Source organism: Epinephelus moara, chromosome 13 (genome assembly GCF_006386435.1).
Source record: "Epinephelus moara isolate mb chromosome 13, YSFRI_EMoa_1.0, whole genome shotgun sequence".
Lineage (NCBI taxonomy): Eukaryota > Metazoa > Chordata > Actinopteri > Perciformes > Serranidae > Epinephelus > Epinephelus moara.
Genome location: NC_065518.1, coordinates 17560820 through 17704998, shown reverse-complemented (window position 1 = coordinate 17704998; position 144179 = coordinate 17560820). Strand labels below are relative to the sequence as shown.

The 144179-nt window shown below is 40.2% G+C and overlaps 2 protein-coding genes across 2 annotated transcripts in view; one reads left to right on the top strand and one right to left on the bottom strand.

Annotated features, from left to right (window-relative positions):
• Positions 1–9343, top strand: part of gfra1b (gdnf family receptor alpha 1b) — a 29693-nt gene extending 20350 nt beyond the window's left edge. The window contains exons 7-10 of the mRNA XM_050060437.1: positions 820–954; positions 1872–2071; positions 5935–5982; positions 7261–9343. Of these exons, the coding sequence (XP_049916394.1) occupies positions 820–954; positions 1872–2071; positions 5935–5982; positions 7261–7413 (536 nt within the window). The 3' untranslated portion in view covers positions 7414–9343. The remainder of the gene's footprint in view (positions 1–819; positions 955–1871; positions 2072–5934; positions 5983–7260) is intronic.
• A 16255-nt stretch (positions 9344–25598) lies between these two features.
• atrnl1b (attractin-like 1b) lies at positions 25599–132513 on the bottom strand. The gene is made up of 29 exons (XM_050060434.1): positions 131344–132513; positions 125477–125560; positions 124064–124177; positions 122840–122968; positions 122129–122337; positions 119432–119606; positions 115745–115832; positions 114993–115254; positions 113106–113289; positions 112852–113006; positions 112604–112688; positions 110492–110706; positions 110162–110280; positions 109736–109868; positions 107551–107738; positions 104823–105036; positions 104530–104721; positions 97524–97757; positions 94619–94756; positions 91569–91662; positions 79569–79621; positions 75949–76043; positions 75622–75700; positions 72491–72648; positions 67226–67287; positions 58740–58818; positions 41533–41640; positions 29280–29394; positions 25599–27673 (listed from the first exon to the last, which is right to left on the bottom strand). Exons 1-29 carry the CDS (start codon positions 131592–131594, stop codon positions 27549–27551), a joined length of 4137 nt encoding a protein of 1378 aa, XP_049916391.1. The 5' UTR covers positions 131595–132513; the 3' UTR covers positions 25599–27548.
• Between the last annotated feature and the right edge of the window lie 11666 nt (positions 132514–144179).

Below are 144179 nucleotides of genomic sequence, written 5' to 3'. Positions count from 1 at the left end.
GATAGACAATCACTAAGTCACCCTAAGACCGCCCCCTCCCTTTTTCTACTTCTCATGTCCACGAGTCTCGAAGAACAACCAAATATTTTATTGAATAATTAGCCTAATTGTCATGAGAATACATGTAGAGTAGGACTTCATTGTGGTACGTTTCAGTGTGCAAACCATATTGTTATCTTTATTCTTTTTTTTTTTTTCTTCTGGACATTTATTTGGTTGATACAGTTTTTAATTTTTAAAAAGGTGCACTGTAGACAGAGTGCAGAAGTCCAGCAATTTTGTGTCTTATTTGTTATTATTATCACTAAAACCAACAACAACATGATATCAGCATTATATATCAGCCCCTCTGCTCTCTCAACATCAGCATCATCCATTGAAAAACTCATATCGGTCGAGCGCTTCTCTGAATAATGTGCATGTTGTTGAACAGGCCGTGCCACATAATAATGGGGATCCTGTACAAGTCAGTGAGGCTTATAATCTGCAGCAGGTTGTTGTGTCAGTGTCGAGGCAGAGGGCAGAGTTGATGGGTTCCACCCATTCTGCCAGCATAACCGTATTTAAAAGGTTGAAGCCTTTGTAAACAGAATTAAAGTTATGCATCATAACACAGCTCTACAATGAGGTACCCTGCAATCCAATGCAATTCTGGAAGTAAAAGCTATAATATTGGATAAGCTTGCTCTCATTTGCTGACCTGTCCATTCAAATTTCAACATAAAACGAAAACCAGCCTGTTAACAGAGGGTCTCAGGTATGATAATGAGTTCACAGGTACAATGGCTAACAATAGTTTTCTCCTCTTTTATGCTGCAGGTACTGTGATGACACCCAATTATGTGCGATCACTTGGTATTAGCCTGTCACCGTGGTGCGACTGCGGCAGCAGCGGGAACAGCAAGCCGGACTGTGATAGATTTGCGGAGTTTTTCACCAGCAATCGATGTCTACGTGAGTTTTTGTACTGTAGAAATAACGTTTCCTTCCAATCTTGCACTATTCTTCCCTGCATAAGGCCAGAGTAATCATTTGTATAGTCTAGATTTGAATTGGCCTTATGAAACTGTTAACTGGGAGACAATGACTGGAAACTGAAAGAATACATGATTATCTATCAGGTGTTGGCCTTTTAAATACAACTTCTATCACTTTGCCTGTTATATAAGCAATAACTTCTTGAGCATTTATTTTGTTGTTTCACTCATATGCAAGATGAGTGGCATTCAGTGGCATTTCCACATTTAAACATAAGAATATAACAGAGCAATTTTACTGAATTGCAATGTCCTAAATTACTCTGACAATAACTCACGCCCAGCCGGTTTTCACTATGATAAAGACTAGATGTACAAAAAGGAGTTCTTTGCCCACATTTTATTTTGCTCATGGAAAGGTATCTTAGATTAAATGTCAAATTAACTATGAGAAAATTACATAATGTAAATCATTTTAGAAGTTTTCTTATTTCAGGTGGTTATGAAGTTCATGATTATGAATCATAGCCATTAGGCAGACACTGCTTTTAAAAAGGTTCTTGAGAAAGGTCAAGAAGTTTCTTTTTCCTACACTATTATCTGAAGTATCAATTATAAGTGGTTTTTAGTTGGACATGAACAAAATGTTTTGGGCCCTGCCACTTGTACTTATTTCCAAGGCAAGGACAGAAGACACCCCCACTCTCACACCCCCACACCCCGTTTTTAAGTGGTTTTATTGTTGGCACTGCTGTCACAAAGTAATGATACTAGATGCATATTTCCGAATATTTTCTCATTTTCCCTGTCACATTTAATTATATACTGTCTAGTTAAGTACAGATTTTGTACAGGATCAAGAATGCCACTAATTAATACACTATATCCTCATAGGTAATGCCATCCAAGCATTTGGCAATGGTACTGATGTTGGAGTTTGGCAACCCCAGCCCCCAATTCAGCCGACTGTACTAGAGCCAAGCATCACTCGGAGGGGTAAAGACCGAACCGGTAACGCACTGAATGCACTGACAGACATGACCAAACTGGATCTTGATGACAACTCATTATATCACATCTGTGGCACCTTACAGGTAAGGTTTCAAAAAGTAAAGTAAAATAAGATTTTCTGCGTTTGAATTAAGGCTGCGTCTTTTGTTCTGACCTAAAATACTGATGTTATATTTCAAAATAAAAGCCGCATGTCATAAAAAATAATGGAAAAGAGAGAGAAGTGTAGGTGGAATCACAAACCAATCTGAAGACACAAGCAACATTCTGTTAGCCCTTTCTAGTCAGCTTAGCGGTACATTTTATGCGGCTGCATAGTTTCTATATGCTTACAAACAAAAGTGGCAAAAGTCTCAAAAGTAACTGAGCAACTCAATTTGATATGACTGTCAGTCAGCTTGTACCTCTGTTGATCTCATTAACAGAGAAACTTTTTTGGTCTTGTAAGAAATTCCTTGCCGAAATAAAAGGGTACAGCTACATTGCCAAGGTAATTACTTCTGATTATCATAATAATGACTCATCTCAGTGCCGTCCTTTGCAGTAAGTGGATGTAAAAAAATAAAATAAAAATTAAAAAGAAAGCATTGCTGTTTTTAAGGGAAAATCAAAGAACAAACATGAAATCCTTCCACACCACGACAAATGTTTTGATTAATTTCCAGGCTTTTTGTCCTTGTAAAATCTGAAGGCATCAGAAACCTCTCAAAAGTTGTGAGAGAAAGTGCCTGAGTCTAAATTGAGACCTAAACACCAGGTAGTGATCTATTCGGAGCGTCTGTCTGAGTGTCAGACGTCTGGCTCTGTCACCTTGATGGATCAGCGATGGTTTTTATGATGGCATGCACAGAATCCCCCCTCCTGGGCAGAAAGATGAGACGTCAGTGTGGAGTCAGAGTTTCCAAAGCTGTCATGTCAAAGCTAATTGGTTGCCACAGTAACATCAGAAATGGCCCACAGGGGTAGTGTGTCTGTCTGTGTGTGTGTCTCTGTAAGCAGGGACACAATATCATTGTAAGGATGTACCAAATCTTTGTCACCCAGAATGAGTTTTATGTTTACTTAAATCTCTTTTAGCTTTGTAACAACCATAGATGCTCATGATTAAATAATAAAAATGCTGCATTCGAGCATAATTAGTAGTAAACTGAGTTGCTTTAACAGTGCCTCAATAAAAATACAAGCTTTACAAAGAAGAGATTGAAGGTTTGTTTTTGACCTTGGAAAACTGTATCTGACAAAACAATCTCTGTTTGCTAGCAGTGCTGAAATTTGTGATTATATGATGTGATTTTTCTCAGCAGATTCAGTTTGTACAGTTGTCAGGTTGTTCTCATTCAAGTTCTATTAAGTACGGAACTTTACGTTAAGTACGTAACGTAACAACCAACCATGTTTCCTTTCCTAAACCTTACTTAACATTACTTTAAGTTCGTCACACGATGATGTGTATCACTGATTCTTTTCGTACACCTATCCTACGTAACTTTACTCTCCTAAACCTAACCTACGTAACTTTACGTTAAGTAGGTGACATGACAAGGCCCACCCATGATTCTTTTCCTAAACCTAACCTATGTAATTATACGTTAAGTATGTAACATGAAAAGGCTCAACCATGATTCCTTTCCTAAACCTAACCTACGTAACTTTACTCTCCTAAACCTAACTTACGTACCTTTAGGTTAAGTATGTGACATGAGAAGGCCCAACAATGATTCTTTTCCTACACCTGTCCTGCATAACTTTATTCTCCTATACTTAACCTACATACATTTTATGTGAAGTACGTAACATGATGATGCCCAACAATGTGTTTCACTAAACCTAACCTACGTTACTTTGCTTTCTTAAACCTAATCCAAGTAACTTTATGTGAAGTACACAACATGATGGGACCCAACCATGATTCTTTTCCTACATAATTTTACCTTAAATACGTAACCTGATGATGCCCAACCATGGTTCTTTTCCTACATAATTTTACCCTAAGTGCATAATCTGATGATGCCCAACCATAATTCTTTTCCCAAACCTTACCTAACCTAACCAGTAGGGGGGCTAATTTGTTGAGTGCTAATTTTGTTTGATGTCCTATGTACCGTTGTATGTTGATACGTTGCAATTTTAGACGTCCAAATTTCAACTCCAGTGGAAAAACAAAATGGATGACGCCTGCGAGCTAGTTCAGGCAATCAGCTCAAGCTGCACTGATTCATACAAACACATCATACGTCACTCCCTATATGTCATCTACAGAACACACCCTCCCAATTTGGCGGTCTATTTAAGCTGCAAAATCTCCCCAGCTCTATCTTTGCATTGTGTATGCCACTGCGGCCCAGCATCAGGACTGCTGCTCACTCTTTCAGCCCCACCCCCACCCCAGCATCCACCTGCAGGCTCCAGCTAAAGGGGGGAAATATTTAATCATCACTCCCCAGTATCTCATGTAAACATATCTGTAGGGAGCGATGAGGCCGAAGTCTAGACACCAAACTCTAATTATGGTTTGCTGTTAAAATCAACATTTAAAACGTGGGTTGTCTGACTGAAATGGACTTTGTGGTGTGATTTTTTTTTTTCCAACTTCTGCTTCCCAGGTTAATAATGAATTTTTTATCTGAGATTTTAAACCAACATCTTCAATTCCTGAACAAACTCCTTCTGGTGAGGAAGACTGTGTGATATGATTGAAAGCTCCATAACAGCTAACTACTTATCTGACCTTGTGGTGTATTGTCATTTACGAAGGTCGTAATCGTTTTTCTTTGCTCTACCTAATTTAATTCACCATGTGTCTAACCCTGTGCATGAGCACACAAATCTCAGAGACCTCATGTAAAAAGTTTTCCAATGTTACTTTAAAAAGAGTGCTACCAGAAACGCTCATAGCAGTCTGAGATAATGACATGCAAATGGAATATTAGTTTGAAACATTAATGCATTTGTAGCAAATCAATTCAATGTGCTGATTTTGACATTTAACATCATAAATTAAATGCTTTGCTTAAATGTGCTTTTACAGTAGATGCTGCAGCTCCTTTGGGACTGTTTGGCTTCACCAGCACACTTCAGACCTCTGCTATTCTCTTCTGATAAATACTATGGGGCTATATTTTTAAATGAGATGATATCACATACTTTAAGGGAGACAATCTATCATATTGGCTTTTAATAGCGATAATATGATTTATCACCCGTAAAAACATCCTCCAGGAGGAAAGACCTCCTATAGAGCAATTAATCACTCTTCTCCAGAATCTGGGTTCACAGAATTCTTTCTACTTAAGAACCAACGCGTGGACTGTTTATTATGTTCCCAAACCACCACAGAGTCACTTTATCATTTTCTGTACTCCATCTCTGTATCTGTGAGTGTGTATTTGTGTGTGTGTGTGCAAATGTGTGCGGGTATATTTATGTGTGGCTGAAAAGGTTTGGAGCAGAAAAGTTTTAATGTATTAAACTGTCATAACCTTGAGCTGGCACAAACGGGGCATATCACACAGACAAACTTTTACACAAACACACACACTTGAATGTTACACCTCTTGCTCGAGGAGGATGATTATACAAAGAGGTTCATGTAGGTCTAAACTATGGGAATTGGTGGGGACTGAAAGTATTATCATAAATCTTATTGTTGTGTGTATTTTACTACACAGCTGTGGCAGTGGGAGTTTGGCTTGCGGTAATGATTTTTGCTTGACCTTGTTGTACTTTGAAGACTTTACCCTTCCTTTAGCCACAGTTCAACTTCCAGACAAAGACAATGCCAATAAACTGAGGCTGGATAAATGAATGATAATGTCTGCTGTAAATTTTATAGTGTTTTTGCACCACCTTCAGCCAGTTTGTGCTCTTGAGAGAAAGGCAAACAGACTCAAAAAATAATTAAAGTTAATATCTTATTGCCTTCTTCTCCTTATTTTCCTTCTTTCAGGCCCAAAAACTGGTGTCAAACCTGACAGTAGATACTTCTCAATGTGTGGTAAGAACTCTTACACTTTCACCATTTTATTTAAGTTTCTAATGAGAGCCCAAACCATAGATTTATAGGCTTTTCTATTTGAAAGTGTCAACAAAATCTAAAAATCTAAGATATATAACATATCTTTATATGGATTCTCCTAAATCGTAAATGGTAGTACTGCAAACATATCTATTTAGCATTTCTTTACTGCATTTTCCTGTCTCTGAACAGCTGACAAATGCAAACAACATAACAAATCTAGTTTCCTCCAAAATGTGGCTCAGTTGACCAAATTTAACCAAATAGGCAAAAGAAAATGCAAATGAATGCACATTTTATTAAATTTGGCTACACCAAGTTTTCCACCTCAGCCATCTGTAAAAACTTTTCAAATATTTCCAATATAAAAGACTATTTCTGACCTGACTTTCGAGGCCATTGGTATCAGAAAAGTTGCTATGAATGTAGTGCTACAAGCTACATAAACTGCAGGCTGTTCTCATGCACTGTTCATACGTATAGACGAATTTGGCGAGCGATTTGTGTATGCCGCCATCTTGCGGCGACGCCATCTTGCGGCGACGCCATTGCTGCGGTGACATGTGTCAGTCATCAATTCATTATGCTGTCATTGTGAACTGACTCTCTACAATGACAGCATCATGAATAGCTGGATTGATGATGTTAGACAGTGGCCTCCGGTAACTGATGAAGTTATCTTAAATGAGCACCGATATTAATTTAGAAATTAATCATTTGTTTGAGCGATAAGCAGAAAAGATTAGAGTAATAGGGAGATAACAGACTGTATCATTAAACACTGTGTAATATAACGTTAGCATACATTACGTGTGCTGACGTTAGCAAGCTAGCAGCGTGACATTTAATCATTTTTCCCTCAGCACTAGTTGGATAATTTATTAGCTGATCCGATCAGAGCCAATCAGATCACATCGATGGATGAGTGGAGTAGCTGCTACAGAGGTAGAATAAATGCAAACTTTTAGACCCAGTACAATGACATGTTAAGTTTCACTTTCGCTGTGCCTGATGTTCTGTTCCTCCGTCTGTACGTAAGATGCCGACGCCATCTGTGGGCCCATATTTGTTAGATATCATACAAACCATTATATTTGCCTTTTTGTGGGATTTTACTCGAACTGTTGCGGTACTTATTGTGATCTTTCATATCTCAGATTCATAGTGAAGCCCACAGAAAAAGCAAAAATCCATTTCAGAACATGTTTTTCAACTTTCCACTCAATGTAACACTAAAACTATGGTCTTTTCCCTCAGAACCATCAACTGGATGAGTCTAGAGACTCAAATGCCATTTCTAGAAGCTCAGCACCTGAATTCACCTGCCTAGACCCCTCAAGTATGCTCCTCGCACTTGCCGTTGCTTTAACACCAATAGTATTACAGCCTAAAGGCGTCCAGTTTTTGTAGGATCTGAGGACTGCTGTACGGATCAACACACTTATCTCAAGAACTGATTCAACCCATTTTGATTTAGACATTTGCCAAAGTGTTACACATGCATTTTTCTTGAGATGGAAATGGAAAAACCAAAAAACAGAGCACTGAAATCACAGACAACAGTGGATTACATATCTGAGGAGTCCATGTTGACTGCTGCTGAAAACAGACCTGCTGATGCTGCTGCTGAGATATCAGTTCATTTGCCTGCCATGCCTCGTGGGGGCAATTTGGTGACTTCAAGAATCAGATTCACACTGAGGAACACTCTTTTTCTGGAATTAAACCCTGTGATCTGATAAGCAGCATGTGAATAAATCCACTTCTTTGGAATGTGTTGCAATCAGTGCACATTCGACTGAACGGACTGCCAATGTGCTGAACAGTGTTTTGGGGATAAAGTGGATCATTCTCTGCATAACTGTGACTTTAATTTGTCCTGCCAGCAAACTTGCTTTAGTTCATGAAAAGGAAAACTAAGTGTTGATATGTAACTGCTGAGCTATGATATGTCACAAGGGACAACAAACGCATTTCACAGACACACTGTATGGAATATGACTCATAAAACATTTTAACTCGTTTAAAATCTCACAACATATTGTCAGAGTATCCTCAAAGGACAACGACATATCAGCCAGAAGAAAGTAAAGATTTTCTCTCCTACATGTTCGGTACTAGGTATAGATCAGTTTTGTAGATTTATTTGATTGTTATGGCGGTTTGTGGTTTTATCACATCGCCTCTAAAAGAACATTTTGTACATAAGATACATAAAGTGTACACTCTTATTACAGTATGATGCTGTTAGCTTGTAACATATTGTCTGTAATGTTTTTGAGAGTCTATGTTAGTATCTGGTGACTGAGGCATCTCAGCGTCATCCAGTGTGGCTATGATTTATAAAATGTGACGGGGTATGGTTCTTTACTCATGTGGTTACAGATATGACTATTGTGTGATTATATTTTGATTGCAAAGTGAATAATGTTATCTTAAACAGTATTTTTCTTGAGGAGTATCAAACTATCTGTAACAGCAACAAGAACATAAAGAATTTACAAAAGTGTCTTTAATGGTTCAAACAAAGTAATGTTATTCTTCTGTTCTGCTGAAAGTGAATATGTTTTGATGGTTTGATTCAGATTCTTCAGACTGACCCTATTTGATTTGATTTTTTTCACTTTATTGTGTCCTGGTGGAGGGCAAATGACGGGGGTTTGACGAATAAAGAATGTGTACATATCCACTAGTAGAGCAAATGCCGAAAGACAAAAGCCAGTAGACAGAAATTGCAATTACTGCTGGTGCACATGAGGGACAAGATGAAAATATTTACATGGTTATTATAAATCTAATGACACACTAATTAACAAAGACATTCAAAGAATGTACAACATAATGACAACCAACACTGAAAACTTGTTTTTAAACATCCTTGACATGTCAAATGTGTCTGTTAAAATCACTTCAATGTATGATCCCTGTAAACATCTAACGATGCTCCAGTTGGTATTTTTCAAAGGTTCAAAAGAGGTTTTGATCAGAATACTACATAAGAGGGGCTCGAAATACTTTTTTCTTTGTACATCCACCGTTTTTGTTTTTCTTTTTCCCTGCACCAAAATTTGGTATTTTTGTTCTTCTTTCTCAAAAGAGATCCAACATCAACCGCTGTGACATTTTCTTTTTTATGACACTTCAAATATGAGGAAATTGTCAGCTTGTTAGAATGTAATTTGAGCTGACTTTCCCTTAAATTGATTAAAAAACTGTACTGTAAAACAACAAATTTAATATCCTGAAAGGATCCTATGAAGAATTACAAACTCTGATGGAAAGAAATATATTCATTTATTTTCTGAGAGTTAAAAATGTGGACATTTTCAATTTGTTACTATGGCATTTGAGCTGATTTTCCCAGTGCAGCAATATACAATTGATTGTACAAATTACACTTCTCAACAAACCTAACATAGAAATATCTTTTTCAAATTAGGATTTAATTTGTGACATCAGATAATAAACTAGACTAATATAATATATTTTTGATGTAATGCCAGTCTTTTTTCATCCTTTGTCCGTAACAGCACAAAAAGATGCGTATCAAAGTCCAAGTGGCGGGTGGGCTGACCGAGTTTTACATGGTGCTGCTGTTGCGCTGTGCCGTGCTGCTCTGTCTTGTCTGTCCGTGCGTTGCTGGTGCCCTCTTTTTGCACTGCGATGTAGTTAATTTGTTTTTCATTGCGTGAGAAAATGGACATGTGGCAAGAGAGCATGTGAAAAGTGTCAACTGCGTGAGTCTCATGAGTTGTCACCATGCACTATATATGGTATTTCGAGCCCTGATAACCACTTATTTAATTTGACCAATAGTTACTACCACCATAAACTCGAAGATATCTCATATAGGAGGCCACTTTTGTGTACAAGCAGCTATGAAAAACCTTTTGGTTATCTGTTCAGTGTTTGCCAAACAGATAAAATAAAACAAGTGAACAGTGACTCATGCTGGTTTCTACAATCAACCACAAATAACACATCTCGTTTGTGGCTCATATCCTTCATTTCCCCCCTCAATGTTAGTTTATCTGTATTTTTAGCAACCAGGAGGGACTCTTGTAAAGCAGGATTATACGACAGCACCACTCAGACAGACTGCCATTGTCAGTCAGATCACATCAGTCCCGGTGCGGAGTGACACAGGAGGACAAGGACGCAGCCTGCAGAGGACAGACTGCTCAGTGGACGGGAGGTGGACACGTCGGTCTCGCCAAGAATATGACACACCTGTTTTGGCACAGTGATGGAATACTTGACCTAGAGGGAGAGCCTAAGATTTATTAGACGTGTCACAGAACTGAAAAGGCTAAAATATCCTCCTCATGTTATGCATGAGATGGAAATGACAACTGGACATTTGAACTGATATGGGAGGGAAGAATAGTGATTGGAGGGATTCTAGCACATTACTTCCAATAAATCCTTGTAAATCCCAATAATATGGGATTATACAAATGTGTTTTTAAAACTTGTACACTTTAGAGGCATTGTTCAACATTTTGGGAAACTATTTGAGTTTAAAAAAAAATACCAAATTTCATAAAGTGACCAACACAAAAAAGAACTGATCCTACTATTATTGTATTGCGTGTGTAGTCAAAGCTTGACATAGCTTCTTCCTCTGTGCTGCAGAGCTTTATTGATGTTAGAAAAATATTAAAAACCGTGCTGTTATGATAGCCGACCTGTCCCCTCAGTCCACAGCTGACACTAGAGAAACATACTAGAGTGCCCTGCTGAAATTTTCTTTTAGAAATGAAAGTATATAGGCCAATTAGGGAGCCATTTTCAAAGATGTAAAAGCGAATGAGCTTGGGGCTTAAAGCCACAGATAGGACGGGGAAGTCAATCAGTTTTTGATTTGTCACACGAAATCATAAGAATACAGTTTCATTGAAATGCAATCTGTCAGTTCCTTTAATTTATGCATTTAAAACAGTGTAATAATAATAAGTATATCTCTGAGGGTTCTTGTGGCCTGAGAGTAGAAGCTCTCAGGGCCGGCCCGGTGTAACAGGCACTTTCCTCCTAACCCCAGCAGGGAGAAAAGGCTGTTATCCAGGTGGTTGGGATCTTTAATGATTCTCCTGGCCTTATTTTTGCAGCACCTGGTGTAAACATCTTTTAAGCAGGACAGAGTCTCAGTGTATTGAGAATGCATTATAAATCACCAGCTTTATTTATTAAGTTATATATCTACACTTTGGCATGCGACACATTAATCAAGCACATGAGTCTTTCATGCTAGGGCTGCAGGTAATGATGTCATGATGATGAATTTTCATTGTCAATTAATCTGTCAATTTTTGTCTGGATTAATCAATTAATTGTTTGGTCTGTGAAATGTCAGAAAATGGTGAAAAATGTGAGAGAGAAAAATCAGTGTTTCCCAAAGCTCAAGGTGACGTCCTCAAATGTCTTGTTTTGTCCACAAAGATAATTCAGTTTACTGTCACTGAGGAGCAAATAAACCAGGATATACTCAAATTTAAAAAGCTGGAATCATAGAATTATGACTTTTTTTTCTCTTGACAAATCACTCAAACCAATTAATCAATGATCAAATTAGTTAGCTAGTTGACAACCAATCAATAACCAGTATTCTATTAATTGTTGCAGCTCTCTTTAACATAGAAAAAAAAGTAATTGTGAAAAGTTTCTGACAGTATTACCTATGTATTAGCTACCTAAATGTCTAAGAGTTACTACAAATTATCTATAAAGGACATTTTTATTTTTGTTCGTTTAATGTCCTTGAGCATGTTCATTAAAGTCATTTTACCTTATTTTAATGTCTAAAAATGGATATTAGAACACAGCACGACTCAAATTTCCAAACTCATGCACCTCCTCATTTAATTGCAGTATTATTACATTCAGAGATGTGACTGACATTACAGTTTCACTGTCGAGGTGTTTAAAATGCAACGCACACCACAGAAAGTTGACTGAAGCCCCAAGTAAAGAATAGTTGTCATTAAACCTATGATAAATATTATTGCTCGCCAGGTTTACTGTTCTGTTGCCATAAAGCCCTGAGGACTGGGTGATAGTGTTTTGAGACTCCCCCTCCCACGACTATAAAACCACTGCAGGTCTACTCAATCCAAATGTTCACCCTTGGCATAGATTAAAGAGAGCACTGATAAACAGTTCAATCATAGCAGCTCTGCCTGCTAGGGATCACGTCTAATTACTGAAACTTTGACCTCTCCAGCAACATTGTTTCAGCACCTCCAAACTACTCTGTGGATTTCACCTTTTCCATTAACCAGGAGAGCGGCAGCAATTTCACTTTATTACTTTCTTTTTTTGTTGTTGTGTCCAAATGTCAGGGTGTGCCTGATTTTTTCACAGTAAACACTTCATGGCATCAGTTATTTCAGACGCTTCCCCTCACATCTCTTTCAGAATAGTGCAGGAGCAAAGATAAGAGATAATAATGCTATTTGTTGATTGCACATTGAAGCCAAAACCATGAGCTCTACTTGACTGAAAACTTTTAATTCCTGGGTAGATTTAGAAAGTAGAGTAGAGTAAGTTTGAGATCTGGAGATGACCTTTTAGTGTCCAAGCTAGAGAGGGACACATTAACCTGTTGACTTCAACAGGATTTGATCTTGAAATGGCAAGTAAATGACAAACTACAGTGGAGTTTAAGAGTGTTATACCTTTGTATTTTTACAACTTTTTTTATTTCATGTTCAATTTTTGTTTTTAATTCAGTTTAATCTCAGTTAATTTCCAAATTGGCTCTGCTCAGTTCAGTTTAGTTTATATTGTTCAAAAAGGTTAAAATTTAGTTTAGTTTTTACTACTTAAGTATTGCAATACAAAATATTTCATTTCATTTTAGCTAGTTTTGTAAGTACACAATATCATTTCAGTTAGTTTTCGATTTTTCTCTGAAGTCTAGTTTTTATTTTTACTTTAGTAACTAAAGCGTTTTTTCACTCCTCACTTTAGTTTTTAGTTTATGTTTAGCCAACCACAATAACCTTGGCTGCAACTAACAATTATTACCAGAGTTCAAGATGACATCATCAAGTGTCTTTAGAGAAAAAGCAACAAAACCTCACATAGAAAATCTATTAAATTATTGGCATTTCCACTTAGTTAATGATTTAAACTATTCACCAATTATCATCATTTTTACTACTACTACAACAATGTGGTTTCAAGTTTCAATTATAGAAATAAAACGTTTGTTCAACCAACAATAACCGTTCCGTTTTTATTCCTTTAAGGGCTATTCTGACTGATAATAATATAAATTCTGTAACACTGAAATACCACAAAGCCACAACATTTTGAGATGGTTATTGTACCATGAAAATCTTGTACTGTTGCAACCCCAACTACTACTTCTACTACCACTACTTCATGGTAAACCTGCATGAACAACAAGAATGACAAAGGAATTCCGTTGACCAAAATAGTCATTAAGGCATTATGTGAGAATAATCTAAACACTTCACGATACTTCATGATACTGTAAACTGAAGACTAATCAATGGACATTGTGGCTACATCAGATGGTAGAAACTGTATTACCAACATTTGCCACAAACAATCTGGAAACATAGTTAATTGTTCGTGTTATTTATTGTAACTAATGGGAACTCAAAGTAGGCCTGCTAATTTCCTATAATATTCGTCATTTGCTAACTTAACTAAGCAAATTACCCCCGTACCTACAACTACTATTGACCCTAAAAAAAAAACTATTAAATTCCATTAACTTCCAATAGCTTTTAAAGTGGGCTTGCAGCTCTACAAGCTCTCTTCAGTGAAGATCAAATGGACAGTCTCTGTGCTATGAGCCTGTGATGTAAAGACGACTTCCAAAAAAAGCCCTTACTGAAGAACCAGGGTCATTTTCATGAGTGATACTAAGCATATAACTGTGGACTGCCACGCCACTTAGCCAGTAGTTCAGCACCACGGAGAGCGCCACTTCCACAAAGGGCAACCTGGGGTGAAAATGGAGAATATGACACCAGCTGTTCTCAATCAAAGTAATGACTATCCCACATGAGAATTGCCCCCAGCTTCCCTTTAAATTACTGATGGCTGTTCAGTTTCCATAAGAGTCCAGAATCTCTCCTTTCCAACCCGTAGCTAAGCTCCTTTCTGTGTGTTAACTAAGGCAGTATCTTTCTGGTTTAGTCACAGTTTAGCTGCTTTTGAGCTTACACCCACTCCATCAAACAAGTACTCATCAGCTTTATTGCTGCATAATGTCATATTAGGAATCTCCTACTCCTACTGCAAATGTGTTCTGTCAAGTATGACAATACATGTACACAATATTTTGCAAAATGTCCCAACAAATTATTATTCTTTGTTTGTCACGAGTGATTTCATTTAAGGCAGCGTTGCTTATAGCAGTGACATCTGAGACCTTGACTCAGTGGCTTTGTCCTTCATGGAGGGAGGTGTGCACCCAGCTGGTGACTAATCGTTACACAAACACGAGACCTTAAATGACTCTGGTTGAGTAAATCTTCTGTTTTCAAGCTATTGGATATCGGCAAGCAGACTACTCACATAGAACAGATTTATTTTGTAAAATCAATATGTATGGAGTTGATATTTGGCAACTACAGTCTCTGACACTGTCACTTCCCACCAGCATACACTCAGCTCAGGACTCAACAGAAATTGGGGAGTGTCGATAGCAAACGTCCACCTCTAAGCCAAATCAGATACAGAGTCAGACAGCAGCAGGATATAGGCTACTGTTTAGTGAACTGAGACAGATACTAGGGCTATGAATTGGGAAGAATCTGGCACTACAATAGGTGAGTGTAGCAGCGATGTAATCCAAAAGAGCTCAGCAATGTGGATGTATTTATGATAAAAAAAAAACATAGGAATAGAAGGATATTTTATTTCTCTTAACAACTGCAAAGCAAGCTTCTAAATAAACCCACTGATTTAAGTTAAAACACTACATGACAACACCCATGTTAAGTTAACCATGAAGCCAATATTACAAAGAAATAGTTATGTGTATTGACAGTGTGGAGAAAAACAAACTATTTTGCTTCCCCGAAGCCAGAATACAACACTGCCCTCCTCTACTACAGATCTGAGACTGCCATGAAGTAAACAGACCTCATAAACAACAGTACCAGCGAGGCAGAAATATGCTGCAAGCAGAAATTCTGAGGTTCATGCCAGCATGGACTGTTAAAAGTTAAGAGCTGTGAAGGATCAAGATCTTTTTTTTATTTTCTTGGGGGTAGGGGGGTTTTGCTTCATTTTGATCGCGCAGATATAGTGTGAGAGGGAGAGAGTGGGGATGATGTGCAGCAAAGGGCCATGGGTAGGAATAGAAACGCCTTTTGTACATGGGGCACCTGCTTTTCCAGGTGAGCTAGTGGGATGCCCTGAGGATCAAGATCTTTGACAGTTTACAACACCTACACTAAAGATATCTTACAGGTTTTATAATAATCAGACAAAGGCTTATTCATTTAGGACCAAATCTGTGCTGGGCCCCCTGCAATTCTGCAGCAAGGGCCGTGACCCCCTATCGGTCATTTGCAAAAACATTTTTTTGCGGCTAGACAAAGGAACATGTTTGGAACTGGTGGCACCCCTATAGAGTAATTTCAAAATAATTTTACACACATGATTCAACATTGTTATTTAACATATCCTGCAAGTTTTGAAATAATTAGACAAACAATTTCTAATTTATAGTGTAATCTGTGCTATGCTCATTTTCACATTTGTAGCACCCCCAACTGGTCAGTTTGAATGAATCTTTCAGGATATTAAGGTACTAACATAAACATAACTTACAAGTTTCATGACCACTGGCCCAACAATTGTGGAGTTACACCTAATTAAGTGCTGACCCATGCCCCTTTGAAAGTTTATTGATCAATATTATCAAAATGTAATAAGATATCTACAAGCTTTGGATAAGCTTGGTCCAGTAATGATCCAAAGAAAATAAATATATAACTTTACATAGGTTACCGTTACAGCAATATAAGTTACAACATCATTATGAAACATATCCTGCAAGATTTGTAATGATGTAAAAACAATATCTAATTTTTTGTCTGATTTGTGTTGTGCACGTCAATTATTTTATTTCATTTTTGGTGCCCCCTAGTTGTCAATTCGAATAAAACTTCAGGGTATGTTACCTCTGGTACCTCTTTAGACATTCTGCAAGTTTTGTGATGATTGGCTCAAGGGCTGTGGAGTTAGGTCTATGTATGTGCTGAACCACACCCCCTCTTAAGTTCATTTGTCAATATCTCCAAATGCAATGAGATTTGATCACGCTTTTGATACCTTCTGATAAGCTTTATCCAGTGATGAAACCACAGAAAGTTTAGTACAAATTGGACCTATGATTTAGAAGGAAATGACAAAAATGTACATTTAAAAAAATTTAAAATGGCTGAAAATTTTACCTTTATGGCTGCTGTGTGTTTTTCCTGAAGCACATTGAGCTGCACTTGTGTGTCAGATTTATAGTAAATCTGACTCAAGGTGTAACAGGCATGGCCTTTTAAAAGTTGAATATATGGGCCTTATTATAGTGCCTCCATGTGGCAAATTGGCGTCATAATCTTGAGCAACATTCAAACACAACTTCCAGTCATTGGAGAAAATGAATCCAATCAAAAACAATAGGGTTTCAGTCCTTTGGGCTGGAACCCCTAAATATGCTTCAATTCAGCCAACAACACCATGACAACTTACATACAGGTACTCATAATTCACTACAATGTACATCAAGATACCAAAATGTACCTGCCAAACAATGAAAGACAAATGAGCTCTGTTCCAAAAAGGATACCAAGCAAATACTGCACATAGTGTATGTAGACAGCAGAGTAGAAGAAGACATAGGCAACAAGCAGATGCCAATACAAATGTAAGAGGCATGAAGAGCAACCACTTGACATAACCTCATATTCCCAGGCACACAAACACAAACTGAACAGAGGTACACATACAGTAGTCCTACCTTGTTGAAGAGAAGCAGCACCCCTCAAACTCTCAGCAGAGCACTGGTGGTCCCACAGTTAGCCACAGTCCCAGAAGAACTAGCAGCGTCCATCTTTAAAAGACAAGTTCGCGGCTAGCTTAACAGCTAACACGAAGTCCAGCTCTAACACCTCCACAAAGCCGTCCTGAAGTGACAGTAGAGTGTTGTCAGAGAGCAAACATAGCTCATTACCGTATTTACATGTATGTATTATTATTTAACTGTACTTACGGCGAAGTTACAGACCGGTTTGTAGACGAGGAGCTCGGTAGCTAACGTTAGCTTAGCTTTAACCGACGAAAAGTAGTTGGCAGTTGGTTTAAATACCCCTCCTTGTCACAGGTGTGCTGTTCAGGTACATGACTAAAATACCCTTACTTTGACCAGCTGTGTGGGAAAACTATCAACTTCTGACGATATCTCCAAGGTGGCAAAAAGTAGTAGGTAAAAGGTAAAATAGGATAACTAAGGTTTCACATCTTTTATTATTATTATTATTATTATTATTATACTATTGTGTTGTTATTGCATTATATACAAATGTCCCTTGCATGATATAATCATGTTGATTTTCTCATGTTGGTAATAAGAAAACTGCAGCTAAAATAATGAGGGTATAACAGCAAAAATGATTTTAGGATGTTGCATTATATTCATTGTTTGCCTTTTAATTAAAATATATTTTCACAATACTCTTAAGTTTTTATGGGAAAGGGTTTTTGAGTGAGTACTTGATGCATTCAGGTAAAATGAGACAAAATAATCAGCCAAATTGGCACATTTTTGAGAGAAAAACTGCATATTTAAAGCTAAACCGTGCCATAAAAATCATGATTTATTATTAAATATTACAGACAATCTTAGTAATTTTGTTACTGATAAGATACATACTTTACACACACACACACACACACACACACACACACACACACACACATATATTCATGTCCATTGTAGACAATATCGCACCAAAAGAACAGGGTAAGCATGGCAGAAAAGATTAAAAAAAAAATTTAATAAATAGCCACAGGTTACATTAATCATTTAATGAATTAATGACTGAACAGATAAATGGATTTAACTTAAAAATCAAATGAACAGGACTGTCACATTTTACCTGAACACATCATCAGAGTGAGGTCAGGGTTCTTGATGTGTTTGAAGGTCCAAAGTTCTTAAATTATTTTTCTTATCATCATATTTTCTTCATAGAAATATATCAGAAAACCATAACAAGTTCTAAAAATGACTTAATGCAGTCTTCAGAGTTGTAGGTAGCTTTACTTAACTTCATCCTACCCCATCCGCTTCCAGGCGCCAATATGGCTGCTGCCATTGCACGGAAGTTGAACGTGCATGCAGTCCGATATATTAATACAATTAATGGAACTATTTAAAATAAGCTATATGTCCAATATAGTTTCTTTATATCTAGTTTACTTTGGTAACTACCTGGTATGAATATATACCATAATTTAAAAAAGGAAAATTTTGGGTAAGCCATGTTTATATGTATTTTGGTGTGGCCAAGGAACCTATAAAAATCCATGTATATGTTTGTTGGGTGTGACAGCAGGGATTCTCAACTTGCTTTGCCTGGGGGCCACTTTTAGAAAATGACAGGAGGCCAGGGGCCAGTCACAGCAGATTCACATAGGTCCAGTGTATGCAGGGGCGTTTCTAGGATTTAAGGACATTCGGGGCTTAGCCCAGACCTGGCTGAAAATTGTGAATGAAATATATCAAACATAACTTTTAACTCAAAGAATAAGAGCACACAAGAGGAGCATTGTCAGGAGAAATGGAATAAACGGTCAATGTTTACACCCCAACACTGCAAATTAGACATGAGGATTGCCAAATCTAAAATAAGAATCCTCTTAGCCTCTTACTCTTGTCTCCATGACAGTAAAACTTTAGTCATAGAGCCAAAAGTCTTGTATCAAAAAGCAAGAAATACTAAATTATGTTGGGATCATCATATTAGTTTTTAAAAATGGTAGGTACAGTAGTAGGCCTGTCATGATGCTTTCTGGGAAATGAATCATTCACTTAACTGGGAAATACCTGACATCATAGTGACTTGGCAACAATACAGTACATTACCTTCACTGTACCGAGAATGAGGCAGCGAAACCTCTCTTACTATATGTTGTATCGAGGCATCATGATTTGTTAGAGGGCCAAATTACAGCAGTGAAATAAAAGCCTCCTTCTCTGCTGTGGAGAAGCATTGGACAAAAGTTTCTTATAAACTTCTATAGAACATAATATTTGCCTCTTGATGCTTTGGACAGGAACACATCCAACAAGATTTGAATTAGGGTGGCAGTGGCAGTCACGATCCACAATAAATGTTACACACCACCTCACAGATGTTCATTTCTTCCTCCCCATTATGTGTTAAGCACACCGACATTAATATATCCTGAAGTTAAGGCCTGGACAGTTTGATTTACAATGTGCACTGCCATCCAAATTCTTCCAGCAGGATTATATTGGATGGTTTGGCAGATTGGTCTTCTGACACACCCCCATGAATTACATTGCTGTAAGTGACAGATTAATCACCATCTCCTGGTAGTACTGGAGATGAACCAAGACAAACAGGAATAAAAATCCATACTCTTCCATCATAAGTGAATTAGGGAACTCTAGGGCCTTAATTTCTGTACTGACATATTTTCCTTTGAGGCAATCTGCCCATTCACATGTAGTTGCGAACTCTTAACCTGATATAGTCACTGCGATACTGCGGATTTATTTATGTAGTGCCATCTGGTGGTTGAATTAAGTGCATTGTGAGTGCTTACGCAAAAGACAAGGTCAAGGTCCCCCTCGTCTTTATCCAATTTATCTCTGGGACATTTTGTAATCTTATCAGGGCGAAGGAAACTGAATTAGGTCCTATTTAAAAAACTGAGGGGACACACACTGACATTGATATATGGTGACTTGACTTTGTCACCAGAAGAGAAAAACATAGATGACCTAAAATGTTTCTGTGAGTGTTTTGGTTGGGCAGTTGCTTTTCTCTTGGTCATGTGGAGGCATCAAGTTAAAAATCAGAATTCAGAATTTAGATTTCAGCTTTGAATGATGAGATCAAGTACTTCAGCCCAGCAGCTAGAATAAAATCTTGGCAATGTACGTGTCTGCAAACCACGGATATGTTACAGTTGTACATTTCATACATGTAATAGCAAGGTATCTAGTGACGAACTTAAGATTACATGTATGTGAGCTGAGTTCCTCATCAGAAGGAGGACAGGATGGTAGATGGTATGAGATCTAGACTTAGCAGACCATTTTTCAAGACCACGACACTTCCAACTGTGTTTGTGGCAACAACAACAACAACTGGGTATTTTTAAGGTGAGATTGGCATGTTACCAGCAGGACAACAAGCATGTATTTTTTAAGGCAACGTGAACTCATTTACAGCCGTGGCTTTGGAGGCAACAATCGAATATTTTTGGAGGCGACATCAATACATTTCCAGCAGTGGTTGTGGCAACAACAACTGGCCTTTTTTAGGGTGAAGATGGCACATTTCCAGACATGGTTGTGGAGCAACAACTGGATATTTTAAAGCAACCCTGACATGTTTCCAGCGGGGATTGTTGTGAAAACAACAGGTATTTTTTGAGGCGATATTGGCACATTTATATCCAGTGGAGGTTACGGTGACAACTGGGTATTTTTTGAGGCAATGTCAGCAAATCTCCAGGAGATGCTGTAGCGACAGCAACTGGGTATTTTTTAGGGCGACATCAGCACATTTCCAGCAATGGTTGTGGCAACAACAACCAGGTATTTTTGAAGGCGTGTTGGTACATTTCCAGCTGTGGTAGTTGGTGTAATAATCTTTTTTTTTTTTTCAAGGCAATGTCGGCTAATTTCCAGCAGATGTGGTAGCAACAACTACGGCATAATTTTTGAAGTGATTTCAGCACATTTCCAGCAGTGGTTGTGGCAACAACAACCAGGTATTTTTGAAGGCGGTGTCTGCAACATTTCCAGCGGTGGTTGTGACGACAACAACCACGTATTTTTCAAGGCAATGTTGACACATTTCCAGTCCTGGTAGTTGCTGTAATTATCTGTTTTTTTAAGGCAATGTCAGCAAATTCCCAGCAGATGCTGTAGCAACAGCAACCACATATTTTTTAAGGCGACATCAGCACATTTCCAGCAGTGGTTGTGGCAACAAAAATCAGATGATTTTAAGGAAATGTTGGCACATTTCCAGTGGTTGTTGTCGCAACAACAGTTGGGTATTTTTTAAGGCAACTTCGACACATTTCCAGCAGTGGTTGTGGTGACAACTGCTGGGTATTTTTTAGGGCAACATCGGCACATTTCCAGCAGTGGTTTGTGGCTGCAACAACCAGGTGTTTTTAGGTGGTGTCAGTGCATTTCCTCCAGTGGTTGTCACAACAACAACCTGGTACTTAAAGCCAAAACATAATCTTTTCCTAAAGACAGCTTAGTGTTTTTGTGCCTAAACCCAACCACACCTTCACCACAGCGCTGTCACAGCACACAATTGAAAACTGAGACGTAAAGAAATGTAACTTTACTACAATAAGTGACATATATCTGTGATTGGCAGAAATATTTAAATATCATCTAAATAAACATTTATTTTGGCGACTGGGTTTAATTACTATAATTCATCCAGAAACTGTCATTAGCATTATTATCAGGCTTAATTAAATATAATTAAAATACAAATCAATATTCTCAAAAGCCAGACAATATGATTATCAGGATTCTTACCAGACTGGGCATGAGTTTGCCAACAGTGACTCAGGCTCAGCAGCACAGCAGTCACTCTGAATATTTTCAGCACATCCCTCTCCAGTACTTAGCAATGACCCGTGTTCACTCAACTGCCATTTTGAGAAATAACAGCCAGTCACACCTTGGAAACAGCCAGGAGCCTGTTTGGTCAAAAGCCCTCAGATTTTAGTGTCTTTGTGGATCTTTTTCCGAAACAAGACCAATTAGCTGGTCCAGAGTTCACATGCAACTATTAACAGTGTACAAAATCTTGAATACATTCACAAGGACCTGCTCAGTAAGTGTGTATACAGTATAAGCGTCTACAATACACAAATGTAGATAACCTTTAGATAACATGGTTTCCTCATGTCACCCTGGCTGTAACTGTAGTTTGACATTCACGTCTCTATGCTCATTTCTTCAGTGCAATCCCTTCTTGGTATTTTTCTTGTGCTTAGCTATCAATTTTGCTTGTGCAGTGTTTCATTTGTTCATCATTTATTAGTTATTATGTGACTGTATTGGCTTCTGCACAAATGGCAAAAAGTGCACGAATGCACCTATTCCAAAGACGTGTCTATTGTCAGCAGCACTAAAAACAGCAGGGGAGGACTTGAGGGGAGTCATACAGCACTTCACAAGTAGGACTCGCAGCCATAAGCGCCACAAAATTGCAACGCACAATGGAGCCCTAAGACCACCTGTCACCTCCAGAGCTGTCACCTCCCTTTAACATGCTCCAAGTGCACACAGGGCATGTAGATTCTCTTTTAGCAAACTGAGGGGGACGAGTTAAGGTCAGAAAGCCCTCTTTTCAAAGTGCATGCTTGGTACTTGAGAGTTAAAAGAGACACGTTTTATTGACCATGCAGCACTGAAAAAGGGCCATTGTGTAAAAAACCCCCAGAAATGTGAGTAGAGAATCTTCATAAAGGACACATACATTATGTGCACTTTATGAAGATTCCCCCCCTTGTGCCCTTCATACAAACAGCAGCGCTAAATGGGTTTATCTTGTCAGGTTTCTTGCCATCAACAGCATTATAATATAACCACACTCCTTTAGGTTGCTATAGTGGCTTTTCTCCAAGAGCGCCTGCAGCTAATAAGTATACTGTTGAGTATAAGTGAGGATTATCCAGAGTAGCTCTTTGGCAGGCTGCATCCCTTTTCCTTTACATCCTTGTTCAAATGCACACCACTGATGTTGAAGAGGGAACACAAGCACTCTGAAAGGTTGTTGGCACAGTGAAGGACAAACCTCTTAATATCATCTTTAGAAGAGGCTAATGCAGCATGTTCTTTTTTGTCACATGTATAGCCCGCGGTGCGCCTTGCAGGTGAAGTTTAACAAAATAAAAGATGTTGTTACAGTTCTGACGACATGCCTGCTGAATATTAAAGGCAAAACTAGCTTTTATATAACCTGCATTTGGGTTTGATTTCTTCTCCCTGTTATCAGAGCTGTTACAATACAGATGAGATGATAAAGCACTTAAAAAGAGGACTCACTGATGTGTCTACGTTGCTTTAACCTGTTTTTAATTGGATATTTCCTAAATAAAATTTCACAAAATGCTTTAATCTTTTAATTCATTAGTGCGTTTGATGCATTCTTTGACTTGGTGTCAAAGCGCTGTTTACGCTGTCTGTTCAAAGTGGGAATGTTGCACTGTTATTCTGCCTCACCGTTCTGTATTAAAGGTACAATCTTAGAATGGGAGACAGTTTCGGCCATGGTAACCGAATACATGTCTGTGTAAAAGGGACAGCCAGCAGGACTGGACCAGGGAGGTGTGATGACTTGATGACGTTTTATGTGTGCAACCCACCCCCGGGAGATTTAAAAAGCAGCTAGCAAGAGTTAACAGCTGAGTATGGCCCCGATCACACAGAAAGCGTTTTAGCGGCTGGGGGCGCCTTTTGTTCTAGGCACCTGGGTGTTTTTGCCAGAGCGCTCTGAACTCCTCGAGCTGAAAAACATCTTCAACTTAGAGCGGAAAAGTGCCCCATGTCATTTCTTTTTTCAATCATCTTTTTTTCCCATGGTCCAATCGGATGATTTAAGAGGCGGGCCTTCTATGGTGGTCACGGCAACAAGTTTACAGTTGGTAAACAATGGAGGAGAAACTGGTGGTAGCGGTTGCTGGATACTCAGAGCTAAATGGCCCAACGATAGACAGCAGGTTGTCAATCTGCCCCCAAATCATCCTAAAATATGCCTTAAATAGCCATCATGGAGGAGAAGCTCCTGGACCAACTGGTGGTACTCCCCATGATCCACCCTCTTATTTAGCGTGTCATGTACCCACACAGATCTCCGTTTCCCTGCGCCCAACAAACTATTTGCTGACAGCCTCTCACCCTCAACCAGAGCTACAGCAAGTAGCCTCTGCCTGTCCATTTTAGGAACTAGATACTAATCATTGAGAAAAAAAGAAACATACAAACAAAAAAATGGTAGCTTGATAGTGTAAGGATGTGGAACAATAAAAAGGTGCATCAAGTGTTTTTTTTACTAGTGGCATTCAATTCAAAAAAGATAAAAGGCTGTGTGATACGCCTCACGTTTTCCATCCATCCATCAGCTTATCCAGGGCCGGGTCACGGGGGCAGCAGGCCAAGGAAAGCACCCCACACGTCCCTCTCCCCAGCAACGCTTTCCAGCTCCTCCTGGGGGACCCCAAGGCGTTCCCAAGCCAGATGAGATATGTAATCCCTCCAGCGTGTTCTGGGTCTGCCCCGGGGCCTCCTACCACTTGGATGTGCCTAGAACACCTTCAGCATGAGGCGCCCAGGAGGATCCTGATCAGATGCCCGAACCACCTCAGCTGACCCCTTTCGACACGAAGGAGCAGCGTCTCTACTTCGAACTCCCTCAGATGTCCGAGCTACTTATCCTATCTCTAAGGCTGAGCCCAGCCACCCCACAGAGGAAACTCATTTCGGCCGCTTGTATCTGCGATGTCATTCTTGCGGTCATGACCCAGAGCTCATGACCATAGGTGAGGGTTGGGACGTAGATGGACCAGTTAATCAAGAGCTTTCCTTCCGGCTCAGCTCCCTCTTCATCACGACGGTCCGGCGCAGCGCCCGCATCACTGCAGAAGCTGCACCAAACCGCTGATCCATCTCACGCTCCATTCTACCCTCACTCGTGAACATGACCCCGAGATACTTGAACTCCCTCGCTTGAGGCAGCAACTCTGTCCCAGCCCGGAGGGGGCAATCCACCAGTTTCTGGCCTCATGTTTTGCAGGTTACAAAACGCTTTCTGTGTGATTGGGGCCTTAAAGAAGAAGAAGAACAACCAAAATGTCTAGGGAGACACTGAGGTCAGGAAGCTCTTTACCCTCCGAGCAGAGGACAAGATCAACTGCCATACAGCAGGGATGGTAGATGACTGTTGTTGTCACAGTAGAGGCTGATGCTGTTGTTGCACCGGCACAAAATACACCAAAACCCGGGTCTGGTTTTTAGTTTCTCTCTCAGACAATTTCAGGAGGAATAATTTTCTTTAGCTGAGGCAATCAACCATTGTTGAACAGTAAGCACCAGAACACGATTACAAATTGTAGGTTTAAGCTTCACAGACATTAACACCAGACAGGCAGACACAGAAGCATAGATCTCAACGTCTGTCTATAAGTACTGTATGTGAAAAGACTCGAGTGCACAAAAGATTTTCAGGTCTGTTTTTCTTTTTATTTTCTGGCATGTTGTCCATCTTTAAAATACACTGAAGATTACTGATATGCAGTTTATCATCTTTTTTTTTTTTCACGGTACAGTGAGACCCCGATTCCTGTGTAATGACACTGTTATAGGATTACTCTACAAACACAAAATAAAAACACATCAGCTGGCATACTATCCTTATGAAATGCATCGTAACGACCACTTTGCAACGAAAAGCAAGACAATGCCCATACAGTCCTTAAAGATGCACGATTCAAAAGGAGTTTGACATTAAAACAACCGATTTAATTCAACAACATAATCAAGTTAAATGCTATTACACAGGAATCTGTTAAATATCAAAACAAAAAATATTAACAGAAATGCTCTTTTTCACAATTGTAGCAAAAGACAATTCATCATAGATATAATAGTAACAGGTGACAAGGCCTAAAATAAATGATAATCTCTTGCCATTCTGTCATAAAAACCTGACAAACACATGAAATCTCAAGAGATAAGAGTGACAAAGACTCACATTTGTTCCAACAAGACACTGTACAGCTCAGGGGTGGAGGTTTCGGGGCTAAAAATGGTCGACAGCTTTTAAAATTCTGCAGATCAACATGCCCCCTCCTTCAATGGAAAGCCAAGGCATTATAAAAAGGTAACATAACTCCTTGTACTCAAACATGGAAATAAAGTCGTAGCGTCAGAGGGCTCTTAAAAAAACTTTACAAAACAAACTAGTAAACAGCCAGAGGAGCATGATGTCCCTGGTCTAATTTTATTAAGCAGACGTCTTTCTCAGAAATGGCATCCACCCACCACACCAATCCAAGGGCAAGTTCAAAAACCTAAATGTCCAAGTTGCACAGCAAAATGACACAATGACAAACTACAGTAAAGAATCGATCAGACCTTCAGTGTTTCTCTGCATCATTCGACTTCTTTGAGTGAGCACACTGAGAAAACTAATCTTCTAACAAATGAAACTTCCAGTTCGCTAATAAAAAAATGCATCTAACTGTTCTTAAGTTTTGGAGTTTTCCCATGCTTAAGTTTTATGAGTGATGGTTTGTCCGTGCCGCCTCCGGTTTTGCACCCACATGCCGCTGGTAGTGATTGCAGTCTCATGTCTCTGCAGCATTTCGTATATGTACTCCACAGAAAATACAGACTTTAGCTTCAGCTGGGTGGATGATACATATGTACAGTAAATGCTTTAACAGATCTTTAATGGTAATTGGCAAAAGTGGTGTGACAAAATACTCTAGTTGTGAAAACACTGTCATGTGGTCACGGGTTGTTAAAAAGAGTCCTGGCCTAGCGCGTAGCTTCCCCCCACGAAAAAGGCAGAATGATTTCAGTCCATACAGCAAAGGCTTCGCGTAAGAACTAAATGCTTTAGCACCATAGAATACCACTTGTTGGCAAGCAAAAAGAAGAGGAAAAAAACCCATAGGCAGCTTGTGCTGGATGTTATCCAGCTATTTTTTTTTTTAAATCATCTCTTGTATTTCCAACACAATGTGAGGGTAATCAGTCTGATACAACCAAATGTACAAATACCTTTGCTTTTCCATCATGCTGAGCAAATGGACAATGAGGTGTGGCAAAATATTTACGACTGAAGCTTCAATAGGTGCAGATCCTCCTGATTTATCTGTCTCTGATGTCACTGATCAGGCAGGTTCCCTCTCAGCACAGACAAGTTTTGCCATGATGTCTACCAAAGCTGAAGGGGACGAGATTTGGGCCCAGTAAGGTGGAGGAAAGTTATTCCAGAGGTTAGAGTGGGATTCATATGACCAGAGGTTGATCTATGCAGATTAGAGTGAATGGGCAGGAAGGGTAAGCAGGGCTGGTTGTGCTCTTGTGGACTCATCAAGTTTCAGTGGAAACTTGAGTGGTAGCAGCCAAATGTGATCTTCTACATGTAGCCATGTCTTGTCTCTGGAAAGGCCTTCGACTGTGACCTGCGGCATATTGGAACAATATGACGTCAGATGGTATAAAAAGGGACCCAAATGGATTGATGGGTTCGGGCTGAGACTCAGACGCAGGTGCCTTGGTGTGCAGGAGGAAGGGCTTTTCGGTTCTTTAAACCCTGGGACTTGTCCTTAAAATCTGATGGTTTCTGCTGTGAAATGTCTATCAGCGCACTGGCAACGATGAGACCTGAAGAAGGAAAGAGCAAGAGAAATGTGAGGGTGCTGGAAAAATAGGCAATTTCCACCAAAGGCTTTGTTAAGTTATAAAAACAAACATATATTACAGGTATGTCTATAATATTTCAGCATTTCAGCACGAGCACATACAGCGAGCCGGCTGTTACCAGCACATGTGAGGATAGAAACAGAGGGCTCGGTGGGGACGGAGCACCTGCTGCAAGCAAACATGCTGTCTGCAGTCATTTTTACTTGACCAGCAGACTTCACTACACGCCAACTAGCTGTAGAAACAGGTACTTTATGTTCTGAAACCAGCTGCCAATGATTTGACCAGCTGAGTTGCAGGTGACACCATCAGCCGGCCTGAGTCGAGCTCATACGGCACATTTCACACCGCTGCAACTTTTCTCGGCAATGTTCTACAACAGTTTTGTCCCGTCGTGAATCTTTGGTCTGAACTGGATTTTAAACACAACCCCAGAGTTTTCAAACTAAAATGGGGTGCAGCATTTTCAAAGGTCATTGGTTTAGTAGTTCTAAAACACCAGAGTAGTGTGGATGCCAGGCAAAAACATAGCAATAGTTTTGTGTTTTAAAATACATTGGCGTGGATGTAGTCTCAGTGTGTTTCTGATGGTGTATAGAATGACTTTTTTTGACTTTTGAAGTAAAATCTTTGTAACGATGAACCTGCTTTGTGAAAAGTAAAGTAAATGATAGAATTCAATGAGTCTTCTTGTGTCCTACTCACGCTAATAACACAAAATATTTATGCCAACAGACTTGGGTCACTGAACCATGCCAAACAAGTATCTGGTAAAATACATGTAATATTGCACTGTCAAAACAAACTGACAAATTACTTATTAAGCAGATCAAAGTGTGTCCAGGCGTTACCTCTAGCTCTCGTGATGTAATAAAGAGTGTGCCCCAGGGTTCAATCCTAGGACCACTCATAGTTACAATTTATATAAACAGTATTGGTCAAAATGTTCCTCATGCAAATTTTCATTTGTATGCAGATGATATTGTTGTTTACTGCTCTGCTCCTACACAGTATCAGGCTCTTTGTCAGTTACAAAAGGGTTTTATTTCCGTACAATAAACCTTTCATGAGTTTAAAACAGATTTCGAATCCTAACAAAATAAAACTCATGTTTACAATCTTTAAAAAAAAGGCCTCTGAACCTTTCATTTATACATATACACAACCTAGGCTGAGCAAAAGGTTTACAGTTAATGTAGTTAATGTGTCAACTGAACAGGTGGAACCTAAAACTGATCAATATTTATCAGAATAAAAAAGTGTGTGGTTAATGCCATAAATGCACCGTTTTTGTTCCAAAACACTTCACTATATAGACATAAAGACAATATATGTTCATTGAAAATAATACAAAAATGCACCTCTAAAAGGAATCACTAAAAGCAGGTGCACCATCTGGAAATACAGAAATCAGTTATATTTGAATAATTCCTAATTAAATTCTGATATAGTATATAATGTTTTTTCAGAGAAGTGACCTTTTTTTGCTTATGAATTCTGAGAAGATAATTGACCTCACACATGAATAACAAACTCCTACAGTGATATGTTTTTTTATGTGTGTTACCTGACTGTCCTGGTGGAGGTAAGTCTGAGGGCCCAGAGGGCAGACGCATGAGGACAGTCAACACAGCAGCTTTCCCTCCTGAACACGGCTCCATCGCAACGGGTTTAGGTGCGCCCTTGAGAAGAGAGACACAGCGAGAAAGACACAGATATGAAACACAATGTTGTTTTGTATTTTTGTGGTTATGTGTATTCATGTGAAACAGTTGACGTCCTGAGACAGGTGACAAATTTTAGTTTTTTTTCCTGACAATACAGGGAAATTAAATACAATTAAATCAACTAAAAAACGATATAAAATTTCCAAAAACAGAAATATGGTTGCTGATTTATTTGGATTTCACAGTGATAACATTGAACTATAAAGAGCTGTATCCTGTGTCCTCAACAGACGACACCAATAACGGTGATTTGCGATAAGGTGTGACAGACAGATTCATGATTAAAGTACTTTATTAACTTGACTGATACACAACCCAAGACCTCCTTACCCACCGAGCTAAAATCAAAGTGATGTGAAAGTCACACTTGGAAAGTCTTGATAATTGTTTTCTACAATGTCCTGTTGAATTTTCTTTTGTGGGGACGAGCCGAGCAACAGTCACTGATATTGGCTGCTGCAGTTGCTACATTTAAGACGCGACAACCTCCTCCTGAGACAAATGGTTTGATTGGTCACACAACAAAAAACACTTGTGTGTGTCCCTGTCAGACAGTCCACGTGTTGAGACAATGACCTACCCTCTCACTTAATGGCCAAAACTGCTTGTCTCAAGCGTGAAAAACATGTCATCCTGATAATGAATGTCAGGGGGTTTCACAGCATGTTTTGGCTGAGGGGATAGAAATTGGGGAATAATAACATGTCTGAATAGAACTGACTTTTTTCCCTCAGTGTCTGGCTGAATTTAAAATGGAGATGAGAGAGTCAGACGAGGCAAAATGGTCGAAAAACAGGGACGCACAAGCACATGCATTAAAACATGAGAGAATCAGGAGTAGGATGAGCTAATTTATATTAACATGTTCCACTGAAATTTGTGTATTTCACCCTTTGCAAACAGCAAAAAATGATGCTAATATGTGTGTTTTGAATGAACACTGACTCTCAAAGCCGCGATATACTGAATATTAACAGTATGTTAAGTATAAATAATACAGTCATGCCGTTTCAAATGCCACAGTTCACAACAACAGTATGTTTCTTAGTTTCCTGAGGGTATTGAAGGAGTTAAAAAAACATTTAAAGGGTAAATTTGTATCCAATGCAGACCATATTTCCCCATGTATTTGTGTCTAAGTGTCTAGTTGGTACAACCATTTTTGAAATCGGTCCAGTGTTGAGCGAGAGTGCTGCACTGGCAGCAGCAAAACAGGCTGCAATGTTATCCATTTGGGCAACTGAGCACCATCAGTTTACATCCCCCAAAACTGACGGGGTAAATTGTTATTCGAAGTGTCTGACATCATTATTTTTGAAAGGATCCCTACAGAGACAGACGTTTTGTTAAAGAGTAAGATCCTTTTTCAGACCCCATTTAAATAAAGAGTAATTTTATCATCATAAAACACACTAATCGACAGAGGCAAAATAAAACTCACAAAAGCCATCTTGGTTTGTTGTTCCACTGCTCCAACAATCACCAATTCTGGTTTGATTGAAATGGAGTCTAGTGGGTTTGGTGATGGCAATTTCGGGGCTGTTTCTGGTTAAACAAAAATGATCTTACAAAAAGAATTATCTCTTTAGGGATCAGCTCTGAGCTGGTCAGTGGCAATAACAAGCACCTTTGGAATTAATGGTGCTCAGTTGCCCAAAGGGATTACATCGCAGCCTGTTTCGCTGCTGCTGGCTGCAGTCCTGTTGCTCAATACTGTACCAATTTCAAAAATGTTTCGTCTTGTTAGTCACTTAGGGTGCTTTCAGACCTAGAGTTGTCTCCTTTGGTCCAAATCAGGGACTCATTTTGTCACAAAGTTGCATAATTGCCTAGAGTTGGTTCGTGTTCTCACGGCAGCATTTACAAGTGGACCGCATCAAATGCCTTGTGCGAGAAAGCTGTTCTTGATTGGTCAGAATTTCCATGTGGGAAAAATCCAGGAAGGAAACAAAACGTTGAAGAAGAGTACACTTGCAAGATAAATGTGACACTTTCTAATGTCACAATGGAGGGACAACTACGCAGGTTGATTTAAGCGCTGCTCAACGTGGACTATATTGCTGTCATTGTTCATTTTAGTCAAACCATACAGTTTGAAAACGAGGCGCGGCTCCAACTAGAAAACAATGTTTTGATGCATTGGATGTGCTGAATGTGCATATTAAGGCAGTACAGGAGGAGGTGCACATTAATAATCCTCCAGGACTGTAACATGCTCATGTTTAACCCAAACAATGTGTCATGTGACTGCAGTTGGTTCAGATCGAGGTCAGAACACGTTCTCACCACAAACGAACCGCACCAGAGTTTGGTTGGAACAGGACCGGAGACCTTCTTGAAAAGGTGATTTTAGTCCGGTTTAAACCAGAGCAACAGTTCCAATTGTTTTGGTGCGCACCCCAGTGCGACTGCTGAGTTCACAGCTGCCTAAACGAACCGCACTTAGCGGGCAAATGAACTTGAGTTCGATTGAACCGAACCAACCGGAGCATGTGTGAAAGCATCCTTTTACACAAAAACATGGAAAAATAGGGTCCAGGTTAAAAAATACAGAAGTTACTCCTCAACATGAGGAATCTCATAATACAAACGGTACGGATGAACATTTTACAACACACAATGGATAAAGAGAGAACATTTTGAGCTAATAAGAATTGTCAATTGTCTTGAAACGATGGACTAAAAGACACTATTGAAGGTTAATTGTGAGAGGTACTGGATTTGTCCTTTGTCAAAAGAGGAACCTCTTTGCAGAATTTGAATCATTTGCTGAGGTTATGAATGCTGTCAACATTGGCCCAGGTTATTTTCCATTTGCCTGTACTACTAATCAGCTGGAACTAATACAGAGGGACAGAAAGATGAGGAGAATCGAGAGCAGGACAAAGGTGAACCAAAGAACAAAAAGAAAGTACATTAAATGTGACAGACACAAACTCTACACATTAATCAGTTGTTAAACTGTTCTAAAAGCCCCAACATTTATACCATTTTTTATCAGGTTGTATAACTTAATGAGCACACACTTTACAAGGCCTGATTTTAAACTATCCTTTCACTATATGTTTCATTAAAACACAGTATACTTGGCTTTAAAACTCATTTATATGGGACCCTGGATCAAGGACGACTGAGGTACATTCATTAGTCTTGTTGCCTCTAACCTACGTTTTCATTATACAGTTCTCTGAACGACTCAAAACCTTTATAGGCACCATATGAAAGCAAACACAAGGCTTAAAATTCAACAATACTGTACATACAGGGCATGTTCCGGTATTGCAGGCAGGCTAGAGGCCGACAGATTGTTTTCTGTACGTGCATTCTTATCAACCCAATTAGGCAGCATGATCAGAACACAGTATTCTCATGCATCTTTTTCAGGTATGTTCATGATCGAGAGCCCTGAATTAGACCTACTGCTGACATACAAGGGCAATTATATTGCCAGCCATTTCATGACCATCCAAGAGATCCTGCTAATGAATAGCTATATAAGTCAAATTCATGCGAGGGAGCTAATTTATCCCTATGCTATGTTTTGATTAAGGCAGATTCCACTGCAAGCTATACTTACATGGACCACTGGGTGAAACAATATTACAGCTGTTCTAAACAAATGAATACAACAAAGGTTTGTAAAACAGAAGCAACACAGCTGGAAAGCATATGTAGAAATACTGTATTAATTGTTACAATTTAATCATTGCCAGGTCATCTGTGGGGTTATTTAATAGAAATGTTTAATTTAAATACAAGTCCAATACTATTTTTGGCCATATCTGTTTGTTGGTTCACCACTTTGGTCCAAGCAGTAATGTCTGAACACCTACTAAACAGTTTGAGATTCATTTTCATACACGCAGTCATGGTCCCCAGAGGATGACTACTACCAGTTTTGGTTATCTCCTGACTTTTCCTCTGTTCTACAGCACCATGTACCAGTCCCTGGACTGTTTACACATACTATGCTTTACATACCCAGTGACTGGTGCAATTAGATCATGAGGAATGGCTCTACATGGCACCAGCCACTGGATAAACACATGACCTCTGTAAATACTTCCTTAAGTCTTTTAAACAGCAGGGGCATTACAAATAGACAACACAAAGATGTGGAATACTATTTCAAATCAAAACTACTCATACTGGTAATGATATTAATTTGCAAAAACTGCCAAGATCGTGTTGACCCAGAGCAGTGTCTGAAAGTCTGTCTGAGTCAAGTTGTTGTATAGCCCAAGCCAGTGGTTCCCAAATGGTCCAGTTACAGGGTCCAGATTTCTCATTAGTCATTAGTTTAAGGTCCACAAAGTTTAATATATTTAGCGTCAAACTTGTGTTTGTGGTTGATGTTGAGGTGGTTTCCTGTCTCTGTCAAGTAGCTGTCCCTTAGTCGCTCACTCCACAGCAGGAAACGGAACTTTAAATTAAAAGCTCTGTGCAAGAATTTCACTGTACTTTAATACAAAGTGTGTTTTTTACAAAGTTGACATGTTTGCTAGTTGCTTGTGATTCATTCAGAATGGACCCCCGGCCCAATTTTGGACTGGGACCCACCGGTTGAGAACCACTGGCCTAAGCTAATATAAGCCGTTTTATTAGGTTTCCTTTTAGAGAAATGCTCTGAATGAATGAGTGAATTTGAGCTCCCTCTGATATACAGTTATGCACTGTATATGTCTAGGGCTTTTATTGTGAAAGGTAAGAACGGAGGGAGTATCTTCTAGCTGCTTCTGTCAAGGTTAAAAGGAGTAAAAAGGTTTGCTGTCTGGACTATGGAACCTTCGGTTGTTTTATAATCCTCATAAGAACAGGGGCAACATGGTTGATGCCTTTGTTCATGGTGCAAAAGCTCAGAAAAATCTGCCTTGTTTGGGGAAAAAATTACAATGCTTTTTTGCCTCATTATATTCGTGTTTTATGTGCAAGTATTCATTACCAAAACAACACATGCTGATGTCTGAATTAATCACGATATAAATGCCTTTGGTGAATACAGGCTTTTACTGTACAAAGCTTTTACTCTAGTTTCTGCTCTGCGTTGCACTTTAAATATAACCTATAAATAAGCTCTGATAACATTAAGGGACACTTAGCTTACACATCCTGTCTGCACTGCCACTCCAAACGTAACTGTTGAACCTTTGACTGTACATTTTACAGTATTACCACCATCACCTCAGGTTTGTATGCTGAACATATATCTTAATTTACACATCTAAACGGATGTTGTAATATCACTAGTATTATAAATACAAATGGTGGTGGTGGTATTATTATGTCTGTAAACTAGTGGCAAATAAAGCCTTCCTGCAACGCTGTCTTTCAATTAAATGACAAAATAATGACTTTTCTTGGAGCGTGCATTTCCACATTACTTTATTGTTGTACATTTTTTTGGAACTTCCTCAGTACTATCAGATTGATGCGGTGGTTTTTCCTATCAAAGCATAACAAACACCTTTTTGTTTGTATGAAAGGCATCAATAACAGCAAAATTAAACCACCTTTTTTCTTCTTTCTCATTTTCTCTGTGAAATGTTCATATTAATCTGTGATAACGGAAATATTCCTAAAATGCAGAGGAAAATAAGAACATTAATAAATCATTTCAATCCGTCTCAATCACAGGGTTGCCCTTTTCTATCAAGGCTTTTTAAAATTGCTGTCATCATTTTCATATCGTCCAACCTGCATTTCTACTATTAATCAAGCTGTATTATGGTCATTCAGAATCCTCCAAGCAACATAAACATGCACACACACTCACTATGTATCTGCTTTCCTTTCTCCTGCTGACAGGTGTCATCCATCATACTAGCTGTCCGTTAGCAGTTCCATATGTTGAATGCCGGCCACAGTGAATAGAGACATCTGTGACACCGAGGCCTGGGCCTGCACTGTTTGGGCCCCAATTGGCTCTCTGACCAACAGCTGCTGACATCTTGGTCACTAAATGTAATGTCCGTCTCTTTGGGGGTTTAAACTGAAACTGAAAATGGAAGAAATGGGCACAAAGGCCGTTGTAAATTTCTCTCAGACCAGCTGGAGGGTCTGCAAAGATTTTTGCGACAGAGTGCTGGCACTAATTAATGCAGCAAGATGAGTGCTGACGCTACTATCGTAGAATAGGGTCCTAGATGTTTTCATGTGTTGGACTGGGTGGGGGGGTCATTTTGTGGGTGCAGCTCCTGTTTCCTCTGCAAGCTGCATCATCTATTAGTGTGGTTATGATATTCAAAAGTTTATCTATACATCTGCACTAACTCAGTGAATGAGTGGGTCTGAGTTTAAAGTACAAACAGAGCTGGTGAAACAAATAGGGAATCAGTGATGCTAGCGTGACATCGGTGTCCTCTTTGACATCAACAATCATTTCCAATAGCTAAGTGGTGCCAGATGCTGACCAATTAACCTTTATAAAAGAGAATTAGGCTCATTTCATGCGGTTCACCTTCAGCTGGAGCCAAGACACGTGATGAAGCTGTATGCAGTCCAACATATGCATTTGCTCATTTGAAGCCATGTAGATTAGTCCACAATATGCTGACATATTTCCAAAGCTCACAAAAAGGTTACAATGAGCTATGGCTGAGTAGGACTCTATGCTTCCATATATACAAATTAGTTATACGCACACAGTAGCACCTGAATGCAAATCATTTTAACAGCTGGGAACTTTTAATAGAATGAAATCATTAATGTATTATAGTAAGCAAACTACCACAATTGCTACAGCGACTGCACGGCCTCTGAAAAACACAGAGAAATGTGTGTTTTGCTTTTGTTTCCCTTCAAGGTATGCTTTATGACCTTTCAGTGTATATAAGATATTGGCTTCTTCACATTCGGAATTAACACTTAGCCTACAGTAACGCTGGTGTCACACATCGTTGAATGTCATTTGAGACCATTTCTACGCCACTAGAATTAATGGGAAATCTGGCATGTATGTAATTAACCAAGCAACACTTAAAGGAATACTTTACCCCTCCCAAATGAGCATTTGTGTGTTAATTAGTCATCCCATTTACATTCAATTCTAGAAAAACTTTTTTTCTGCAAGCCTCCTAGCTGAACGAAGAACTCTAATTTATCCAGTTGTATGCTCAGTACTTCCAAAACAGACAGCTGTTTGTGACAGGGAACTGAACTCAAAGTGAAACTTATTGATGCTATCTTCAAAGCAAGACTCCATTGACAAAAACTGTAATTTTACCTCGCTGAACACGGGAGCTGCTAATCTACCGCTGCTTCGAACAGTTTGTTTGTGTTGTTAGCCCTTTTTAGATAGAAATTGTGCAAATTTGCAGGAAAGCCCAATCAGTCTTCTTTCAGCATTGGCAGTATAAAAATAAAATCAGGGAGTGCGGTAAAATGCCGCCTACCTACTTTTGTTTACAGAATGCGCCTTTTTCGGGGCAATGGGGGTGTGAGCGAGTAACAAAACGTGTAGCTCAGCGTGTGACGTAAACAGTGACGTGGGAGGGAAGCCGTGGCTAGTCAGGCGGTATTAGTCAGGCGGCGATTCTCTCGTAAATCGGCCCGTTCTTCACCGTCCCTGTCATCTGGTGGTTAATGGCCTCTTCATTTGCGAGGGCAAGGAGGGCGCGCAATTCCTTGTCTCCTCAGTTGCTCATCTTTACAGTGTCTGTCAGGTTTGCGTGTCCCTCCTGCTACTAGCTGCACGCTAATTCCTGATATCAGTTGTTTCCTATTTATCCACACGCTAATTCCTGATATCAGTTGTTTCCTATTTATCCACTGCCAGTGGCTCGCACGTGCGGCGTCATCAACAGCTCCTCCCACAAGTCATCAACAGCCCCTCCCATGGCGGAAGGCCGCCTCGGTCATTTTAGACTAAAAGGGTTCCCCCAATATGTCTACCCCACGAGGCGTAAAATTGGGCACCTCGGATCAACTCGCCAATCCGGCTCTGTGTGTCTAAACGCTCACAGCTTGCTGGCAAAACAGCCCAACATTTGCTGAAAATCTGGCAGTGTAAAAGGGACTATTGTGTGACTTTGGTGAATTTGAACTAACCCTTTAAAACACTGGAGTCACACAATGACACAAACTAACTGTTCGAGGCAGTGGTAGACCAGCAGCTCACCAGTTCAGCGAGGTAAAATTACTGGTTTTTACAATGGAGTCCGGCTTTGAAGAGAGCATAGATAGGTTTCACCTTTAGTTCAGTTCCCCATCAGAGAAAGCTGTGCTTTTGGGAAGTACTGAGCACATAACTGGATAAATGATTCTTGGATTATACCGCACAAGCTGTATGAGAATGTGTGAACAGATGTTTTGATATAGTTTTGCTGCTGTTAAACACCCTATGACTTAATAGACACTGAATAGACAGATTTTCTTTCTGTATTCATGTAACATGTGGTGAGTTACTGGTAAACACATGGCCATTTTGGGGGGTGAAGTATTCCTTTAATATAGCGCTTATTGATGAATTAGAATCACCAAAAGATATTTTTAAAATACATTTAGGCAACCAAATGGACAAGAAAGGTTCTTGCTCGTCCACTTGCATGCTGAATTTATGCTTTGGGTGCGTATACAAAGCAGTATACAAACCTCGTTGAAATAAATTTAGGACACAGGCATGTCAATCAGGTTTCTCAGGTATTTTCCATACTAAAACTTTTATAGTAACTTCCTTAAAAGCTGCACGGACATCTAAGTGAAACTGAAAGTCAAGCATTCGTAGGTTCATTTTGCATCTTGAAAGGGTCAAGAAACAGAAGACTGAAGAATGTTTTTTCCCAGTTATCATTTCCCAGACAGCTTGGGATATTGTTTACAGCAATATTCTCCAGTGGATGCAAAGTCTCTGCCTTAATGCGCCTTACAACAAGAACACTGCATTTGGAGTTTGTGCAGAAACTGGAGCAACACTACTGGAATAACTTATCAAATAACAGATTGACACACACGTACCACTGACAAGTATGTAATTAACATTTTACCTAAATCAGTGGTCTCCACAACCATTCAGACTCAGACTGTACCTTACTGCTTTAAAGTGCAGCTAAAAAAGTGCACTCAGAGAGGTAAGAAAGCATTTGTTTTTCTCCTCTTTTGCTCTTTACATTGCCCTTCACAACACCATAATGCACAGTGAGTACCACTCAGTATTAGACATTAATAGCTAATGTAGTGCCTCTCTCCCGGTTGCCACAGTGATTTTATTTTTCTCAGCGGCAGGTGACACAGAGGTGGCTCTGGCTGAGGAAACACTGTTGGTCCTCCGATGTCAATTTGAGAATATAGCTCCCCATATTGCTCCGAGCTATGCTTTTATCCCATGTGTCACAGAGCTCTAGACTGTGCTTAGCGCCAGATTCCTTCTCTATTCTCTCTCTGTATGGGAGGTAGTCACATCACAGGAATAAAGAGGCACAGCAGCAACCGGACAAAACATTTCAGATGTGCAAAAACACGCAAGTATGCAGTGTTTCATGACAAATTAATAAAGATTTGAGAGCAAAATCAAAATGCAGCATGGTCCCAGTAAACAACCCGGGAGGATAAATTAGGCTACATGAAAACATGCACACTGCAGGACGAAGAGCTATAATAAAATGTCCTGATGTCATCATTTCAACATCAGAGCACTGATGCTTTTCAAAGTAATAGCTGAAACCATAAAATCTTTCTGGAAAACTTTGAAAAATCTATATAAGTCTTTTAAGAAAAATTGGCATCATGACATCACTTCACATAAAAGATGTCTTTAAAAAAAAAAAAAAAAACATCAATCGAAAGATGTCAGCAAGTCCATAGCCCTGATTGCAGAGGACAATTCATATAAAGAAGAGGGACACGGGAAGAAAGGACCATCACCTGGAGATTTCTTATTGATGTGGGGAGCGGATAAAAGGCTGACATATTGTGGAGAGGAGGGCATGAGCTGGTTGAATACATCACAATAAGGTCCAATTATGTGGCACTACAAAACTACTGAAGAGAGGCTGTTATGAACCTCAGATTGATTGTATGAGATGCCTGTGCAATGTTGACAAAATAGGGGTTTCGTGGTCAAACGTTTGGGTGCTTGTCAGGACTCCAGTTTCATCTAAGTGAAAAGATGGGATGGTGGAATTTGGGGACATCATAATAGACAAAGTAAAAGAAAACTAATGCTGGCCTCATACCAAAAAACTTTCCAAGCGATTTCCCAGGTGCATACAAATTTCCAATGTCAGAATAAAATTATGAGATTTTTACTTAAGTTGGTGCAAGCTCCCGTGATCTCGACCTTTTGGTGTAAGGTGGTCATAACACTCAGTCTGAGCCAAACATAAGCAGACAAATCAGACAACAGACACATTAAATCAGCTCATTGTCTGTCTGTGGTTTAAAACTCATCAGTCACGTTGGTGAGTTGAGGATACTGACGGCACTTGGTATGAAGGACTTTTTAAATACTTTTTTAGTTGCCAGAGGGACTCTACAGCGCCTCCCGCAGCTCAAGAGCTCAAACTGGCTAAACAGAGGGTGGGAGCCATCGGCCAAGATACTCCTTGCTGCCTCGTCCTGTCTGTAAAGAGTTGGTTCAAGGGCTTTTGTGGCTGGCCAACTATTTTACTTGCCATAGTTACAATGAATGTACAGTTAAGGTGAGCGTACCAGGCAGGGAGGTGAAATGTTAAAACACTCTCAGCCATAGTTTTGTACACTAATTCTAAAATTTGCTGAGGTCACAGAGTTGTTTAAGAAGATAAAGTCGCTGTGAGCATCTCTTGGAAATATACTCAGTATTTCCAGAGAAGCTCACATGGGAGTGCAGAACTCTACCAAGGTATTTAAAAATTTCCATAGTTACAACATGCTGGTCATTGAGTGACACTGGCTCTGTCTTCAGATCTTGTTTCATACACACACACACACATAAAAAAAAAAAAATTAAATCAATTTTATGCAAGTCTCTCTCGTTTTGATGTTCTCACAAAATCAAACAGGTTTAAAATTATTGTACGTTTTTAGTCTTGACACATGCAAATGCTCAAGTTCAATGACGTGAACATTGTCAACGACCAAAAGCTGCGCTCTCCCAAGCACCAAACATGAAGCAATGAACCGGGTAGACAGTAAACATGGAGGGGATTCTAGGGAGGTGCATGAACGTGAACAAGTCTCGGTTCTCTTGGGCTGTGGAAAAGGAGGACAAACTGGTGGAGTTGCCGAGTGAACAAGAATCGGTGTTAAATTCGGCGTTATGTGATCCACCAACCAGGACATGTTTTAGTGAGGAATCTTAATTATTGAAATGGTTTGCCTCTTATTCCCACTGTCTCCTTCCACTGAAATGGCGGAGCTAAACAAAGTTTGTACGCAAATACAGTTTATCTTTATGATTATATTGATGCCGAATTGACAAGAATACTATCGACACATAGAATAATGTTTATTTGGACATGTTTAAAAGAAACACACAAGCTTTGGTTAGAAAAAAAATAAAAAATAAAATAATGACGCCTTTTATCTTGTGTTTCTAGAGTTGCATGTTTTTGCAGACATATTTCATCATATTTCTTAAAAGGTGGTTTGGCGTAATATTTACAAAATGATCTCAAAAAGAATCTCGCAGGGTGTCTAGAGTTATCACAGTTTTTCTAATTCAAGCATTGCAGGTGAGTATAAAGGCAAGTAGTATATATGTAGTCCTGTCCAGAGGTAGGTTTTATGTAGGAATATAGTCATATAGTCAGCATTTGCCAACAGTATAACGTAAAAAGACAGTACGAGATTCACTGGTAGGTTTAAAGATTTGTATTGTCAAAAATGTGGACTTTCATGTAGAAGAGCTTAAATAATTTGACAAAAATAAATTGAAAGATGAATATAAATGTTTGTGGACCTCACAAATTAAAATCTAAGACTATTAAATGACTTTTGAGGCCTAATGTTTCTAAAATTGAAGATGTATTGGAGGGTGTCAAACTTAAATATTCTTGCAAGATGTTACAAGAATACAGTTGTACTCACATTGCAACTCCCTTTCATTGCACATCGTGTATTGGCATACATGTGATAATAGTGTGTGTGTGTGTGAGTAAACAAGCATTCAGGACTCACTTCAACCACAGGCTGCAACAGTTCTGTTTCGTCTCCCCTGGCATCCAGCGCAACCGCAACTGAGGCAAACGGACGACTGGCCATCTGCTGACGCTCTCTCATTAGTTGCTGTAAAATGAAACACAGATGAGCTAAACGAAGAACTTAATCTAATCAAACAACAGACACATATAGAGAGGAGTGAGACATATGTTCCAATGAAATATATGAATAAATACACAGCACTAAATTATTTACATGTAATATACATCATTAATATAAAACCCCTCAAACATGTTGCATTTTTAACGAAGCTGAAAGGACAAGAAACACATTTTTAATTTCAGCCCTTCATAATGAAAAACTTACAAGAAGTCCTTATTATCTAAAGCTATCACTGTTTTTAGATTATTATTATTTAGAATTATTTTGCGCCCCACCACTACAAATAACACAAATAGTAACAGACAAATTAATTTCATATTAAAACGGACAAAATGAAAACTGTTAATACTGATCAAGCAGCCAGCAACATTATATGCACAGTAATTCATTTTCCACATACAGCACACCACCACAGAGAAACATACAAACAATTCTCTGTGGCGTGTTTAGGTTTCTGCCCAGGAGTGACACTATTTCTGTAGCACAGACTGAACAGAAAATAGCCTCTCTTGTTCCCCCACTAATCAATATTGTAAAACAACTAGCGCCATACTTTCATCAGCAACGCAGTGTCTGATCAATATCTAAACAGGCCGCCATTTTAGCGCCAAGGACATCACTGATTGGTATTGGATTTGTGATGAGCTTAAGTGTGCTGCATTAGGATCTAATTGTACTTCAGATTACTAAGCACATCAGGCGGTTGTGATGATCGGCCCCATGACCTGCCCTTCCTCTGCACTGCTCTGAAGTTCAATAAATATGGCTCTACGTGTGCACAAACATACAAAAGCAATACTTTATATACACGTTATATAGTGCAATTAAATGGATGTTTTGGGATCTGTAACATCAAACACTTGGTGTCTCTGGGGGAGTTTCAATCTAATGTACATAGAAATGGTACACACAAATGTAATTGCTCAACCACAGCCTAGGAATAGTAACTAAACAAGACAAGCATGTCAAGTTAGGATTCCTCCACATGCAGAAGTGGTGTGCATGCGGCTGAAGTAGAATGATATCCATCATTTAATGAGTTCAGAGAGAAGTGTGTTTTGTTTTAGCTTTTCCAAAACCAAAAACACAAGAACAAAAGTATAAGGAATTATATAAACCGTGTTTAGCATGTCTGGCTAACTAGTTTACTCCTTTAAGTTTAAGTAGTAACCCACTTTCACTTTCAAGGTCAAGGAGCATTTCATTAGCTAACTACATTTTACATTTTCCTTATCATTCTTGTGATATCAGGACTAACTACCTCGACACTACAATACAAATAATGGCATTATTTCCCTGTCTTTTACACAGGATATGGTGAGGATGCTCACTTTTTGCCTGGGAACTGTTAGCTTGAGCATCAGCCTTTAGCACGATATCATGCGTCACGTATATAATGTGTATATTTAAAGGTACACTATAGAGGATTTCCCTTAAGAACAATGGATAGTCTCATACAGAAGTAATCCCTCTCTGATTCTGTCCTCTGCCTGTGTCTCCGGGGCAGCTCAATTCATAGGGAGTTGGCTTGAGAACCAGAGGGTCGCCGGTTCAAGTAGCTGTATGCACCAAGTATGGAGCATGGACTGTTAGCTGGAGAGGCACCAGTTCTCCTCCTGGGCACTGCTGAGGTTCCCTTGAGCAAGGCACTGAACCCCCAACTGCTCGGAATGCTTGTCCAAGGCAACCCGCTTGCTCTGACATCTCTGCATTTAATGCATGTATAGGTCCTGTTTGTGCAGGTGTGTGTATTTCAGGCTTGTGTGTGTGTATGAAAAAAATGTATTTCCCCTCAGGGATTAATAAAGTATATTTTCTACTTTCTTATTTTCTTCATTTTTGCTGTGTTTGAGATATTTCAGGGCACTGTGAGCAGGTGAGGTTGGTACTTTATAAAAAGGTAGCAACCAGGTGCCAGACTGTAAGCAGCACACATCCAAGAGGATGCTACAAAAGTTTTGGACACAGTGCAGAAAAATGTAAATACTGCAAGGCAAAATGCTAAGCGGACGAAGCTGGAGTTGGCTTTCACTTTCACTTGCGCTGGCAACTACACCTGTACACGCCTGTCTCGTTTTAAAATTTGTCCGATGGTGACATTAAGAAGACAGCCAGAGACAGTGTTTTTAATTCGCTTGGAGCTAATGATAGTTTGAGAACCTAGCTAGCAACAGCTTATACAAATGACCATTTTCATTTCAGCTGATGGTGATCAGCTATGAGTAAGTACCCTGCTTTTATCTATTGGTATCTAAATTCAAGGAGCCACTGTTTAAAAAATGACTAAGGATATGTGGGTGGTGAATCTGCCACAGTTGTAAACTGCATGTGCACTATGTGAGAATGGCAAGCTTGAGAGGCATATCAACAGTAACTACAGGCGTTCAGCCACATGAACGGTCAATTACCCAGGAAACATTCATTCATTCATTTTCTGTGACTGCTTCTGTTTGGGGTCACAGGGGGGCTGGAGCCTATCCCAGCTGACATTGGGTGAGAGGCAGGGTACACCCTGGACAGGTCACCAGACTATCACAGGCACATAGAGACAGACAAAGGGGACGTTAAAGGTTTTTTTTGGGGGAGTTTCATTATCCGCTGCGAGGGTCCTAAGGACAAAGGGATATCATATGCTGTAAAGCCCTGTCAGGCAAATTATGATTTGTGATATTGGGCTTTATAAATAAAATTGATTGATTGATTGACAACCATTCACATTCACGTTCATACCTACGTCACCAATTAACCTGCATGTCTTTGGACTGTGGGAGGAAGCTGGAGTACCCTGGAGAAAACCCACGCTGACACAGGGAGAACATACAAACTCGGCCCCCCACCCCGGGATTCGAACCCCCTTTAACAGAAGAAGAAAATCTCTGATTTCTCAAGTACACGAGACTGTTTAAACCCTTTTCAACTGTCTCACATCACCCCTCTCATAAAACTGTGTGTCTGTTTGGGTCCACTGTATGAGAACATTCAGTTTTCTGGTGGTCTCAATCCTGAATAGAAATTTGTCCTTGGTATATAATGAACCCTGATATTCTTGTGTCCAGACCCCCCACCCTCACTCACTCTGAATTTAATTAAGTATTCATTAGTCTGGCTATTAATTGGCAAAATTCAGATGAGGTCTGGAGAGGCTGATAGCATTGTACCAGCAAACAAATGGAAAAAACAATTCTGTTGAAGACGCTTTCAATTAGGGGAATCAACGACTCCATCTATATGACAGGTTTAAAAAAAGCAGAGTATGTCGGAGCTCTGTATTCATTCTCTCAAATTGTTGTAGTTCTGTTGAGGGTGTACACAGGAAAACAAAAACTGATGGAAATGGCGGTGTTCAATTAATATTTCAAAAACCTTGATTTGATATTGGAGATCTAACAGAGACTCATTACTAGTACTCGCACAGGCAGTTCTTCCACCGGAGCCTCAATCATCTGTGGCTTTTTATAGAGATTAAATTAAACAAAGACCTCACAGAGGCTAAGAGAACAACAAATCAAAACAACATGTTCCCACATCTAGAGGATATTTAATAAATCCTTTAAACACATGCACTCTAACCTGTGTGAAGCTAGCTTACTCACTCGAACTGCAACAGCTGCATCTTTTTTATACTGATTTGAACGTGTTGCTGATCTATGCTCTGTTATTGTATGTTTTATTACTGGCTTTATGGGATGTGAGGTGACCTTGAGTGCTATGAAAGGTTCCAATAAAAGGACGCTTTGGTGATTTTCAACTAGCTTTATGTCATAACAATGTGGATATTGGACATGTGTGTAAATTAACTGTGGTAACTCCCCTCTATCTTACCAGCATCCAGATCTTCCTGCTCATTTGCCAGCCAAAATTTCACTTGCTCTAAGGGCTGCTGCTCGAACTAAAGATTGTACGTCTGCACTTCATATGCCTGCCTGTCTCTCTCGTTCTCTCATACTACGACCAAACTCAGACCAATCTGTCAAACTAGGCATCCATCCATCCATTTTCAACTGCTTATCTAAAGTCGGGTTGTGGGGGCAGCAGGACGTCCCTCTCCCCAGCAAGGCTTTCCAGCTCCTCCTGGGGAACCCCAAGGCTTTCCCAGATCACACTAGATATGTAATCCCTCCGGCGTGTTCTGGGTCTGCCCCGGGGCCTCCTACCAGTGGGACGTGACCAGAACACCCCCAATGGGAGGCGCCCAGAAGGCATCCTGATCAGATGCCCGAACCACCTCAACCGACCCCTTTCGATTCGAAGGAGCAGTGGCTCTACTCCGAGCTCCCTCCGGATGTCCAACTCCTTACCCTATCTCTAAGGCTGAGCCCAGCCACCCCACGAAGGAAACTCATTTCAGCTGCTTGTATCCACAATTTCATTCTTTCGGTCACTACCCAGAGCTCATGACCATAGGTGAGGGTTGGGACGTAGATGGACCACTAAATCGAAAGCTCCGCCTTCTGGCTCAGCTCCCTCTTCACCATGATGGTCTGCTTGTTCACATTACTGCAGAAGCTGCACCTAACCGCCAAACAGCTGATCCATTCTACCCTCACTCATGAAGACCTCAAGATACTTGATCTCCCTTGCTTAGGGTACTAACTCACTCCCTACCCAGAGGGGGCAATCCACTTTTGTCTGTTCCAGAGGTCCAGCTGAAGACTTAAGCGGACAGAGCGTTTGCTGTCAGGGCCCTGAGGCTCTGAAACAGTCTGCCCAAGGAAGGATCTCTTTTAAGTCCCTTCTTAAAACATACTTTTATCGGAGAGCCTTTCCTGATTTTACTTGAGTTTTAAGTTAATTTAAACTGTCTTTTATTGCCTCAGTTTTCATACACTAGAGGGTTTTTATCAGTTGTCATTTACATGTCGTCTGTTTTATTATTAACATGTAAAGCACTTTGTAACTCTGTTTTGAAAAGTGCTTTATAAATTAAGTTTATTATTACTATAATTATAACTATGACACAATGTTATAGGAGCCTACTATGTCTCCCAATTTAAGACAAATGCTTTATTTGCCAATCCACACAAGGCATATGAAATGCAAGTCTTCACATACCCCCCCCTTTTTTTTACACTGTGCTCACTTGTGCATGTTTTAGAGCGATAGAGCAGGGCCTTATTTTTATGAAATGTTCAAAAGTGTAAAGAATAAGTGTTTACTGTAGGTGTCACATGTAAAGCCATATAAGTATAGTATATATTGTTTTATAACAAGTTTAATAATGATGATAAGAATAATGCACAGTCTCTCTAATGTGTATCAAGTAAAAGCTACAAACATGAGAAATAAGGTGTGTTTTATATTTGTTTTGTGTATCATAAATAATGCATTATTTGTGTAGATGCAGCCCATGTTGAAGCATTTTGAACATTTAATCATTCCTTTACAGACTAGTTGTACAGACTCACTGATATGGAGTGAGTGAGAGGAAAGTTGAGGTCAGGTCGGTGTAAGAACTGTTTTGTCGAATCACTCTGAAAACATTCCCCGGGGGAGGTAAAGCCGAGAGAAAAAAACAACAACAGCCATATGAAATTGAGATTGATCACCTGATTGATTTTTCTTCTTCTGGCTCTGATTTTAAACTTTAAATCTGAGGGGCCCCGTGTTGGATTGTTGTACATCTCTACTATTAAACATCAAAACCTGCAACACCAAAGCGATAGATTTGAGCTGCTGGGCCACCGCAGGTCAAAATGAGAAATTTTGCCCTTTTCGAAAAGATAAAAGCAGGATGGAGGGCCCGGCAGGGTTGTTGCAAAACAAGAAAACAGCTCACGGCTTATTATGGTTTCCAACACAAGAGCTTCAAATCCAACAACATTCATCCTAAATGTCAGATAGCAGTAATGTTATTTATCATGTTGCAGAATTCATTTAAAGCAACAAAGCAGAAGAGGAGAGCAGAGTCAAAGTCAGGGAGTAGTCGCGCTTTGCTTTGTGTCCGGCACAATCAAAGGGCCGGTGCAATATCAGAGAGATTCTAGAAATGAATGCTAAGTTAATGACAGAAGGCAGAACTGAACTCTGCAAAAGCTGAGTAACGTTTGTGCAATGACAGACTGATTTCGTCGAGGATACAAGCTGGAGCCATTCACACTTGTGATAAGGGTGGGCATGCAATGCACTGCTATGCAACCTGATTAATTTGGCAAGTGGGTGCATGAATTATCTGTCCTGTGAATGCAGCATTTTGTTCCCTTCATCGGATTCTATGAAAGGGTAAGTGTCATCCCGCCTCTGAGCATATTCTACACCTAAGCAGGTCACTTTGTCCTTTTCAAAGATCACTGGCTGTGCCCGTGAGTGCTGCCCTGCAGAATATAAAAATAAAATAAAAACACAATAAAATAGAAAATAAAAGATTTCACAATCTACTCACGCTGGGATTAACGGAGCGAGGATTGCTAAATGAAGATATCCTGTCTCGTAGACTGCCACTGCGTACCACACTGATATGATGTCGGTGAGGTTGAGTGGTTTCGTGTAGGCTCAAGTACCAAGAACTCATTAGAAAATCTAGTATAATTGCTGTAATAACACAAGTAACAAGGTTAAATTCTAACATAAAATATTCATTAAATGTTACCTTGCTGTATTTCTACGATTCTGTTTCAACTCATTAGCGGGACAGCTTCTCAGCTTCCAAGGGTAAACTACATCCTGAGCTGAACCCCTAATCACAGGTACGCTCAATCATCTGTAACTTTAGAGGAAATTATTAGAGTGCAAACTTTAAACTGAACAAGGGACAATCAAGGTGACCAGGGGCTTAAGAGTAGGATAATCTTATTATAGCAATCGATGACTGCTGATTGAGCTCTTCAAGAGGAGAGCAGAACGTGAGACTACACTGAGCCTGCAGAGGGACATGTGAGGATTATGGGGTTGGTAACGTGTTGCTTTAAGTTTTGTCAGTGCCGCCATGTAGCCAATTGAGTTGATGATTGAGTTGTCTTAGGTTGTTTCCAGTGATCGTTTTTTAGTTGAGGCTCATGCTGCCAGACTATAGAAACATGTCTGTTACAGAAAACAAGACTAGGGCCATATTCACATAGGACTAGGTTAACTGGGAGACCTCATGTGATTTTAGAAATTATCCCTGGGCATTATCCCGTGGATGTGAAGTAGAGTGACTGTGCCACTCTACAAAACAAAGAAACTAGGGTTGTATTAAATCGGATTTTTTGCCGACATCCAATATGCTGATATGTAACAACTCATTTGATTGATAACCGATACTGATATCGATATATCTATATATGCATACTCTTACCATGATGGCCCACCAGCAGATGGAGACATGAAATTCAAAACTTTTCGATGTCTGTAAAATGTATGCATTGCGCAAAATAAGATAAATCATGCAGGCCGATTTCAACAGTTTATTTTAAAGCCAATTTTGGCCGATACTGATGACATGCTGATATTATCCTGCATCCCAAACAGAGACACGACACAACACCACTTGTGGAAATGTCCAGTGTTACCTCTTTTCCACGCAAAGCTCGGCATTTATCAGTGTGGACGTGAGTGGAGGCTACGTTCAAATCCTACGTCAGGTCTCAACTTGTTTACGCAAGTTTGAGTCAGCGTGGATTCACGGTGCAGCACAGTAAATCTAGCTGAGTTGGAGATTTGTCATTAGACCAAATTCTGACTGGCATCTTAGTATTTGCAGTCACATATTTATTTCTAAAAAATGTATAGCCTATGAGAAGATATTATATTTTAGAAAGATCTACATGGATGCCTGCTTTCTATCACAGCTGGCAACTGCCTGGCTCTGTGGGACTGGCTCCAAGCTGACTGAAGGACCCAAACCTGAAATGGATGCAGAACCATATGTGCGGCCATACGCTCCTCAATTATAAGCTTTTATATAGACTGGCTATTATAACAATATCAATAATGTATAGGTTAATAGGCTAAAGGTCAGTAGGCACATATCATAGATGTACAAATTAAATATTCCAACCTCAGCTGTGGCTGGATTGTCCACTGCAACGCTATTGAGCGTAGCAGTGATTTCATTCCATACTGCACTTTACTAACTTCCGTTGATGCTACTTTTCAGGCTGTCAAATAGAACCAGTTGGGTAAATTGAAACCTGAGATGTCAGCGTTTACATTTCAAGCTCATTATGCTTGTCCATGTCATAAACAGATCATTCCTATGCTGTGATCAGCAAGACAAGAACATTTCATGAATCACACACAAACCCTATTGTTACATGATTTCTGTGCTCAGATCTGCGCTGTTTTTTCGTTAGACTGATAAATGAGGGCCATTGTCACATCATCCATCTCATCATGTTTTGAGATTTTGCCCTCCTGACTCATTCTTCCTGGGTCTCAATAAACTGTGGTGCATCTAAAATGCTTTCAAAACTTTGATTTCTAATTGCGAAAGCAGCCTTTGTAATTCTCGACTGAGCAAGAGGCAGAAAAAAGGCACAGAGAAAACTGAAAACCTAAACCTAACCCCAAATCACAGAGATGCCAATCAAACGGGATTAATACTGTACATGACACAGAGAGGCACACAAAAAAGCACAGGGTAGTCCAGCTAATATTATCACATGACCTCTGTGTTAGGCAAAATATGGTATCTTAATTGTGGTGGAAGTTTTACTTGACTACAATGATTTGCAAATCCTTTTCGACCTATATCCAACTGAATACAATATAAAGACAAGATATTTAATGTTTAAACCACTAAACTTTATTGTTTCTGTAAATATACACGTATTAGTTTCAACAAAGTTGGCACAGGGGCATGTTTACCACTGTGTTACATCACGTTTTCTTTTAACAACACTCAGTATGTGTTTGGGAACTGAGGACACTAATTGTTGAAGTTCTAAGAGAGCAATTTCTCTGTCAAGATCCACAAGCTCCCCCCGCAATCTTTAAGACTTAAAGACTGTCTGTGTTGAAGAAAGGGCCGAAATCCCAACTGAGCACTGTGAGAGGTCAGTTTCCTCATACAGGGAGCGTCTTGAAGCTGGCATTGCAGACAAAGGCTTCTCCAAGTATTAAATAAATTTCAGTCAGCCTGTTCAGAACTTTTTTCCTGTGTCTTTCCACTTTATTGCACATAATTTTATGGATTGAAATGTTCCGATTTCTTTATTCATGTGGTTTTATTTTCTTAATACCAAAGTCTGGCCTGAAGTCCATGTTAATAGCTGCATTGGAAATCTTCTATTGGAAACATTTGACATGTTGAATACTTTTTCCCCCATTGTATGTCAAAAGGATTTGCAAATCATTGTACAGCGTCCCAGTCCTGTGCAAATAGGGCTCAAGGCTGCATTCAGACCGACTTGAGCTCTGTATGAACGACGCAACCACAGGGTCGTCCAGCAAAAGAGTGAACCTAGCTCAACTGAACTGCAATGCAACTTCATCTGCCAATCAAATATTAAATTATAAATATGCCTAAAACTGTAGTTCCTCAATCAGCTACATGAGACTGGCTCCAAAAGTGAGTCAATCCACACAGACCCCAGTGTTAAAATGCACAGCTTTACAGCAGAAATAAACAGCCTGGTAGCAGAAGGCAGTTTCCGTCTCTGTGGCTAATTTATAATAACTGTATGGAGGATGACAGCATGGCGCCACCTAAGTCTATATGTCAGATCCACCCCTTACTCCTGCACAGCTTCACCCTCTCATCCAAACATGGTCAATTCTGGCTCCAAAAATCCAAGATGGCTGTGGCCAAAATGCGACACTTGAGGCTTCAAAACGGGAGTCCGCAAACTACAGGGTGACATCATGGTGGCTACATCCATTTTAATTGTTACAGTTTACGGTGATACACTATTATAGACAACACAGGCCATTGCTCTCAGCCTTTACATCCATCAATGGCCTGTCCTCAGCTATAAAAACAGGCAGGTTGAAGCCATCAGTTAACAACTAGCCGCAGCAGTGTCACGGCCAGGATGACTTCCATTGACTGACGACAGCTTTAAATACACAGATGCTAATTAGTTACTGGTGAATTCAGTAAATGGCGTGCTTAAACTGACGCTGCTTAGTAATATTTTTGAGTGCTTTTAGAGTGCCGGCAATACAACGCTGCTCCACACGACAGTCAGTACATAAGTTGTGAGCGTGTATGAGGTGTGTTTGTGTGTCTGTCTGCATGAGTGTGTGAGAGAGATAAAGAGCGAGGCGCTGCATTAGATACATCCGCATGTTTGTGTGTAAAACATCTTCCGTGTTGCAGTCTCGTGAAATGTCAGCGCCCCCTCCCTCCCGTTCCCCCCACAGGTAGCTTCAAAGAGGTCAGCCCTCGTCCTCCTCCGTGGCATTTACAGCTGTCGTCTTTTCATCCCTTTGTCCCCCCACTCGCGATCCAAGTCTCGTCACCTATCCTCAGCTGAAATTATTCAAATACAACAGCTGCACCTTTGGATCCGAGTCCTCTCAACTGGTGACAAAAAAGAAAGCCCTTATCCAATTAGTGCATTAGTGTGGTAAAAGATCAGCTTTGTGAGATTAGGTCAATACCACCTTATGGCTCTAAGCGTCTGAGAGGCTGGTACTGGTTAAAATTCTGTCCTCCATGCACGGCTAATTTTCAAAATTACTAACAGACAATGCCAACTTGGTTATGTACAAATACTCAATGTGTTTCAGCCAAAAATCCGAAATTACACGGAAAATGGTTTCATACAAACAAATTGCTTTTTATGTCGAGCACAAGAGAGAGGTCCTCACACAGATTTCACACCAGGAAGCCAATAAAAAACAACCAAAAGTTCAATCAGTATCAGACATCCATATGTCACTCGGCTGGATCAGTGTCTCATTATAGTCTCCGCTATCTCTCGTGGCCTCATTAAGGCTCGCTTATTCCATGTACTTATGTTAAACGGGGGCTTGTGAGCATTAGATGGCTCCCAGCCCAAATCCTAACAGCCCATATTTGGACAGGCCTCGTCAGTGCATGGTCTGTTCACAAGCTCTTTCAAATGAACTGGACACAGTGCTCAGTGAAGAGCCAATCAGTTCAGCACTTGACAAGACTGGCAGTAGATAATCAGTTTATTTAAGATCATACAAGACGTCAGATCACAGATTCCACTGAAACTGTTGTGACTGTAACTTCATATTAGTCACTATGTGACAAAGTGCTGTGTGCAACCTAAAATGCCTCCTATTACAAGCAGTGTGGCAAATATTTATAATGAATGCATCATAAGCTCGCCCCTAAATCTTGTATTAAAATGGTTTGCAGATGCTGGATAATTAGACGCTGCTAAGAATACTGCATATCTTTAAAAGAGTACTCGTCTGTTTTAGCATAGCAGTCCTACAACAATGCAGGACTCAGGATGGACTTTTTTTTTTAAAAAAAGGATCAAATTAACACATCACAACCCGAGACATATTCCACGCATTCTTCTTCTTTGTTAAAACTTGGTGCCTACATTACCTACAAAGCTAAAGAAATAGAACAGCAATAGCAGCTTGTAAAACCTGATGATGAGGTAGATAATCAAAATTTAATAAACTGCAATTTTATAAAGGGCAAAGGCAAATATTAAAATAAATGTTGATTGTATTTAAGTCCATGTGTGAATATAATCATGGTACCGTAGGTCTGTATCGCATTTAGTCTAAATGGGTAAAAAATATAGAAATAACATAAGTCCAATTAATTATTAAAAATTTGCATGTAGGGCTGCAACTTATGATTATTTTCAGTTTCAATTAATCTACTAATTATTTTGACAATGAATCTATTAATGATTTAGTCTATAAAATGTCCAAAAAGTTTGAAAATTGCTCATCAGAATTCCCCAGAGCCCGAAGTGACGACTTGTGACAACAGTTTGCTTCTTTTGTGCAACAAACAGTCCAAAGAAGCTGGAACCAGAAAACAGTTTCAGTCAGGAACACTTTAGTCAAAGACGACTTTATTTCCATTTGTAGTATTATATTTGGCGGTATGGCTCTGTTGTGGGGCCTCTCTGCCTTTCCTGGGCCTACGCAGAAAGAATACGGCAGAGAGAGCACCTCTCCACCCTTCCATGTGCCTATGAGGAAAGCCTGAGGCGGAGAGAGCAAACCTCCCTGCCCTTCGAACATGCCTTTGTAGGGAGCCTTATGGTAGAAAGGCAAACCTCCCTGCCCTTCCACACGCTAATGAGGAAAGCCTGAGGTAGAGAGAGCAATCCTCTCTGCCCTTCCATGCGCATACATGGAAAGCCTAAGGCTGAGAGAGCAGCAGCAAAGACCCCCCGGGAACAGAACAGAGCCAGCATCAGTGACAAACAGAAATGACACTGATAAGTCAGAGACAGCATGAAAAGGAGGAGCTGGGGTGGAGGCAGGTTGCAAAGCAGCTAGCAGAGGAAGCAGCAACAGTAGGCAGGCCAGAGCAGTTTAAATAGGGTGTTCTGAATGAGATTTGCCAATTGGTTGCATAGAAAGGAATCATGTGATCTATCAGGTTCTATCAATCAGCTGCTCCATCAGTTGATTGGGCTGTTTGAGATCAGCTGATGTAGCTGGGATGTGAGCTGAGCTGAATATTTTACGTTGAAGATTATATTCTTTTTTGACCTAATCTTTGCAGCACTATATGCATGGGGGTTTTTTTTCATGTAAAGGTACTTTGTTTAAACGTTCTATCAGGTATTAAATTGTCAGCTCAAAACAACTGCAGTTATGCTTTTGTTAACAGCCGTATCCGTAGTGCATATGTTAAAATGGAGACTACTATTTTTAATGTCTGGTCTCATTTGAGAAAAGCAAACATAAAAGCAAAGAGAGTCCTTTCTAGGACACATGAATGGATTTGTGTCTAATTGCCCTTTTAGCAGCAGCTAGAGCTACAGACAGAAAATCTTGTTTTTTGGGGGTAGTTTTTTTAAAGGGAGATTGATTATGTCTGCACCTGTCAGACACTGATAATAGAGTTTATCAAACAAAAGTGAGAAAAGGATTCAAGTCGGAGGTTCGCAGGGATTGTTTCACCAGCTGTTCACCAGCTTGTATTTGGTTATAAAAAAATCTATTCTAAAATGCTTATTCTTGCTGTGATTCTGAATGGGTAATTTTCTATCAGAGAAAATGGTGTTAATAAGCAGCCTGGATCAACAGAAAAAGCTCACATCGATTGCTTTATGAGGTGTGCCAACTTAAAAGCAGTTCTTAGTCATTTGACCTTATAGCTTCAACGTGTTTCAGACACAAGTACTTACATAAGTGATGCACTGGATGCCCCACTTTATACATCAAACCTATTTACTCGGACAGGATATAAGACAGACCTTATCTACTTCAGCAATAATCACTACAAATTATTCTGCTGATTTGGCCATTAGGGAAATGTGGCCGAGAGAACCGCCACATGAGAAGCAGTTAAAGACTACTTGCAGAGCTGAAGCACCCACAACAGCAGCACTAAAGAACACCCTCAAGGCTGCCACAGCTTTCAGGGAAAGGTGACCAACACATAGCTTTTCTTTACAACTTCTCCTCAAAAGTAGGGCAGCTGAAAATGCCACATCAGGAACCTTAAGGTATTGTTTTTCTCAGGTTTATAAAGCCATGCAGCAGAAATGCTTAAGTGTTTATTAGTATGGCATTTTGAAATGTAACATTAAGAGGGTGTACAAATCCTTTGTTTCAACCAGGTTTAACTGAATAAGTGATCAAAATGATCATATCTTAGGCTGGTCAGTTCACAGGTTGTAGCTACAGATATTGAGCATCCATTCCCATCAAACCTGCAATGATTTTTGCCTTTGTAGCCAACAAAAGCTGGCAACAAATCCCTATAGAATCCAAGAGGATTTCAGGGTGAGCACAGTGAGGGTTGTGAGGTTTGTGTTTCAAAGAAAAAACATTATCACGTTCTGTTACTAAATTAGCTAAACACTTTGACTGAACTTTACACTGGGAAGCACAGACTTCAAATGCAGAGCAACTGTCCACTCTTGACAGTTCCAGCAGACGCGCCGCATCGCAGATCAGGAGTAAAAGCCTTTACACACTGAGTCAGTTTTTGTCATTTCGAAATTGTCGCACATCTAAAAGTAAATATGACCTCACATTGTGTCAATCATGTCTTCACAATGACTCTGAAATTTTCGTCAGTCATTTAAATTTTTGGAATAGGTTTGATTTTCAACATTTTTCATAAAAAAAAACAAACTGACATAGTATGCAAAGGCTATAACAAAGTAGGAAATAACAACAATAAAAACAACTAAAACAGACCAAAGAAGGAAACCATTTAACTTTGTAGCCTACATACTCACTTATGGCTGAAGCACAAATATGAAGTGAACAAAAATAACCGAACCAAATGACCAAATCAACAAAATCTACAAGTGTACAAAATCGGGTAAGCAAAATGTTTCGCAGTCCCTGTGTGTGTGATAGACAGAACAAAACCGGCATATCTGCACCTGGTGGAATTGTCCCTCTTAGCTCCCTCAAAGTCAAGATGGAGGCGAAAATAACAAATACAAGTGACTTATTCATCTCGTGATGTGCCGAGCTTCAGTGGATCATCACATACCAGGTATGAAATTCATTGATGGTTGTTGTTTTTTTGAGCTATGACGAAGGCCAAAATGTGGCCCACAACAGATAGTAAGGCCTTTTGTTCGTAGCCGAGCTGATTTCCGGAAAACTTGCGGGCCCTAACAGCTGGTTAAGAGGAGTGAGGAGTGAGAAGTGAGGAGTCAGCAGTTAACGACGGTATAAAACAGTCAATACAACAGGTGTTTTCAACAATTGTGAATCACCACAACCATGAAAGGCACACAAAACATGAGGCTGAGGGTCAAGTAGTATTCAAGATTAAGTGCAGATAAGCAGATACACACACATGATCCCCTCTAGGCTTATACCTGAGATAAATATATACAGCAGATTTATATATTGAATTAAGTAATTTATTCATTCATAGATACAAACGGATGCATCATCTGCAAACAAATCTTGAAGCCCTCCTCACAGAATAAAAAGTATTTTGTTCCTCCGGTGACAAAACTTTTCAATCACCTGAAATTAAGAGATGAGAGGATTTTTATTTAACTATTTATCTATTTTCATGTGGCAGTTGAAGGGCAGCGACAAACAGATGACGGGAATGCCAAGAGCAGACAGGAAAAGTGAGCAGAATTTTAATGACGTGAGCCCATCTGCCTGCATTAATTTTTATTGACTTTAATTCTTTGGATAGACGCGATTCGGAGTCACGGTAGCTATCATTCTTGTTTATTTTCATATATCAATTAGAGGATATAAAATTTGGATCTTATGATTATCAATGTCATCCCCAAAGGGGGAATAAATTGTGGGAGCTTTATTAGTAGACTGCAGGTCATAAGGCTGGATGTGCACCAAAATAAACTTCCTGCTATTGACTATCAAACAGCACCTAGGAGAATATAGGATTCAGTCTGAAGAGATGGAAATGATCGTTGCTCCGACAGGAACCTGTAACCAGCCCATGCAGTTTGCAGTTAAGGGCAGTGAGGTGAATTTACATACATTTGCTCTCTTCCTCAACTCCCTGCGCCGAATCTTTCCTACCCTCTTTTTTAAATTATGATGCCAATCATCTCATCTTTCACCCCTTTTCATCCCCATCTTTTCTCAACCCCATCTCTCACACCAGCACTGAATATTAATGTTTCATTCCATCCCCTTTACCTGAAGTATTTCGCAGCATCTCTGCTTGCTTCCTTCATACCTTTTCCACGAGTCCACTTAACTTAAAAGCCACCATTTATCTGAATTATCAAATTAATATTTAACCAAATGTATTCTTGACAAGATAATCAATCAAATACTGGGATGTCATACCTCTTAAAGAAGTATTTGCCATATGTATGGGTGAGGACTTATCTGCCAAAATGCAATTTTCTTTCGGTTTCAAGAGTGTTTTAGAAAAATGGGGGCACCATGAGCCTCTTTTTCATTTAGAAGTGTGGTTCAGTTCAGTTCTTTACACATTAGAAAGTTATTTTTGCATTTCAGTTGTTAAAAGCTGTGAATGGTACCAAGAGAACCATTCTTATCATCATCCCTCTGTTGAGGTACCTAACACACTGATCCGACTCTAAAGGGTGGAGCTAGAAACAATGCAGTCCGTTGACTGGTCAACAGAGAATTGTCACTCTTGCTCCACAAGTACACAATACACAAATCATTATTTTTAATATCCCATCGACTGCGACAAAGATGTAACCTTTGTTAAATGTTGCTGTTGTCTCTGGCTTCATATGAGTAGAGGAAAAGTCTGCTAGCCTCTTGGCTAATGTATACAATGTAAAATGCCATAGGCTTGTGCTAAAAACATTAACATGTTGTATTTGTGGGGAAAAAGTGTTTGTCTGTGAATGCTGTGAGTTACAGTGAAGCTGATTTGTCTAATTGTGTGTGAAATTGTCTCTATTAAGCCATGTTTAATGTTTGTTTTGGGTGTGTTTTGAATCAACTAAACTTTACAGCAATTCACAGAAACCCTGCCGCCGACTGGTGTTTTCAAAGGTGTAACTGAGTGACACAGACACACCACCACACAAGTATAAATGCTCACAATGGCGTAGGCCACGTGAGTAGGCTACTGCATAGGCTCTGCATAGACCTGACGCACAAGTAGAAATCCTGCTCAAGTGTGCGTGACACAAAATACAAAATCAATCAATCAATCAATCATCAATCTGTGAGGAGAAAATACAGCGAGAGCTGGATGGGACAGTGATGCAGCTATCAAGCTATCACCATCTGGTAACCCCAACCCCCTGTCCGCTACATAATAAGAGATCTGTCTGCGGTGGAAATACTAAACAGACTAGGGTTTAGGTTCATGTCTGTATGGGTTACACGGTTCTAAGGGTACTATACCGAAAGTGGTTAGTGGAAATGCAACTACAATGTTTATTTGAAGGTTTGTAGGCACTTCTGATACTTTTGGGAAAATGCTGCCTCAGCTGACATTTTGAGGGGGAACCTTATTTAAATACTGCCATGGTCAGGTATATGTCATACATCAAGAGAATGAACGTGTTCTCTGAACTTACTTCTCTCCGTCGTGAAGCCCAGCAGGTCTGCTTGATCTTCCACACGACTGCAGCCACCAGGAGCAGTGATAGAAAGCAACTGGAATGAAAGAGAGGAAACGATATCAAGCAACATGACTTTAACTAATAGCAGCTGTCACCGTGAAAGTGCACGCACATATTCTTTACATACAGGGAGCAGTCGTCCCTCGGGTATTTAAAGCATTTCTGCATGCAACAGGAGATACGGAGTACAAACATATGCAGCTTAACCCAGGAGAGTTTCATGTTGCAAGAATCCCTATCTTTACATTACATCCTTCACCAGCTGAAATTCAATAGTTCCACATTCTGGTCCATTACTGGACATGTACATGTTAAAGACCTTATGTCCCTTATTTTGGGTTGGATTGGCTTTAACTAAGCTTTTATATAGAAACATTTCATTTGTGTGTATTTTCATAATATTTTATTGATATACTAAAACAACTACACGAGGTGAAACAGGACAGACTCAAATATTCAAAGTTCCCTTCTAACTTAAAGACAAAACAGGGGAGATGATATAAAGAGGTAGCACATTCATTTCTTAGTAGACTGGATATTTTGGCTGATTACTTCAATTAATAACCCAACAGTAAAATCATTAGTCAAGGGAAATTCAACAAGGTCTGAGAGCTGCTGGGATAGAAAACTATGACTGATTGAGAGCTTCCACTTCATTATCCTGATGACAGATGAGAGCGTTAAGATTATTATGTGCTGAAGAGACTTTCTGCACTTTCCGTCAGCTTGTCAGAGCAACATGTGGGAGACCGAGCATTGTGGTTAGGTAAAGATATATGGCACGAAATTATAGGTCAAGTATTAGTGTCAGTTTATTTTAAATTCAACTAATTGCTCAATCATTAACAAATTGATTATCTTGACCCCATTCATAAACAATCCGGCAGCCTGCTGAACGAGCTAAAATACAAGTTCTCTCTTAAGTCTACACTAAACAATACATCGAAACTAAATTGTTCGATCGTACGCTGTGTCACTAAAACAACGACTTAAAACAGTTGGTGTATGTAATTTCCTCCTCATCCTACAAGTTATCACACCTTTCAAAACAATGCGCAATAACATCCACGATTTTACGGAGGACTTTCGCCTACTTACTAGGTGTAAGATTCAAATTGTAACTACGTTGAAACTATTTCAGCTGGTGTAACCCTTACAATCTAAGTAGCTAGTAAACTGTGACCTCCATCCATCCATTTTCACCTGCTTTTCTGGGGCCGGGTCGCGGGGGCAGCAGGCCAAGCAAAGCACCCCAGATGTCCCTCTCCCCAGCAACACTTTCCAGCTCCTCCTGGGGGGCTCCAAGGCATTTCCAGGCCAGATGAGATATGTAATCCCTCCAGCATGTTCTGGGTCTGCCCCGGGGCCTCCTACCAGTTGGACGTGCCTAGAACACCTCTAACATCAGATGCCCGAACCACCTTAACTGGCCCCTTTCAACACAAAGGAGCAGCGGCTCTACTCTGAGCTCCCTCCTGATGTCTGAGCTCCTTATGCTATCTCTAAGACTGAGCCCAGCCACCCTACGAGGGAAACTCATTTCAGCCGCTTGTATCCGCAATCTCATTCTTTCTGTCACTACCCAGAGATCATGACTATAGGTGAGGGTTGGGACGTAGATGGACTAGTAAATTCAGAGCTTTACCTTCCGGCTCAACTCCCTCTCCACCACAATGGTCTGGCGCAGCGCCCGCATCACTGCAGAAGTCGCACCAAACCACCGATCCATCTCATGCACCATTGTACCCTCATCTGTGAACAAGACCCCAAGACACTTGAACTCCCTTGCTTGAGGCAGTAATTCTCTCCCAGCCCAAACTGCGACCTGAGTCAGAAGTTACGTTCGAACTAGGCTACTTTTAAATGTACGTCAGATCGTGGTTTCCAACAATAGGACAAAAAAGGTAAAATCAAACTGAGAGACCTGCTCCCAAACTAGATTTTATTTTTGTTTCTTACAAATAAGGCATTATATTAAGACGAGAATGACCCTTAAAGATCACCCTGAGATATCTGCTATTGACAAAAAGCCTTTTCAACAACCAGTGAAGGTGTCTCTTACTCTGTTTTATGACGTAATGTGTAGCCTGTCTGCTAATAATACACAGAGGATTAAAGGTGTATGGGAGGAGGAACTGTCAGTGACTACTGATGAAGAGACGTGGGGGGGTAATTGGAGGTACGCCAAAAAGATATCCATCTGTACTCGAATAAAAGCAATCCAGAATTATACATAGAATACTAACATCCCCTAAAGGCAGGCATTTCTTTTAACCCCTCACTTTCTCCTCTGTGTTTCAAATGTAAAACAAAATAGGTACATAATTCATTGCCTATGCTCATGTCGTGAATTACAGAAGAATTGGTCTTCAATACTATGTAAAATAGATAAATTATGACAAGAACTCAGAAGTGGATCCAATGTCTTCAATGTGTCCCACAGAAGAAGACAAACTTTATTAGATTCTACGTCTGGCGGTATTTGGTGTGAATGTTACTGTATAATTTTCAGGTTTATCAGTGAAGTGTATGAACCACACCGCAGACTGAAGTCTCTTCTAACAGGGACACACAGTGATGAGACAGCTGACTCATATGAATGAGATCTATGTCATATATGTCTGGTGTATGAAATGTCTCTGTCATCACAGCGCTGCATTTTTATAAACTGTGATAATCCGTCACATCTCTTGCCGTCAGCGTCCAGGCTCTGTCTCATTCCTTCTCTTGCTCATACATCTTAAGTTACATCAAGAAACTACTATCTAACAGCAGAATGTTACCAGCGGAAACACCAGGACTGCAACGTTTAACAACTTAAGTTATATCTGCTGCCTTACATTTAACACAACGCTTTGCTTGATCACCAGAGCAGCTCCAGTATGCGTTGGACCCCGACAGTGGATAAGGAAAAACTCCTGTTCTTGTGAAAGATAAGAAAATTCAATAATTATTTTCCTCTAATTATTGTCCACTCACTGAATGAGAAGGGAACATGACCCTGTTGCTGAGGTCCAGGAACAAAGACAATCATATCTGGATTGGAAACGCATACTGTAACATGAGCAATGAGCCTGTGTCTTCAGGGACACGCAACATTTCTAAAGTTGGCAGCCTCGTCCAATAGGCATATTTCACCAGAGACACATGACTAGCTCTGATTTCACAGGCCCGTTTGTTTGATATTTCAACTTGGCTTTCAATTTGCCGGCCACACCTGCTAGATCTATCGGTTCGTATCTTTGAAGAAGGCGATAGCGTCTGTGTGATAACACTTGGAAAATACAGCTTCTGAAATAAAGCAAAGAGGGGGCTACCAAGCAAAAGAAAAAAAAATAAGGGAAGTAGGATTAAAGCGTTGAGTGATGGGAAACTCTGTGCTTCAAACATCTTGCCATCGCATGTGGAATTTATTTAAGAGGTGCACGAGCTGGGAACCCTTTCATTCTTTTAGAAATACTTGCACCATCTTAGAAACCTTTGAAGATAACAGTGAATGGGTGGAGGGAGGGGGGTGTTGTGGGGGCTTCAATGACATTTTCATGTGGCAGAAGTGACAAAAATCCCTAGACAGATGTTTGGCTTTCATCGTCACTATTTTAGACAGTAAAGAAGCTTAAATCTCCTTTGCTGTTCCTTCCGCTTCTGATGTTAATAAAAGAAGTTCTGCAATCATTGTAACGCCTCAAGGTAGTGAAGGACAAATATAAAATTCCTTACACAAAGACGCACTCAAGTTTTCTAGAAGTAGTTATTGACATTGGGTAGGTTGATTTGTAGTAACTAGTAACCGCAGTTGTGAACTTCCACTCACCCAAATTTACTCATGAGGAAAGCAGGACAGTAGCTGAGTGTTGTGATCTCAGACAAATCCTAATGTTCTTTATACCATCTCACATTAATATTATCATGCATTTTCAATAGCAGGCAGCAAATTTTTGATGGTGATATTGTCACATAATGCGTAACATCAGACAATTGGCCTTTCTCAGAGAGGAAACTGAACTCAGCGCTGCTTTCTGTTAATTACAAGCTCATTTCTGTAACCACAAGGCTACAGTTACCGCATGGGAAAGCAATCAATAATATCTATACTTGCTTTCTGTTGGCTTTTTAGGCTTCTAAAACATGATCCAAGGAGTTCTGTAAAGAGCACCCTTGACCTCTTCCTCTCCACGGGGACACCGGCTGACATTATTGTATTTCAGAGGCTGTCTTGAGCTGAATTTTAAAGCTAAGTTAGGGTAAATTTTGGCGAGGGAAAAACTGGCATGTTCATTTTCACAGGTTCTATGGGTACCCAAAAGTCTCCCCTTTACAAACATGCCCACTTTATGGTAGTCCTATGCAGTTTGGAGCAATACAGATGTGTTATTTGCATATAACGTATTGGAATATTTCTGCATGCTGGGGTCCCTAAACAGTCTTGGAATTGCATAAATTGTGTATGACTGCAAAACTGTGACTTGCATGTCTTCCACGAGCCCAATTTTATTCATGTGTGATGATGCTAACCCCCAAAGTAGCCATTTCACTGTACTGAGACCATTTTTAAAATGGATACCACTGTATAAAATGAACTACTGTGACCTCTGGGATAATCAGAGCCTCATAAAACTACAACCACAAAACACAATTCTTACAAAAATCTCTGAATGTCAATAGTTTCTGACACCAAATCAAAGCATGGCTTTTTTTTATGGTGTTCCTCAAAGTCTTGGTGTCTTAATGTGGTATTTTGGAAAGTTTTTTGACCATTTTTATTGATTCTCAAGTGGTCAAAAATGTGTAAATTTTCCAGTCAACTGGAAAAATGGTGCAACAACTTCTGAGACATAATTTATCATGGGAATGGCCATCATATACTTCCATCATAATGTTTTAAACCTTAAAATTACTCTAAGCTTTAAAGTTTGAATAGGCGCCTGATGAAACACAATGTTTTTTACATACCTATGACTATAAAAACTTGACAGAGTGCTGAGCTGAGTCTTAAATTAATCATCAGTTTCCCAGCTTTCAGATGATGCATAACACTTCTCTGTGGCATATACTGTTGACCTGTTATCTCCCCCTAAAGATCCCCTGCCCACCCTTAAAAAGATAAAAATACATCTATAGTACGTAGATGCGAAGTAGAAGACATTTAAATGCTAAATAAGGAGGCATCATTATTTCATGTAGGTGTCAAAATAAAAATAAAATTGTGAAATATAGTCCTGAACCTCTTTAAAATATTTAGAAATGACAAACATTTCAGTTGTGTGTTGTGTCATTCGACCTCTCTGAGAGCTTTATAAATGAAGATGGTGATAAATAAATAACGAGTGCATGCATACTTCCTAATAAGTCTGCCGCTCGCACCTATATGGTGTGAACACATAGTGACAGTAATGTGTGTGTGTACACACTTACATATTCTGTAAATAGACACACGCATGCAGATGTGACTGGAAAGACACTTGTTAATTAGTATAAATTAGACCCTAGGGTTCCACTGCAAGTATAGCGAAGCATCCTATTAGAGAGTTTCAACACCATCTAATCAGAACGCATAAAACAATCAGTCTCTAATTAGATTATAACTAAGGCAGCGCTGTGCAAGTAAACATTGTTTATAAAATCACTAAGATGAAGAAGCCATGTGGAAAATATAGGAAAAAAATACTTCCTAACAGCTTGTCGTGTAAAAGGTGAGGCGATATTTGAATAAACTCAGAAGAGAAAACAACAGTGGGAGAAATCGTTCGCAGTCATGCCATCATTTCTTCACCCTCTATCTCGCATACAAGGAGGTCTCGAAACCCTGTGGGGTCATTTGACATTTTGTCATCAGGCTGATTATGTTTCCCGCAGGTTCATCCCCTCCAAACCTCCCCCACACACACACACACACCAACACACACGCACACACATGCTTGTGACTGCATCAGGGCCTTTTGCTTTTCCTGAGTTTATGGGTCAGTGAGAACTGGACAACAAGGATGCAGAAAAGACCAGAGAGAATCAGTATAACCTGCACGACAGTGGGAAAAAACAAAAGGAAGAAAAAACACAATGCATACTGATGGAAAAAGATGCGCAACATTAGGCTGGCAAACAGGGAAAGCTGTGTGCTGTGTAATGGATTGCCTGGGTTGATTTCCATTGGATTTAGAGAGCAAGCGAGTGTCAGAATTCAATACATTTCATATCCGAGAGGAATACATTTTTAACGGACGTAGAGTTCTGTAAATAGCATTCAAACAAAAATTTCCAAGAGAAAGGAGTACAACCTTTTGGGCCACAGGCGTAGATCACAGGCGACACACCCCCCTCAATATGTAGAACAGTAACAGAGGACATTTACTTCAATGAACTGCTACAACACAACTCACAGACCAGAGTCCTGCATGGGTCACTCATTTGTTATTTCAGACCAAAACTGTTGCTTTGTTTATTTCCCCATGCCCCTTCAGTGACCCTATTTAAAATGGCTTCCTGTGCAAATGATGCAAGTAGCTGTCAGACACATTTTTAGATAAAATAAGCGCCGTCCTTCTCCCCTTTCCTTCCAAGAATTCCTGAATTCGGCTATTCAACTGTAATTTGATCGGATGGAGGCAGAAGATAACTGATTGTGTGACAGCGTTTCGGGAAAGTTATTGTGGGCCGGGCAATGATGGGCAGGTGCCTTAGGCAAAGGCTGTCTTCTATTCCCACCTTGACAGCTACACAGATAATATGTTAGTCCATCAGGCTACTCTGGGGAGCACACCTTGACATAAAATGAAGAAAACATACACACTGAAACTGCAGGATGGTTGGTTACTATCAGCATTAGGTGTGAAAATAACAGTCCCCACAGATGACACTGATCTAATGATGGAAACAATCTTAAAGAGACAGTTCACCCCAAATCAAAAATACTTATTTGTTTCTTACCTGTAGTGCTATTTATCATCTAGATTGTTTTGGTGTGAGTTGCCAAATGATGGGGACAGCAGCCATAGAGATGTCTGCCTTCTCTTAAATATAATGGAACTAGCTGACACTCAGCTTGTGGTGCTCATAGGGCCATAAAAACACATTTGAAAAACTACACAGCAATGTCTCCTTCCAATGTCTCTTACTACTGAATTACACCCACCAACCGTATCACCGCGCAGAAAGAAGTGTGCATCTCCCAAGGCTATTAAATGAAGGCCTAATGACCTCATGGGAGCTATGGGGTATTACACATGCGATGTAACTGGAGCCATTATGTAAGAGTGCTACAACAGACAGCGCTACAAATAAAAGGATGGTGTCCACTCAGGTGCTCTTTGGGGGCACTCTTTTTAGCCTCCTTGGGTGCGCTCGACCTGACGGAACTTAAAGATCATCCCCATGTTCTATGATAATGCACATGCTACTAGGCTTTCAGCAAGTGCAGACCAGATTTTACTACTCATGTGTTGTACCAGAATGATAAGATGTGACATGACACCGTGTCCCAGCCTTCATTTGATAGCCTTGGTATCTCCTGCTAGCACACTTAGCACAACTGAGCTAGCTGAGTAGATGCACACTTCCTTCTGCACAGTGATACAAGCAGCAGGTGCTCACAACAAGGTCTGTGGATTATCTTGAGTAACCAGGTCATGATTTCTGGAAAGACACATTGCTGTTGAGTTTTTCACATGCATTTTTTGGCACTTTGAGCACCACAAGCCCAGTGCCATCTAGTTCCATTATATTGGAGAGAAGGCAGACATCTCTATGGCCAATATCTCCAACACTCAGCAACTCACACCAAAACCATCTGGATTGATAAATAGCACTACAACTAAGAGAAAAATATGTATTTCTTATTTTATGATGAAGTGTCCCTTTAACTTATCCACTGCCGATCTGACTGATTTGGCATGACTACTGTAACTAAAGCTTTGTGAGAGATCTCTAAGACGGACAGCGTCAATGCTGATCCTTTAAAGCTTTTTAAAAATGCCAATATCTAATTCAGGGCATACATTTTCCAATTATACTCACATCCTCTTAATGTATTCAGACTTTGCTGTGCTTTTCAGAGAACTCAATTGACTCATTTTAAACATTTCAATGAGAAAAGATTTCCATCGCAGCTCTCAGGATGAAAAATCATTAAGAGCCCCTCGTATCTTGATCGCCCATGCCTTCTCTTTAGACGGCACTCGCGAAGCAATATGCACCTATTTAAATGGTTACTGGCTGCTTCATCTGCCACTTGAAAAAGGAAAATCGCTGCCTTGAAGACACAAGATGCATTTACATGTACTCGGTTAACAGAACAGGCTCAAGTAACTCAATAAGCCCCAAGAGGAAGGGGCGGAAAATGAAGAGGTGGTAGGTCAAATTCTGGATAATGCTTCTTGACTACTGAGCAGATGAAACAAATGATCGAGTGTGTATGTGTAAGTCGTATTCATATTTGACTCACTTACCTGAAAAATGTGACAAAGAACTGGACAAGGTCCATGATACTGTTGTGTTGGGAGAAGGCAATCTGTGTGACAGAAAGAAGAGAAAGACAAATTACCAAAGATAACTAGTATTTAATGCCAATATAACATGGTTATGAATCACCCTACTAAAAGGTATATGAGGGATTGCTATTATGCTATTAATGATTTTTAATTCTAAGGGGAAAACACTTTGACTTCATTCCGACTGACTTCTCCCAGTTGATCTGTGACACCGTGAAAGGGTTAACACGATTTAGTGTCGACAGTTCAAGTCTGCAGTTAGAGCAGAATGGACCAGCTAAAGGGTCACTAACGAGATTTCGTCTGTAAAAGCTTCTGCTCGTGGAAAGAAATTTCTGTTTGAATACAGTGAAGAAAGATAAAAACAGGGCAGAAATATTTCTGTTTGTAGACAAGCCACAACCTCTGATAAATAAATGTTTTTCCAAAATGTTTCAGGACATTAATCTATTGATACATCTATTGAGTATGACTTGTGTCAAATATGTCTATGTAATGCATTTTGACAGGCTCTTCTTTAAAGTAGAAATACACTTTCTTTTGCCTTAACTTTTCATGCTGAAATAAATGTTGGTTGCACAATGTAATGGCTGTAGAATAATGACACCATCAGGATTTATATTGGTTTCCTATATGCCTCGCTTTCACCACGTACGATCTCCCGGGAAAATGAAGGCTTGATTTACAGCACAAAGGAAGTGCTTCAACCATGGCCCAACCGAAACAGGAAGAAGATAGAGCTTTTGTTTTCCCAAGGAGCTATCCCCAATTACCAAAGAGTGTCAATGTCAGTTTTCTGCAGTTACTATCCCCAGTAGCAGGGATGGTGTAACAGCTTTGGTAGTAGTAGTTGCTAGACTCTGAAAAATGGTAAGCAATCTGGTTGTCTTTGTGACAGCAGCACCAACAGTAACAATAATACCAAATCAAAATGCCGGAGGAGGTGGGCTGAATTCATGTCTGTTTCCACATCAATGGCTCGAGGCCAGAGATGAAAGATATTGGCATATTTAGATCTTTTAATAACTCTGTTTACAAATTGTAAAACCACAAAAAACAACACAATCCAATAAACGACTAAATATTATAATAAAATCATACACTTTCATTCTTCTATTAAATCAAGTGACAAACTGTTCACAACAACCCATCTGCTGTCTTAGTTTACAAACTGTCACACATCTCGTGCAGTATAATCCAAGTCTCATTTATCTTGTCATATGCTCAGTATTTTCCAAGTGGCAACCTCCAGGGCTGAAAAATGAAGCCAATACAGAAGTGCCAAAAACTGCAGTTCTTTGAATGGCCACTTGAGGCTGGCCCCAGAAGCCAGTCAATTCCCACAGACCCCCATTTTAAAATGCCAAACTTAACTGCAGAAACAAACATGTTTACAGCCTGGTACAAAAACAGTTTTGGTCTCTATAGATAATGTCAACATTCATGACAAATGTACAGGGGGTTAATTCTTAATTCACTCACCTGTTTACATTTTATTAAGGCTTAAAGTTACGCATAATTAAGGGAAGGATACTGACAGACTGTCAATAGTGTCTCCAGCCTTTCACTCAGATCTACCCTTCTCTCCTCTTCTGTTATCATTTATCATTAACTGAAGACAGGTATTTGCCATCCAGGATTTCACATCCTGGAGGCAGTTAAGGACGGATGTGATGAAGCTGGAATCCCCTGGGTTTAATTGAAGGTACATTTTTGTGTCACCGGCATAACAGTGAAAGGAGACATTGTGCTGGCTGAAAATGGAGCCTAATGGAAGCTTGTACAGTGCAAATGAAATGGGCCCTAAGATAGAACCCTGAGGTACACCACAAGTGATACGGGCAGAGGAGGGGGAGAGGCAAAAAGCCAAGATGGCAACCACCAAAAATGCAGAACTCGAGGCTTTAAAACAGAAGTCTACAAACCGAAGGGTGATGTCACGGTAGTTATGTCCATTATTTTTACATTTTCGCTTAAAAAAACCCCTTGATATTTAAAACTGAACTCATCAGGAAACTTATCTATGCTCAAAGCCAGACTCCAATACAAAGTTTATTTATTTATTTTTTTTTTAGCAAAAAAAGTTTGTAAACTAATGTTTTGACATAGTGATAGAGAAATATTAATCCAAAAACATCACATTTAATAGTTAATTAAACTAACACTGACAGGGGACATATTACTACACAATTAGTGCTTTTGTTGCTCATACCACAAGTACATTTTGTTGATAAAACATATTCTTACTTAGTAAGGTTTTGAATGCAGCACTTTCACTTGTCATGGACTATTTTCAGTATGGTATGAGTACCTTTACTGTTGTAAAGGATGTGAACACTTCTTCCACCACTGGATTTACATCAGCAGCATGGCCAGTAAATAATGGATCAGATATAGTGTTTTACCTTCATTAAAAGAGGGATTACACACAGTCCCAGCAGCTAAATCACATCTGATAGGCCTCATCATAGTGACACGTCATTATCTACTGTAGATGCTTTAAAGGCATTTTGCCCTGAGTGCATTTAGACACACAAACACGACGTCATGTGCAGCAGCACTGAGCCCCCTGCGGTTGATAGCACGTAGGCTCGGGTAATAGGGCACAAATTGTGCTATTAGAGGTGGATTACTTGCGTCATGTTAAATGCTTTGAATGCTGATAAGGCAGAAATTCAAAAAGGTACTTATTTTGGTGACTCAGTCTATCAATGACAGCTGATGTATTCGTTCTAAATACACACAAAAGAAGAAGGAAAGTATCCCTCTGGACTGATGTTCTTTACTGACAACTTCATCATCCTTGCAAACGTCTCCCACCTTTGACTTCTTTCAACCTCTTTAATATAAAGACTGAGATCACTGATCTGAAATGAGATGCTCACTGACATGGTTAACATGATTCAAGAGCACACATTACACAGATGTTTGGCTGGCTTTTTTTAGTATGTGGGGCGGTTCATTCAACCCTGCTTTTCACATAATATAAGGTCAAAGCAATACGTTTGGGGTTAATTTAATTTCAACTCATCTATCTGAGCCGATCAATGGCATCATTTGAGAATGTACTTCCATTACGAGTGGACTTCTATTACATTGGACAGCCCTCTTAGATAACAATTATACTAACACATGATGATTTAAAGAAAAATCTTAGCTCAAGACCTCCCCTTTACTATCTTTACCTACATTTAAATGCTGATTTCATTGCGTCAGAACCTAAACACTAAGGCTCAGAAGTGCATTCTCAAATTCTGCTTTATCTCATCCAGGTCTACACTCTCATCCCTGCATCATAAAGGCGAGCAAGTGAAAGAGAGACCTTATCCTGTTACAAAAGCTATTTGCTGTAACAGCCCGGGCCAGTCCATAATAAATAAGTGACTGTTGGCCAGGAAATCTAATAGAAAACTATTACTGGGCCACCTCCACAGATGGACTGACCCCAGAGATATTATCGCCACACCGGTCCAATCATCTGCCTCGTGAAAGGGAGGCACAGGACAAATATAAAAATCAATATTTGGAAGTGGGTTAATTAGCAAAAAGGTAATTGTGAGCTATCATTAGGAATGATAATTGTATCTATCAAGTTCCTCTGTAAAATTGCCTCTGTTAACAGTCCAGTGTGTAGGATTTAGGGGGATATATTGGCAGAAATGCAACAAAATATAATGGGTATGTTTCCTTTAGTGTATAATCGCCTAAAAATACGGTTTGTCATTTTTCCTTTACCTTAGAAGGAGCTGTTTATATCTACATAAGAAACAGGTCCTTGTCCATGGAGTCCATAAGGTTGACCGCCATGTTTCTTCAGTAGCCCAGAACGGACACACCAAACAGTAAATCTAGATAGGGCAATTCACATTTTTGTGTCGGCCACCGTAGTTAGTAGCCCCTCCGCGACTAGCCGAACAGCTTAGGAAAAACACTGATTCTTACGTAAAACTCCTATAATCACTGTTTTTACCAGTTTTAACTACTGAGTGTGTTTGTTTAGGAGAGGAGTAGACCTCTATGGATAATTCGACTCCTGGAAGGAACCTCCCAAATGTCTGGATCTTAAGTTATCGAAGAAAAACGGCAGGCAAATATTAGCAGGTGCTGGACTAGCGGCCTGTCTGCAATGAGCTGAACAGCATCAAAGAAACACTTCTTACTTCCTTATGAACCTCTGCGTAGTTTGAGATCCTAAAGCAGGGGTCTTCTGCTTGTCCCAGAATCTAGGCTGAAGACTAAAGGGGACAGAGCTTTTGCAATCAGAGCCTCGAGGCTCTGGAATGGCCTGCACGAGGATATAAGGCTGTCTGAGTCACTGGCTTCGTTTAAGTCTCTCCTAAAAATGTACTTCTTTATCTGAGCTGTCTATTTTACTGCTATCTCACTGATTTTACTTCCCATTTATTATCTTGATTTTAGTTTTGTCCTTCCTTATTTCATCGTTTACTTTGGTGACATTCGATGACATGTTATTCATTTGATTCTCCCTGTGTTTTAAATGTGTTTCGTTTTATTGTACAGCACTTTGTTACTGTTTTGAATGGTGCTATATAAATAAAGTGTGTATATATATATAAATGTATACAAACAATTGTTGCAGACTGAATGGCTTTTGTTTATTTTTTGGCATACATATATTATCATTTTTAGATGAATATAGGGAAGCTGTTAGCAAACAGTTGCCTATTTACACATCCAGCAGATATTATGCAACATTATCATTCATTTTGTTGCATGTGAGACTATACCGGGAGCATTTTTTGATAATAGCTTAATTGTTGTTTTCCTGCAAACCCATAATAACTGACAGCAAATGGTGTTTATTTGTCACTGTGTTGTATTTTTGCACAGTGCACCACATCAGGGTGAAGGTTAGGGAAAGGTTAAATGGTGCTTTGCGTTTGCTCGCTAAAAAAAAAAAAAAAGGAAAATAAAAAAAGAGCTGTGCACCTATGCACGCTACCCATCGCTCATTAAATCTGTCATTAGAATAAAGTGCACTTGAAATCACCCTGAACGACAACAACAACAACAAGCTCTGCATCTGTAGAGGCTGCTCCTGCTCTCTTTATGTATGTAGGACCAGTTGTTTTTCAATGGGATGACTTTATACTTTATACTGTATATCTAGGGAGCAATTTGAAACAGAGAACGGAGGGAGGATTGGATCACTGTGTTATCTGCTTCATAAGAGTCAGTCCAAGGTCATAAACACAGTCCTACCTGGATCTTGATGGGCCATGAGAAGTTACTGACGTAGACATAAAAGGTAATATTGGGGTTGCTTCTGAAGGTGAACTTCTCACAGGAGAAACTGTCTCTGTATTCCTTGATGTTAGTTTTGGACACGATTGGCACCTCCTCTCCAGAGATGGTTCCAGCTGTTGGGGGGCAAAGAGGTCACATTTAGCACGCTGCCATTTCAAATAACTCACCTACATACAGGGACGGAGGTGGACCGGCTGCAACATATCATTATGAATCCATTAATGGGTTTATCGAGCCATTTGGAACAGGAAAGCTCTCATGAGCAATTATTATGATTATGTCTTAAGTGCATTACACTTCTTTTGGGTTGACCTAAACAGAGTCAAGCTTTATTTTGTAATTACATGTCGTTATTTTTAAATGGACGTGGGGGAAAAGAACAGCTTGAAAAAAATGACTGCTGGCCATAGGTCATGACTGAGTCATGTTGGCACATCATCATCATTTGAATCCATATCACCACTATCAGCTAATGCATTTAGTAAGAGATCTGGAATTTAACAGTTTATGCCTGTGGGGCGGTCTAAAAAAAAAAAACTATTTTGAGCTGCACCTTGTCAAACTAAATCAAAACCTCTATGACTGGACCATGTGGGAATTTAATTTGAAAGGACAGACACAGGAAGAGGCCACGCTCAGCAGTCAGACAGGAGTCACGTTACAAACCAATCACAGCCGACAGATATCTTTCCCTTCTTCTGTAAATATTCAGCCTGATAAAATTGATCATGTTAGTGCAGGGCTACCCAGAGCTTTACATCTGTACGCGTTTTCCAGGCGGTTAAAGACGCGGCATGTGTATAGCCCCTAATTTCCAGGGCTGGTACCTGCGGTTATTCCACAGGCTAGTTAATAACATGTCGGGCAGGAAATCCAAAGTGTGGGATCATTTTGAGAAGGTGAAGGACGAACCCAAGGTGATATGTAAACTCATCTTCATTGGTCGACTACAAACATGACGTATCATCTGAAACATGGAAGTAGCTACATGCCCATTAGCCCACAGCGTCATTAACAGGCGGCTCGCTCAGTGTGTGACGTGCACTTGTAGATAAAATATAGGCCTATATTAATGAAGGTTCATTAGTACGGTTTTGTATTTCTCTGTAATGTAGCACAGTGTTTCCTGGTGATTGGGTTGATTATTTATTATAAATACTTGTTTGTGTCCATTTATGTTCAGTGTTTATGAGCAGGGTGTAATTTCATTTTACAACAGGCCAAATTTGATTCTTCATTTCTTTCAATAAAATTCAATATGGTCAGAAGTGAAGTGTCTTGTTTATGAAAGATTCTTAATACCCATCATGAAATAAAAACATACTCATTCCCAACCAAAGCTCTTGAAAATCTAAGTCCATTTTCCATCTATCTAAATGCTTCGAGTCATTTCTTATTCTTCCTCGTGGGTCCTCAACATTGACATTCCAACCCACAGCTCTGAAACAAAAGAAGTGAAAATGACAGCTTGAGTGTGGCTACGTGAGCACGTTTATCTTAATTGAAATCACCCTCCTCCTCCCACCCAAAGGCGCTTCGACGCTCTCGTCGATTGTGAAGAGGCTCCCGTTCCTTCTGAGACACAATATCTTTGCGGGGGGAAAGGGGACCCAACTTCAAATAATAATGATGGTGCTCCGCAAAAGGTTAAGGTGGCGTGAGGGGGGATGGGGGGCGCGCGGGAGGTTAACGTGTTTTAGTGGTTGGAAAATGTCAGTGTTGTGGGGAGGGAAAAAGTGGCAGATGACTTGAGAGGAGGGGAGGGCAGGAGATAAACGGTGGCACTGGACGACTGCAGTGTCCTTGGGTGTCTTTCCTCAGGGGACCTATAATACCCACTCAACAGTGACACAGTACACACTAACAAGAGAGGGGACATTATTGTTTCTGTTATAGCTGTTATATCAACTGACTAAATGATTATTTTAATAAATAAAAATAAATAATGAAAAAGCCAAATTCACTCTATGAGACACTTAATTTCCAAAGATTCACACATCTCAAGTGTCAGTTAGGTAAATGTGTTAGCAACCAAATGGTACAATATTAACAGCATCATTACATACAATCAGAAAATAAATGGAAATTATTTAACAGGGATCTTTGACTGTAATTATAAACTTCTCTCAATGGAGAGTCGGACAGCAGTTCTGAAGCTCTGCTCTTTGGTATAATCACATTTTAGATAATGTAATTAATATTTTCCTCATTAATGATTATTTCACCCATCAGAAACCCATCTGCGCATCCCTGTGTGTGAAAAAGGCAGAGAACCTGCTTATGTTGGCGCATCTTACTATCTGAATGATGCATGCATTAAACACACCATTCTGACTTAAGATCAGTTTTCTGTTGTCAATGATACATTCACTTTCCGCCACCTTTGTATAGCAATACAGCAACAATGTGCCTGACCACACCTCATTTTAAGACCTACATGCCCACAGGCGCACAGATGGGTGCAAGTACATGTGCTGCTGACACAAGGAGGGCATTCGCCATGAAAATGACAACTGCATCGCTCTGAAGCCACCAGGGCTTTGCGCCAGGTGTAAGATAGGGCCCAGTACGTCTTGTTCGCCTGTGTCTATGTTTGACCTGTTGGTATAAATCCCACTGTGGATAAAAATGGCTTAATACTGATGCCTTAGACAAACTGAGTGCATATCGTATGGTGTGGTAGTGGCAAATAATGCAGCAAGAGGGCGATAATTTACAACGAAAGAACAAGAATTCATAACATCCAAATTTGACCTCAATTTTACAATTCCACCTTTTGAACCAAATCTCTAATAGCATTTGTGACCTAAGGCATTTCTTAGGTGTAGAATAAAACATTTCTTGTACTGCATCATTATGTTGCTCTTTTGCACAAATTGGTGCAGACGATGGAAAAGTGTATTTTCAGTCTAATAGGCAGATTTACAACACAAAAAGAAGAGGAAAAACAAAACTCAATAACCAGTGAGCTGTTTACGGTTCGGAAAATCCATCTACTTAATGTAAAACTAAACTTTCTTAGAAATGGACTGATGGTTCAATGATGAGATTGGAGCCAAATAATCTGTTAAATCAGGTCAAAGTACCTGTTGATCCGACCGACCACGTGATGTTGAGGTTGAAGTTGTTAGAAGCATTAATGGACATATCCAAGTTCTTGTTTGCCTTCAGATGGAAAACACAGAAAATTATTGTAGTTAAATACAAGATAAACTGAGAATATCATAGAAAAAGGCACAAGAGCCTCATTATAGTAAAGTACATCATAAAAGCAGAGATGTTATAAAGAGGTTATGAAATTCAACAAGGATTCGGGGAGCCTTGAACAATTTATGGGCTGTTTTGAAATCCTCGTGCACCTCTCTGGTGGCGCCCTGCGTTGAACATGGCCTTGTGTGTGGCTGGATAGTTACCTGCTCAGGTGAGGCCATAAAGTTGATGGCAGTGTAGTGATTATCATCTTCCTGGATGAGACTGAAGGTGAACTGGTAGTCGATCAGGAGATTGTCTATTTAGAAAATTAGAAATAAAAAAGAATGGTCTCGTTTACTTTCCTATTACTAGACAGTACACTGTAAAGAATAACGAGTGGCAACTTGGCAACACTACTAGAGACTACTATAACAGTATAAATATGTAGAGATGTACACTATGTGATGATCAGGAAAAACTTCTGAGCGATAGACTGACTGATGGAGACAAGAAGTAAAATCAAAACGTCTGTAATCAAATCCAATGACGGCAATCAGTGTGTACAATTTTCTCATCAAGCAGAGAGCGTGTAGGAATATCTGACCCTGAAAGGAAGCTGTAAAAAATCCCCCTGCAGCGATTAATTAAGTATCAAACAATTCATTAATGGTGGTCAGATATGAATTCAGTAAATACTGATTGTGTGTGAATATATACATAATGTAGATTGGTAAGTACATTTTGATTGCGTCTTTAATCAAATTTGTACCATGAATGGTTATTTTTCTGTTTGCAAATAATGGAGTGGGAGATGATTACATTTCTAGTGGGTACATGTATTTACAATAAATAAAGACGTGTGTAATTTATAAACCTGATCTGTTCGTCTGGATTACAATGATTTGTTACTGATGCTCAGATCAAACTGTGTGTACATCATCGTGTTGTTAAGGGGTGGGCCTAAACGTGTTGATCCTATTTCAAACTTTAAATATTAGCATTCTAGACATTGTTGACCTTTTAATGTTAAAGGGACAGTTCACTCCAGAATAAAAAAAATACATATTTTTCCTCTTACCTGTAGTGCTATTTATCTATCTCGATTGTTTTGTATGAGTTGCAGATTGTTGGAGATATCGGCCATAGAGATGTCTGCCACCTATGGAATATAATGGAGCTAGATGGCACCCTGTTACTCAAGATAATCTACAGACCTTGTTGCGAGCAGTACCGAACTACACCCGCCAACCGTATCACTGCACAGAGGAAAGCATGCTCACGGACTCGTTGACGAGAGGCTCGTGCTCTTGAGATGTAAACATTAATTGCATTTCCTTGGCTGAGCTATAATGTTAGCGAGCTTGGTGGCGCTAGGTGAGCGAGCAGTAGATGAACACTTCTCTCTGTGTGGTGATATGTTTGCCGGGTTGTCTCAAAATGGCGCAGAAGTGGTACTATCTTGATGATGTGCACTGCTCCTTCAACTGGCTCAAACAAAGACTTTTACATGCAACGTATTTTAGAAGTTACAACAATTAAATGAGTGGAAAAAACTAAAATTATTAATACATTTTGGCCAAATTGTTACATGGATGGTCAGCTGTTTCCATCATGTGAATTCCTGGATATTAAATGTTCATCTGCAATTTTCAGTGGCCCCAGTAATATTTGTTTGTGTACTGAAGTAGCAGATTGTATGACTTGCTTAAGCTGTTTTATTTTTTTAATTGCAACTCTTTATTTTAAGTATTTTTAAATGTTCAGACAAAAGATAAACACCATAGAGAACATTGTATGGGGGGACATCAGTTAAGTATTCATGAGTCCATGTGTTAAATGTCATTTTATTGTCCACAGACATTCACGGTGAAGCTGCGTCCATGTCTTCTGAAATAAAGACAGACCACTTCTCCAATTTTCTGAAGGATAATGTTCCTCAAGACCTCTAAGAAAAGTCATATTTTCCATTATAAAGATCTCCTGGATTATATGAGATTGTGACCACAAACACTGATATACTTAATATTTTTTAAACAATTTTAATTTTGGCAAAATATAATTAATACAAATGTAGATCTCTTCCCGTTTTTCAAATATTTCAAGTATAATTTAACTGTAGTTTAAGTAATCCCCCCTCACACACTTTAACAAGACACTTTTAGAAGACAGCCTATCCTTTTTTATAGAATTTATTTCGATTATTTTTATTCCTTAAATTATTTGCTTTTATGTGTATTTATAGCCATCATGTTCTCATGTACTGTAACGAACTGTCATGTTTTCCAGATGTCTGTTTGAACTGTAGTACTGATTAGGTGGGGAAAAAAGCATTTAGGAAAAGAATTATAGAAATTATAGAAAGATTATAGAAAATACTGTTTCCCATTATGACAGCCATCAGAGATTTGTTGGGAGCTGGAAGCAGAAAAAAAATTCGGCGAAAGTGGTCGCCTGGTAATTCTCTATGCAGGAAAAAACCCTGCCCAAAAAAAGTTTAGTAGAAAGAAAAAAGTTCCTACATAAAACTGCTCACAACAAGGTCTGTGGATTATCTTGAGTAATTGGGTCATGATTTCTGTAAAGAGACATTGCTGTTGAGTTTTTCAAATGTATCTTTTTGGCGCAATGAGCTCCACAAGCCGAGTTCCATCTAGTTCCATTATACTGGAGAGAAGGCAGACATCTCTACGGCTGATATCTCCAACACTCAGCACCTCACACCAAAACAATCTAGACTGATAAACAGCACTACAGGTAAGAGGTAAAATATGTAGGTTTGATTTTGAAGTGAACTGTCCCTTTAAATATCATAATGGATATTTGTGTGTAATTGGTTGTGACATCCACAAAGCGAACCAACTGTGATAAAGGGATTTTTCAGAATCAAAATAAAGCCTGTAATCTCACAGTTTTCTATTTGATTGCATGCGTAGTTACGTATGCATGTGACGGTCAAAGGGTTTTAATTAGACCGTTTGGGAGATAGCAGGAGTGAGAGGTCAAACCAACACACGCTGTGAAGTAGCTGGATACCGTCACAATGAGTGCAGCATGTTAATCCGTGCTCAATGGCCTTTCAGATCGTCAGGGGTGTCATGTTTACAATACTGCGTAACAGAGCTCGAGAGAAAGTCCCAGTGGTGTGCAGAGGTTAAAGCAAGCTCCAGGCTTTTAGTTCCTGTCTTCCCCTCATTGAGCCTGGTGTCAGGCTGTGGCATTTCAAAAAGGGGACAAAAACTTGGCAAAGGCTCTGTTGTCAGTGGCAGAGCATTGAAAGAGAGATGTACCGCAGCACCGTGAAGGACACCACATCATGCAAATAAACACACGGAGCACAAACATGTACAGTATACACAGGAACATGGGGCGCTGGGTGTCAAATCTGTTTAATTTTTTCCCCCCGTAATGCAGCTTTTTGCATCACTCACCTTGATGTATTATATTCCTCGTACTTGACGCTCACATCAAACTAACATTTAGTCAGCTTTCTAAATTAATGAATGAGTAGGTGGGTGATTGAGGGAGTGAGGAGACAAGTGGAGCGTTTTTACTCCTCCGTCTCCTTGATTAGCTCAATCACTCACTCCTTCTGATGCACTTGACATTTTCACGACAAGTCATTCTGTCACTGAACAAGCGCCCCTGGTGCCAAAGTGCTAAAATGCTCCATCTGCCCTGAGCGGAAGAGTGGAAGTGGAGAGAGAGAAAGAAAAGCAGAGAGAATAGCCAAGAATAATCAAGGATGTGTGTGTGTGTGTGTGTGTGTGTGTGTGTGTGTGTGTGTGTGAGTGCATATGAGCTGTTTCTACAGCAAGTAGCTGTCCAGTGCAGAATTACTCACAGTAACAGGTTCCTCTGAGTGGATTGCCAAGGTAACGGTTTTCTGAGTCACATCTGCAGTGAAGAAAACAGAGAGGAGAGAACAAGATGAAGAAGAGTGCTAACAGATTGAGAGCAAGAATGCCTCCTTATCAGGAGCGGTGGATGCCAAGTGCCAGCGCATTAGCTCCTGCTGTTGGCGCCTCATCAAGTCTCTTACTTCTGACAAAGAAGAAATAATCTGATAGTTTGCAAAAGTTAATTAGTTTTTTTTTTTTTTTATAAACTTTTGTTTATCAAAGCAACACAGTGCCATCACGCAACAAACTTTACGCACCACCTGATCACAGAGCATCTAAAAGTAAACGCACTAAGTTTAATCCCTCAAAGTCCTTGGAGCAAACAGCCCAACTTATGTAAATGAATTCCCACTTGATTATTTGAGAAGTGAAAGCCAAATCAAGAAAACCGACCAATCAAGGTGAATCCTTTTTAAGGAATGGATCAGATAAGACCGTGCTCATTTTCAAGTTGCAGAGATACACAGCCAGCGAGTGAGGAAACCCAGGGCAAGTTTAACTTTGTTTATTAACTCAGAGCTTTAGGACTCAGACTTTATAATCAGAGCTCAGGGAGAACATTTTGACAGCGCTCACAACACTCGACTTGTTTACCTTTGACTGGAAAATGTTCGGCCTATTACTTTTGATTCCCCCCTCAATTCATAGACACAAAAACTCTTTATTGTCCTTTTCCAAGGAAATTTGTTGCCACAGTCTGCACAGACCCTCACCTAACTACAATATAACACCACAATGCAACTACATAAAAGACATCAGAGACCATAGCATGCCCGTTAGCAGACCAGACACCTTGTTAAAACTATGATGTTGGAGATACCCCAGAAAGCTCAGGAATAAATCTATCCTGGAGTGGAGTTTGGTATACAGATCATCTCGTAACCCTTTGAAACCTGGAGCGATATCACTTTTCTTGTGCTGCTTTCAGATGCTTTTTGCAGGTATTTAAACCTTTGAACCTTCAGCTAACTGGTGTGATTTCTTTCAAAAACATAGATTTAGAAAACTATTTTTTTTTAAAAACACTAGGAAAAAATAGAAAAAAGCTAGGAAAAACTACATTTAAAAGTATTATTATTATTATTATTACTACTACATTTTAAAAATATGTTACAGAATTATTATAATTTTTAAGCACACGTTCCAGGTCATTTCCATCTTTCTTTTATTCTTTTCCTTTCCTTCTTTTTGTTAAACTAATTTTCTTGTTTTTAATTTTCTCCTTTTACTAATTTCTTGCTAATTTTTTGAGTCTTTTGAGAACGTTGCTTTCTTTCCATGTTTTTTTTAAGCAAGTGTGTTTGTTGGATTTGTAATATACTACAAATTTTACATCAAAAACAACAACAGAAAACAAGTAAGGTACAAAATAGAACATTCATAGTAAGGCATCATCTTCATAACAACTGCTACGACAGGACGATACAGCAAGTGCTTTTCCCAGATTCAAAATAAATATTCAGAAATGCTTCCTAGACAAGTAGACTTCTGTAGCCTTCTCTCTCTAGAAAGGTAATAAAACGTCCCCATATCCTATTAAAAGTGGAATATTCACCCTTAATCATAAAAGTAGGTATTCCTAGGGCAACAGTTTTCCAGGTTTTTAAAAGAAATCAAGGCAATTTGCTCAGGTTTCAAAGGGTTTGAGGAATACTTCATTCCCTAAATGGCCCCAGATTAGTATATCAATTACTCACCTAGTGTTGTGCCTAATTTAAGAAGAAAAATTTTTCGCACATGTTTCTGGTGAACGAATAATCCAAAAACAGAAAAGTCTTTACTCTTAACTGAGCTTTCCCTAACAAAACTAATTAACTGATCGAGGCAGTGGTGGACCAGCAACTCCTGTGTTCACTGAGGTAAAATGACTGTATTTGTCAATGGAGTCTGACTTTGAAGAGAGCAAACATAATATTCACTTTACGTTCAGTTCCCTGTTGGAAAGCACTATCTGTTTGGGTACTGAATATACGACTGAATAAATGAGACTTGAATTATACTGCACAAGTTGTGTGAGAGTTGTTTTTAAATGGATATTTTTTTTTTTTTTTAAACATAGTTTTGCTGTTGTTGAACTCGGAGCCCTGTTACTCCAATTCGTCAAAAATTTTCTCCGTTTTTGGATTCTTCGTTCATCAGAGGCATGCAAGAAAACAGTTTTCTTCACAAATTCAACGTAACACGGGATGAGTAATTGACATACAAACAAACATTTGGGGGTGAAGTATTCCCATCACCAGGGTTAGAAATAGCATGAAAACAAAACCTAAATCTTACTAAAGCTTGACAAATATCACATGAAATAAAAATCAAAATGTAATGTTGCAAAAGAACAAAAATTAGATCTAAACGAGAACATGAAATACTTTAAAATGCAACAAAAATAAATACTCAGTGGTCAGTGACTTAAGGTCTGTTCTGTGTGGACCAGTGCATCTCAACGGAAACCCTATGCAGCAGCTTGTGATCAAGACGTTGATGTACACAGGTGGAGTGGCAAAAATCCGGAGGAAATGAGGTAGACAATTATATGCCATGGCTTTCTTTTACTAAAGATGTGCTTCAGAATGATGTGCTCTTGCATTTTTAATTATGCTGTTCAGTCTGTTCGAGAGTTATACACATTTAAAAAAACCTTCTCCTAACTCACTTTAAAAACAGTTTTTCACTGTTGCATGTATTAATTTATACATGAAGCACTCAGTAATAAAGGGCACTAATGGTCTTCATGACAGTAGAAAAATACAGTTTAATTTCCCCTTTAAAGACCCAGCGAAGCAAAATATAAAAAATACATTTTCCAATTCTCGTGACAACACAGCTATTAAACTGTGACAAATAAGAAGCAAACAAAAAGTAGTTATTTGGAGAAAAATATATATATGAACTCTAATTACCCTGTGCTTAACCCACGGTTTGTGTTTGTTGCAAGTGTGAAATGACTGTAAGCCCAGGGCCAATGAATCTATAACTCCAGCTAATGAGGGTCCAAACCCAGGGCTAAACATGGTGTGAAAATTGGACAATTACCAGGTTCCATTTGCCTCCAATCCATTGTTGTTAGCTGACAAACACTCTAATTTTAAAGCCTCGAACATCGCCACTGTCCTCACAAACAGCAAATACAAACACTAACTGATTCTCGGCAGTGAAAATATGCACAACTTAAAACCACATGCAGTATGAGCTTAATTCTGCTGGGTATGTAACGATGATGAATACATTTCTAAAGTAGCAGCCTTCACTCAGACTCTTTTTTTCCTGTGTATTTGTTAAATAGAAGGATGTGAATGGTATGTTTAGGGTCCTGTGAGGTCGAGCAGTTTGCTCAAACCACTACAGTTAAACACTATGCAAGATTTTCACATAGATAACGTGTCATCAGCCAAAACAGTCTGAGTTTTAAATGGAGTGCTGCCGAGCAAAATGATTTAACATCCACAGAGTGCCATCCACTGCTCTGAGGGTGTGTGTTTGCATGAGTGTGTTTTATCAGACTCCATGGCTTTCCAAAGATGCCCGTAATGAGGAGAAACATATGGCAGCATTCATTGTATTACAGTGTTCCTTATCTCCTTTTAAAAGCATCTCTCTGCGATCTTTAACAGTCTGCGATTCACTTTGAACTATCATCCCTCTGCTGTACCAACACACGAGCACTGGAACTGCACTAATAAAGTCGAAATGACATTAAACATACGAGATATATTTTATCACGCTGATTTCATTTCACAGTTGTTTTATCTCGCAGACAACCAATTAGAGTTGTGAATGTGAATATCAGAGGCGGTGTCGAGGAGTCAGAGAGGACACCCAGCGGAGGAGGGGTGCGACGGAGGAGCAAACCAGCTGAGAGACACGAACGCCACTGAGGAGGAGGTGGCTGATAGTGATGCCACGGCGAGTGACTGCCTCTAAATATAACGCAACATCAGTTGTTTTGTAGCATTTTGGATTCACGAGACAGACGGTAACACTAACGACGGCATTACACTGAAAAAATGTCAGTCAGATGTGGGTGGAGATGTGTTCCAACACCTTAAATATCACCAGGGAGGAATACGGGCAGGAGGAAGAGTGAAAAAAAAGAGAAAAAAAAGTTGGAACTTGAGCTCATATTTTAGCTCTGATTTTAAAAGTGACTCATAAATTGTTAATATTGCTGATGCTTATTTATTGTGTAAACTGTCATGTCTCTTGTCCACAACAGCTGTTTTGACACTCAGTGGTACATGAATGCATGCTTTAACAACACTATTAAAGGGTAAATTCCAACCTGGACCCTATGTTCCCATGTTTTTGTATCTAAAGCCCGTTTTCCACTGCACAAAAAACCTGCTAACACTCGCTAACATCTGGCTTTTAATTTAATGGGAAAGGCTACAATTTGCATCCACACTCGGGTCAAATGACTTGGCAGCAGTCAAAGAAATTTATCAGCTCCGGCTCTGATTGGCATTGATGGAAACAATACCTGAGTGAAAGCGCTGATTTTGGCAAGATGCAATGACGCACCACCACTAAATACCGTCCACTTAAGCCCAAGCAGCACTAACATCGATCCAAATCAGTCAGCACCGAGTTTGAAAGACAGACTGAATAAGGAAGAGATGGAGAGGGCAACTGTAGCTCAGAGGTAGAGCGGATTGTCCACCAAGAAGATCAGCAGTGCCATTACTGGCTCCTCCAGTCCACATGTCTAAACTCCTAATTGTTCCCAATGGCTGTTCCATCTGTGTGTGAGAGTAGCAGGTGGCTCTGTGTGTGGTAGCCTCGGCCACCAGTGTGTCAATGTGTGTGCGAATGGGTGAATGTGACATGCAGTGTAAAGAGTGCTTTGTGTAGTCGGAAGACTTAAATGACGTTATACAAGTGCAGACCATTTATCATATAAAAAAGAAGTAACCACCATAAGGTTTTCACAAGCCTCCATGCTGCTTTTTACTGTTTACTGTAAAAAAAAAAAAAAAAAGCCTGTCCGTGAAGTTGAATGTGACAACCCAATAAAGAAAATAAATAAATGAGAATAAATAAATAAAAATGGAAAGGCATACTCATCTGTGTACATGGCCTGTGTCCACTGGCAATAGGAAAGCAGTTTATCGCCTATTTTTAACAGGTTTTCCCGCTTTTAAAAACCTGCATACACGGGCTAATTTTAGTGGAAAAAGGGTACAAGTGAGTGACAACATTATGGAAAGGGTCCCAACAAGAGGTGGACCTGTTTTAGATCCTTTTTTGCTAAACAAGAAACAGCCCCGAAATAGCTACTGCCAAACTCCCAAGACTCCATTTAAATTAAACTGTAGTTTTATCATCATAAAACAGACTTCATTCAAAGTCAACAGAAACAAATTAAAGCTGACAAAAAACATCTTGGTTTGTCTTTTCACTGTTCCAAAATTCACCTACTCTGGTTTGGTTGAAATAAACCCTTGATCTATCCATTTACATGTGAAAATATGTTGGCTCTATTCACGCTAAAATTATGGTTTATCCAAATTGAGTCTGGTGGGTTTGGCGATAGTGATTTTGAGGCTGTCTGGTTAGACAAATAGGATCTTACTCTCTTTAACAAAAAGGTCTATCTCTGTCGGGATCCTTTCCATATTGTTGTCAAACACTAACAATAACAATATGAGCCTTTTAATAGATGTAAATTGGTGGTGCAAAATTGCCCCCAGTGGTTACCCTCTCGCTCAATACTGGACCAATTTAAGAAAAACTGTTGTTCCCATCTGTTACATAGACACAAAAATGTGGGAAAATAGGGTCCACGTTGAAAAATACTTCAGTTACCCTTTAACCAACCTGATCAAGAAGGACTGTGACTCCGTATCTAACAGGCAGGTCCTGAAGGACAAGCATGGGTGCTCTAAATGATCTAATGGGGGCAGGACACTGAGCTGGGGAAGAGCCAGCTCCGCCGCTCTCACTGTTAATATTAAATAGGCAAGGACAGGGTAGAGTGCTCTTTTACCACGGTACAAAGGACGGAGGACAAATGCCGCCACAGGCTTTTGAACCTTACCGAACATCACTCCTGGGGCGTTTCAGCTGCCTGGCATTTGCAGAAGGCAAAACACAGGCGCCGCCACACGCTCGTCGTGGAGTGTATAATGCAACTCCCCTGCGCTGTATCTTAATTTAATCTACACCTGCATGCATGCGTGCACACATCTGAACTTGAGGCAATCCCCCCTCTACTGTATCTTAATTTGATCTACACTCAACTTGGAATCTTTGTCTGTGCTTGTGCACACACTGGGATTTAACAGGCAAAACACATACACACACACACAAACAGGAAATGTGCTATGAACATTTACAATGTCCTTCACACAGACAAACGCTGGAGCAAGCACACACGTATACAAACTCAGAGCTACTTCCTGTTACCTCGAGCACAAGAAGAATCCTGAATAATGTATGCATCCAAATGAGCGCTATAATAAGAAATATGTCCCTAACCGCTCCTGTTTGACTCATCACTGTAACGCAGCGTGGACCTCATCAATTGTTTTTCCAAAACAATTCTATTCTGCGCCGATGCACCCCTCACTTCATTACTGCAGCTATTATTCGGAGGTCCTAATGGCGTCGGTAGTCGCGGTGCATGCATGTGTGAAAGCGCGCATGTGTGTACTGTTGTGCACATTGCGGAAAAGACAGAGTACCCTTGTGTAGAGGTCTTTGTTTAAGGGTTACCGCTGGGGATGGTGCGAGTGAGTGGCTGACAGGAGTTGGGGGAGACGTTGATTACATGTAATGAGATACAAGAAATTACATTAAAAAAAAAAGAGCAAACACCTCAACTGCCAGGCAACACACACACTAATTAGATTACACTTGTTTAAAAAAAAGAAGAAAAAAAGAGCAGTCTAACATGTTTGAACGTGAACATGCCTCTTGATGTTGAGNTGACAGGGGTTGGGGGAGACGTTGATTACATGTAATGAGATACAAGAAATTACATTACAAAAAAGAAAAAAGAGCAAACACCTCAACTGCCAGGCAACACACAAACTAATTAGATTACACTTGTTTAAAAAAAAGAAGAAAAAAAGAGCAGTCTAACATGTTTGAACGTGAACATGCCTCTTGATGTTGAGATTAAAGACTGGAACAGTGGTTGTTGATAGTGATAATCTAATCACAGTCTGTAAATGGACTGAATTAACAACATATTCTAGCGGTTTATGTTGCTGGCTACATTTTAAGATGATAATCAGTAATGGGCTGCAGGAACCGTTCCCAAAAACTGGCTCCAGAGCAGTACGGGCACATCCTCCCTCTAAATGGCTGATGATGATCGGCCTGCTGGTGCCTGGCCCGTTCTGATATGCCACTCTGATTTCGTAGGGTAAAATCTGAGTCGTTTGTGTTAGCCACCTGCTATCCGAGAGTGGCTCCGCATTGTGCTGCACTGCGTTCCATCTGGTAGCAGAAATTAATGTGACATTTTGTCATTTGTGCAAAGTGTCATTTATTTACTGTCAAAGTCAACAGAAAAGCGCTGAGGGCTTTGAAGAGGTCTGAATCTCCTCCGGCCTCTCTGTCTCTCCAAGGCTTTGACGTCACCTGCCTGGTATTATCTAAGAGGTAAACTTGGGTGATAAACTTTGAGTCTCTATCGGCGATGTGCTCTCTATTTCTGTTCTGACATGGTGGTCGTCAGCTCTCAGAATAACCATCAAGTTTCTGTTCTATTGGCTCCTGTGAAAAAAACTGCTCCTGACCCAAACAGTGTAACGTATTGATTCTTGTGTACTGGATGACTTCTCTGAGAAAAAACAATATTGGCAGATACTCAGTGTTTAGAACAGTAAAGTCACGATACCTGAACACAGGTTGGATTACTACAGCTTATATTAACCACCATTATGTAAAAGAATTCAGGTAAATATATGAAAATGCTGCAAATAATGTTAATTGCGTGTCTAATCACAATTTTCTTCTGCACACCAGCTAATGCAAACACATGATTTACATACAGTGCTTGGGACCATGTGTAAATTACGAGTATCTCCATGTTTTCCAAATGTGACATGTATGTGTGCACACTTTGATGTCTGTGCACTTCACTAAAATCTGAAAATCAAACAGGCAAGCTAGATTAGGTACGTCACTAATACGAAAACTTTAGGTCACATGCGTAACCCCGATTCTCAGAGTAGCATGAGTGAGATGTCTAACCACACAGCCCTTCTTGCTTGGGTGAAGCGAGAAGAGATGCTTACTTTGAATGCTGCTGCATCATAGCGCAGGCTATTTAATGGCAGGTGGATCCATCTGATGCTGACGTTGCAATCACCAGCCAATCAGGACTGGCGTAACGAGATAGTGAGACCTCGAAACGAATGCTATGAATGAGAACCAGTCGCTGTTTAACATGGTAAACGTATCAACGCAGTAACAGACTTCAGCACAACGCAAGCAAAGAAACCTGAAACCTCCCGTGCAGAGCATATACGTCAGTATGGAGAGCAGAGTTAGCATTAGCATAGTTAAAGTTCTGACAGCAAACATAGCAGAGTGCAGTTTTTTGATGTAAACCAGACCCTGTAGCTTCCTTCTATCTACCCAAAACTCCATCGTAGCAAATATTACCGTATGTTTTACAACCACTAACGCTGTATCAGCCACTGCCAGTTAGCCTACAAGCTAACGAAGAACATAAACAAATAAAAGATGCTAACAACCCTACCATTCTGATACGTCTTCTAGTCGCCAATTTTGGTTCATGACAGACTCCTCATTTGAGTCTGGGTCTGACTGAGGCTCAAACATGTATGGATAATTCTCTCTGATGTATCCTTCAATGCTAATGCTAGCTGCCTAGCACCTAAATACCTAGTGGTGGTAGGGGCAGAGGCCAGATCCAGAACTTCTCAGTGATGGAAAAGAGCAGATCTGCTTCCACACCCTTCTGTGTGTGAAATCCATGTTAAACAAAATATCAATACATTAATTGGTATTTTTATATACTTTATAACGTCAGTGGAGGGCAATTTGCACTGTGTTGGCAAACCATATGGTAAGGTTACTCCTTCTGAAAATCCCTTTAAGGGACTTCACTTAAAGTTAATTTTTCATTCATTCATTTTCTGTAACCGCTTATCCTGTTAGGGGTCATGGGAGGGCTGGAGCCTATCCCAGCTGACATTGGGCTGACACTGGACTATCACAGGGCTGACACATAGAGACAGACAACCATCCGTGTTCACATTTACACCTAGGGGCAATTTAGAGCCACCAATTAACCTGTATGTCTTTGGACTGTGGGAGGAAGCCGGAGTACTCATGCTGACATGAGAAGAACATGCAAACTCCCTACCTTGGGTTCAAACCAGGAACCATCTTGCTATAAGGCAACAATGCTAACCACTTGACACCGTGCCGCCCTTCACTTAAAGTGATTATAAAAAAAGGGCATAGAGAACCACAGCTTGTGGAGGCACCATTCCACACCAGTGTAGCCATATCCCAACAAAGGCAAAGCAGGAGAGGACTAGCTGTTAAAATTGGATGGAAAAAATCTACAATCTAAAATATTTTTTAAAAATCTACTTGACAAATGTTTCATGAGGAAGGAAATGCACTTGTAAGACCTCAAGGATTCATACAATCTGTTTTAGTGATAAACACAAAGTAACTTTCCTTTGTACCTTTAAGGGTGACATGACTACTGTGTGTGACTTCTGCTGACTAAACTACTGTCGTTGTATTCAGTGGGAAGATGTCTCAGTCAGTATGACATGTCAAAAATATGACTAAACTTTAAATGAATTTTCAATCAAAAGGCTTCACATCATTTAAATTTAAATAGTGGGGAATGTGTAACTTATCAAGTAGAGATGACAGAACCAGAACACAGAGATAGTGACTACATCATTTTAATCCAGAGATTTGGAGGGCATGTGATTTCTGGGACAAAGAGAGAGTGAGAGAGAGAAGCCTCAAGGCATATTGTGTGGGTGTGTATATGAATTCGTGCTTGCCAGTGACCCCTCTATAACTCTTACTGCATTAGGGGTATTAAAAACATCAGAGTCCATTCTGCTTACGACTGGGAAAGCAGACAGCTAAGTGGAGATGGTCCTCCCACACCGGGGGGAATCCACCGCGTCAGCAGAAATCATGCCGGAGGTGGAGTTTCTGGCCAATAATGCCAACTGATGGTTTTCTGTTTTTACACTGTCGAATCATTACAACACCCGGGCCTCCACACGAGGAGGGAGAGGGCTGCTTCCATGATCAGAAATCAATGCCCATGAACTGTGACCTGACAGTGTATGAATCCCATTATATAAATACAACAAAAGACTGCTGACTATGCTGTGATTCAAAATCAAATCAAGTTAATTTCCATTTGATCCGTATATACTATGGCTGTAAAAGCTAGTGTATTTGTGCAGAACTGTCAAGGTTCAGGGGGTCGTGGTCCTGTGCACGCTGCCACACGCAGAATACATGGTATGCAGATTACTGCACATAATGTGGAACCAAAGTTTACAGGTGCAAGTTTTGCCCAGAAAGTTTTAGCCAGTAACATGCTGAGGTTAGCAGCACAAGCAGACTGGCATGCGAGTCAGTCACACTATGGCGAGCGCAAATGAAACACCACAGCTGGAAGACCCGTGAACAGGTTCCCAGTCAGCTACAACAGCAGTGGAGAGAGAGTTGTGTATAAGACGAGGACGGTGTGTCACTGCTGCTCCACATCTGTAGGGTGTGTGAGTGGAAACACATCCAACATGCTGAAGCGCATTCAACAGCACCACCCAGATGTGCCAATCTCCAGGATAAGTGTTTGGGTGGACTGAATGTTTAAATATAGCCACGGTGTAACTAATTGAAACACTGCTCCTAAAGCAGTTTTTTAGGGTGCGTTTTAGGGTACCGCAGCATTTACAAGTGGACCAGATAAAATGCCTTGCGCAAGAAAGCTGCTCTTGATTGGTCAGAATTTCCTTGCGAGAAAAATCCAGGAAGTAAACAAAACGTTGAAGAAGAGTACACTTGCAAGATAAATGTGACACTTTCTAATGTCACAATGGAGGGACAGCTACACAGGTTGATTTTAGCGCTGCTCATCGTGGACTATATTGCTGTCATTGTTCATTTTAGTCAAACCATACAGTTTGAAAACGAGGCGCGGCTCCAACTAGAAAACAATGTTTTGATGCACTGAATGCCCTGAATGTGCATATTAAGGCAGTACAGACAGAAATAAACAAACAAATTCACTGATGTGCTTGGAGAGGGAAAACAAATCCTTATTTAATAATTGTACAATATTAAGGATTTGTTTTGGAAAAGTTGCCACTTGGTACAATGAAACAGCTCCTCTGTGTCCCTACCTCTCACTATGATGCATTGCAATTTGTTTCAGTGCCATGTTATCAATCATTTTGTCCAACTGTATTAAATCACTAGCGGACTGGTTCTGCTCCAACTTTCATTTATCTGTATTTATCCTCTTTTAAATCTCCAGGGTGAGTGTTTAATTCAGCATCATAAACAGAAGCTCTGCTCATAAAAATGTTGAAACTAATATTCAGGCGGGTTTTTAGGCAAAATATCACAAACAGCACATAACACCCTCCCATATGTATCTGTCTCACTTGTCAAAATGGGTTTCCTTTAAAATAGCCCTGAGCATTTCATCATGGCTCCATCCCAAGTGATTACTGGCCCGGTGACAGGCAGCCCAGAGACTCACTTTTGATTGACATTACCTCAAGTCAGTGAATTTCAGCTGGAACATTAACAGTGTATCTCTCATTTGACCTCTATGCTGCAGATCTAAACTTCTGGAAACACGGTGAGCTGAACTGACCATAACATAATGTAGCACTAATAAAAAGATATCCTATGAAATGGCTGCAAGTCAATTCATTTTTTTCATGTGTGTGTAAGCATGTGGTCGGAGTACTCACAGCTGGCACTGGTCTCCTTTGATCCCCTTGGTGGTGCAGAAACACTTGCCAGTTAACACCTGGCACACACTTGCATGACCGTTACACTTACAGGCTGGAAGGGGCGACAGAACACAGATGGAAAGGAAGAAAGGTGGGGAGAAAACAGGGGGAACAGAAACAGTGTTGATTAGCATCCAATAAAGCTGAAAGTGTGGATTTAGTAAAGTGTTTATATGTGCTTGCACACATACACATGTTAAGTTTAAAGCTTTGAATTCAGGATCTCCTGAGGGCTCAATAACCGTACAATTCCTTCAACTTGTCCCATAACAGTTGTTTTTCCCCACTTTAAAGCACTGGGCTAGCAGTTTCCCATTGCTGGCAGTGTTTGTGCTAAGCTAAGCTACCGACTCCTCTTCTGCTGTACTGCACACGCAGAGATGAAATTGATATCGATCTGGCTGAGATGGTAAACAAGTGTATTTCCCAAAAGATTGGCTGAACTTCAAAGATCTGAGACATGATGGAGAAAATATGCCCCCCCTAGATAGGACACCACGATACCCACCAGGCATGTGTGTGTGGAATATAAACAGTGCGGCGCTAGATGTGTGAATTGGCTCCTTAAGTGCCTCTGGTGTGGCAGCCTTTCAGGTTTGCACTTTTCAGTTGACTGGGCTTTAAACCACTGAGATGGTGTATTACAGAGGGGTCAGCGGACACAGCTCGAAACCTCCACCCTAGCACATTTCCCAAGATGGTGCGTATGAATATTTCAGGTGACAGGATTGCTTTTAACTGAGTGTCTTAGCACTTTTTCCTGCACTTGTTGTTATCGACAGCTGGTGATAAAGGATTTCGTTGTACTGTGTGCAAGTCATGCTGGGATAGGAGGGTGTGCTGAATGCCCACTGTACATAAAACAAACAAACATCCATCTGTATGCAGCAGAGGTGAGACCAAGTCATTGTTCTGCAAGTCACAAGTCTCAAGTTTCTGCACTCAAGTCAAGACTGACAAGTCCCCAAACAAGCCCTAAACTTTGAGTTTCAAGTCCTAAAGGAGTCATAATGCGCTTTCACTTAATGTAATCTTTGGGGGAAGACACCAAGTGTTTTCTAGGGCTGCCCCCGACTAAGAATTTTCCGAGTCATAGTCGTCATTTAGGGTCATTAGTCGACTAGTCGCCTGATATATATTTTTGGCGGGGCAACACAATGGTTTGAGTTGAAGGAGTGAGAAAGAATAGTATCAGTAACATTGTTAACACTGTGCTACATTACAGAGAAATACAAAACCATACTAATGAACCTTCATTAATATAGGCCTATATTTTATCTACAAGTGCACGTCCTTTCAAATTAAATTCCCACAAGGTCCAGTTATATAGGTTTTGATTTATTTGACAAGGCGCAGCTTCTAATTGAGTTTCATGCTTGCCTGTGGTTGTTTTTTTCTGTGACTAAGCGACCAATGAAATCATGCCAAATAATGACCTTTCTGGTCGACTAACGTTTGGTCGACTACTAGTGGGCAGCTCTAGTGTTTTCAAGTCAAAAGGTGCACTGGTCACTGGTCTTCAAGTCCAGGTCAAGTTGCAAGTCTTTTCTCATTCCGTGAGGTCAAATTTGTGACTAGAGTCAGACTCAAGTCCAAGTCATGTGACTCGAGTTCACACCTCTGGCATGCAGTAATGGCACATAATGACTTTGAGTCGTTACGTCCTCAGGCTCTGAAAGAATAAGAAGAATATTCCCTTCACAGATGCTCACCTGTGTAGTTTCACTTTACAGGTTACAGCTATAGCCTGTGCATTAACAGATGGCATCTGAGACCATAAAGCTCCCAGGTGTATGTGTGTGTGTGTGTGTGTGTGTGTGTGTGTGTGTGTGTGTGTGTGTGTGTGTGTGTCTGCGGCTCACAGTCTGGCAATTCAAACAAAAGCCCCCATATAATTTTTCAGGAATGCTATTCATGTTTCATAAGGGACAGGGAGTGTGGGTAAAGCTCCTCTAATACCGGTCGTCAGTCATTTATTTAATAACAACCTGAGACTGTTATCAAGTGCACATACAGTTATTTCATATTTGGTTAAATGCTCATTCCTATGCTAACAGCCCAATGTTTATTCTCCACATTAAATTCAGCTAGCATTATGCGCTTTTGCTCTGAAAACACGAATGCTGTATAAATTATGGGCTGCAGTCACTCCAGAAAATTTATTCCGCATCGAGCAGGAGACGCAGATAATAAATCTGCACCGTGTGCGATTCAAAAACTCAATCAAGCAGCTTTATATGCAGAGAGACAAACATGAGTACCACACCCTGAATTAATACAACAATTAAATCATTGCAGATATATTTGTTGGTATCCTGCCTTTATAACGTCAGTGTATGTATCCAAAATCCTGACATGATGCATTTAGATTTTCAACAAAGCTTTACGGTGCAGGAAAACACAGTAACACAAGAAGTCAGTAGTTGACCTTCAGCTTCACCTGCACTTCCCACATCTGCTCTACACTCACTCTAATGTCAAGAAAACACAGTTAATCTTGACATTTCTCCATCTTATGTGAGAGTGGTGTTTTCCACACAGCAGAAACAAACCAACAGAGACCAGATGTTTATTCTACCTTTACTTGTTTTTCTGTTTAACTTAATGAAACCAACAGATGGAGGAATATTTTCATTAATCAAACAGGACAGACTAATTGCCACCAGGTTCTTATCAGCACACACTAGTACCCTCTGTTGGTTGAGATGCTGTATTGCCGTCTGTCGGTCTGTCACGCAAGGCTCTAATTAAAATTCAATAAGTAGATGATATTCCTCTAAGAGTTTGATTATCATGTACACACAGCAGGTCTTGTCCAAATAAAAGAGAATGTAATTTGTGTATTTGTTTAAAACCTGATTGTTGACTGGAAGGAAACGTGCACAGATGATGAAGGTGGTGAGGGTTAAACTCCATCAATCCACTCCTTCGACAAAATGATAACAAGCAAATCCATTAAGTCGTATGTGTGCGGAATAGTTAAGCATCTGTGGCGATGCGGCACTCACCCTGGCATTTGCCGCCATTGGTCGGGTCTCCATGGTAACCAGGCATGCAGGTCTGGCAGTGAGGGCCAGTGGTGAGGTTACGGCACTGCTCGCACACACTGCCGTTCACACACGTGCTGTGGCCATTACACTGGCAGGCTGAGAGAGAAACAGAGAGTAAGTTTTACTACTTAGATATTGAGGAACATATGTGCACATGAATTTCAGATCTTAACACACCGAGCATCTCATGGCTACCACAGTTAATGCACCCTAATTGTGGGTTACACTGGGGGGCAGGGAGCGAGCCAACACAAGGTGGAACTAACTCAGATTTTTATTTTCAATGATTAGGAGCAAGAAGGGTGAATTTCTGCCAACATGCTGGCAGTCACAATCTCCATCTGTCTGCAGGTCCCACAGGACCCTGTTTTACAGAGTCATTTTTGAATAGTTTGAGTTGAAGTCATACAATCATGCTGATCATGCTCCCCATAGCTAATAAACAGCGAGGATTTGACACGGGCCCAACGAAACTTACACCTAGGGTTGTTGTTATTGCTTCCTGGAAAAGCAGCCAGACCCATTAGAGCTGTCAGTGGCTTGTGTCTGCCGTGTCATATTAATTACTATTTAATCAGACTTGCCTTTTAAAATATGCTTTGCAACTTTTAATGAACCTGCGTGAAGGCGTCCAATGGGAAAACACAAATTAGACCTCTAATGGAAAAGAATACAGAAAAAAACAAGTGTTTATTTTTATTTTATGTAAGACTGGTTTGTATATTCATCAATGCATATCAAGGGTAACATTACCAGGAAACCAATTTCCAGGATTTATTCATCTTTACAATTAAGGGTCTTTCGACAGTGTTCATTAAATTAAGGTGAGAGAAAGAAGCGAACATGAAGTTAAATGAAGATGACTGGTTAAACATATGTAGGACGCAGTCCACCACATCAAGCTCAGATCCGTGGAGGGAATTCATCACAACAATTAACGCACGTTCAGCCAATCTACGAGGATTCTGCACAATCTTTTATCCAACCGACACAACTTTACTGCAAATTTGACTATTTAAATTGGGTAAAATCTCATTTCATTGCAGCCTTTCTCTCTTTGTTTATCATAGGACTGCTGCTGCGGGACCGAAGCTCAGAGTTACACACACAGTGACGGGGCTAACTGTTAGCATCATACGACTAACACTGCCCAGCAGTTATTTACAGGTTTAACAACAGAGGTGAGTAGTCTCAGTGTTGGTGCTAAGTTGTTAATGGCTCAGTGTTGGATGTTAACTACTGCTGCAGGGCTTCTTCTCAAGCGGCAAAGTATGGGGCGCAGAGTAGGTCACCTAGTAGGGCAGGCTCCCCAGGTACAAAGGCTACATCCCCTTTCATGCTACTACTGTCCTATCAAATAAAGGCCAAGAAGCCCAAAAAATAATCTTTAAACAAACAAACAAACAAACAAAAAAGCGGGAAAGTATGACGAGTAGTGACGAGATCATGTTGGTTGCGCTAACTGGGCTGAGAGCAGGAGGAGAGATGCTAACGGGGACGGTCCTTCAGCGCTGCATAATAATAAGCTCAAAATCCGTTCCAGCATCAAAACTATTTTTGCAATCTTCACTTGCCCCTGTGATGTCACTGCAAAAATCGCAATGTGCATCGCAATATTTATTTATTTTTATTTTTTTAATCAGACATTTCAGGCTGCTTCAATCCCAAAACAGCCCAAGAAATCCTAGAGGGAATACTTTACATTCTTTATAACTCCTAAGTTAAAAATTCCCACAGCAACAAATCTGAATGTGGTCTTTTTTTTTTTTTGGAGTGTCCTAACATTTCTACTTATTGGGTAGACGTGGATGAAGCAATTAGATCGAATATACAACTCAGAGATTTTAACTTCAGTGTTATATATTTGGGAAACTTGTCAACTGGGCTGAAAAAGCAGGACAGATATTTGTTTTCAAATACTATTAAAAGGCAGTAAAAAGCAATAATCGGATAATGGCTGAGTAAAAAGTCTCCAATAACCCCTGAATGGACAAAAATAATTTAGAAAATTCATATTATGGAACCACTGACTTCTTCTCTGAAACATGTAGCTAAAAAATGTGAAAAAAAATAAAAATATTGGAAAACATGAAAATCATATGTGAATCTGAAGCAATCGTTTTATTGTATATATTTATTTTGTTTAGAGCACTTTGTTTTATTCTCCTCTGTGCTATGACAAACAGAATGTACTTTAGTTCATGAATGAGTGGACGACCCCTCCCCCCTTAAAAATAACCCTGGCATGGATCAAAAGGACATAAAGAACCAACAGTCCTTGAAAATGTAGTGTTTTACACAAAGTCAAACATTTCGGTTTACCTGTTCTGTTCTTAACAAAAAAAGGCTGATGCATAAATTAACCTTGTTTGTATTGATTTTTCACCCTCATTAAGAACGGACTGTTACAATGAATTCCAGTTTTGAGAATGTAAAAATACCAAAGACACTGAGCTTCACACCTAAAGGCTTGAACGATGATGAGGTAAAGTCTCACTGAAAAGCTTGCACATGTCACTTCAGATCTCTCACTGTCTTTACACTTTATTGACACCAGGGAGCCACTAAGCACGCCTCACATTCTCACATTACACCTCGCACTGAGTACATCATCATCTTACATGACGTGGTTGCGTGGACTGGGGCTTGATGGCAGCATTAAATGGCACACTAGCGTACGGTTGCATAGAGTCAGCAGGGAGGGATTAGTTGCATAGGGAGGCTGTAACAGGAATCCTTGATCAGAACATCTTTTAAAACTTAAGACGCCACAGTCGATGGGTAATAACAACTGCTCAAGAACATACACTTATGATGCATGATCTGTAATTTCAGCAAGCGGCACAGGAAGTGGATCCCTTACCGGGGCAGTGAATGAAGGCCCACTCGTAGCCCTTGTCTTTGGGGCAGCTGCCCGGCTCCAGGATCATGTCCTGGGACTGGACCTGCTGGCCTTGCTTCGCCGGTCTCTTCATCGGCCCTCTGTAGGAGCCCTCCATGCACAGGCCCTTCCCCGTGCTGCTGGGATCGCCACACCAGCCGCACTCAGGCTGCTCCAGGCATTGGGAACATGTCCGCAGGCCTGAGCAGTTCTGGGCTGAAGGAGAAACAAAGGGTGAGAGACTTGTGTTGCACTAGAAAGTACTTGCATGAAAACACTGATACATACACAGATAGAGGTACAGACAAACACACAGACAAACTCATACAGGCTATGGACATATGCCCATTTAATTATGCACATACACATACTGCATATTACCATGACTTAGGAAACAATACACACCTGCATATGAAAATATATGCAACACTTGTAAAATGACTGTAATATGATGTGCAGCATTCCTACACATTTTTATGGACAAAATTTCAAACCTTTTTCACGACTTTTCAAGCAGCCACAATAAAAAAAATCCATGACCATTCACAACTTTTAACACAAACAGATCTGTACACAAAATTTTAGTCTAAATATTAACTGTATTATTAACGTCGGCCCACGGACACGAAGCCGTAGAGCTCCCAGAGTCGGGGAGTGACAGTCTGTAGTTTGGGTTGACACGTTGATTAATTTGTTTGGAAATAAGAATGCACTGTACCGTTAAACTACACTGGCCTACTTTCAGCGCAGTTTAAACTAAATCAAAGTGAGCACTGGTGCTCCGAGTGACAACTGAACGCCCTAGGTTGCCCAGGTCAGTTGATTAATCTCAAAAATGCAGCACAATTTAAAAGTATTAGTGGGACATAGGTACAGTGTCTCTTTAAAGTGTTCCTACTTTGTTGCATTACAACCTGTAATTTCAATGTATTTTTATTTGGATTTTTTGTGATAGACCTACACAAAACAGTCAAAATTGGCGAAATGAAATGAAAATAAAAAAAACATATTAACAATAAAATAAAACAAAAAAACCCTGAAGCTGGTGAGTGCAAATGTATACACCCCCTTTGCTTCGACACCCCAGCAGGCCTTATTTAGGGGTGTCATCACGAAGGGGGTGAAAACATGTGCATGCACCACTTTTCAGTTTTAATTTTTTTGAACAAATATTTTTTAAATTTATTCTACTTCACAAATTTTGACTATTTTGTGTAGAGCTATTACAAAACATTCCCCAAAACTTCCATTTAAATCACGTCACACATCTACACACAGCTACGCACAGCAGAGCTATGATACGTCAGCAGCTACAGAAAATAAATTTGCCGTTACGTTACATAATATGGAAGGTCATCCACGCAATTTATTTAATGAAACAACAAAATTTCATGACTTTTCCAGGCCTGGAAAACAAGATTGTGGATTTCCATGACCTATTCAGGTTTTCCATGACCGTGTAAACCCTGGATGCATATATTTACATGACACTATTTATTATGCACTCATTTTGACTAGTGTAATTGTAGTAATGATGGTATGTCATGACCTTTAAAAATTTTAAGCAGGAAAATCCTAACCAGGGACAGGAGCCTTTCACAATGTTTTCTTGCACTGACCCTGACAAATAAACAAATAAATAAATAAATAGATTTCTTGTCAGTATCAAAGTGGAATGTCTTCTATGACTGTTCTACTCCTCTGCTTTTTAAAAATATAAACTAAAAAATGTTTATTGTCTTGATTTGTATTCCTTTGTTGGCCATATTTGTCCATTTCTTCTTATTTTAACGTTTGTTTACCAGGGTTTCACCTTGAAACAAACAGCAGTGCAAATTGTGATCAATTGCAAAGCACTAAAAATAACAAGGTCCAATGTCGTCACAAACAAGAACCCTGTAGGGTGTTGCTTTCAGGGATTTTATTTTGTAGGATTTCAGCTTCAGTCTTTCCTTCACCTTTAACAGGCCCTACAGATTAATGACATTAACGTGCTTTGCACCGAAAACACAAGCTGGTTATCTGGTGAGCTGTCAGGACAACAGATCTGAGAGCACATAAGAAGATAAGAAGCAGGTGTTGAGCTTTTAACAGCTGATTGAGAGGAGAAAAAGCCATAGAATGAGACAGAAAATGTGTCAGCAAGCCGAGGCCGGCGAAAAGTTTTTGATTTGAGCAAAGTTCAATGAAAGGTTTAAATGTGATGTGTGAAGTGGCAGCTCGCTCTAAAGCAAGGAACCCAAGGGAGCCGGGGAGCGATGCTGTTTTGTCAGCTGGGGGACGAACTTTCAGGCCACTAAATTGCTTGACAACTTTCAGCGCCGCCACTTGCCTGCCAGACAGACACTTCAGAAAGGGGGGGGGGGGAAATGCCACTACTATTTTAAGGAGACAAACATTGAGTGCTTTTACCTCAGTTTATGTCAAACAAATCTCCAGCTATTCTGCTAATGGATGTGAAACCATGACAACGCGAGAACAATCAGCACAAAGTAAGGCCATTTAAGTTTGTTTTGACGACAGGACGCGAGTGGCAGATTTCTCACTAACATACCATTCTGAGGAGAGAAGCAGCTGGACGAGGACTTTTTGTCTCGCCACAACACAAAAGCACGCTCAAACACAAAATCTGCCGCACAAACAAAATTCACATTTATCCGCATGGATTCTGACAGATAAATCAATATGTGTGAACATGGGCAACTAAATCTGATGCCTGGAGCTGTTACATAAATTGGACAGTGATTATGAGTGGGGCTGCACGGCAAAACATGTGTCCCGTCATCCAGTGTTAACAGTTTTCACCAGCCAAGCAAACACAACCTGTAATCCTGGCCTCGATTCTCTCCACAGCACCGTCTGAATTTATGTATGGAAGCTTTCAAGGGCTTTTCTTTTTAATAAAAACAAGTTTAATTCCAGCATTTAATCAAAAATGACGTCAAAATATTACTTTTGAGGTAAAACTCTACAAGTTTGTATTTCATAAAATCAGTTTACTGTACATCCACTTTGCTGTCCATCATCTCCAGGGGTTACATTTACTCTAATCTGTATCTACAGGCTGTTTCACTGCTCGCAAAGTGTTCTTGCTGGATTTCACAGAGACTCTAAATACTGATCAGAATGACGACTTCGCCACTTCAGTATCTGTTTTTTTTCTGTCTTGACATGCCTCAAAATGCACCCTGCAATCAACAGATGGCAAATACCTTCTGTTACAACTGTATGCTTACAGAGGGCCCGATATATGAGACATGACAGAGAGATATGACATTGAATAATGGCCTGAAACATGTTTTATGCAGAGCATTATGACGTCACAGTGAAGCTGACCCTTGACCTTTTGGATATAAAATGTCATCACTTCATTATTTTAGCCTATTAGACAGTTATGGGAAGTTATGTCATAATTAGCATAAGAATGTGAATTCTTGAGTTATGGCCATATTTTGTGACCTCACACTGACCTTGACCGTTGTCAAAATTCTAATCAGTTAACTCTTGAGTTAAAGTGGACGCCTGTGTCAAATTTTAAAAATTCCCTTCACGTGTTCTTGAGATATCACGTTCACGAGAATGACACAGACACAAGGTCACACTGACCTTGACCTTTGACTACCAAAATCCAATCAGTTTATTGCTGAGTCCAAGGGAAGTTTGAGCCAAATTTGAAAAATTCCCTTGAGGCGTTCTTGAGATATCGTGTTCACAAGGATGGAACTGACAGATGTACAAACGGATGTATGAACAGATGTATGGCCACAGCTATCCCCAGTGGAGAGGCATAATTAATGTAGGCATTCATTCATTTTTTAAATGTGACATCACCTGATAATTATGTTTTAATTTGCTTCTTTTTTTTCTTTTTTTTTGTATTAATTCCCCTTTTACTTTCCTATTTAATTTTACTTTTTATTTATCTATTCTTTTTTTTTTTAATTATTATTGTTTAAACTAATTTCTTATTTATTTTTTTTTCATTTATTGAACGTACTTTAGTTGTTTTTTATCATTTATGCATTTATTTTTTCATTCATGCAAATATTTACTTTCAGTATTATTTCTGGTACATTTAAGGGCATATTCAATTATTTACTGAGTCATTCATTTATTTTTTATTTTGGTCGCTTCCATCCTCCATACTCGTCCCCTACAGCATATCTGCAGGAAGTGAAACAGTGAGCCAGTCCTGATTTAAAAGATCAAATCAAGGCCTGAGGAAAATGCTACGAGGGGAAAGTGAAAGTCGACTCGACCTTGCATGTTTAGAATTCTGTCTGAAGTAAATACAGCTTCCGGGGATTTTTCTGACTTTCTCTGACCAGTGTTGATTAAACAGATAGACAGATAGTGTGTTCATAGCAGAGATGTGCTGTTGATGCGTTTGGGCTGACTGATCTGGTAAGATACAGCTACACAGAAGCTGAAGAGGTATTTTGGATTGCTACTTACATGCCAGGTAGAAATCACTCGAACTGTAGCTGAATGCCATAAATAAAGCGTCCTTCCCCAACAAACTACTGCCAACTATTGGTAGCTCACAAATAAGAACTACTTGTGCAATGTCAGATCTGCAGAATTAGACTATTTTCTACTGGGTGCAACAAATACATCACAGCCTGCCCCTGCATGATGATACTACAGGGCATTTTATACTGGCTGTATGGCTTTGAGTACATGTATGCAGCATACTCAGCATAAAGAAAGCCTCTCTATGCACTGAAAATGAGGAGGAAAGAAGTAAAGTTAGGTGGGGTAATTTGAGACTTAATTGGTGATTGAAACTTTGAGAGTGAATGTGAAGGAGCAAAGTCAGACAGAGCCAGCAGAAAACACAGAGAGAATTTATAGGATACCCTTCTCTGTCCTTCACGCCGAAAGGGACAAAATCCTCAAGACAAATATCCACAGTGTACAGAAATGTCTCAGGGTTACCTAACACCAGCTGACACAAATGAATTTGAAACTGCACCCTTCAGCTCCCTAAATTTGTTACTCGCTAAACTGATCTGAGATGCTTTTACGATCTGACACAACTGTGGGTATAATTCATACATTACGCAGCACAACAGCATCGACCTGATGCGCCGCACTGACCTTCAGGTGAGGGATCTCTCTGATCAACTTACCAATGTGAAAATACTGTTAGCATTTAAACCTCTGTGTGTGTCGAATACTTATTTCATTACTTTTGGAGATGGGAATGCCCTTTTTGATGCTTCAAGAGAAGCATGTACATGATATGCAAGGATGAAATAGTTTCAAATTGTAAAGAGATGACAGAGCTTCGCACATTTTTTAATTTTAAATGTGTCCTCTTTCTCACAGTGTTTCTCAAATGGGGGTATGGGTACCTCTACGGGTATTTTGGAGTACTACAGTGGGTATGTGAGATTTATTTATTTATTTATTTATTTTTTTACGTTAAAGGTATACAATGCAGGGTTGTCCTGAAAAAGAATGTATAGACTCATACGGAAGTAATCCCTCTCAATCATCACTTATGACCCACTAGTAGTGTGTTTTCTTCTGCACAGACTCTGCCTGTGTTTTTTTATTTTCTGTGTTCAGGATGTTTCTGGGTGTGTACCCCCCACAGCGCTCAGGTGAGGTCGGGTCTTTATAAGGGGCCGTACACGTGCTGCATTTTTTTGCACCATGAAATTCATTGTTTTCAATGTAGACGCTCAGCAGACGCGCTCAAATGCCAGTGATGCCGTTGCAGCGTGCACGCATTCCCTAGCGCCTATTTTTCAGGGCACAACCACTGTGGCCTGAGACAGCTTTAACACCTCATGTCATGTGATGAGAAACAACCAATCACAGCCGACATGTATCCTTCCGTAAATATCAGTCTGTGAATTGATATGGAAAAGTTGACCATGTAAGTGCAGGGCTGCCAGAGCTTTACGTCTGTGCCACGGACGATAGGCCTACACACTTATAATAACGCCTGGAAGAAGATCAGCTCTGCACTCAGGAATTTAGGGAAATAGGCTATACTGTGCAGGTCAAGGTTGCTTGATGCAGCTGTGCTCTTAAAAGCTAGCACAAAAAAGGCACAAGAGTAGCACCCAGCGCTCTGCGTTTTCCAGGCGGTTAAAAACACAGCATGTGTACGGCCCTTTAAAAGGTAGCGACTAAGTGCAAGACCATGAGCAGCAGGCATCCACGAGACAGCGCAGAAAAAACACAAATATAGTGAGGGGAAACGAGAGTGAATCTGGCTTATACTTTCACTTCACAAACAGTAACCAACATCCCTGCATAGTGTGCATTTAATTTAAAAAAAATATCAGTCATGAATGTAAGTTTGAAAACCACATTTTATATTACATATTCCTATTTTCAGTGAAATCATAAACTGCTATAAACTGCCGCAACAAGTGGGTGTACATTTGTAAAATTGTACATTTGGGTTTTGGCCTTCTATCCTTTTGCAGTGGTCCAAAGTTGCCTGATTTAAAAAAATCTCGGCTGAATCTATTCCTGAAATCCTCCTCCAAAAACTAAAACAATAATAACATTCATATTTGCATTACTGTACGTGCAGCTATCCCATCATGCCTCTCTTCTCATTCAGAGAGTGAAGTCATTTGTAGGCAGAAACTGTTCCTTGATACGTGACTGTCTTTAAACCACTTAAAGCCAGCTAACGGTAAAGAGTCCATCTGCAGCGTGGTCAGCAGGGAAATCTAACAGTTGGGGCGACTATATGCGAGAGTAATTGGCCATTACACACGCAAAAAAAAGAAAAGAAAAACAGCTTCCAAAGCCAATCACAGGAAACTAATACCATTTTCCCTCCGACACAAACACCTTCCACTTTAAGCTGTTTTTCCTCCCTTAACCTCCTTTCTGGCAGTGATGAATATCGACTGCTTACAGAAGCCAATCTAGGAGAGCTTATTGCCGGCCTCCTTAATGCCAGACTATAGACTGCAGAGAAGCCTCATCTAGATTAAGTTTAGTCAAAGACACTTACCCACACAATCTCCAGTCTGCCACTCCAGACACTGGCCATAGGGAAAAGAGATGACATAGGCAGTTGAGTCAACACAGCGCTGCGCACTGCCGCACCACATACACTCCATGGCCTGGCTGGTACAGTTGGCACAGGTGGTGTGCAGGGAGCAAGGCTTCTTACAGGAGGGACGGGTGCTCTGATTTGGGTTTCCTAGACGGGAAAGGCAAAGACAGAAAGAGAGGAACTGTAATTCCTCTGTGATGTTTCCAACATATTCATGAAGCATATGCATGCATGCAAGTGTCTTTTACCAGTAGCTTTTTCACAGATGAGGCCGTGGGCAGTGGCGGTGCATGGATTGGCCCTCAGGCCGGACACCTGAGGCTCCTCCAGGTAGGCACAGAAACCAGAGTCGCTGGGCTCGCCGGGCAGCCAGCGCAGGCTGCTGTTGGTGAAGGGTGACATGTCCTCCCAACCCCAGTACGACACGTTGATTTTTCTCAGGCCCACCCAGGGAGACAGCCGCTGTGGAGACACAGCAAAAAGGCTTAACACACATCGGCCTGACAAGTCGCCGGGGTTTCAAATGTAAGATAAAATATCACAACTCTGCCTCCCTTTCTGCTCCATCACGCTATTTAAGAACTGAATAGCCACCGCGTTTACACCTGGGAACCACAAATGCCATTAAAAGTCTACTGAAAATAATTTCACAGATGTGATTACTTATTTGCCTCCAGGATTCAACTTGTAATGTAATGGAAAAATGATGGGAAATGGCATGTCAAGGTTCTGTTTGGAGCAAACACGGCAGTTTCAACCCGGCAGACTGACAACAAATGATATCCTCATGAATACAGCAGGCATGACCAAACTAAAATCATCAGTGGACTCCGTAATTTTCTTTCAGTGCGAGGTAGATGCGTTGCTGTGGTGAGATGAGAAGGTGAGCGTTTGCCCAAAAGCACATTTCATCATTTCCATTAAAGATGAAGAGGTGTTGTTAGGATAATTTATATTTTTTTTTTCCCATGAACAAATCATACGCTATGAGTTTCATGTGCTGTTCTCAACTGTACTTCTGGGTAGACTGGACTTCTAAGAATTGGGGGCCCAGTAGCTCTGAAAATTTTAACTTGAGAAGGGTTAAATTCCACAAACTGGCACACATTTTGACTTTGCATCACAGATATTCACTAATGCATTGATATATTTGTGTTTATTAAAGGAAAACTTCTGTAATGTTCAACCTGGACCCTATCTTCCCATGTTTTTATGTCTGAGTGGCTGATAGGAAAAGAAACAGGTTTTGAAATTGGTCCAGCACTGAGCAAGAGTGCTGCAGGTGGCAGCAGATAAACAGGCTGCATTGTTACCCCTCTGGACATGTGTGCATCATCAATTCAAGTTCAGGTTATTGTAAGTGTCTGACAACATTATGGAAAAGACCCCTATAGAGATAAACCTTGTTGGTAAAGAGTAAGGTCCTATTTTGTTAAATAAGACACAGCCAAGAAACTACCATTGACAACCTCACCAGACTCCATGTAGATAAACAGTAATTCTAGCGTGCATAGAGGCAGCATATTGTCAAATCTAACTGGATGAATTAAGGGTTTATTTAGGTGTGCCATGGTATTTTGTGATAACCACACATTATTACTGCAATATTGAGTTTTTAATTGGCTGTATCAGCATGTTGTGCACACTGATTTCCTAATAAAGGGGCAAACTGTAGCTAAAAAATTTACTTTAATTTAAAAAACTGTCACAGGGAGCCTATTTGTCACTGTTTGCGCGTGGGAATTACAAGTGTGTGACACATCAAAAGCCCTGACTGGCAGCCAGTGTGAGGGATGATAACAATTAAAAGGAGAAAGCTGTGAGTGGGACTATTGATTGCTTTATTGTACGGAGAAAATTACAACAAAGCACCAGCGAAGATGACCTACCACCGAAACAAAGAGTGTCACGAAAATCAGAACAGTATCACGAACGCTACCTGTTTTGTTTTTTCTTATCTTTATTGCCTTGTGTCGGGACAAGAGTGATAACACACGTTACAGAAGCTGCACAGATATTGATACAGGTGTGCCTTCAGATTTTGGATGGCCCTTTGGTGTGTCTTGGACACAAAAAGTTTGAAAACTACTGATCTGAACAGTTAAATAAAAATGATCTTACTCTTTAACAACAAGGTCTGTGTCTGTAGGGATCTTTTCCATAATGTGGTCTGACACTTATAACAATAAACTGAACTTAGTGGACATAAATTGACGGTGCACACGTGCCCAGAGGGGTGACATTGCAGCCTCTTGCTCAAAACTGGTCCAATTAGTTATTTAGACACAAGACATGGGAACATAAGGTCAAGGTTAAAAAAAATACTAAAGTTACACTCGTAGTCTGGTTTAGAAAACTTAAAAAGCAAAATATGAAAGCAGAGGAATTCCAAAGTTCCTCTGATCAAAGTGAAAGTACAAGCGAACCTGACTCAGCAGGCTCAGCCTTAGAAAGGTGCTTCTGATTTTTCCTACAGACAGTGAGTCATGCGGCCCTGGTTTGTTATACAAAGCACAAAGAAGAAACTCTGACTGCGTTACAGAGGATAAAACGATTCAAACAAGGCAAAACAAAACAATACTGAGGTGCTGATTATCACAGGTTGATTCATCAGGAGCAGTATCTCACAAACTAAAGCCTAGCATTGTTGTCTACTTGTAACTGTGTCAAAGTCAAAAACAAACCATACTGCTTGTGGCACTGCCAAGAGGAAAACAATTTGATGAAAAATGGTTGAAAGACAGGAATCACAGGAGCTAAAAGCACGGCCGCAATCAGAAAACAGCGGCGCACGAGTACAAAACTGATCAGGAGAAAATCATCTCAGAACACATATCTCATTACTGACAGGCTCAACTAGCAGAGAATCACTCCCTGTTCTCTCCTGTCAGCTGAGCAGTAAGCTGCATACCCAATCACCTGGCTTTCAAGGATTCCTGAAAGTATTTCTGACTGAATAAGATATACAGTATTTACCTTGTCTTGTTGCTGGAGCTTCTTCAGTTCCTCAAGCACAAAGTCCACTTGTTTGGAGGTGGTGAGCGAGGCGATGTTTCCGTTGAGGTTCTTGCAGTAGTGTTGAGCGTTGTCGTAACTCTCGCGGCTGGAGTTGATCCTCAGGCAGGCCTCCCCCACCTGGCTCCATCCCTCACTGCACTGCTGGGCTGGAGAAGTGAAGAGAAGATGTATGAGCCGAGACGTGCCGGATGTTACAATCCTGCAGTAACTGATCTTTTTTTACACTGAGGGGCAGAAGATGTGAACAAAACATTGACTTATCATAAACTTCTAAGTTGATGAGGTAAACAGTTGGTGATTTACACATACAACAGTTACGGAGCAACATCAACATTAGTGTAGAGTCATGTTTCTGGACACCTGGCAAATCTAAGCCCTACATTCATTCTCTTTTAACTCTGTTTTTGGTCCCTACCAATTCCTGAGGGAAATATCTCACTCTTTAGCCTCTAAATGCTCAACTATGTTCAGAAGCTAGTTGCTAACTTTGCCTGTCTGCCATTTGATGCTAAGTAGGTTGTGTATAGAGGGTTTTTAGAGATTTTTTGTTGACAACAGCTGCCTTCTGTGGGCTTGAATAAAGCTATGACAGCAGTGCAAGTGAACCAAAACAGTGAGGCTAAACAACAAGCTGAAACCTGTGTAAAACTGAGCTGAGCTGCAGATTCGGGTTTAGGTACAAGGGATTAAGCAATACTGCTGTAAAAAGATCCGCCATTACGCCGGCTTCGCTTTTTTACGCAGAACCAAATAACGGCGACATAATGCTGCCCCAGTTTGTGATTTCAGATTGCATGCCATCAAGAGGCGTGACATGTAACACAACAGCATTGGCGTCTAGTGTCATTTAAAGCCAAGACACACCAAAATGTCACCACCAAAAAGCTGCTGTTTGACACTTCGCAAAGACTACTGCAAACAGCCACCTAGCACGTACGTTCTGCACCTGTGTGAGAGGAAATAACTCTCCATAACAGCAGGCTGGGATACTGACAATAATGTCTACCGTTTCTGTGTTCGTACATTTCATACAGAACATCAAAGTGGACTAACGGTGCAACATTCCCACCTTGAACAGCCGGTATAAAGGGGGTCTTATTTTCACATGGTCATTTCATACATTTTTACAGAAATATAAATTATTGATGCTTTCAAATCAGTTATACTTCCAAACATTAGTTAGATACTGCTCAACAAGGGGCGCCATACTCCAAGAAAAAAGGACCACAAGTAGAGAATATTGTCATGAACCTAGAATGTAGGAAGTCTGCTTTCTTTCAAACCACAGGGGACTAAAGATTAAAGACTTTGCGTGTGTGTGTGTGTGTGTGTGTGTGTCAAACAGCTTTAGCAGGAGTGTAATCTGCATTTATTTGTCTTGGAGAAATGGATTGATTTTTGGACGCCAAATTGCCTGTTAATTACTGCTTATCATAAAAGTACGATGGATTCTCATTTAGATGTATGTGTGTGCAAGTGCACATGGATGCGTGTACCCATTTTGTGTGTGTGTGTGTGTGTGTGTGTGTGTGTGTGTGGCTGGTGCCACCCAAGTTTGAGACTCCCTTTCAAAGAATCAGAAATACACGCTCGCACACACACACAGATGATTTGCAGCTCCCACTGCTGCTACAAGCCCTCAGGCGACAAGGCTTCACGAACTGAAAATTATGGATAAAGTGACAGCAACAATTCTTCAGATTCAGCCGGAGTCAACATTTGGGAGGGGGAGTAGAGGGTGAGAGGTAAACTAAATAAACTGCCAGACCTGATAAACAACATCAGGATGACATCTTGAAAGTACATCTCTGCGAATACCAGATGCTGTCTTTGAATCAGATTTACAATACAATGTACAAATCCTAATAGCAAAATGTAATGAGTGTCTGTTTAAATATTCCCTCCAGGGTCTGAATGTCAGAGGAGTCATTCATTACAGTGAACACGACATCATCTCACAACATCAGTAAGTGCTTTGTGTTGAATGCTATCCATGAGATCAAGGATACGGTTCATGTTTAATCATAAGTGCTACACTTAGAGCGACAAAAACAGTAACTCTGAGCCTCCTCTCAAAGCCTTGAATATGGTGTAAGTTCATGTGTATGGAAATGTGCTGGGGGAGCTCCAACATGCATCTTACCAGGCAAAGCGTGGCACTCTGACTGATTCTGATCCCACTGACAGTTGAGATTCAGCGAGCAGCTCTTGCAGTTGGCGAGCTTGCTGCACACCTGCTCGTTCCGCACTGGACACTCGGTGAAGTTCCTCACATTCTGCAGAAAAGACAGGGGAAAACAGAAGAGACAGGAGGACAGTTAAGCCTTTAATCTGAGATGGAAAAGGAAGTGTAGAGCGAACTCATGTGAGTATATATCCACCTCTAAAGCACAGTCCTGTCCTAGGAGATAAGCATCACAACCACCTAATAAAACCTGACTTATTACTTCATTTCAACAGCAATATATATCCCAAGCTCACAAAATGTCATGTGTGTTTCTATTTGAGTGTTTTAGGGAGCTGAACAGAAGACCAGAAGTGCTCTGACGCCCCCTGTTGGACCACTCACAGAGGTGCAGTTGCTGGCGGCAGAGATGCACTTCTTGTCATCGCACCACTGGCACCCATTGGTGTTGGCTGTACAGCTGGCGCAGTCGGAAAACCGGTAGCACCGCTCATCCACTGTGACTATAAAGATAGATGAGAATAATAAGGAGTTTATTAAAACCCACATTAGCAGTCATTAGTAACAGCTGAGAGCCTAAATGCCTGTGTTGTCACTCTGGAGGAAAAGCACACTCAAGAAACACAAAATATTATTTGCAAAAGTGGAAAGAAAGCATCAATCAGAAATGAGAGCTTTGATAAATATGCAAAAAGGTTTGGATCGCTCTCTCACCAGCTTTCGGGGGGCAGAATGGGGCAGGAATGAGGCTTCCATTAGCCATGCTCGGCTCCCAGGGGAGACAGCGGCCTCTGCTCCAGATGCAGCGGACCCCTGGCCCGGCCTTCACGCACCCCTCCTCTGCCAAGAAGGCCTGGCAGCTGGGGGGTCGGTAAACAAGCACGTCGTTGAGCAGCACGCCGGAGAAGCCCCCGAACACATACATGGACCTGGCAAAGACAACATGGGAACAGGGTGAAAACAAGAAGAAGCAAAAAAAAAAAAAAAAAGAAACTTGACGATTTAATTATGGTCGTTTTTAACTTTACAAATATCCTCAGAGGAAAGAAATCACTCAGCCAAAGTGTAGCAAAAAATTAATTAAAAGGATGTTTGGAACGTTAACAAGCATGATTATTCACAATTTCTATTTCAAATTCAAAGCCAAATATTGCCTCGGAAAACAACAAGTCTTGAAAATTAAAGACACACTGAGAAAATAACTGTATTTTGGGGAATGGTATGTAAAGAGCTTAAGCACATGCTAGGATAGAAGGTTGTTACAGTTGTTTGGTGCCTTATCTATGTAAATTTACTGAAGAAAATATTATTGCTAGTGACAAATATTTGATCAAATGATATTGCTAGCAGCAAGCAAGAAAGCTATCACTAGGACCTGGGGTAAAGTAACACCACCAACGAAGCACCAATGGTTAACAACTGGTCCTTCAACCAAAGGAAATCTTTTTAATGGAGAAATTAACACATACTGAGACTACAAGGGAAAAACTAACTCTATGCAAGACTCAAAAAGAAGACACCGGACTCGAATAATAATCAATAGATACATTAATCTTTAAGGCTGTAAAAATGTGTATTTACCCACGCAGTTTTTGTTTCGCTAGCTCTTATTATTATTTTTTATTATGATGTGAGACGAAAGTGAAAATGAAATGAAAGTGAGACTACTTTCAGTTACTGAGTTAATATCAGGACAGATGAGTATAATATGAAGATATATCATGCAGGATTTCCATAATAAACAACACAGACGCATTCAGAGGTATTCCCTCTAAATCATAGAAGTGTGTGGTGGTGGTGTATTTTTCTGCAGAGAGTCTGCCTTCTGCCTGTATTTTTTTTTATTTTCTGTGCTCAGGACGTTAATGGGCGTGTACCCCCACAGCGCTCAGGTGAGGTTGGTGCTTAATAAAAAGGCAGTGATCAGGTGCAACCAAGAACAACGCGAATATAATATAAGGAGGTGAAATGTCAAATGAGATTGAATCTGGCGTTGGCTTTTATTTTCACTTTCACTGGTGGGCGTGTTTACAAAGAGTAACCAACAATATTGCATAGCACAGAAAAAAATATGTGTAATAATATATGTGTGTAAAATATAAAACAAGGCAAAATGACCTGGATTTGGGTGTTAAGATATAAAAATGGTGAAAAATGACAAGCAGTCACATTTTATTCATGTTTTTAGTACAGTGGAAACCACTTATATGCATCAGCTGTTTAAATAACTCACTTATAGTAATCAAGTAGTCCACTTACAGTGTTCATTTTGGGCCTTTTCATACATGGCAACATATGGAAACAATTTAAAACTCTGGAAGTTCTTTTTCTTTAACTTTACTCCCGTGATACTCTCATAGTAACTCTGCCTCCACCTGGCCACCTGCGGCTGGTGCTGCATGCACATTAAAAATCATGACGGGAAAAAGAAAGTCATTTTCTCTCCATGAAAAACAGGGTTTGTGACAAACTGCCAAAAAAAAGAGAAAAACAACAAGACGCAGCAGCAAAACTCGGCGTTCCTCAGGCTACCCTGTGTAGTCTACTCAAACATCCAGACACAGTCATGGCTGCCAGTGATGGAAACAGAAAACAGAAAGAAAAAAAAAGAGTGTGCAGGGAAAGCACCTGTGGTTGAAGCCACCCTCGTCTTGTGGACTGATAATATCTGCCCAGCACATAATGTGACAGTTTGAAACAGCCGTGTTGCATTTTGAAAAAGTCAGTGAAATTCAGGAAATAGTGAAGTTGACCAATTCATTACGTTATATTTATGTAGTCCGGTGTGTTTTAGTCTGAGTGCAGACTCCTTTCGCAAAGACTCACCCGTTGCTGACCACAGCAGAGTGACCAAAGCGGTTGACATCTCTGTGCAGGTCTGGTTTCGGCAGCAGCCTCCACTCGTCACAAGCTGAAGAACACATGACACCACATGTAAGAGAGCATCTGGTTTGTCTTTGTGCTTATGACATATTGACAGGATATTTTCAACAAACATTCAAGCTGCTAATAGCACCATGGGAGAGGTCACCATTGAAACTGCAACATGTTAGAAAGAGTAAAATGAGTTGTACCGATGTCGTAGGCGAGGAAGTCAGCAGAGAAACACTTGGCCCCGTTGCTGAGCGATGTGTCGTTATGTGTGTTGCCACCGAAGATAAGCAGGGTGCCGCTGAGCAGCACAGCCGAGTGCAAGTACCGTGGAAAGCCGCTCTCTCTCAGAATGAACCTAAAGCATATGCATGACAAGTGCGTCAAGGGCAGGTGCGACGAGAAAAGGTGTAGCAATGCCATATACACAGACGTGTATGCATAATGTGTTGATTACCATGTCCGGGTGTTAACGTCATAGCGGTAGAGGTCATCAACAAGGCCGTACTTGTTGGCAGGCAGCGCCTTGTAGCCTCCGTGAACAAACACGCTACCACTGGCAGTGTCATACGTGCTGCTGTGGCCGTAGCCTCCCTGTGGAACGGCACCTTTGGTCTCAGGCACCAGCCACGTGTTGGACCCTGACGACAAGACATGAACAGGAAGCTTTTAATACAGAAGGAAGAAAATGACAGGAATCAAATGATACTTAATCATTTGGAGGAAGCTGGTCTCCTATAATGGCTGCTTAATAGTTTTTGCATTACTAAGGAACTTTATATTGGTCTCTGTCTGGTATGTACATGATTTTGTTGTCTGCTCCTCTGACATGTTTTATGCTGCCTGTGTTTGTAAAGCACTTTGGTCAGCTTATGTTGTTATAATTGTGCTATGGAAAAGCAATTTCTTTGCCTTTAAAATCTTGATATTATGTGGCAGACAACAACAGACTGTCATGAATGGCTAGTATCAATTTATTGTGTGCACTTTCTATCATTTTACAGGTTTAGATTATTAATTTTTCCGCTCATTACACCTCACTGACAACTGACAAAGAGGCTACAATGCTTCTTAGCTTCTGGGGTCCAAAATTTAATTGTGAAATTTGGTGGGTTTTTTGGTGGATTTACAAGAGTTTAAGCAGGTTTTCAATTAAAAAAGATCCATACCTGGTGTGGAACTATGAACTCATACCTCTACAGGCAGTCTGTCCTATCTATTCTTCAATACATTATGATGCACGTGTTTGTTTTGATTTTTGTGATCGGTTTTGGATGTTGTTGATTTTGCTATTTCGTTTCTTTCCAGTATTCCTTATCTTTGTGTACATATTAGTACTTTGAGATGATAACTTGTGTTTAAGGAACACTTTGCCCACATAATGATAGTGTGTATATCAGTTACTCATCGCATGTTAAATTTATTAGGTAAGGAAACTGTTTTTCTTGCATGCCTCCAAAGTGAAAGAAGAATCCAAAAAAGTTCAATCCAAATTGCAGCAAAAGGGGAACGTGCTTTAACAATGGCAAATCTATACCAAGACTTCCGTTCACAAACTTGAGAGATGGTCCAGGCATCTCATCAGGATGCCTCCTGTTAGAGGTGTTTAGGGCATGTCCAACTGGTAGGAGGCCCCGGGGCAGACCCAGAACACACTGGAGGGATTACATATCTCATCTGGCCTGGGAACGCCTTGGTATCGTGGTAAGGCATGCTCAGGGCACACTTCTCATGATCATAAGTGTTTTATATTGTAGCGTTTTAGCAAAAATGCATGTGTTTGAGAAGTACTGAGTATACGACTTGATAAATGAGACTTGGATTATACTGCAAAAGTTGTGTGAGAGTTTGTAAAAGGATGTTTTGATAAACTTTTGCTGGTAATCCCTATTTACTTCAATTCATGAATGTTCTCCTTTTTTAAATCCTCTGTTCACCCTAGAGGCATGCAGTTTTCTTCCGAATTCAAGGGAACAAATGATCATTCTGTGGGCAGGTTTTTTTTTTTACTGTTGTGTGATAAATGGATAAAATCTCTATAAATAAAGCAAAGGAAAAGGTTTCTAAAGCACTCTATAATTTCAAACCACTCTGACTCGCTGGTTTTGAAGCTGAGCTCAGACTCATCAAAACATTCTCCAAAAACTTGTTGTGTCAACCTGTTCTCTCTTATTAGGAGGAGATATGCGGATTACTGCCGACACAAGCTATCTGGAATTTCAGTTTTGTACTGTGTTAAAGAGATACCTTTTCCTAGGATGTACCAGATGTCATGCGATGGGGTGCAAAAATCTAGAGAGCCAATAGGCTGAGAAACAAACAGTCTCTTAAAGCTGTGACTCACTCAGGTTGTACTCCTGAACATTGCTGACGTAGCTATAGATGGGGGAGTAGCCAAAGATGACCAGCATGATGGCTTCGCCCCCGTCTAGCGAGATGCAGTGGGCTGAGTGACCCTCCACAGCGTAGATCTGAGCCTGGGTCGGTGGGCCAACCACAGGGTTTCTCCGCTGCCACGTCCGGCTGGGTATGTTGAACACCCACAGCTCGTCTGTCACATTTGCCCAGCCCGCCTCCAGCTTCCCACCAAACATATAGATATCATCCTGAGAAGAGAAGAGAGTTCAGTGTTTAAACGAGCTTGCAGAGAAGCTGATGCATGTTGTAATTAAAGGGAAAAGAAAGGCTAAAGTGTGTCAAAACACCATGATATAAAATGTGCTTTTTTAAACAAGCCTGTTAAGTTGAAATCTGTTCAGTTTATAGAGCCATAAAGCTTGCTCATCTTAGAAATAGGAACATTGCCGACTTAGAACCCAAATCTTTTTTCTAGTAATCATAAGTATGTAGTCATGCGAATGAAAACATGTCTCTTAACTTTGTGTTTGAAGCCGTGTAGTTATTTGAAGATGACATGTTAATACTGAAAATGAGCAATTTCCCTTTGAAAGCGACAGCTGTGGTTTCCTTCGTGTGTGAGCAAACTTTTATTGCTTCTTCACCCCCATCTAATTATCCCTCCCTCCTGCTAACAGTTGTGGTCTTCTAAATTCCATCTGTACCCGGAGAGGTTGAGGCAAATCTGTGTGTGTTTACCTGGTAGGCAGCGAGTGAGTGGCCGTATCTTGGCACAGGGCCACTGTTGATGGGAACGGTGTTCCAGATGCCACTCTCCAGGTTGTAGCTGCAGAGCAAAGAAACAGAACATTACACTCTGATGCATGAAAACTTACGCAGAGCATGAAGTGCATTCATCACCTGCATGCTAAAAACACTGCACCAGGGTGTCTACAGATAAAACCAAGTTAAATTTAAGACTTTATAAGACCTTTTGAATACCACCTTAGATGAAATTTAAGACCGGGTTGCGGGGGCAGCAGGCCAAGCAAAGCACCCCAGACGTCCCTCTCCCTAGCAAACGCTTTCCAGCTCCTCCTGGGGGACCCCAAAGTGTTCCCAGGTCTGCCCCAGGACCTCCTGGATGTCCGAGCTCCTTACACTATCTCTGAGGCTGAGCTCAGCCACCCCATTTTAGAGAAATACCGTGGGGAAAATTATTTTTCTTCGGTCTGTCCAATGATTGTAAACAGTCATTGGGTCTGTCAGGCCGGAGGAATTTTCACAGTAATGTGACCGAAAATATTTCAGACCCATTGAATCTGAATTTTAGACAATTTCAGACTTTTTAAGGCCTTATATTAAGAAAACTTAATTTAAGACATTTTAAGAGGACCTGTATACACCCTGTGCACACATATATGTTGTCCCTCCAAATATATTATATATATTTTTACCTCATGATCAGCTGATTTAATCAAGGCACACAAAAAGTAGCAGTTTCCTTAATGCTAAAGTGACTGCTTTAACGCCTTTTCACACCAAGGACGAAACGAAAAATCGCACCCAAGATATAGAATATTCAAAAATTTTCCTTATATTTTATGATCTTCATTTTATTTTGTCAAAGAGGACATTATATTACAAGCTATCCATATTGTTGTGTGACAGTATGAAGAGATTTAAGACATTTGTGACATTACAACTTGTGTGTATGGGAGTGTATGTATGTAGCCATGTGTATGTTTGCATATGCTTATGTTTTGCTAGTATCATTTTTGTTTTGTATTTTTTTCACCTTGCTTTCAGCTCGAAAAGTGCTCTACAAATAAAGTTTACAAATATTATTAGTTTTATTTTTTTATTATAATGACAAAAGTCACTTTATTGTTCGGCTTGTTTTTAATCGGCATTCAAAATTTGCAGAAATCGAAACAGCTGTGGGACAAAAAGCTAAGTTTCAGAGTGTGGAAAGGCTGATAGAGATATATGGGCTTGAATTTTTAAACTGACGTGATTTATTTGCACAAATTAATTGCTTTTGGTGTGAAAATACCTTAAAAGCGTAGGTGAAGGAGCTGTGTGTAGGATTTAGTGGCACCTAGCAGTGAGGACTGCAGACTACAACCAACTAAAACTTCTCCGGTGTGAAAGTGTGAAATCCCAGTTACGATTCTTTCAGTGTTCATTGTTAAGGAGGTTTTTACCAGGAGCCAAATTACCTGCAGAGGTCTCGTTGCCTTTTAAACAAACTGACCAGGCGATAAACAGGTAAAAACACTGAATAAAGCAGTTTCGCATTAAAAATCAGTGTTAATCTGACGCTGTTCGGCTCGTCAATGAGGGACTGCTTGGCCAAAAACCATGAATGACCCTATTTAGAGCCAGTGTTTGGTTTGTCTGTTCTGGGCTACTGTAGAAACATGACGGTGCAACATGATGGATTCTGAGGACAAGGACCCACTACCTATGTAGACATAACAGCGCATTCTAAGGTAACAAAAATACAACAGTTCTTATTTTCAGGTGATTATACATCAAACACATCATTCTAATTTTATTATATTCCATTTCTGCCAATAGATGCCCTTAAAGCCTGAACAATGGAACTTAAAAATACTTTTGTTTAGCTCAAGGTTTTGCACACAACAGGAAAAATGTTTGTAGGCATTCACAATACAACGGGACACCTGGTCATGTCATCACACATCGGTCATTTACTCAAAATACTTTTGGAGGCCAGGAACAATTTTCCTCAGCAATCACAGCACCAGATGATGAACGAACAGATGGCGCAGATGGAGAGAGCCTGTCCAGGCAATGAAGACAAAAAACTATCACTTAACTCTGAGCCAGGACATGAGTCAGCACAGAAGTCAGTTTTATCTGGACAGTCATCCAAGTACACTAAATGCTAAAGTCTCAATTTAGTCAAGTGAATGTGCAACGTATACATTCACAAAGGACACAGCTGAGATCTTAGCTTGGCAGTTTTGACAAAGTGAAACAGGTAGCTCTGACAATGGGTTGGGTTTTCCCAAGGGAACTGCTTCACAGATGGTTTTCTAAAAAGCCACCAGCTTGTCCACACTTCCTCCTTTAATAGCTTTTGCTTAGATGTGTATGGGAGCATTTAAAGTAAGGGCATAGTCGGGACTTAATCTGAGGGTGAGGCTTTTGATGGAGTAATAAAAAAACAACTCAGGCTATCAATACATAAAGACCACACATCTGGTGGGCACAGCATGCTTTGGTGTTTGTTGATTTGTTGATCTCCACTGTAAGGTGGACTGGTCAAACTAACACAATTGCGGAGATGGGGGGACAGAGCTGTCTCGCCTTTAAGCCAGCAGCGAAGGTAGTTACAGTGGCGAATCAACATTTGTGGCAAAGGGACAGCCAGCAGGACGGGACGGGTGTGACGTTCTGATAATGTGTTATGTGTGCAACCCACTGCCGGGAAATTTAAAAGGCAGCTGGAAGCAGTTAGCAGCTAACTCAAAGAAGAAAAACTGAAACTGAAAATATCCACAAACTGGGGAGAAACTGAGGTCCAGGAGCTCTTTACACTCCCCACAATGAATAAATTCAGGCTGCCATGGAACAGAACGACTGCCATGTTATGCCACTGTTATTGAAAGTGCTCTCTCCTTATGCCATGTGTCACACTAGAGCCTTATGCTGGCTCATCACACCTCTTTTGCTTCCACAATGTTGGCATGCTATCTCACACTGGGGTGGCATGATGCTGCCATTGATTGGTTCTGTGAAAAAAAGCAAAGCTTACGTAACGAAGGGGCTTCGCTGCGGCCCTATTGCAGGATGTCTGTGTAAAAAGGGCCCTCCTGCCTGCGTCCACTACTTTTACACCCATGACCATGCAGTTCAGAGGATGAGATCTGTGTGTGCTGCACACATACACAGATTTGGCGGAGACCGGCTGGGAAATGCCTTTGCTACTCGCATTTAATAGCAGCCTACTTCCATGTTTTGAGTCAGTTGGTTTTCACACCTGAGGAAAACTGTACCTGAGTACACATGAACCACATCCGAGACCACCTTTAAAAGTGGACTCAGGCACAGATCGACATACTGTGCCTGTAGTCATGTGTACTCAGATCTGAGCTCAGGTCCCTGATGTGAAAGATGTATTGTTTTATTTTCTCATTCAAAAACACATAAACAGACATTTTGCTTGTGGAAAAATAAATACTTTAGGACAGTGGCTCCCAACTGGTCCAACCACAGAGTCCAGATTTCTCCTTAGTCATCAGTTCAAGGTCCACACAGTTTAATACACTCAGTTTCATACTTGTGTTTGGTCACGTCTTAAAGTTAGTTTACTGTCTCCGTCACGTGGCTGTCCGTTAGTCACTCAGGAAATGGCACTTCAAAATTGGGAAGTTGGGAACCCCTGCTTTAAGGACAAACTATGCTATGACTTACTTGAGAATCATCTGGAAGGAGCTGTAGTTGAACGTGTATCCGCCCACCACCCACATGACCTTTTCTTGCACCACAGTCTTATGGGAGGCTCTGGCGAGTGATGTGCCGAAGGGCTTGACACTTGGGAGGACCCAGAAGGACTCAGTTGATGGTACAGTTAAGGAGCAGTCTGGGCCTACGTGACAGGATGAGAAAGAAATTAACCTCGAAGATCTTGGCTCAACAGTTATAAAACAAAATTCTCTTCACAGCTGTGCTATTTTAAGATAAAGAACGACATTCTGGGATGGAATTTTTCAGCAGCATCCGACACATGTTTTCATTCCTACTCAGTGAAACTTTGAAGAGCAAACATGCCGCTCTCAAACCTAAACAGAAGCATGACCGCTCCTTAACCGAACATGACAGGCAGGGGAGGTGTGAATATGTTAAACTGTGTGTGAATGAAGGCCACGCTGAAAAAAGCGCATGCCTCTGCTAATGATTCTGTCAAGTTTCATCACGTGAAAGCATTTGGCTTCCTCCAGCTGGAGGCCCATAATAACACTCTGTCATAGGGCTTATCGGCGTGTTACCGATCAGCATTATGACACAAAACAACACAGCTGCTCACACTTGTCTGCTAACAAGGTCTTCATTACGTCTTCCTGCATAATCACAGCAGCAGACACGGGGGGAGTGACAGCATTTTACAACCTGTGATTGCAAAAGTTTGAGCATGTGATTCATCTCTCAGTGTTCAGAGTGCTGTAAAATGATAGATAATGATAGGTCTTAAGTATTCTAGTATTCATAACTGTTGTGAGTTAAACTAGCTAAAAGCTGATCCATAATACATCTGAGAAGAGATATTTATTCCACTGATATTGTAAAGTTTGGTAATCCACTTTGGAGCTAGATTTACATTCCTTTACAGCATCTTTCCCTTGGTCATAAACACTCTGAACTCCAACTAGCATTGAATAACCTCTTTTTATAGTGCAAAATTTCATAGTATTTATTGATTTTACTTATGAACCTGTGCTGTCAGCTGTGGCAGTCTGTTTTCTGAAGGTGTTTTGTGTTATTTTCCTGTGTCTCTTCACTGCACTGAATAGGTGTAGCACTCCTAATTTCGCCTGAAAGAGGGAGTGAAAAAGGGGTTATGACGTGCAGCAAAGGGCCGCAGGATGGAACTGAACCTGCAACCGCTGCGGCAAGGACACAGCCTTTGTGCAATGGGCGCCCGCTCTACCAGGTGAGCTACTCTGTACCCCAGGCTAATAATTCTACACTCAATAAAACAATATCAAACTCTGGTAGAGTGGGGTCCAGATGTGTCAGGTCACACCAGGTTATACTGCTGTTGTAGGGGCAGATAACGGCAATATTTTGGGCATTTGGGTGTTAAAACTCAGCTTCCATCATAATCATTCTTAGCTGGACATTTCACATTTTAAAACACTCCGTTTCCTCAAAGATTTTCGCGACAACACTGTGAAGTTCTAAAGCAGTGTTGCTGTGTTAATTGTCCACTTTCTCTTGGTACATGCTAAAAATGTTTCAAAAGGCTAGTGTGGGTGGCTCACAGAATAAAATCACATTAAAGGAACACTTCACCCACAAAATGATCATGTCTACATTCATTACTCACCTCGTGATACATTGAATTTATTAAGAAAACTTTTTTTCGTTTTTCTCAAATGCCTCCACGGTGAAAAAAGAATCCAAAGTTCTTGATGACGGAAACCAAATTTCATCATCAAAACTACATAAAATCATCCATTTACAACCTCTCACACAACTTGTGCTTTATAGTCCGAGTCTTATTTATCAAGTTGTATGCTCAGTGCTTCCCAAACACATGCAAAACCTTACTATTTAAAACACTTTGCATAGGAGTAGCGTGTCTGTGCAAGCACATGCATTTGAAATCTGCTTGGCATTCCATTGAGTAAAGTTCAAATGCATGTGTGACTCGTCTGTGTTAGACTGTTTATGCTGAAGTGTATGCATGTGTTTGGGGAGTATTCGACTGGATAAATGAGATTTGGATTACACTGCACAAATTGTGTGGGAGTGTGTAGACGAATGTTTTGGTAAAGTTTTGCCGTTGTTAAACACGGACTCCTGTGACTTCAATTCATCAAGAATTTTATCCATTTTTGGATTCTTTGTCCTTGGAGGCATGTGAGAAAAACAGTTTTCTTCTGTCATCGTCACGGAGCGTTGTTTCTGTGGGCTCCAGCAACACTAAACCCCTAAGCTTGTCTGAGAAGGACTAAATGCACAAACTCGCTATTTTTAAATATCCCATAGAGAGAGACTCTCACTGCAGCCTGTTCTACTTTGTTCTCAAAATGTTGATGTGAAACCCTGTTCTGTGGACAATAAACGAGGTGCAGAGTGATAAAGGAGGAAATACAGTGAGTGCTGGATGGAGCAGTGAGTGACAACAACCCTGCCAACATGAAAGAGTACTGTTTGCGGTGAGAACGCTAAGTGGACCAAGGGTCGAGGTAACATGTCTGAAGGGTTACTTTTGGTTCCAAAGGTACCATACCGAAAGTGTTTGGTGGAAACCGGGCTTTAGTTACATACTGCTTGGGAATAATGTCCCAATCTTAACTGTATCTCTACTTGGTTTAGATACTTTAGGCCTTGCTTTGGATCTGACAGTCTGCAAATCTTTTGGGTTTGCACAGAGCTTTCTGTTACCTTGCCAGCTGTCATTGCAGACACACAGCTTCTCCCCGGTGAGGTCGCAGTAGCCGTGGTCGGGGCTGCCGCAGTTGTTCCTGCAGTAAGGGATGTCACAAGCCTCGCCTTTCCAGTACTTGTCACATTCACAGTACACTCTGCTGGCAGCCGAGTTACCCGGGGTGCACTTCCCATGGCCGGAGCAGTTATTGGGACATGAGTTGATCCTGGACAGAAAGATGTTTTCATTTAGCCAAACACTGTACATGCTATTTAGGCCACTCACAGACCTTCACTTGGAGACAGAGGAAGATTAATGAGCATCATCTCGTGTTCGACAAAGGTGCAGCAGATACAAAGATGGGTAATGGATGAAAAGCTATTGAGCAGGTCACTGGTCATTAGCAGTGATTGTTGCTGCGGGTTTTAGTCTGACAGAAAAGCTCTTGTACCAGTCTTTTTGTTGCTGAGATGAAACATGTTACCATCCATCACCAGCTAGGGGAATTAAATGGACCTGAAACCAGTCCACTGTAGCTTACAATAGATTCCACACATCAGTGAAAACTTGGAAAATGTCTTTTAACACAGGTGACGGCCTAAAACACAACCTCAGCTGAGTGCTTCCCGCTGAGTAATCCAACACTAACAATATAATCAATGTAAGGTTTTATATTACGTAATGTTTTGCTTGTGGATTAAGTTCAACTGTAGCTCCTGGACACTTACGAGTAAAATATTTCAAATCCCGTCAGGTTATAGGCAGCATCGCTGAAAAAGTGTAGTAGTGCGTAGCCTGAAGTCGTCTCAACCTCAGGGACCGTCTCATTTCCTCGTATCTCTGGCACAATGAGACCACTAAAGGGAAGTGGAGAAAATTAATTGGCATCACTTTCTCACAACTCACACAACATTACAGTGACTGGCAAGAGCAGGAGTGTCAAACATACAGCCCACAGGCCAGAACCGACCCATCAAAGGGTTCAATCCAGTCCAATTAATGACTTATACCTTATATTGGTGCACTTAAGACGGCTATGGATGCTTTCAGACCTAGAGTTGTCTTGCTTTGGTCTGAATCAGTGACTAATTTTGTTACAAAGTTGTATAATTGCCTGGAGTTGATTTGTGCTCTCACAGCAGCATTTACAAGTGGACCAGATCAAATGCCTTGTGTGAGAAAGCTGCTCTTGATTGGTCAAAATGTCCATGCGGGAAAAATCAAGGAAGTAAACCAAACGTTGAAGAAGAGTACACTTGCAAGATAAATGTGACACTTTCTAATGTCACAATGGAGGGACAACTACGCAGGTTGATTTTAGCGCTGGTCATCGTGGACTATATTGCTGTCATTGTTCGTATTAGGCAAACTACTAGACCTAGAAAACAATGTTTGGTTGCACTGGATGCACCGTATGTGCATATTAAGGCAGTAGAGGAGGAGGTGCACATTAATAATCCTCCAGGACTGTAACATGCTCATGTTTAACCCAAACAATATCATGTGACTGCAGTTGGTTCGGCTCGAGGTCGGAACACGTTCTCACCACAAACAGACCACACCAGAGTTCATTTGTAACCAGATGGAGATCACGTCTTCAAGAAGGTATAGGTCCAGATGTTTTGGTGCGACGATGATTAGGAGACCGATTGAATGTGGACAACCTGAGAAATACTGTTGAAACTGCACTAATTTTTCTTGAGACATCTCAGGCTGTTCATCATCTGTTTTGCAAATGTATTAATGCTTTCCAAATGTACTTGTACTTCTTAAGACTAAAAGAAAGTGTGGCCCATGAACTAAAATGAGTTTGACACCCCTGGTCTGGACTTATTACATCAAATGAAGAACAAAATCATTTTAACCTCATATCCAAGAAAAACATATACATCCAATTAGAACAACATATTTGCTAAAGTGTCAATACATTATCTCATTTTAGAGTTTCTCACCTGAAAACAGCAACCAACGGGGCATATATCGAGTCCCCATCATAGACGTACATATGGTCCCAACTACATTCTGTGGCAAAGTGGTTAAATCTTAACCGAAGAACCGCATTTGGACTGTGGAGGAAACAAATGAATGATGGTTTAGGTTTCATGGATGAACATTTGGACTGCATACAGATTTTTTTTCAAGTGCAGGATTTGCTCATTGCTAATAGACGTAGTATTTATTGATGATAACACTGACACATTATCTTTATTGTAGTGTAACTGTACTCTAGGTGCCCGATGCACACAGCCTGTCCATACATCCGGATGTAATTTAAGTATAACACTGAAAACACACCAAGCAGTGGCAAAGTGTGGCCTGTGGCGAGCTGCTATGCAATGTCTATGGAAAGCTTTTGAGCTTCTGATTCTGCAGTGATGTCCGGCCAGAATAAAAGTTGAGGATAATTCAACTTTAAGCAGCGAATTGCGGCCAGAGAATACCCACAGCCAATCATCATCAGAGTCCTGTGACTCCTGGGACATGCTGACTGACGGTACAAAGAGTTTCTTCCTGCCTTCAGGCCACAGAAAAATGTAATTATTCCGCCAAGTTGCACTTCACCGCTGCTTGATGTGTTTCAGGAGGAAGTGAACACAAAACAAGTTATTCATAAATATACATAAAGGGATAGTTTGCAGATTTTCAACCATATCTGTGTCACTGCAGTGTGGGGAGGTTATGCAAAGTGTTTGGCTTCCCCCCTGGAAAGTTCCCACCCGTGCCATGAGCAAAAATCAACTGGATGACGTAAAGCTCGTTTTTTTGTGTCATTGATGATGTATTTCATGTCATGCAGCGGATTTTAGCTGGTGGATGGGCCGGGAGCTCGGAAAGCTGGCGGCATGTGGGGAAGCCAAACAGCATTTATCTGCACACACTCCCCAACACAGACCTGATGGAAAATCAGCAAAGTATTCCACTGGATACTGATTATCATTTAACCAAAAGAATACAAGGATAAAAACAATATATGTTGTTTTTCTCAAAATGTTTTAAGGACCTAGGGGTGATAGGCTGCCCTCTCTTTCCATCCTGCCAATTTCCAAACAGCTCTGTCCTCACATTGACCACGGTTGCCATGACAATTAAAAGCATCACCAGGTACAAGGGTTCTTCGTCTCTCTGGATGATTGCTGATTAAAAATGTAGCAGTCAAACCCAGCTCAACAGGCAAAGATTCAGACCCCTCCGAATGCTAGATCCCACTTTACATTATACTGTGTAAGCAACAACAAGCACACTTCCTCCAGCAGAGATGCAGACCGCCTCGCTTTAATTGCTTTAATCAGTTTGCACTGCATAATTAAATTTGGCTGCATGTGCTCAGCTTTGGTTAAACATACCAATTTACAAAAAGTACTTACTAGCCCTCGATAAGCCAGGTGCACTTTGTTTTGTACTTGTAGTTGATTGGACCGTCGGTGAGGTATCCTGAGGGCTCCGTCAACCTGAATCAGAAGACAGACGTCAGCACAGTCAGCACAGTAATGTCTTATCACAGAGGCTGGACTAATAGAAGACAGCAATGAAGACATGAACACAGGTCCTAAGACTGTAGCGCTCTGAAGTGCAATTTATTGGCACATTTATGAGTGATATTATGAGCTAATGCTCATCTTCAGACTTAGCTATACATACAGAGACGCCGTCTTTAAACACAAGCACTTTGGTCATATGATGACACATGATGATCACGGTGAAACAGTAAACCAACAGATAAAGAGAAAAACACATATATATATGTAATATAGATAACAAACAACAACATCAGGCCAGTAGCCGTCATTTCTGCTATATAGATGGATCCATATAGAGGCACCTTTGGATTTAAAATTGTATGTCTTAAACAAATAGGAACAGAAATCTACAATATACACAAAGGAAGGGAACTACAGATTAAAGTTGAATGATACGAATAAATCTAAACAAACAATTCTTGTAGTATATGTTCATGGACTGATATGTATGTATACATGTATGTAAGATTAACATGAGCTACACACCAACTGTATTGTCTTAAAGTTAATGCCAACGGCTGTCAACTCAAGGTAATTTTTTTCACAACATGGGTTAACGATGCATGATAATATCGGCATGTCATCGGTATCGGCCAATATTATTATTAAAATGAACTATTAGGCTAGAATCAGCCAACATGCTTCTTCGTATTTTGGACAATGAATCAATATTATATATATTGAAAAGTATTCTAGGGCGGCACGGTAGAGTAGTGGTTAGCACTGTCGCCTCACAGCAAGAGGGTTTCTGGTTCAATCCCAGGAGGGAGTTTGAAAGTTCTCCCCCTGTCAGTGTGGGTTTTCTCCGGGTACTCCAGCTTCCTCCCACAGTCCAAGGACATGTAGGTTAATTGGTGACACTAAATTGGCCGTGAGTGTGAATGGTTGTCTGTCTTTATGTCAGCCCTGTGATAGTCTGGCGTCCTGTCCAGGGTGAACCCCGCGTCTCGCCCTCAGCTGGGATACGCGACCCTCAAGAGGATAAGCGGTTACAAAAATGGATGGATGAAAAGTATTCTATTTCATGTTTCCATCGGCTGGCGGACCGTCATGATAAGAGTAATATGATGTTAATACCAGAGATACTAGATACTAGAGACTTAATTATCACTGATGTTATGATGTTAATACCACTCAAGAAGAGACTTAATGATCACTAAAATTAGGTAGGTAGTGGATTTGTCAATATTGGTTTTGGTTACAGGTCAAATAAGTTGTTCTATATCGGCATATCGGATATCATCGAAAAACCCAATTATCATGCATCCCTAACATGAGTGATGCAGCTTGGAAAGTAGCATCCGATGTTAAAGCCAGAAAAGACGAGGAAACGAGCATTTTTAACCAATAGTAATCATCGACTTGTTGTGTTTAAGACAGAGGACCTTCTCCGAGAACAAAAACATTAATCAAAGTGCTGAATATTGTTGTTTGAAATCTGTACTTTCAGAAATAGCATTCAGGAATTGAACATTTAAGCTTCACAACAGTAAGCTAATGTCAGAAAAATTGGGAGTTCAGTAAGTAGATTGGCCTAAATCTCTCATTAAAATCATCCTTCTGGTCTGACTGTTCATCAGGTGATTAAAAAAATGGCTGAAATCCAGAAAATGCTCTGGGTTGAAAAAGCATTTTGTAGTTCAGAACCAGTAGTACTATTACACTAATTGGACATCAAGCTGAAATGACACAAACCACTTTGGGTGATGTGTCACTTCATATTGCCAAACACTGTTAAGTCCTCTGGTTTGTCAGTTTTAAGAGTTTGCAAGTAGAGAATCTTATTCATTAAGTTCTTTTGACAGTATGAAGTTAACAAATGACAACTGCTTTTCCTTTGTGAAGCACCCAGCTCTCTGGGCAGCTCTCGTTCAAGAGAGTTAAAGCCAAAAAAAGAGCACAGTATTAATCATAATAATCATCTAATTTGATGTGTCGCCTAAAAGACAAGAGGATCTTCTCCAAGACATCAAACACACGAATTAAACTCAATTACTGAATATTGTTGTTTGAAAAGCATTTCATAAATTGCACATTTAAGCTTTTAAACCGTAAGATAGTGTCATACAAATAGGGAGTAAGTACATTGGCTTAAGTCTTTGTCACTTAATTAAAACAATCCAGCAGAAGCTGAGATGCAGCTGCTGGACAGAGCTATGATCTGTTTGGAGACCAATAACAAGGAAAACAAACATGCATATTTAGATTTTAAAAAGTCAGTAAGCATCACTGAAGTGTGCTTTTTAATCTGGTGGAAGAATTTTTCAGTCAAAGTTGAAACAACAAAGATTTGATGGGTTAAAGTGTGATTTGCAGTGTCCACCCCACTGACTCCAATAAAACTGACACCAAACTCTGGCTTCTCGAACGCTGTCACTGTCAACATGACTGTTCCTTCTTTTATATTTTCTTTGCGACTAAGCTTTAGACATGACAATCTTGAAAACTTCCATTTTCATTTGTAATTTGCCTGGTTTTTATGTTTCTCAAACCACCCTACAGCAGCATGACGCCCAGTCGGTGGTCTGTTGATCAAAAGTGGTTGAAATCCAGACAATTTTTTAGGTTGAAAGCATTTTGTAGCTCAGAATTTGGAAGAGACATCCCGATTTAACGACACAAACATTTTGTGCAACTTCAGCTGTGTGTCTGAAGTCCTCTGGTATGTAAATGATCTCACTAATTAAGTATCACAAACTCCTTCAAAGTAGAAAAGTTAACAAATGCCAACTGCATTCTCTGACAAACACTCATCTCTTTACATTTTAAACAAAGGTCAATCAACTCTGACAATAATTGATCAAAGTATTCCTTGACACTGCCTGGCTTAAAGTCTTCTCCAAAGGTGAACCCATGTGTCTGATTATAGAGCAACACACTGCATTCAATTCCCCAGATTCAAGATAAGAAGCCAAAAATCTGTCAGTCAGTCCAAGGTCAATCCCTGCCAACCAAACGATTCAATCATCTGTCTCTTAAAAAGCTTCCTCTGCTCCTTTCTGCCCACACCTCAAGTCTGACACTGGAAACAATTCTCAACAAAGTCTTCCTCTTCACCCCACAGACCACACTAGTGTGCCATGATGATAGATGACTTTTAAATGGACATTCGTCACTGTCCCATATCACAAGAAATTACACTTATATGCATCCCACCCACAAGACTGTGCCATTGCACTCAAGAATGAATTGAAAATGATGAGGAGACAGATTACCTGAAACTAGTTTCTCGACACAGGGACGCATTTTCTGGTTTGCAACAGATTGGACTTTGATAGAAAAAACTCTTTTGGATGTCAAAGTTGAGACAAATACTTCATGAATCCAAAAATGGGTATCAGTCAGAGTCAGGCCTTGACAGACTGAGAGCTCCGGTTCTTTTATTTCTGACTTTGGAAGCTGCACAAATACATACTGCGCTGTTGTGGGTGGTCTGAGTAACACAGGAACTGGATTGCCTTTTACGTCAACGACACATGATATAAGACGACTTTCAATTTGGGGGTTTTGACAGCATAATGGGCTAGACATGGGTTATAATCTCATAAAGGTATGACAAGATTCAAACTTGATGTGTAGCTTAAAACATCTCCCTCAAAATTATTTTGGACTTTATTTACTCTCACATCATAAAGCATCTACTATAATAGATATGCTTGAGATATTGATAGACTTTATGATGAGTCAATTGATCAAGGGGCGCATTTATGGTATAAACACCCAGCTGCATGCAACCAGCAATGAGTTAGGGTGGTGCAGACATCCAAGAGTGATGAATTTTTCATGCCGCACTTTGGACTTCACAGGGAAATACTATACTGTGCAAGCGCCTGTCCCTAAACAATTCAAGACTCTGTGTGACATTCGGTCCTCGTCCATTTAAAATCAGACATTATAACGCATCATAAACACGAAATTATGCTGTGATTCCGATTTAAACTTTCAAGATGGGATTTCATACTTGTTACGAAGGGAAGCCACAACGTTTTCATGCAGCAATGTGTAACTGGTCATGTATTAACCAGGGTGCACGTCTCCACTCCGCTGACTGCAGAGAGACCAACAGTTAAATTCTCACATTTCAGCGGTGTGTCTCTAGGTGATGGGGAGGTTATTCCCTGACAACATGCCTGATGACAACCTGTACAAAACCTCAGACACATTCAGGAGTAATGGTAATTACTGTGATCAAAGCACTTCTGTACCACAGAGCGCATCTCAGGTGAACTAAAAAGCTATTAGATGCTCCTGTCAAGAGTCGCGCTCAAGATTATTATTATGGAGCAGTTTGACGTTTATTCTTCGGTCACTTGCCATTATTTCCCTGCCCTTTCCGAATTACTACCTGTGCACCTACTGGGGAGATTGACATAGCATTTACCTGTGTGGAACAACAGCCATATTTGTTGAATTTAGGAGCAATATACCATCCAGGCTGCAAGGCATATGCAAAATCAATCAGTTGCAGATGTTTCCCCCCAAAGCCACTATAGGCTCCTTTGTCTGGCAAAAGCTGGAGGAATTTATTTCTTTCAGGATTTGGAATCAATGCAAATGCATCAGACTGTGAGTCAATAAAACAGTGCATGTTGGGTCTTCTGGTCCATGCACACATGTGCAGACTGGATTGTGAACATCAGTCATGTGGGTATCACATTCATATATCTCCAAGTTAACACAGATAAATCACAAACAACTAACTGAAGGACTGACGGAGGCTGCAGGCAAAGTGAGAAATATTCACTAGATGATTACTTGGATAATCAATTAGTCATCCACCAGACTCTAATCTGCAACTTTTCTGGATTAAAAGTCAATTTTCAAACAAAACACCAACATTACTTAGTTCCAGTTTATTAACTGTGAAGATTTGCTGCTTTTCTGATTGTTTGTGTTGCTTAACTTAATCTCTTCTAGTTTTAGACTCTTAATCAATTTGAATGTGTCATCTAGGGGATTTAGGAAACTGTGATGAGCCTTTTTCTAACACCAAAAGATTAATCAAGGAAATAATCACAAGATCAAGGAAGTGGTTTTCAAACTGTGGGGTGGGTATAGATCTACTGCAGGTGAGGTGTGGATGATCAGCGGAAAAATATGCAGTGAGTCAAAGCTGAATGAGTTTGCTGATGCTATCATGCTGAACTTTATTTCACCTATTTTTTTTAATCTGATGGTGGTGTCAGCAATTTGGTGTGGGGGTACATGAACTTTTTTGTCTTGTTTTTAACTGGATAAGCAATGATGGAAATGATGCACCCAAAAATTCAAAGCTGGGCCATATGCTTGTTTCCATTCCAGGCATTTCCATACAGATTGTTCATCAAATATTACAAATCTCTGTCAATAACTCCTGAATCTTCTGAGTGCCGAGCTCAACAGGTCTGTCGAGGCTGCTGGTTCATTCAAAAATATAGTTTTGAGGAAGGTTTGGGTTGCTGTGCTTAATCAAAGTGTGTAAAGGGGGTTTGTTTTTGTCGTGTGAGTGAGTTTTTTCATTTTAACTGCAATCCATCTCCCAAAAAGCTGGGTGCACACAAGTTTGAGTGCCAGTGATCTCTGCTGACATTGTTATTTAATGCAACACAGCCACAACTGGATCATATTTGATCCTAACCTACTTTGGGTGGCTCAGACTATTTTTAAACTCAGGAATTATGAAAACAATGACAAGCAATCTGATGTTTGTCACAGTTGAGTTGAGATTTACTCACTTGAACCTCCCTTGGCAGTGCTGGCAATGATCTCCAACCCATCCTCGGTCACAGATGCAGGATCCGTTGATACATTTTCCAGAGAGACAATTCTTGTCACACGGTTTAGCCGGGGAGGCGTGAGTGAACAGTACAAAGTAAAACAATACATAGACCACCAAGTATCTGTTGATCCCCCGCAGGTCGCTGTGGAAGGCTACTTTGGGTCCGAAAAGAAAGAGTTCAGTCTTACATTTCCCCCCAGGATCCATTTTTGCTTTGCCAGGTCGACGAAGCCGAGTCAAAGACCGGGGCCTTTAAGGTCTGCTTTGGGAGGAAGCCTCGGCTACTCAGGCTGTTTCAATTACAACAAAGAAGTCCTGCATATTCGCTGAGTGTTATGCATACTCACATGAAGGCTTAGCTGAGCCTGTTTACAAAGCTTTGGAGGCAAATGGCTGAGGAAATGCAGTGTTAGCTAAGTGTTTTTAAAGGCTGCTTGTTTAACCGCATGCATAGATTTGGAGTGGGAGGAATTCCCTTCACCCGACCTCTTGCTGGAAGAACCGACCAAAAGAGCCGACCATCGATTAAAGCTATTAAAGCAGCTAACTCGTTGAATGCTGTGCCTAGCTAAAACATCATTTGTTAGCCTGTATAGCTTATTTACAGTTTAGCTTCAGCTAGGTAATGTAACGTTACTGCATTGATTCAAGACCACTCTCTTCCAAATGCCATTTCAGCAGCCATTTTAACGCGTAAACAATCCTTCAGACTCAAACAGGGATGTACATTGTAACATACGATGGTCCTTCCACAAACCGCTGTGATTTAGCCGGATCTTTGCCACAGAAGAACAAAGGGGTTGTGGTGTTTGTAGCCCTGGACCCAGTACGAAGGCTGCCGCAGTCAACATGGATGTGATGTGGTGTGATGTGGGAACTGGAAGGCTATTCTTGCCGACTGGGGGGCATTGAGCGAAAGACTTTGAACTGTTGTTGGTCCGACTGGTCTATTCCCACAGCGGTTTAAGCATCTTCAGACGTGGACTTCGTTGACAGAAGTGTGTGGTGGTGTCTCCTTGTATTCCAGTGAGGGGAAAAAAGCTCCGCTGTTGCTCTCAAAACATGACAAGAACTGGCAGCGATGGATTTGCTAGCGCAGCGACACTAGACAGTTCCTCAGGTTGGAGAAAACTAAACACAGGCTGCGCATGCGCACTGGGGGCAGGCTCTATTTAAAGGTACAGTGTCAAAAACCGAACGAACGATTCTATGCGGCATTTAAAGGCTGAAGTTTATTAAGGTCAAAGATTACCAAACATGTTTGCATAAGACCACCGAGACACACATCTTGTCCTGGCTGTCCTTGTCCCCTGACTTTAAAATGTAAAATATCTCACAGGTAGAAGCTATTTTTTAAATAACATACAGGCAGCATTGGAAAGTTAGGCGTATTTAAAATACAAAATAAAAGCTATATCCTCACAAGACCTTAATTTCTCCTAGTAGTGGAGTAGCTTAGCTCAAAAATAGGGAAGAATTGTACAGTTTGTGATAAAAGCATGAAATTTCATACACTTAAAATATTTGGATATGGAGCCATCTTGAGTTTTCAATATGGCACCCATGGCAGCCATTTTTCAAAATGGCCACCAGCAACAACAGTTTTCTTTTGAGGGATGGATATTGAGGACAGAATTAGTTAAATATATTTACTATACCATTGTGAATTTCCTTTTGCATGCACTATATCCATCACACATAAGAAAACGTTTGTTGCTGGTGGCCATTTTGAAAAATGGCTGCCATGGCCAGGTCCATGTCATTGGTCCGACAGCCCATTAGTCTGACGGTCCGCAGTGGTGAACAGCTCCCGGCGGGCATATTTCTACCTTGATGGTGCGCTGCGACTGGCTCTGGGTCAGCTGGGAAAGGCTTGAGGCGAAGCAGGCTCACAGCTTATGTGTTTGTCACTTTCTTTTTCATTTTAACCCACACCATGATCTTTTCCTGACCCTAACCAAGTGGTTTTTGTGCCTAAACCTAACCAGACCTTAACCACAGGGCATCATGATGATTTCGGAACAGACTTCGGAACAATGGGTTTAATATGGTGGGAACAATGGGATGTCGGACCAATGGGCTGTCGGTCCAATGGGTTGTTCCCGCCATGGCCGCCATATTGACAATTCAAGAAGGCTCCATATCTTCTTATTTTCAAAATGTCTTTGGCTATAAGTGTACCAAACTTAATGCTTAGCCTATATCACAAAGTGCATAATTGTTTTGGTTATCTGCCCCACTATAGCTATTTGGGATCTGTAGGACCCGGTAAGTATGAGAAACAAAACATTGTCAATGATAATTAAGTCCCAATGTCCTCAAACAAGACAACAATAAAGTCCCAATGTCCTCAAACAAGACGATAATAAAGTCCCAATGTTCTTACACAAGTACTTCCTAATCAACAGTGTCTTAGCTTGTTACTGTTGGTAAAATTAGTCAAATTTGTTGCCATATGAAACTACAAACATCATTAATCATAAATTTACAAGTTTCAACCATAAAATGTGATTAGGTGTTAATCCTTGTGCACTTTTGTGTTGGGAACAGCTGCAGACTGACTTGGCAGAGATGGCTGCCATCTTGTTTTTTTCATGGATTAGTGTATTGTGCTCTCACTACCACTAGATGGCATAAAAAAGTGTGCACGAATGAGGACAACACGTCTATGTTAAGTAGAATGAAGTATATGGTCAAGTAAACCCAAAATTTGATGTCCTCACATGAGGACACAGGGTCTCAGGAGGATATAGACAGAGCGCATTTAAGTCCTGCCCCCACCGGAGATGAAAACAACACATCACTTGAATTTGTATTGCGGGAGGGCACCTTCTTGTCATTTAGGTCTGCTTGCAAATAACACAACAATACCTTAAAGCTGCTTTGTGGTGGGATGCACCACTAACATAATCTATAACTAAGTTTTTACAAGCTGCCAAACCGAAAAACTGAGCTTTTAAGCAAGGCACCAGTAGGGATATATAGGGAAACTGTGAGATCCTGACACTCAGTTTGCCTACGTGCAGCAAGTTTTTGCAAATTTGACCAGACAAACTGTAGAGGTTGAAGCTAACTAAGCTGTGTGAGGCCTGGTTTTGATCTTGGCTAACTTGAATTATGTAAATATTAAAGTATGTCACTCCTGGCATTTCAGTGGGATTATTTCTCCAAGATAGGCAAGGTAAGGAGAAGATCTGAGATAGACTTCCAGTATTAAGTTTGTCACTGTAACTTTTCCCCTCTGGTAAACACAAGGTGCTAAAATAATTATTTGATACGCTGATGTCTAATGTTTTTAGCAAGCTACAGACATTTATTGAACGTCTCAGCCCTTAGTTGTATGTTGTAGCACTGTGAGTTTATCTCCGCGGTGGGCATGGCTTTCAGAGTGTGACGTGTTGTGCTCTGTCTCTAATCAGTTACAGTTACTGTAATTAACAGTTACTGATCAAAATGTCGGTGATAACAAAGGGGTTACATCTAAATATATTCTGCCCTGTAAAAAGTTTATACGTAGAATATAACATTCATTATTTGCATCTTTTCACCGTGCATGAATGCCTTCTTTTAGCATAGCCTATAGAGAAATAATCAAATGCAATAGGTTACATTACTTTGATGAAGTAAGCTACTTAAAATAGTTACGTTACTTATTACATTTTTGACAGGATAACAAGTCATCTGTACCCATTTACATTTCAAAAGTAACTCTCCCAACACTGATGACAACATTATGGAAAGGATCCAAACAGAGATTGACCTTTTTTCTTAAACAGTTAGATTATTTTTGTTTAACCAGAAACAACCATTTAAACTCCATTTTTCTCCATTTGACTCAATTTAAAATAAACAGTAATTTTATGGTCGTAAAACACATTCAAAGTCAACAGAAACAAATTAAAGCTCTCAAAACCATCTTGGTTTGTCTTTTCATTGTTCCAGTGATCACCAGCCCTGGTTTGGTTGAAATAAACCCTCAGTCTACCCAGTTAGATGTGAAAATATGCTGCTCTATAAACAATAAAATGACTTTATTAAAATGGAGTCTTGGCAATAGAGATTTTGGGGCTGTTTCTGGCTAAACAAAAAGGATCTTACTCTTTAACAAAAAGGCTACTTATTAGATTTTAAACAGGGTAACTAGTAATCTGTAACCTATTCAGTTTTAAAAGTGACATTCCCAACACTGCATGCAGGGGTACGTATGAACAAGTTTTTCTTGTTTGGTTAAAACCACATCGTCCTTATTCTCATACAGAGAATATTTTGGAAAACCTTAAGCTCTAGGCTAATTAATGGTTTTGTGTTTGTATGTGTTTTAAAATCTCACAACATATTTAACAGTATTAACTTGTTTACACTTACTTGGGTACAAGTAATTAAAAAAGACCTTCCCAGCTTCTTCCTCCTTGCACATATTTTTCCACTGTTAATTTCAGATTATACCATTTGCTTGATTTTAACCTGTGTAAATAAACAAATCTGGTACAAAACTCAATGTTGTAGCATCTATTGTTGATTGCACAGTAGGTCTGCTGTGTAGGATTTAGGAGCATACATTGGCAGAAATGGTAGTCACTACAACATGCATATTTTATGCACATGTTATATTAGTTGATATATGGAGAACAGTGTAATAAAAACTTCCAAGTCTGTCATGTGATGCAATTGGGCCCAAAAAGACTTTTTCCCACAGACTTAGATTGTGAAAGAGATGTCGGTAAATCAGTGAATACATGTTTTTTTAGTGTAACAACCCCCGCAAATTGACTCATTTCACTGTTGGGATTTGATCCATTTGGTCCAATAACATTTGGATAGTCTAGAAGAGCTGCAAGATGAAATCATTTAGGAGGGTATAAGGCTGTCTGAGTCAGTGTCTTCATTTAAGTCTCTCCTAAAAATTAGCTTCTATCGGAAAGCATATCCTGATGATATCTAAACTGTCTGTCTATTTTACTGCTTTCTTATTCATTTTAATTCTTGTTTATAATCTTGATTCTATTTTACCTTTTACTTTGGTGACATTTTATGATTTTTTTTGTTCATTTATAGGTGCTATATTAATAAAGTTTATTATTATTTTATCCCTTTTGATGTTATGATGAGTGTTAAACTGGAAGTAGTTGGCGCAGCAGGTGAAAGTCTGTGTGGTGCGCTTGCTGAATTGGCCACAAAGTGCGGAAGCAGAACTGATCATCTTGTTAATTGTATACATGGCAGTTGAACGTTTTTGGATTTGTCCATCACTAAGCACCTTTCAAGGGAATGAACAGGGTCCTGCCTCCAAAGCTGCATTCAGTTTTCTATTTACATCCATGGCAGGTCCTCTTCCATGGAGTCTGCCATGTTTTTCTACAGTAGCCCAGAATGGACAAATCAAATACTTGCTCTAGATAGGCTATTCCTATTTCTGCATTTTTGCATCGGCGACTGTAGTTCTCCTACATGCTTGGCACACTGGAGAAGTTTCAGTTCTGCAACCTCAGATAGATGCCTCTAAATCCTCCACACTGGACCTTTAAATCATGCAGGCTGTGCTTTGCAAAACATTTTATTGTCCACCTTTTTCAAAAGCAAATAATATATATCCCTGCAGATTACATATCTTTCTAATGCTGGTCAACTGTATATGGCAAATACATACACATTCAGGGTTTAACACATTATAAGGAGTAGTTGTGGGTGGTATATGCAAATGTTCAACATATTAAACATGAATTGCAAATAGCCAGTATCCATATGTAAATATTGGATCTCTGTCTGCTGCAAATCTGATGTATTTCTGTGATGTGTGAGTGTTATAAATAAAAAGTATCTTTCATACAGATTGTACTCTTGGCTCCTAATGGCACATAATTGAACACTGTGACCAGAGAGGTGACAGTGAGGATGGTAAGAGCTGTCAACAAATAGTAATAATTATAACACAAACGGTCAGTAATTTCCACAGCTACAGTCGCCCCGCTGGAATTAACCAAAGCAAAGAGGCCGAACTTCTGCATCTGCATTTGAAATGCATGTGATTTTACGTGTCAATTTGTTTGTGGAAATTATGTTCCCATCCGACACGAGGTCCCGGCACATCTCGGGGTAATTTTCAATAACTGACACTAATGGCTGGGGGAGAATTCAGTGACAAGGTCAAGGAGGGACAGGCGCTTTTTAATAAAGTCTCTTATAATTCATGTGTCTGAGAAGGCACCATTGTGACTGTACTCCAACATCAGATGCGGTACGTCTCGCTGAGAGAGCACTTATCTTTGTTTGAGATGGGGCTTGTCAGGGTGCCAGCTGCCACACTGAGGAGTCTGACAGTTCAGGGGTTTGGTGGAATTGTATGAAGCGGCAGAGTAAAGAGAAATCTGAAATGTGCTTTTGTTTGTGTCTATCATACAGATGATGATTCAGTGGCAGATGGATGGATGAAAAAAATGCGTTACTCTTCTTCTGCTTTTTCATATACTAGATAATATTTTTGCTGAATATAACAGAAAAGTCATTTTTAACTTTCATGTATGCAAGAATCCCACATTATTATTCTTTACTGATGATTTCTGGCTGATTAAAGGAGTCATATATCTGAAGCTGTCCACACTTCTACACGTACACCTGCAGGTGGCAATGCTGCACAGCGACATACAGGCATTGATCTTCAAATGCAACCCAGCGGGGTGCAGACTCTTAACACTGACACACAAACTCTACAGACTTTTGGTTTAGGGACTGGAGCAACTGAACAGAAGTTTCTGCTCTGACCACTGAGATTTCATAGTCATAGCACAGATGTTACTAATAACATTAGTGATGGCTCCTTTCTATTCAAGTGTCCCAGTTAGCCATGACAGTGTGACAGTGAGCGAGCATGCACAATACCAGGACCTTGAAGCTGAGGCAGCTAAATGGAATTTATTCATCATTCATTTTATTATTTGCACCTGTGCTTTTTCTGTGAAGTGTCAAAATGTGCTCTCAGCAAGAGGCCTATGACTGTATCCACTGTTGTATCTTATCTAAGCAAAAGTTATGCCACGTTAATATTCCACTCAGACACCAAATCTTGTCTTGTGAAAATGAGATGTAGTTTATTTTTCACTATTTTATTTGCTATAGAAGTGAGCCCGGTGTGAGCAAGGGTCATATGAGTGACTGTTCCAATCAAAGGTTTCACTTCCTCCACATTTATCTCCTCAACTGTGGTTGAAAACTGCCGAGTGCTGGTCTCACTCATATCTAACAACCTAAAGAGATGGACATGGAGGTCCCTGAAACAAATCCTATCAACTTGGGGTACGTCCATCAATGAGTATGAATTTGGGGATCGTTGACATGAATAAGGTTGAGAATCACTGCATTATTTGGTCTATTGAAATAAAGTCAATATCAACAGTGTCAAAATGGCAGCACAGTTATGTTATGAACCAACACTGATAAGATGGGATGAAGTGTAAGAAAAAGAGGAGGGGAGGAGAGATTCAAACTTTAATAAGATTTGTTGAATCAAAGGAACAGTTCACCCTAAAATGTAATTTACTTGTATTACTCCATTAATGTAAATCAGAGCAGCTCATTTTGCAAATTCAATCCAGAAATAAATCCTGATGTTGGATTGCAGATATAGTACCAACAAATAATGGAACAACACATGTTCTCATGTCACCCACAGTGATTCTTCTGAGATATACAGACTTTTTCAGTTTCACAGCTGGAGGTCTTCATCTGGATATAATCAGCTCCAAGAGTCATCTGAAGACCTCTGCTATGATTTTACATGTAAGAGAGACAATGATCTTTGATTGTAGATAATGACTCACTGGAATTGTACAGCATACACCCTGTTTAAGGCAGCACAGTGGTGTAGTGGTTACCATTGTTGCCTCACAGCAACAGGGTTCTAGGTTCAAACCCAGAGGTGGGGGAACCCTTGTCTGCGGAGTTTGCACTCTGGCTTCCTCCCACAGTACAAAGACATGCTTGGTGACTCTAAATTGTCCGTAGGTGTGAATGTGAGTGTGAATGGTTGTCTGTCTCTATGTGTCAGCCCTGTGATAGTCTGGTGACCTGTCCAGAGTGTAGCCCGCCTCTCACCCAATGTCAGCTGGGATAGGCTCCATCCCTCCCTGCAAGCCCTAACAGGATAAGCGGTTACAGAAAATGAATGAATGAACATCCTGTTTGATAAAGACTATTAATGTTAAAGACAAAACAGTTAGTACAAAAGCTTATTGCTGCCATGCCAGGAAAAAACAGACAAACATTCATTCATTCATTCATTCATTCGTTTCCCGTAACCGCTTATCCTGTAAGAGGACACTGGGGGGCTGAAGCCTATCCCAGCTGACAGTGGGCGAGAGGGCTGACACATAGACAAAAACAATGACTTACGCTCACATTCACACCTACGGCCAATTTAGAGTCAGTCACGATTTAACCTGCATGTCTTTGGACTGTGGGAGGAAGCTGGAGTACCTGGAGAAAACCCATGCAAAAAAAACAAAACAAACAAAAACAAAAAACAAATCAGAATCACGTTCTAATGTGAAAAGTTTATCGTTATAACAAGATGTGCATTTTGAGATATCTTTACATTATTATGACATATAAATCTTATCATGTTATAACAAGAAACTTTAACTGTAATATACTTACATTATATGTTCTTTTAAAACATGTTAAAACAATCTATTGTTATAAAATGTTTCATGTTATAACTCAAAACCTTTTATGTCATAACAAGGTGAAAAGTAAATTGTCATAACAATATACATTTTTTTTGTTATAATGTGATATGTTTATATGTCATAATAACATGAAAATGTCTCATTCATTTATTCATTCACTTTTCCCTAACTGCTTATCCTGTTGGGGGTCACGGGGGGGCTGGAGCCTATCCAAGCTGACATTGGGTGGGAGGCAGGGTACATCCTGGACAGGTCGCCAGACTATCACAGGACTAACACACAACATGCTCTCATTCACTCCTACGGCCAGTTTAGAGTCACCAATTAACCTGCATGTCTTTGGACTGTGGGAGGAAGCTGGAGTACCCAGAGAAAACCGACGCTGACACGGGGAGAACATGTAAACTCGCACAGAAGGGCTCCTCCACCCTGGGTTCGAACCAGGAACCACTGCCACACCATGACGCCCATGAAAATGTCTTGTCAAAACATGAAAATGTCTTGTCAAAACATGAAAATGTCTTGTCATAACAATAAACTTTTACATTATTATGTGATACTGATCCTTTTTTGTTTGTTTTTTGTTTTTCTCTGGTGTGGCAGCAATTAGTGACATAGAAGTAAAGTAATTAGTGTGTTTTGGGCATGGTTTATTTGGGAAATAATCTGAATACCTGAACTCTTCCCGGTCTTATTTAAGATATGATTGTTAGAAGACCAGTCTTCTATTACCACTCGCAATGTCGTCCAGACAAAACCTACCTGGAAAGACTTAAGATGCCACCAAAAGTATCACCTCCATATTTTCTGAGCCTTCACATGAGTCATCTGCTCACTTTGAAATCTGACGAACCACTGTTTATTTTCCACAGAGGTTGCTGTGAACCTGAGCACACATGAACTAAAAACAATATTATCCCGCTATGACTTAACACTCTTCCACTTAAGCCACGGGAGAGCCTCTTGGCGTTTAGTCAGGTGCACGCACCTCTGTGGCGCGGGGAAGCGAGCACCATCTTTACACGGTGTAGTGTGTCTGAAGCCAGTGCCCTCTGCATTCTTGGTCGAAATGTTCTTAAAACAACAGGGAGGTGCAGCAGAATCAGTGGATTCAACTTTCTTTGGAAATTCCCAGATGTAACAGTAAGAGGGGGGGCGCATGGTTTAGAATAGATTAGATGAGAATTCCTAAATAAATGGGGGGTTGCTTTTGAGGGGATCGGTGCTGCATTATGTGTCTGTGTATATGTGTGCAAACATGGGAAAGGCCCCTGAATCAAAGAGGGTCCAGTGCTAATTTGGAGTTGAGTCAGTGACCTTTGTCCTCTGATTCACAGCTGAGGAATGCGCTTTGTGCTCCAATCAGCAGCAGAAAGGAGGAGAGAAGCCCTCTCTGAAGTTGCACCTTTGACTCAAAAAAATTTAATGTTGTAAAGTTCAAGTGTGTCCGACTCACTCAGAGACTTTTAGCACCCTTGTCCCCCACCTACACACAAATACCTCACTCACACGGACAAGCACGATGACCTAAAATGATCCGAATCTGAATGTTCAAGACCTGAAACCACCCGCACAGCCAGGGGCTTCCAAAGCTCTGCTGCACTGGAGGAATTCCCCTCTTGGATTAAAAAGACAGTTCTTATGCTGTGGACACACAGACAAAGAAAGACCACCCTTGTATTTAATTCATGCTGAGCCATCATGCCTGACTCACATTCACACTTTCACCAGTCGCTCAAGGCTATACGATTAAAGTGTAGAAAAACTGTGACATCACCCATTGACTTTCAGCTGACCCGTGAAGTCTGAACAGAGATGCAGACTAATAGACACAGCTTCCAGGCTAACAATAATTACCGTACATTGTAGCTGCCCTAGAAGACGGTGAAAAGATTTGCTCAAGTGCAAATTTTCTTTTGTGCTTGTGCATAACAACAAAAGCAAAATATTGAGCCAGGAAGTTCATTCTTGGCCTTGGCATTGACACGCAGATAGACAAAAAAAACACCTCAAATTCCCACTGCATTGAATAAATCTCAGCCTTTCTTACAATAAATGAAAAGCCAGACGTTTCTTCAGAATGAAAACTAGCTCTGCCAACATTCTGAGGCAGCTTACCATCCTGGAAACAGACCCTGTGGAGTTTTACATTCAGCTGAAAACACTTAAACTGAGTACATTCAACAAAATCCCGGCAGAATGCTGGTCTATTATTGCTCTTACCAGCTTATCCTATGGTATTTAGACTGTAAATTAATCCTAACTGGCAAGTGCATTGATTTAGACTCTGTAAGCTGAAGCTCCATGCTATGTCTGTCCACCAAATAATAGAAGTATAAGGACTTTACCAATCATTCAAAATGCCCCATTAAGACCTTCACAAAGAACCTAGAGCGAGCTCACATTATAGGCTTCACTGGCTACCAGCTCAAATAAAACTGATATGTACTCAGCTTTTTTCTCTGATAAGTTAAAATCCAGACATTTAGGAGGTTTTTACCAAGAGCCGAATTATCTGCAGAGGTCTGAAAACAGTTAAAAACACTGAATAAAAGAGTCTTACATTACAAATCAGTGTTTCTCCAATGCTGTTTGGCACATCACAGAGGGGCAGCTGGCCCAGTGTCAGCTAATGCGTGCTCATCTTTTTTCTCTGATAACTTAAAACCCAGATGTTCAGGAGTTTTTTACCAGAGGCCGAATTATCCTCAGAGATCTTTCCCTCTCTATAACAAACAGACCTGATGATTCAACCACTGAAAACACTAGATAAAGCAGTTTCATGCTTAAAATCTGTGTTTTTCCAATGCTGTTCGACTCGTCGTGGAGCGGCTGCTAACTATGGCGGCTGATGCAAAAACTTGAATGGCCTTATCCAGAGCCAGAGTTTGGTTTGTACGTTCTGGGCTACTGTAGAAGCGTGGACGAGGACCCACACCCCCTGCAGGTAAAAACAGCTCATTATCTCTTTAAATGATTTTTAGCTTTAAGTTAAGGAAGTGGCCGCTGCTAACTGCAGGTGCTCCAATTTACTAACAAACTCTAGACTGAATATTGCTAAATATTGTTGCTGTTGTGATTTGATGTTGCTATCATGTGTTTGATGGTGCTTGTCTTCGCTAAGTCTCACTTGCAAAAGAAGCTTTGATCTCTGTGTGGCCTCCTAGTAATTTTTCAGGTGGCTATACACATAAGATCATATTATGTTTTATTACCCTTAAATCCCACACTCTGGACCTTTAAGAATGTCTTTCCTTTTGTAAATTGGTGAATATAAAGAGCCACAGGGTTGCATAAGACTTAAGTCCTCTGATATCTTTAGTGTCTGGTTCTGAATTACAGTAACTGTCCGTCTTGTTGTTTCAAGCTTTTAGTATCATTACTATTATTAGACCCACACTTAAAGCACAAAGGTAATAAAAGCTAAATGGTATGGCCCATTATATACAGTATATATCAAGTATATACAGTGTTATATTACATTACAATGTTTTGACAGGTTTTAGAGTCGCCCGTTTCTAATGTTATTATTGGAAAATAAAGCCTGCACAGATGGATATAAACCTGGTCTTACACTAATAGATTTAAACTAATAAAACTTCCCATTATCAACACTTTGCTCAGGGACTGAGTTTCAGCTGTAGAGAAAAATCATGCCAACGCACAAATCACAGTGAGTTTGAACCATAACGTGAGAAAATGTCAAGCAGATATTGTTGCTTGTTGTTTGGATCTTATGAGAAACTGGGTTGAGACAAAGACAAAAGATGGGGAAAATCTCTGCACTGGATTTGAACAAGACACTCTTTGGAGAAACTAGTTGTGAGAAATTACAAGAAGCTCATAGGTAAAGACTTACCTGCATGTGTATGCATTACTGAAAGACAGCACAGATGCTCAATACTAGCAGTAAGCTGTTCTTTCTTAAATGGCATCTTTTCAGAGAACTTTGAATCTTAGCACAGATAGAAGGGCAAGGATACATCCCCTGAATGAAGATAAGTCATCATGAAACTTGTGAAATTAGAGAGGCAGTTTTTGCATTTAGACTTATTAAAGCTCCAAGGAACAGAACCTCCATTTATTAGATGTCTTGCAAATACTCAATGGC

Bases quoted from the DNA above. Each gene is read 5' to 3' on its own strand.
- atrnl1b (XM_050060434.1), bottom strand. From the start codon at position 131,594: ATGGATCCTGGGGGGAAATGTAAGACTGAACTCTTTCTTTTCGGACCC. The intron at 91,663-94,618 runs GTGAGTGCCGCA...CGCCCCTTCCAG, and splicing joins CAATGGCGGCAAATGCCAGG to CCTGTAAGTGTAACGGTCAT. The intron at 29,395-41,532 runs GTGAGTCCTGAA...TCTCTTCTCAAG, and splicing joins TGTTGCAGCCTGTGGTTGAA to GGCGCACCTAAACCCGTTGC.